General features: G+C 45.1%; 13 protein-coding genes and 4 long non-coding RNA genes across 30 annotated transcripts in view; 6 read left to right on the top strand and 11 right to left on the bottom strand.

Annotated features, from left to right (window-relative positions):
- LOC306819016 (von Willebrand factor D and EGF domain-containing protein) overlaps window positions 1-1023 on the top strand; it is an 18900-nt gene extending 17877 nt beyond the window's left edge. For both annotated transcript variants that reach the window (XM_079336770.1, XM_079336771.1), the window contains one exon: window positions 1-1023. This exon is cut by the window's left edge and continues 77 nt beyond it. In XM_079336770.1, the coding sequence (XP_079192896.1) occupies window positions 1-75 (75 nt within the window). In that variant the 3' untranslated portion in view covers window positions 76-1023.
- Window positions 1024-1105: 82 nt separating this feature from the next.
- On the bottom strand, window positions 1106-11969 carry LOC306819028 (eIF5-mimic protein 2-A-like). Of its 5 annotated transcripts, XM_079336796.1 has the most exons (14): window positions 11838-11969; window positions 10645-10718; window positions 10363-10539; window positions 10153-10247; window positions 9973-10038; window positions 9509-9644; window positions 9172-9281; window positions 8912-9082; window positions 8635-8781; window positions 7994-8132; window positions 7630-7752; window positions 6145-6254; window positions 1927-1993; window positions 1106-1155 (listed from the first exon to the last, which is right to left on the bottom strand). In XM_079336796.1, the coding sequence occupies exons 2-13, from the start codon at window positions 10706-10708 to the stop codon at window positions 1940-1942; spliced, it is 1392 nt and encodes a 463-aa protein (XP_079192922.1). In that variant the 5' UTR covers window positions 10709-10718; window positions 11838-11969; the 3' UTR covers window positions 1106-1155; window positions 1927-1939. The 5 variants fall into 5 exon arrangements, with proteins under 5 accessions (XP_079192922.1, XP_079192923.1, XP_079192921.1 ...); XM_079336797.1 differs by lacking the exon at window positions 11838-11969 and having other exon boundaries at window positions 1108-1155; window positions 6148-6254; window positions 10645-10770; XM_079336795.1 differs by lacking the exon at window positions 11838-11969 and having other exon boundaries at window positions 1108-1155; window positions 10645-10770.
- Window positions 2618-5201, top strand: LOC306819030 (basic helix-loop-helix transcription factor scleraxis). 2 transcript variants are annotated; one of them, XR_013778468.1, is made up of 2 exons: window positions 2618-3552; window positions 3588-4347. XR_013778468.1 is itself a non-coding variant. In XM_079336801.1 (2 exons), the coding sequence occupies exons 1-2, from the start codon at window positions 2682-2684 to the stop codon at window positions 4406-4408; spliced, it is 720 nt and encodes a 239-aa protein (XP_079192927.1). In that variant the 5' UTR covers window positions 2620-2681; the 3' UTR covers window positions 4409-5201. The 2 variants fall into 2 exon arrangements, 1 of the variants encoding a protein (XP_079192927.1); XM_079336801.1 differs by lacking the exon at window positions 3588-4347 and adding an exon at window positions 4373-5201 and having other exon boundaries at window positions 2620-3365.
- A 608-nt stretch (window positions 11970-12577) lies between the features above and the next one.
- On the bottom strand, window positions 12578-22740 carry aox6 (aldehyde oxidase 6). Its single transcript, XM_079336774.1, has 35 exons — window positions 22560-22740; window positions 21815-21872; window positions 21602-21698; window positions 20766-20874; window positions 20325-20451; window positions 20109-20170; window positions 19900-19971; window positions 19709-19789; window positions 19479-19623; window positions 19231-19323; window positions 19004-19155; window positions 18726-18819; window positions 18538-18647; window positions 18241-18425; window positions 17998-18160; window positions 17849-17926; window positions 17586-17755; window positions 17373-17499; window positions 17088-17210; window positions 16861-16957; window positions 16636-16760; window positions 16134-16267; window positions 15957-16044; window positions 15792-15878; window positions 15518-15709; window positions 15104-15331; window positions 14895-14990; window positions 14560-14688; window positions 14392-14466; window positions 14265-14317; window positions 14079-14193; window positions 13940-14005; window positions 13582-13770; window positions 13323-13490; window positions 12578-13093 (listed from the first exon to the last, which is right to left on the bottom strand). Exons 1-35 carry the CDS (start codon window positions 22611-22613, stop codon window positions 13043-13045), a joined length of 3993 nt encoding a protein of 1330 aa, XP_079192900.1. The 5' UTR covers window positions 22614-22740; the 3' UTR covers window positions 12578-13042.
- A 6371-nt stretch (window positions 22741-29111) lies between these two features.
- Window positions 29112-30755, bottom strand: LOC306819032 (ADP-ribosylation factor-like protein 4C). The gene has a single exon (XM_079336803.1). It carries the CDS (start codon window positions 30138-30140, stop codon window positions 29556-29558), a length of 585 nt encoding a protein of 194 aa, XP_079192929.1. The 5' UTR covers window positions 30141-30755; the 3' UTR covers window positions 29112-29555.
- Window positions 30756-34633: 3878 nt separating this feature from the next.
- LOC306819037 lies at window positions 34634-35353 on the top strand. Its single transcript, XR_013778470.1, has 3 exons — window positions 34634-34764; window positions 34807-35191; window positions 35225-35353. It is a non-coding gene; the product is annotated as an uncharacterized lncRNA (long non-coding RNA).
- A 249-nt stretch (window positions 35354-35602) lies between these two features.
- LOC306819021 (SH3 domain-binding protein 4-A-like) lies at window positions 35603-68465 on the bottom strand. 5 transcript variants are annotated; one of them, XM_079336777.1, is made up of 8 exons: window positions 68380-68464; window positions 67479-67641; window positions 65478-65598; window positions 59711-59806; window positions 44180-44346; window positions 41276-43611; window positions 35997-36185; window positions 35603-35842 (listed from the first exon to the last, which is right to left on the bottom strand). In XM_079336777.1, the coding sequence occupies exons 5-8, from the start codon at window positions 44301-44303 to the stop codon at window positions 35618-35620; spliced, it is 2874 nt and encodes a 957-aa protein (XP_079192903.1). In that variant the 5' UTR covers window positions 44304-44346; window positions 59711-59806; window positions 65478-65598; window positions 67479-67641; window positions 68380-68464; the 3' UTR covers window positions 35603-35617. The 5 variants fall into 5 exon arrangements, with proteins under 5 accessions (XP_079192903.1, XP_079192904.1, XP_079192907.1 ...); XM_079336778.1 differs by lacking the exons at window positions 65478-65598; window positions 67479-67641 and having other exon boundaries at window positions 68380-68465; XM_079336781.1 differs by lacking the exons at window positions 59711-59806; window positions 65478-65598; window positions 67479-67641; window positions 68380-68464 and adding an exon at window positions 50230-50599 and having other exon boundaries at window positions 44180-44338.
- On the top strand, window positions 61777-65211 carry s100b (S100 calcium binding protein, beta (neural)). The gene is made up of 4 exons (XM_079336806.1): window positions 61777-61885; window positions 62358-62520; window positions 63397-63843; window positions 64056-65211. Exons 2-3 carry the CDS (start codon window positions 62380-62382, stop codon window positions 63541-63543), a joined length of 288 nt encoding a protein of 95 aa, XP_079192932.1. The 5' UTR covers window positions 61777-61885; window positions 62358-62379; the 3' UTR covers window positions 63544-63843; window positions 64056-65211.
- Window positions 66053-69221, top strand: gypc (glycophorin C (Gerbich blood group)). Its single transcript, XM_079336804.1, has 4 exons — window positions 66053-66295; window positions 66843-66945; window positions 68179-68223; window positions 68392-69221. The coding sequence occupies exons 1-4, from the start codon at window positions 66293-66295 to the stop codon at window positions 68592-68594; spliced, it is 354 nt and encodes a 117-aa protein (XP_079192930.1). The 5' UTR covers window positions 66053-66292; the 3' UTR covers window positions 68595-69221.
- Window positions 69222-71982: 2761 nt separating this feature from the next.
- On the bottom strand, window positions 71983-84574 carry LOC306819026 (glutaminase kidney isoform, mitochondrial-like). Its single transcript, XM_079336793.1, has 18 exons — window positions 84162-84574; window positions 79143-79239; window positions 78887-79005; window positions 77722-77851; window positions 77556-77635; window positions 77273-77436; window positions 76737-76795; window positions 74558-74590; window positions 74413-74471; window positions 74242-74308; window positions 74107-74157; window positions 73848-74024; window positions 73632-73763; window positions 73298-73390; window positions 73080-73141; window positions 72891-72967; window positions 72742-72805; window positions 71983-72536 (listed from the first exon to the last, which is right to left on the bottom strand). Exons 1-18 carry the CDS (start codon window positions 84416-84418, stop codon window positions 72389-72391), a joined length of 1869 nt encoding a protein of 622 aa, XP_079192919.1. The 5' UTR covers window positions 84419-84574; the 3' UTR covers window positions 71983-72388.
- A 2879-nt stretch (window positions 84575-87453) lies between these two features.
- LOC306819027 (NGFI-A-binding protein 1-like) lies at window positions 87454-100092 on the bottom strand. The gene is made up of 8 exons (XM_079336794.1): window positions 100038-100092; window positions 93798-94603; window positions 93581-93714; window positions 93254-93305; window positions 92508-92627; window positions 91638-91806; window positions 89917-90093; window positions 87454-89763 (listed from the first exon to the last, which is right to left on the bottom strand). Exons 1-8 carry the CDS (start codon window positions 100069-100071, stop codon window positions 89687-89689), a joined length of 1569 nt encoding a protein of 522 aa, XP_079192920.1. The 5' UTR covers window positions 100072-100092; the 3' UTR covers window positions 87454-89686.
- Window positions 100093-100125: 33 nt separating this feature from the next.
- Window positions 100126-107947, bottom strand: LOC306819040. The gene is made up of 4 exons (XR_013778473.1): window positions 107418-107947; window positions 107173-107235; window positions 101766-101821; window positions 100126-100211 (listed from the first exon to the last, which is right to left on the bottom strand). It is a non-coding gene; the product is annotated as an uncharacterized lncRNA (long non-coding RNA).
- Window positions 107948-114329: 6382 nt separating this feature from the next.
- Window positions 114330-121775, bottom strand: LOC306818812 (major facilitator superfamily domain-containing protein 6-A-like; the record flags this gene model as incomplete). Its single annotated transcript, XM_079336531.1, has 8 exons — window positions 121673-121775; window positions 121445-121500; window positions 119167-120703; window positions 117349-117446; window positions 116518-116679; window positions 116274-116372; window positions 115888-116180; window positions 114330-114557 (listed from the first exon to the last, which is right to left on the bottom strand). The coding sequence occupies exons 3-8, from the start codon at window positions 120699-120701 to the stop codon at window positions 114330-114332; spliced, it is 2415 nt and encodes an 804-aa protein (XP_079192657.1). The 5' UTR covers window positions 120702-120703; window positions 121445-121500; window positions 121673-121775.
- An 89-nt stretch (window positions 121776-121864) lies between these two features.
- On the bottom strand, window positions 121865-123078 carry LOC306819045. Its single transcript, XR_013778478.1, has 3 exons — window positions 122571-123078; window positions 122085-122134; window positions 121865-122031 (listed from the first exon to the last, which is right to left on the bottom strand). It is a non-coding gene; the product is annotated as an uncharacterized lncRNA (long non-coding RNA).
- Window positions 123079-123700: 622 nt separating this feature from the next.
- Window positions 123701-130330, bottom strand: LOC306819029 (uncharacterized protein). The gene is made up of 5 exons (XM_079336800.1): window positions 130260-130330; window positions 127772-127863; window positions 126804-126866; window positions 125485-125617; window positions 123701-124908 (listed from the first exon to the last, which is right to left on the bottom strand). The coding sequence occupies exon 5, from the start codon at window positions 124884-124886 to the stop codon at window positions 123819-123821; it is 1068 nt and encodes a 355-aa protein (XP_079192926.1). The 5' UTR covers window positions 124887-124908; window positions 125485-125617; window positions 126804-126866; window positions 127772-127863; window positions 130260-130330; the 3' UTR covers window positions 123701-123818.
- On the top strand, window positions 128588-129658 carry LOC306819039. Its single transcript, XR_013778472.1, has 2 exons — window positions 128588-128775; window positions 128806-129658. It is a non-coding gene; the product is annotated as an uncharacterized lncRNA (long non-coding RNA).
- Window positions 130262-138115, bottom strand: part of ahr1b (aryl hydrocarbon receptor 1b) — a 28316-nt gene continuing 20462 nt past the window's right edge. For 2 of the 4 annotated variants that reach the window (XM_079336784.1, XM_079336783.1), the window contains exon 13: window positions 134754-134864. The gene's annotated coding sequence lies outside the window, so the exon portion shown is untranslated. Of the gene's footprint in view, window positions 130332-134695; window positions 134865-138115 lie in introns of those variants that run through there. The other 2 variants (XR_013778467.1, XM_079336782.1) reach the window with 2 other exon arrangements.

Below are 138115 nucleotides of genomic sequence, written 5' to 3' on the forward strand. Positions count from 1 at the left end.
GGCTCCCTTTGTTCAAAAAGGGTAACGATCCTCAAACGTGCAGCCTTCCTTCATGTTAGACGTGTCTGTCAGTAACTTCAAGACAAAATGCTAACTTTTAGTCAGTTTGACTCGAGAAGTTCAGATTAACACTGATACAAGTTGTGGATCTTAACTTAAAGAAGGTTCTGTTATTTTTACTGCTTCATTTCCCCCAGCTGCTCTGGGTTGGGGTCGCATGTGTGAGTCAGAAAACTTGCATACAAGGAAAACTGGAAACACGTGAAAATGCACCCACTCTCATGAACTGACCGGTTACAGATGAGGACGTATGGAGGCGCGCTGAGCAAAGCTGTGCAAAACACATTTGGACTGAGAGTCTGCAAAGCTTCAAAGAAAACTGATCTGTGCAAACATCTGAAAGTCAGGCGTGTTGTGTTTGTATCTGGAAGAGGAAAAATGTACATCAGTGTTACCTTGATAGCGGTTATGGAAAGCTGCAGAGATCTATAAGTGAAGCCATTTGTTTTCATTTCAGCGTGCTTCTTTTTAAAACCTCCTACTCTTGTTTTTGCAGCTCCCTATTTCCCGAGGCTGATTTTCTGATCTGGATCTGGATTTCAAAAAACGTCGATGAAACCTCCTGATGACCCTCGACCAAAGCATCGTCCTCAGACACCTCTCTGAACTCTCTTTACTGTGAAACAAACCAGGCAACCTTCTCCTGACCTGAACTCAGACCGTCAACGTCCTCTCAACCGCTCAAAGTTTAACGACAGGGAAGCATCAAGTTCACTTCAAACCACTTTGGATCTCGACATCATGAATGAAATAAAAACACAAGCAGCTGTAATGTTTACTGTAACTTCCTGTTCAGGCTCCACACCACAAACCCAAACCTCTGTATGAGTATTTATTTATTTGTTTGTTTTATATTGTCGCATATTTCCTGTTGTATATTTCTTAATCACTGTATTATCTTTGTTATTTCTTATTCTATCTGGTTGTTTTGTAAGAAAACAAATAAATATCGTCTTTAAGCTGCTGGTTGTTTTTTTTATTCTTTTAAAGTGTTGATCATCTCTGAACAACTTACCTTTTGTTTTATCCACCAGTACCCATAATCCTTTGCTAACAGCTCCTCCAACATGATCCCCAGAGGACGTCTCTCATCTCCTGGAAGCAAAGATTCAATAAAAGATAATCAGGAGGTTGAACTGAGTTTGTATTTCTGTTTCGGTCATGCTTTTTGAGTTGTTGATGTTTGACTTCGCTTCAGGGGCCAGACAAGTTCATGGCCGGCAGGTCGGGGCCACGGGGGTCCTTAGTGCAAGGAAACAGGGATTAAAAGATTAATGAGGCCGCATTAGCTCTGCACCAATTAGAATTCCAGCCTCTCGCTGACTTCTGCATCTGCACGGGCCGAAGAAGACCGAGCTGTTTCACTTTACGGCCCTTTGTTGACACTTGTTCCAGTTTCTCTACAAATCTTTTTGCAGGGCAGGATAGCTCTACATTCAGTTAGAGGCATCACTTAAACCTCTCTTAACTGTTTGCAAGCAGGTAACGTCTGAATGAGCAGTCTTGCAGATTAGTTGCTAGAGGCTGAAAATGTCTCTAAAGCTCTAAAAATGATCACTTAGGGTTTACCGCCCTCTTGTGGCAACGATGGAAATGGCAATAGAGGACGTGTTGATGAAATTAAAAGCTCAACAAGTATACATCTCTTCATGATTAGCTAATTTTAATTCATTTAAAGTTCTGAATTTTATTTGAATTAAATCTGAAATCCGGCCTTTAAGTCTAAGTCCAAGTTTTCATGCAAGACAAACAAGCACAAGATATTTATATCCCTCCCCAAAGATGGCACTGGGCAAGGTGGAGGAGGAGTAGAGCGTGCGTGTGTGTGTTGATGGGCACACACAGAGACGGGACGGGCGGGTACACCTGGACTGTTCACTCAGTGGAAGATCCGAGCGGCCGGCCAAAGCAACAAGGTTATCCTCCATCTTTCCTGCACACGGGAAACAAACACACACAAGTTATAAGTAACCCACAACATCCACACACGTGTGTGTTGGGGGGGGGGGGGGGGGTTCATTTGTTCTGAAATCCAGATTTTAAGATCCTGCTTTCAGGATCTTAAAATCTGTTCCACTTCTGATCTTCTTTAACCCAATGATGATGTTTGTCTCTTTTTAATTTCTGTACCTGAATTGTTTGATCATCTTAGCTCTGCTGCAGCCACATTTATTGAATTTGAATTAATGTGCAGCGTCTTTTCAAATGAAAGAAAACCTTCCCTGACCCCTGCACATAAAACAATCGTTTGAGCTGAAATATTGAAAGTTTGTTGAAATAAAATTATTTATTTTCTTTGCATGTTTTGAATTAAGGAACATGATAATAATCAGTCCAGAAATAAAACACTTCTGAAGTGATTTTCATTTATTCTCAAACATTTGCATTTAATCATTAAAACAAATGGAAATTATTCATTCACAATTTTAAACAGTTCAAACATCTGCATGTTGGACCTGAAGTTGTCTGTGATGACCTTGAAGCCTCAGATCAGCGGAGGCCTAATTTAAACCTGCAGAACCACAACAGGTGCCCCCCGCCCCCCCGCAGGCTCCACCTGTCCTCTCTTCTCCGCGGCGTGCTGCCGACCCAGAAAGCAGCCGTCATTCATTAGAAATGGTATGCGGATCCGCCGGGGGCCGGCCGGCACAAACCCCCTCGGTCACCGGATCGGCGGCAGCTGCTCGGCCCCCCGCTGCTATTTTCACCCTCAGGATAAAGTGATGTGCAGCCGCCGCGCGCCCGCACGGTCCCTGCAACTCCAGTCCGAGCCGAACAGAGCCAGGATGAAGTCCGACAGAGCGGCGCAGCCCGACGGATTCACCTCAGACCTGGACGACATGGACAGCGACAGCTCCGACGGAAAGTCCACCGGAGGCTGCAGCCCGCGTGCAGAACCGGGGGAGGTGATCGGAGGAGATTCCCGTGCCGGAGTAACGAGACGGAGGAGAAGGCGGAGGCGCAGGAGCGGCGCTGGAGACGTGCATCTCCCCGGAGTGAGCCATCAGAGGCAGGCGGCAAACGCGCGGGAGCGGGACCGGACGCACAGCGTGAACTCGGCCTTCACGGCACTCCGCACGCTCATCCCCACCGAGCCCGCGGACAGGAAGCTGTCTAAGATAGAGACCCTCCGCCTGGCTTCCAGCTACATCTCCCACCTGGCCAACGTGCTGCTGCTGGGGGAGGACTGCCTGGACGGACAGCCCTGCCTCCGCTATCAGGGCATCCTGCACGGCACCGCCGCGCTCAGCGCAGCCTCCCTCAGACCCATCTGCACTTTCTGCCTCAGCAACCAGAGGAAACTGGTGAGACGGATCTTACACCTGATGCGGCATGCAAAGACAACTCAGCGCTCCTTACTATCCTACTATAAGTGCAGTAAAACTCCTTTTCACTCAAAGGGCTCCAATGGTCCAATGGTATTAAAAGTATAGAACCTATCATTCCAGCTGTGCAGGACGCTTCTCCTTTATTTTGGAATTACAAGTTCAAGTGCAGAGTTTGAAGACTTCACAGAGTTTGAGGAGATTTGTGTTTGACCAGAGCTGCACCTGTTGGTTCAGTGATTGACAACAGCAAAGAGAAACAGGCAGTGGAGGTTCAAAGGTTTAAAATAAGTCTGACAGACACACGCCTCTAAACAGATCTACACTCGTAAAAAGACAAAACAGTTTTAAGTCAAATCTGACAAACTGAAAGGCCAGAGGAACGAAAAACATTTATTAGAACAGAAAAACAAAGAGGGGGGAAAATTGAGACAATAATTAGTAAAGACAAATCCTGAGAGGATGCTTGTGACTAAACTTAAGGGGTTAAGGGTGGTTTAAATCCTACACACCTGTGTAGAAGCAGATCAGACGTGTTTACAGTTGTTGATGGTGTTTGGCCTCTGAGGTTATTCATAGAACAGAAACTGTCACAAGATCAGGAATATTATGTCACATTTCACAAAGCAGCGCTGTATTTACTATTTTACAGCAGCTTAACTTGTCTGCTGTCAAATAGAAGAAATCCTATTAATGTAAACTGAAGATGTAGATCAGGGATACTTCGACAGCATTCATGAGATGTGTTGTTTTTAAGTGACTGAACACTTGGACTTTATTTGTGTTATCAGTCAATCCTGAAACATTTAAAGACGAGGTTTAAAAAAGTCAAAGCATCAATCATTTCAGACAACAGATAAATAAAATAAAGATAGGAAAAAGGCTTCAATGAGCTCATCAAGTTGTTTGTTATTAGGATGTGTGTCGTGGTGCTTTCACTGAACCATGTTTTTGTGGTAAAACTGAACATTTCTCTGCGTCCACAGCTCAGAGATGGAGGGAAGCACTCGGCGGCGGTGTGAGGTGAGGCTGCTGCTGCGGAGAGACGAGGACTCCGCCTCCGTGTTGTTTACACCTGAAGGACTTTGTACATAAACATAAATTATTTATTTTTGGATTAGAGAGGCACATTGAAACACTGAGAAGCACTTTCTGTTCACGTCCGTGTGCCTCTGAACCTCTGTGTTTTGGTTGAGCTGTAACCTGAGCCCATGTGTAAAGTTGCACCTGACGGGGGGCTATTTCAGTCCCACGAATAGTATAAACTACCCCCCCCCCCCCCCCCCCCAACACACACACACACACACACGACCTCATGTCCAACGCCTAAAAAAAAGCTTTGCCGCCTTCAGTCCCATGAAGGAAACTGAAGAGCTGCTCCTGCAGCGGTCGCTGTCAGTTTTAGTGACACTAACGCTGCCTTCAAGTGCCGTCAGAGATATCACCATCATGCCGGGGCACATTAAAGGTTTGTCAACTTCTCTACCGCCCCCGGTGGTGAACCGAGGACACTGCAACACAGACGGAAACTGACGCTCGTATCATGAACTTCTTTGTCACAACGTGCACGACTACAAAGACAAAAAAAAAATCAGTTTCTGTAACGTTTGCAGTGATTCGTACGCAACAACCGTTTGACTCAAAGAATTATGCAGCCTAGTGAGCGATAATTACAACGCCGCTCTGTTCCCTTTTTGTCTGGTCGAGTTAACCAGACTAAAATACAAGTGCAGGTAAACTCCCTTCACTCCCTAACACAGAGAGAACATTTGTACTTTTGTTTCTGGCACAGTTGACATTTAAATCTCAAAGTATCAGAACTAATCGCAGGATTTAACCTTTGAGGATGTTTTTTTTTTTTGCTCTATTTGGTTTACTTAATCGAGTAATTTCAGTCGAACTCAGGGGAAAACGTTATGTAGCTTTACGTTCAGATGGTGCATCATCGAGTCTCTACTTTACTTTTCTTCACACAGACGTGCAGAGCTGTGAACACTTTTTAACACCCTGAAAACCAACCTGGAATGAGAGGAAGGATTTCATTCAGTTTGGTTCATGGTGCAGAGAAGATGCACGATGTCTGGGCCTGATTTTAGACAAATCGTCCCTGAAGCCGTTTGCATTCACACATGCAGCTCGTCCTGAAAACTTCAGGAGTTGTGCAGGTGTGAACAAGACTTTAATGTACTTGTGGAAAACAGGAACATAAAATTGACAAATTGGCTGATTAGACTGAAGCAGAAACTTCCACAGCGTGCTTCTTCAAATTGATTTGTTTTCATCCTAAAGCAGTTTCCTGATAATTAGATTCCTGCCTGATGAAATATGACGAGAAACATGAACAGTGTGGTGAAATGTTTACATTTGCAATGTTGCACAATCTCTGTCTCTATCACTTTAGAAAGATTTAAACTCTTGAGAGCACGAGAGAGAGAGAGAGAGAGATTCCCGGCATAAAAAGGAGAATATCTAACCGTTATTCACGCAGACCGTTTGACTGATTTATGGATGCAGCACGTCAAGATGAAAACTCACTGGAAGATGTTGCACACTACCTCAAACCTGCTCTGAATACGAAGGCCTACCTCTAAAATCTTAAGTGCAACACAACTGTTTAAACTTGAATATCTGACAACTGTGTCCTTTGCACATCACAAAAAACTGAGAAGAAAAATGTATTTTTGTACAATAAAAATTAAAACAAACGGTCTTCTCTGTTCATTCCCCCCTGAAGCTCAGCACTGATTTTCTCACTAACCTTCTTCTGACGCAGCTTTATCTCCTCGAGGTGTTTAAGAAGTCTGACGGTCCTCAAAGGTGACGAGGGGGAGGGGGGGCTAATTCTTGATCTTGACAGGAGATCAGGTCCTGAGAAGGATAAATGAAGGGATGTAACTTCTATTCAATCACCTGAAGTCAAACGGAATTACTTTGAGATCATTTATCTTTGTGTTGAAGCTGCTCCAAATTAAACCTCATTAAGTTCTTGTTTCAAACAAGTGTTCAGTTGTATTCCAGTTTTTACATCTGGCAGAAAATGGTGGGGTTGTGGTCTGGAGACCGGACCGATGTCAACTCTAAAAATGGGAGCAAATACATCTTCAGACTCTAAACAGCTTTATTCCCTTGGAGTGTTTGAAACAGACTTATTTTGGTTCAGCTGCAACACAACAAACATGGTTGAATAAAACGAGAACAAAGTTGTTAACATTTCAATAATCTTTATTTCTTAAAAAAGTCAATCGTTTTATATCAGATTAAAGAAAGTAGAAACCAATAATAATCCGTTAGCTGGCGAGGCATCTCACAGGGGAGTGGGGGCGTGTCTTCTGACAGAGTGAGCAGAGCCACCTCGACACGTACAAGTTTACCCGAAAAGTCAAGAGAGAAGGCGAAGTTTGAGACCCAATAGGAGCCGAAACATGAGCGAGGCGAAAATCATAAAAAAAGGGATAAAAAAATAAATTAAAAAAAAAAAAACGTTGGCAAAGACAACTTTTTTTCCATCGGCTTTTAAGTCGCAAGACAACGACGAGACTTTTAAACAAATCTGGGTTCAGATTCGTTGAAGCAGCTGTCGGGACCACATGGAATGTTTCGTCTCCAAATTACGACAAAAAAAAATAATAAGAGGGGGGGATTTCGACCCTAACAGGTGACGAATCAGGACCGAGCCCTTTGTCTGGAGTTCAAAATAACACTTAGATCTGTTTGAGAGGAGGAACAATGTGTGTTTAGGGGTGAAGAATAAGTAACAGGAGGTAGAATAGAAAGGAGGGGGAAAGATGTTTTACTGCTCCTGCTGCTACTTGTAAAAAAAAAAAAAATATTCAAAAAAAAAAGGAAAAAAGAAAAAAGCTCGTCTGGCATTGGAGGCGTTTAGTCCGTCTCCTCCTCTTCAGATTCAGACTCTGCAGGAGAGAAGAACAAAGCAATAGAAATTTAAGATCAGGTCATGATTAAAGGATTCAGCAGAGAACGAAAGCAGATAACGGGGGCGTCGGCGCCTACAAACGCCCCCAGCCCGCCGCCAAAGAAGCTGCTTGGATCACGGACGGCGTAATCAAACGCACAGGTGAAGCTACATTTCACCATCATGTTTACACTTCCTCGTCAGTACTCACAGCGAGGGAGCGATCGCAGACGTTCCTGCTTTGACATGTCAAAATATCTGCAATCATTCAGCGCCTCGGGGAGAACGGCGAACAGATACGCAGGTGTTGTGGGGTGAGTTTTATTTTACCTTCTTCCGCGTTTTTCAGCCACTCGACGAATTTCTTCATCTGCTCAAGGAAGAAGCTCTTCCCCTTGGCGAGGTGGGCCTCGTTGTACCACTTCAGTATGGCCTCTTCGCTTAATACATCCGCTGTTTGACCAGAGAGCAGGACAGTGTGAGAGCTCGGCAAACATTATTTTCAAGACTGTGAAAAACATTCACTGAAGCTTGGTGTAAAGTTCTGCTTCTGACTCTTTGTTCTCCTTGAAATAAACACTTCATCTCTAAAAGCTTCTGTGCAAAAATAAGAGTTCTTCCAACTATTCTTGTTTTCAATGAAACGAGAGTGAGATGATAACAGTTCAATGTTCGTTAGATAAGTTGCACCGACCTTTGTAGAGCAGCACCACGATCTTAGGAAAGGCCTTCATGAAGTGGATGTTGTCGTAGCAGTACTCCTGGATCTTCAGCATCAGGCTGAGCTCGGAGAGACCCTGGGAGGTGAAGGCTTTCAGCAGGAGGCTGTATTGCTGCAGAAACAAAAACAGGAAGCTAAGTTTGTGACCCGTTGAAAAGGGGTCTCTCACAACTTGCATCATCACAGTAAGAGTTTAGCAGCGTGAAGACCGCACATGTAACCACGCTGCAGAGTGGGGTTACACAGACTTGTAAGACTTTGGACGCTCCACATTAAAACATAAAACCAAGATTTTATGACGCATTATATTACGGTGTTCGTTCCACTTGTATGAAATGCAATTAAATAAAAGTCACCTTTTGTTGAGTATTTATTGATTTCAAAGATTCCCTTTTTTTCATCATCTCATGAAGCAATCTCTTAGTCTAAACTCTTACACAACATGAGGCCATCTTTGTTTTGCAATAAGTTGTATATCGTAAACAGCAATCCTGCTCCGATTATATCATGCTCTAACAATTTTGAAACCTGTCAGGACCTGCAGTCACCCATCACAGAACCCAGAGTCCTTTTTGTTTTTAAGATGTTGAAACTTGTAGCAGCTCAACGCTCACCTTCAAGTGTTTGATGGCTTGTTCTGTCACCAGCTCCTCCTTCTTGTTCCACTCCACGCAGCTCATCACACTGGTCCAGATGATGCTGATCATGGCCTGCTCCGTGAGGTTGGACTTTTTCATCTCCTCTTTGGTGAAGATGATAATCTAAAAAAACAAAAAGAAAAGCAGCTGAAAACCTACACCTGCAATCACAGAGGCAGGTCTAATAAAAAAGGCCTGTGTGGATTGAATTTGCTCATCTAAAGCGATCCTATACGTGTCGTTTCAGCCTCACCTCCTTCTGAGGGTCACCGCGGGCCATCTGTTCCTGGAGCTCCTTCTGCAGCTCCTTGCGAGCACCAATGGATTGCTGGTTGCGGGCAAAGTCGGACAGCTCCTTCAGCCCGGCGTCTGTAAAGTACTTAGAAAAATACTCGCAGCTCCGTTTGTTGGCAGGAAAGAGCTCCTATAGGGCAGAGACAGTCAGACATCACATATCTGATGAAGAGAAATGTAAAATGTGTGTTTATCCAGCTATTTCAGAAAGTCGTTTACCATCAGCCTGTTGTCCATGCCGACTTTGCGAAGACTGCCAGCGACTGAGTTGATGTCCTTCTCAGCGATCCAAGTTGAGAACAGCTTAACCGCAAAGGTTGCAGACACTCCTGAAAAAACAAAAACAGGTTGATGTTAAATAATGGAATAAAAATCACTGTGCCCTTTTCAGACTGCAGAGCCGTAACTGAGCTGACATCTCTGCACATTCACAGACGAATAATTGCAACCCAACCTCTGGGTTCATAATTACACGTCAATACTTCAAATATTTACCAATTACTTAGAAAGACTTTGATTGTACAGCTAGAATCCACCCTGTCGAGTTCCTGCTCACCTTCTTTGACGAGGTTCTCGTTGAAGAGGCTGCTCAGGATGGAGGCTGATATGTTGCCGTTGCCGAGCAGGATGCCGGTCAGCATGGCCAGCTTGTTGCGCTCAGACTCGGTGAATCCTTTTAAAAACAGCAGCAACTACAGAGAGACAAAAGGGCAGTGATGTTACACTGGTGAGCACATAACTGCAAACTTGTTTTCATCTGTCCACGAGAAAAAAAACAACCTCTCCTCAAACAAATTAAGGAATGGTCTACTTTCACCTCAGTGGAAGACATGACTTTCTGAACTCTTTAAATGTATGAATTCCCTCAAAAATCGATTTCAGTTTGTGTTTCACTTCGAGAAAAACAAAACGGCAGCTGCTGCTGAACTGGTCAAACCAGCACGACAAGTTTTCAGCTCAGCTAAAAGAAATAATGAGGCTGACGCCATCAAAACAAGTTCAGTAACTTAATTCACTCACCTTCTTGATCTCCTCTTCGAAACCCTTCTCCAGGTACTTGTAACGCCTGATCAGCTTGTTAAAAACCTACGACAGTGAGAAAACCAATAAGTTCTCTCAACAATCTCAAAATGAAATACTAGTTTATATTATGGCAAATTATTCAGTGGCTGTAAAGAAACAGCAGGCCATAATTTGTACCTGAGCATATGCTTGCATGGTCTCCAGGTCTTCTTGTGCCGTAAAGAGGCAGAACTCAGTGCGGGTCATGTCCTCAGATAAAGTCCCGCCTGGGGCTGCACCAGATTAAACAGCAAATAGTCAGAACAGGAGTTAACACCCTATCCTTTTCATATCAAGTATTGTTTTCCACCTCATGGTTTAACACTACATTTCTTGAGAAATACCCACCCAGCATCCCACCGGCCACCAGGATGTCAAAGAGTGTCTCTGCATATCGGCGGTAGTCAAGCTTGGAGCCAGAGGCATCAAGGAACTTCGCGACCGCTTCCAAATCAGAGCCAGTTTGATTCAAGCCTTGTACGATACTTTCTTGAAACTGAGAAGGTTCAAATCTCTCCTTTTCATCTGCAGGAGAAGAAAACAGGAATTAAAAGAGTGCAGTGTGTTTTAAAAAAATAAATATTAGTCAAAGTCAATAAATATAAATATTAGTCAAAGTCAAATACAAACCTCTTTTCCTCGTTTTGAAACGCTGGCCGGTAAGCGTTGGCTTTTGCTGCTTTTGATTATTCATAAAAGACACCCTGAAAAAAGGTTGAAAACACAGAGTTAATGTTCAGTGAAGCCAAACAGTCGGCACGTTGACCTCTGAGTTAGGAGTACACAGTGTGAACATTATGTTTTTAATGTGCCAGATTCAAAGTGTATATTCTCTACCTGTTCAACTTAAACTTCCGGCATTTATTTGGCTTCTCTTCTACGAATACACATCACATGCATCTACTGCAGAATACATTTATACGTCCATGTCTCTCCCTCGCTTTCTTTGGATGTACACTTTCAGAGTTATGACACAGAAACTGAAAAACTAGGCGCCTCTTACTTTGAGGATTGTTAGGAAATTAAGAAATTACATATTAAACCCTCAAACAATCCTTGTAAAATAACTTTCAGTGTGAGGATGTAACCGAAAACCCAAACCAAAGATAAAAAGTCAGTTCATGACATTAAACACGCGTCGTGTTTTAAATAATGAGTGACTAAATTTAAAGCTATAATTTGTTTTAGAAACCCCCCCCCCCCAAAAAACAGGCATTTTAATGTGAAACCGAAGGGATGAAAATCAAACAAAGGTAGAACAGTTGAGTTTAACTTGACCCAGAATATCAGAAGAAAAACAACAGTCAGTGCTTCATAGTGGATGTGTATTTAACGTGGATGTTATTAAGAATACATTTCAGCAATATAGTAAAAGTATGGGCTTAAAAACACGCCAGTTTTCCAAACCTCAGCTGGCTAATTGTGTGTTAGCACTTTGCTAACTTCAGGCCTCACCATGCGTCGAGCTAGTATCCGCTAGCCGGGCCTGCTAACTGCTAACCAATATCAGTACAATTACAAACTAAAACCACTGAGAACACGTTAAATACAAACATGAGGCGTTGACTTTTAATTCAACTGAACCTCCTGTCGAAGTGTCATTAAGAAAAGCAACATAATAAGGACACAGCTTTGAGGTATTTGAGCAATAGAGCGCTTAAAGCTAAGCTAAGCTAGTTTAAGCAGATACAGAAAAAAATCGTCCTCTAACGATTAATTGTTTAAAACATGAATTTAAACTGTTTAACACAACTTTTAAACGTATTTCCGATACGGCTGGGGTTGTAAGAGAGCACACAGATGAAGGAAACACGACTACTCACCGAAATTATTGCAGATAAAAAACGGTAGTGAACCAGGGGAATCAGAGCGAGTGACGATCCTCTCAGTGGCCCAAACAAAAAGAGCTGCGCGTGAGGGCTTCCGCAGGCTCCGCCCACTGCGCATGCGCGATTCAAAGGGGGGATTTCCGTTCCACAAAACAGAAAAACAATAAATCACAATATTGATCCTAGTTTGAGCAGCTTTCTGCTGCTGGAGCTTATTAGAAACATGCAGAGGCTTTTTAGCTCGGGTACAATCACTTCTATCTGAAGCAGTTCCACTGCCCGCTTCCATCGCTGCAACACCTGTTCACCTGATAACTGCTCTCATATCTGGCAAACCCAGGGGCGTCCAAAACAGCCATGTGGGGGTGCTTGAAAATGATCAAATCTATAAATCTTGAATTTCCCTCTGGATCAATAAAATATGTATGTATATATGTATGCATCTATCTATAAGACCTGTTCCATTTAACCAGCCCTTCCTGCTTCCATGCACCTCCTAACCTTCTTGGGTCTCTCTCCTCTGTAACTCCTCTTTGTCGCTCTTCAGGCCTCCTCTCTGAAAGACGGGAATGTGATCCATGCGGTGCATCCATGAGCGATAGTCCTCGGCCAACAAGAACACAAATCTGTGTTAGTTCAAAAAACCATGAATGACTATTTAACGTTTTCCAGATCTTGTTGTGATATTTTAGAGGTTAGGCGCTGCCACTGAATAAACACAGAGAAAGAAACAGTTTATCTTATGTTCATGTTTTGTCATTTATTCTGCGAATGAATCAGAAGGTGAAGCATTAAAGTGACTCAAACTGTGAATTAAGGTTATATTATACATTTTTCAATCACATTCATTCATTCACAAAAGAATAAACACAATCCAATATTTTTATTTGTTTGTTAACATTTTCCATTAAAGGAAGAATGTGCAACATTACACATCAATCACGCTAACACAACAGTGCAGGCAACAGGTGATTGAAGCTCGAGACAGAGGAAAGTTTAGTCGCTGCTTGCGTTCATAGTGCTTCATTAACTCTAATTGATAATGCGAGATCTACTGGATCAAGAAGTGGCACATTCTTCCATTAAAGACGTTTTATAAAGGTGTTAGTAAAATATCTGTTTTTATTTGTTCTTATTGTCAGTTAACACTCAGCTCAGCTTTATTTTGAAGAAACAGAAAATTAAAGCACAGGAAATGTTTAGATGTCTAGGGCCCACGGTTTGAAACATCCCGGTTTACTGGCTGGAACCTGCAACAACACAACATCATCAACAGAAAACAAACATTAAAAGGAACAGAGAGAACAGCTGATATATCATAAACTTACAACTGGATGTGATCTTTATTCCTCAGTAAGTAAACTCAGAACTTTATCTTTAAGGAAGCACAATGAGGCTTCTTCTTTCTTTGCTACCGGATTTTAAAAACAAAAACTTTATAGAGTTTTGTTGCTTTATTTTCCGTCTCAGTATGTTTACCTTCTGAGTGAGCGGGGATGCACAGGCCATGCAGGCCTTCTCTGGAGTCGCTGGGCTGTTCAGAGTAAACGGGCCGACTAAACCGGACTCCGAGCGTGCTGCAGCCACCGCGTCTTTGATGGCAAAGAAGACCGAACTGCCGAGGAAGAGGGAGGGTTCTCCAATACCCTGCAGAACGGTACAATCATCAGGATCGAGTCGTTTTAAATAGATTTAAGGGAGCAGAGTAAACGTCTAAAAATAAAGGTGTGGATCTGACCTTGGAAGAGTAGATGGCGTGCGGGTTGTGCGTGTCTGACAGAAGGTGAACGTTGAAGCAAAGCGGCACGTCGCACACGGCAGGGATCTTATACTGAGACGGACCTCGAGTGTACAGCACACCGGAGGGGGAAAACTTCAGCTCCTCCATCGTGTAGAGACCCAAACCCTGCGTGAACGCTCCTTCAATCTGAGAGAGGGACAGGTGGCGAAAAAGTGGAAGAGACAAAAATAACAAAGAAATGTTACAAAGTGTGCCTCGAAACAAGTTTTCACCCTTAAAAATTAAATAAAATTACGTTTACAGAAGCTTCATCACACCTGTTTCTGCATTTCTGTTCTTTAAAACACTTACTGACCTGTCCGATGTCCACCGAGGGGTTCACACTTCTCCCGATGTCCATCACAATGTCCGTGCTCACCGTCTGCAAGACACACACCTTGAATATTTGGATCATTTCTCAGATTAAACGATGTGAGCGATGAGAGGTTTCTGACCCTGAAGTCTCCTGTCAGACAGTCCAGCTCCACCTCGCTGCAGCACGCTCCGAACGTGAAGTATGCGTAGGGCTGACCCTCCATCTTCTCCCAGTCCATGTACAGGTCTGGACCTCTGAGGACGCACAGGATTAGACCATCGTAACCCCAATTATTTCATAACAAAATAAATAGTTAATTTCTTACCTGTAGAATCCGGTGGCTGATAAACTGATTTTTTCCAAAAATGCATCATTGGCCTGAGAAGAAAACACAAAAACATATTTTACACGATTACAGATTCGTTAGATTTCCTTTTCTCGTGAAGCCGTACCCAGCTCTCCCATGATCCTTTGGGGTTCTTCTCCCTGATTGGCGTAAGTCGCTGATACAGAGTCTGGCAGGCATTCTGAGGAAAACAAAGTGAAAATAACACTTTTAGTTTTAAGATTTCAAAAATGTTTTCATTGGTTGTAAAAGAGGGAGCGCAACGAGACTTCACCTGGACAGCCATGCCGTTGGCGTCGGTGCCGAAGGAGGCCGCAGACGGGCAGGTGTTGGGGACCGTGTTGGTGCTGGTTTCACTGATGTAGATCTTCGAAGGTGGGATGTGAAGCTCCCGACTTGCAACCTGGCAAAAAAACACAGAAGAGTGAACAGTGTGTCTCAGAGAAACACTTGGCACTTGACTTCTTTGAGGTTTCACCAGGATGCTCTGCAGGGATGTGTTTCAAAATATCTCCAGAGATAAACCTGTTGATGCCTGTTTTGCATGTTCATATTTAAGCAGCAGGTAACACGAATAGCTTTAATACACAGGTACAGATAAAACCTAACCTGCTGCATTTTAGTGTGGATCCCCTGGCCCATCTCCGTCCCTCCATGAGTGACCAGAACAGAGCCGTCTTTGTAGATGTGAACCAGAGCTGCAGCCTGTAACACACACACACACACACACACACACATGCACAACCAGCATGCACACATTAAATCAAAACCAAAATCTTTTTCAATTGTCCTAATTCATGTTAAAAAAAAGTTCTGACCTGATTTAAGAAGCTCTCTGCGAATGCGATCCCGTATTTAATGGGGATGATGGACAGCCCTCTCTTCTTCCAGCGGTTCTGCTGGTTAAACTGGTCGACGGCTGTGCGGCGGGCGTTGTACTTAGATTTGATCTTACACTCGTCCCAGCAGCGCAGCATGTTCTCCGGACTGAACTCAAACTTGTAGTGGGTGACTGACGGCCCCTTGTACATGTTGACCTCCCGAATCTGAGGAGGGATTTCAAAACGAGAGAGGAGGGTCGTCACGATACCAGAACTTCAAACATCTGATACGCCACGAGCAAAAAGAAAAATATATCCGCGCCTGTTTGGACACTACTGCAACAATAACACCCAGTCACACGGTGTCAGGTTCTTTCTTGTTTTTAATCAACAACGTCACCACATGCATACCTGGTCTGCAGGGCGTCCCAGCACCATGGCCACGTCGTTGATCATGTTCTCTACGAAGAAGAGGCTTTGCGGGACGCCGAAGCCCCTGAAGGCCGTGTTGGAGGGCAGGTTGGTCCTGCAGGCGACGGAGCTGCCCCGCAGGTTGGGGATGTTGTAGGCGTTGTCCATGTGGAGCACAATTTTTTCTGCAACCTGCAAAAAGAAGACAACGACATTTTCTGTCTGTCCTTTAAGTTTGATCGTTAGATGTGAAACACGGCAGATTGTGACCAACCAGAAGAGACTCGTCGACCGCGTTGCCGGCGTTGGTGTAGTACTGTAAATCAGCAGCCACGATCCTTCCATCCTTCATGAAACCCACCTGAAACAAACCGCACTAAGCCGTCAAACATCATTCAAACGAGTGAAACCTCGCTGAAATAAAAGTCTGTTTTTGTACTTTGTATTTTCCCAGGACCGGGTGGCGACCTCCTGTGATCAGCATGTCCTCTCCTCGCTCCAGGATGCAGCGCACTGCGCGATTGGTCCTGAGGAGAAACATTAACACAAGCACATGAGTGAAGGTCACATTTATGATTTTGAGTCATTAATATTATTTCTCGTTTCTACGACTCACTTCCAAGCAGCCACGGACGTGATACTAGCCAGGATGGAGGTTTTTACGACCTTCCCGCCAAAAGCTCCTCCCATCCTTTTGACGTGACAGGTGACTCTGTTGGACGGGATGCCGAGCGTCTCTGCGATTACATCCTGCAGGAAACATCAGTCCACATTAATGCTATGAACCAGAAGCTACAGCAAAGGTTTTTACAAACTGTCAGAAGCAAAGATTCCTGCTATTCTGCAAACTTTTAGTAGTCAAGTTTGGCTGGCATCAAAATGATTATTATTTAGGAATATTACAGAAAACTTCACTGATGCACCAAAGTTCAATGTGGATTTGTTGGTGCAAGCTGCAGCTGTTGCTTAGCGAGTCATACTGAATGGTGGTGGAAATTCAGACTAATAAAACCAAATTCAAAGGAGCAAACTGTCTGACGACCTCCCGGTGTTAACGGTGCAGGTTGAAGATCAGGTCATTTGTTTGTGTTTTGCGTTAACACAAAGTGTGTGTGTACCTGTGTTAACGTGGGCCACTGAGTGGAGACGTAAACGTTGAACTCTGACTCCTCCCCCACAGGAACGACCAGCATGCTCTGCGTCTCCATGTAGAAATGTTCCTGTCCGCCTATTCTGGCCTCACCTGAGGAAACGATCACAAACAGTGAGTGAAGAAATACGAGACAAACACGTGACGTCCAAACATTTGTAAGTTCTTTGCAGGATACAGAAGATGGTTGTACCTTCATAAATGTGATCAACAGTTTTAAACGCTTCAGTCACGTTTCCTCTCTCGAGTGTCCTCCGAGGCTCGTAGAAAGACGACTTCTCCACGGCCTCCTGTCACACACACACACACACACACACACACACACACACACACACACACACACACACACACACACAGGCCTTAAGACGTCAGAGGGATGATTGTGAGCTGATTGTGAGTCTTGTGTCAGCAGCCTCAGACCTCTGTGGTGAACACCGGGTCGGGTAAGTCTTCGTAGCTGATCTTCACGCCGTAAGCTCCTCGTTTGGCGTGTTCCCTCGTATCGGCGATCACCGCACAAACAATCTGACCGACACACGACACCTGCACGCAAACATCAAGAGAAGAAATGAAAGATACTGACTGACAGCTTGTTTTAATGCTCTCTCTCTTTCTGTCCTGTCTTTATTTTTTTGTATTTTGTAAACTCATTTCAGAGATGATTTTCATATTTGTACACACAAACATAAAGCAGGGCACACACACCTCGCTCTGAGCTAACAGCTCCTCCTGATAGCCAAACATCTCCCGCACTTTGACCCCGGGAATATCTTCGGCGGTGATGACGTCCACAACACCGGGCAGCCTCAGAGCCTCGCTCACGTCCAGCCCGCTGTGCCAGCAAAGACAGATGAAATGTTTGGATTTACATTTTCACAATGTGTCGGCGATATTTGTCACTTTGTGTTTTCTGCCTACGTGATTTTAGCGTGTGCTCGAGCGCTGGTGACCAGAGACAGGAAGAGCTCTCCGTCTGTACACGGCATGTCGTCACAGTAAACGGCCTCGCCCGTCGCCTGGCTGATGGCAGAGCGATGCATGATGGGACGTCCCACTGGGTCCTGCTCGCTCTGACCCTTTGACACGTGCTGAAGAAGAAGAGGAAGCAGTCACCTTTATTTATCCTTCAGGTAGCAAATCTTACATTTGTATATTTCACTTTTTTACAGCAGATTTCCGACCTGGAACTCCTGCAGCCCGGGCGTGATGTCTCGGGGTAAAGGCTGGATCTTCTCGGGGAGCTCTTCTTTGATCACGTTCTGGAAATACAAACTCTTCGTCAGCCTCTTTCCTCTTACATCATGCATTACATCTGAGAGTATAAACCCACCATCTCTCTGAGCTTCTGCAGGACCTCCAGGTTGAACTTGAAAAGGAAGTTGAGCGATAACGAGCGGCGGAATTCCACTTTTCCTCCAGGCGCTGACGGAGGGAGGTCCAGCTCCCCCAGGAGGACGTCGTAGGCCCGACTGAGGGTCTCGTCGTCCCACGGCCTGATGGAGGAACAGGATCCTTTTTAGAGGCTTAAAAACAAACACGGTGTGAAAAGAAATCAGGGCAGGAGGACTCTGACCTCGCGGCGATGGCCAAGCAGGTTTTGACGGCGCTCACGGTGGTCGCTCCCATCCCTCCGTAGTAAATGCTGACGTCATGAACCACTCTGGAGCCCTCCGAGAAAAACACTCGCATCCCTGACGTCACCGTGGCAAAGGACGTCTCCTTCCTCGGAGCCTGGCGGAAAACTCGAACTAACTCGCCCTGCAGGACATTTTTACGTCGTTAATCTCTGATTTGTTTCCTTTAAGGTTTTAAGGCGGACACAATCATAAACTTTACATTTGAGCCCTTCCAGACATCGTATTTGTTTTACCTTTCTGGTGAAGGGGATGAAGACGGAGACGATGATCTCCTCCGGCTTCAGGATGGTTTTGCAAAAGCTCACAAAGAAATCCTGATCCAGGGGAACCTCTCGTCTTCCTCCTGAGGGAATCACAAACGTACATGTTTGTTAGGAGGAATGAATCAAACGCATCTCTGAGAGGAAGACTCTGAACTCACTTTTTGAAATGACGCTCACTTTGCATCTCCCGGCAGCCAAAACCGGGTTCAGGTCCGAGTTTGGATACGCACTGATGACTTGACCCCCGAGAGACTAAAGAAGAAAAAGAGAGGCAGATCGAAGTATTCTCCAATATGTCAGTTCAATGTGAATCAAAAACTGAATCATGTGGAGGCTTATTTCTCTTCGAGTGTTTTTTTTATTTCTGAGGGAGTCAGGAAGTTAAAAACACATTTATTAGATATATATCAGAACAGCTGGAGTTGAAAATACTTACAGCTACGTTTCTTATCTGCACACTTCCCAGGTTCCCCAGCTGTCGTATCAGAGCGCGGAACAGTTCGGTTTTCTCCTCCGGAAACTGAGGAACGAGTTTCTCCAGGAGGGACCGCACCTCGGCCAGCGTACAGCCGGCTCCGACCCAAACACCTGCAGAGAAAGCACCGCCAACAGCCTGTCACATCTCCGCTGAGATTCACCAACGCTGGAGCGTAACAAACTCACCCGTCGGTGTGTGAGAGACCTGGAACAGCTCCACCACTCGGGTCGGAGAAATTATCAGAGGATGGAAGACGCCTTTGAACTTTATATCTGGACCTTTAACACAAAGTGGAGTTTAACGGTCAGTGGACTCGTCTTCTGAAGCGCTGAAGGTCACTCCTCCACATTCACACCCTGATGGTAGAGGCTGCTGAGTAAAGAGTCCCTCAGTATTCACAGGTCGGACTTGAACCCGGGCCGCCCACGCTCACCTATGTTGGTGTTTCCCATGACCAGCGGAGCTTTGGGGTTCAGCGTCTTCAGCTGCACCAGCTCCTCCAGAGAGACGGGGGACACCCAGCTGATCCTCTCCCCGTCAAAGGTGAGGGTCTGTGGGGTTTCTTTTTCTGCCATCAGCTGTGGAGAGAAACGCAGGTCAAAGAGCTTCTGTGATGAGCTTCAACAGATTTGTGTGTGAAACAAGTCATTCATGATGACTTACGATCAGTTCAGGAGGAAAGATCAGCTCCTGCGTCGGGTCCAGCGACACAAACTCGTCTTTGTCAAACAGCTGTGGCGGCTCCTGGGGAGCGTTACGAGGAATAAAAGGAGACATTTCACAAAGAATAATAATCAGGATTAACACTCAGTACTACGTGACTTTGAACAGAAGAAGAGAGAAAGTTGACTCACTCGCCCAGGTTCATCAGTCTGAGATCCTCCATTCAGGCAGCAGTTTGCGTTCACTTTGCAGCAGTTTGTCTCCTGTTTGGATTCAAAGCAAATGTGATCACAGCTGTTTGGTCCTGATGAAACACGTGTTTTGTGTCGGAAACAGTCAAAAGGATTCAGTTATGATGCTCTTTAAATTGTTGAACTCGTTGCACGGCTGATCTTTGTACCTGACAGAAAGTCCTGCAGCCGTCCACGATCGGTCGATATCCAGTACAGCGACACAGATTCCCTGAAAAGCAAACACAGACGATGAGGCCGAGGCTGGCTGCAGGACAGCTTACAGAACTTTACAAAAAAATACCAAAAAAAAGGAACGAAATAGCATCTAAAAGAGCTTGTTTATATTTATTTTTTGGTTTTAACATCATGACAGGTGAACAAACCAGCCAGAGCCTCTGTGATGTCATCCATGTTGGGTTGAGGTTTGTTCCTCAGCAGAGCGTACATCGCCATCACCATCCCCGGCGTGCAGAAGCCGCACTGAGAGCCGTGAGCCTTCGCTATCCGCTCCTGCAAACACAGAATCAAACGTTTCCTGTTTGGTGGATTTCTTTCTTTCTAAAGTTTTTATATCTGCACGGACAGATTACAAGAAGCTGCAGAGAGAAGATTCAAGTGTTACTGAACAATACATTTAAAAAGGTGATTTTATTGGCTGATTTGACCGACATGCATCATTTTATTTCCCCTTACTCAGCATTATTCTAAAGAAACCAAATAAAACAGGAAATGATCGACCTGAAAGTCTGAAAACACTTTCTGGATGATGTTTGAACATCAGTGGGATGTATTCAGTTAAAAATGACGTGATGTTAGCGCTCGACCTGCACGGGGTGGACTCGGGTCTTGGTGCTGCCGATGCCCTCAACCGTGGTGATGGCGGCCCCGTGAAGCTGGCAGAGCGGCAGCAGGCAGGCGTTGGCGGCGAAATGACTGTCAGTGTAGTGAAGGAAAGGTGTGACAGCGTCTGTGTCACCTCGAGTGATTCTGTGTCTCTCTGCAGAAACTTCGTTTTACTTGTCGTGTGTTGATTTGACTTTTTTTTTTGCATCACTGTCGACTTCAGTGTTTTTGATTCTTCTTCTATGGAATCCTTAAACATCTCGTTGACGTTTTGCATCTTTCTATCATCCATTCTGCTGCTTTCAAACACATGTCACTTCTCTGTTTCTGGTTTAGCATCCAGAACATAAACTTTTAACTGTTCTCAGTTCTTATGATTGAACACATATAATGTTGTGTTTGATACTGTTGAGATCTGCAGTAATTCTTGCAGCACACTTTAGAGACAGAATTTAGTTTGCAGTCTGAAACCTGCAGCTGTTTTTCATTTGGCTGAGTGTTTTCAGGCTCAACTGTCTCCTCCTCCTCCTCCGACAGATGTTGAGCTGGTTTGGAGCCAAGAGGAAAAATTCCCATCAGCTCCCACAGAAACTCTGCGTGTTGAATCTGAGTCCCTCTGTGTGTCAGTGTTTTGCATTTGCTCTTTAAAAACAAAAGGGATCCATGAACAAATTAGATTTTCTATAGTCTCTGTTACATCTGTTTGTTACACATATCCAGCTGGGTGAGAGATGGTGTATGTATGTTTAAGCGTGGCTGCAGGTGTGTTCAGAAACAGAAGCATCAGAAGTGTATTTGAGGTGTTAATGAAGGATACTTGATGGTTTTGGTTGCAGGTTGGTATCGGGACACCATAACCGTGCACGCCCCGCATCCTCCACCACCACAGCCCGACTTAGTCCCTGTTAACCTCACTGAAGTCACAGTCAAGGAGATAAACACAGTCAAAGACATAAATTAAAACCATGATCTCGTTTCCCGTTTGAGTCGAGGGGCCTGATCTTTTTGAAGAAGTCGATCTGAAGGATACACTTCTGCCTGAGGAAGGACAACAGCATGGTCTCAGGGTCCGCATGCTTCTCTGTTACCTGTTTTAAAAGAGACAGGAAATATATCTGACTAAAATATTTCACAGGAACTGTCCACACTAACTAACTAACTAACCCCTAACCCTCCCCTACCTGCCGACAGTCAAAACCCTGATCCAAACCCACAAACTCAGGACTGCCAATCTTGGTGTTAAGTGTCTTTTGAAAAATTAAAAAGGATATAAGTTTAAATACACTCATCTAAAACAAGACAGCTAATTAAAGTTAACAGCTGTAAAACCATAATCAGTTAATTCAAACTCTACATAAGATGAAATACAATAAGAGATGAAAATGTCAAACTTAAAACAAAAAAAGATTAATTATTTTTCTCCAACAAAGAATATATTTAGAACATATTTCTTTTAAAGTTTATATTTTAGTGTTTTCAGATTTCACCAAAGTAAGAGGTTTCTTAGTCCACTTCTTGTCACCAAATGTGACAGGTAACTAAATGTTGTCTTACACCTCTCACAAGCTTTCGATCAATGTTAAGGAACTTAAATTTCCAAACAAACCAAAAACATTTTTTTTTTCCAACCATGACAATAATTTTGACAAAATTTTCGGAGATTAAAACTTTTAATATTGACGGAAGTTAGCGTTAAAAAAATAAAAAGCTAAAGCTAAAGCTAGCTTCAAAACGATCAACGGTTAAAAAAAAAAGTAACGGTTTGTTACATTTACCTTTTTCCCGTTAATAAAGAAGCACAAAGTATCTCCGTCCCGTCTGGACGACATGTTTCAATCGACAGTGAAAGTTTTTGCACAAAAAAATATAAAGTCTGAATAATTATGTAGCACTTCCGTTTGAGACTTTCAAAACAAAATATTTTAATAGAAATTTGAATGACCACGACACAAAATATGAAATTATTCGCTTCATCAATCAATCAAACAATAATAAAAAAAATGGTTCTTTGATTAAGTAATGAATTAACATTCATTAAATTAAATCAATTAAAATGAATAAAAATAATTTGTGACTGTGAAATAATCTTATCATTTCGAACAAGATTTTATTTAACAACATTTCAGGATGGCAAGGCTACTTTTTAAGCTTTCTGGTGACTTTTTAAATTGTTGTCTTTTAATATTTAGAAAAAGAAATATGAGTTCATGTTTGGATACAACATCCTGTCCCACACTGCTGCCGCTGTTTGACTTGATGAAGAAATCGTCCACTTTTGACCTTATCTGACCTGTTTAATGCTTAAAACAAAAACAACCTTCATTTTTATTGAAAAGAAAAAAAATAATTTAACTGCAACATTTAAAATGATGAAAGACAATTCCATTTAACTCTCAATGCTTTAACTGAAGAAGAAAACTGACTACATGACCTCAAATTCAACCTTTTACATCTTCTGCTGTTATAAAAGTCAATGACTCCTCCTCGGTAAACACTATATTTCACATCACAAACAGAACTTCACCTTTATGCTCAGTGCAGCCATCAAGGTGCTTTTAATAATCATTAACTTGAACTCTGATCATTCCGTGTTTAGGTTTATTGAGCTTATTTCTCAGAAAACGAACACATCACAACATATATATATTTTTCAACCCGGGGGAGAACACTGCTTTTTAGTGATTTTATATGTATTGCAAAGTCAAGTTTCAAGCAGCTTTTAATCACCACATTAATCATAATCTATCATGTTGTTGTACAGTAAGACAGCCTGGGATGCAGTACATATATCTGGCCGCTAGAGGGAGCCAAAGGACGAGGACTGAGGATAAGAAGCGCCACCTAATAGAAGACTTATTTCCTGCTGTTTTAAGCATCTTTATTGGTTTATTGTAGTTCAGAGCTGGGCATGAGCTGCTTCCATAAATCATACGAGAGGCACAGACATGCTTGGTGAAAGCTTAGCCTTCTTCTGTAAAGATAAATAAACAAACCATCACAGTTTGTGGTCCTCTTTTTCTACAAGCATCTCATCAGGATTTATAGTATGGGACGCACAATAGCCTAGTGGAAATGATGCATACATCATGTGCAGAGGCTTTAGTCCTCATTGCAGCAGAGGTGGGCTCAAATCTGGCCTCTGACCTTTGCTGCATGTCATCATCCCCCACTCTCTCTCCCAACATTTCTTGTTTCTCTTCAGCCGTCCTGTCCATTAAAGGCGAAAAGGCCCACATAGGCCAAATTCAAATCTGATATATCTCACTTAAAAGCTTCAACAAATGTTCAAAATGAGATTTAGTGTAATTTCTGCCAATAAATCAAAGTTTAGATAGATCTGTTGCGCAGCAGCATTTAATAAAGAGTTTCAGTGTTGATATGAAAGCTGAAGAAGCTGCACAGTGTGAGAAACAGCAGCATGACGCTCACCTTTATTTACTTTATTTACACACATGGTTCTGCTTTTTCCCACCGTATCAGGTTCCTTTAACTCCTCACAGGTAAAAAACCTCCAAAGACAAAACAAACATGTTTGACTTTTAAACTTTTTTTTACTTTGTATTTGTTTTTGTGTGTGTGTGTGTGTGTGTGTGTGTTCAAATAGACGCACATTTCAGGGTCAGAGGAGGTCATTTTAGGTTTATTTTCTTCTCTGGGCAAGTTGTTATGTTAAAACGAATCACTGCGTTTTTGCTCGAGATTTAAAGCTTATGAAAGAGCAGACAGGTCAAAGCACCAACACACACACACACACACACACACACACAGACTTTGACTGGCTGCTGAGGGTCAAACCGTTTCTACCCTCAGACATAAACGTTTTGCTGGAGTCAAAGGAGAGACAAAATCAGAAGTAGCAGCTCGTATATGTCGTGTTTTTACTTTGACAGTTTTTTATCTTTATTATCAAGAAGCAGCAACACGGCAGCGTTTGTCCCGTGCTCTTTAAAACGTGAATGTGTTTGAATTGTGCCGCTGCTGGAGCTTAACCTAAACACAAACGCAGACCTGCTGGTCGAGTAGAACATGTGGGAGAGTGTTTTCCTCGGTCACATTAATCCTTCGACGTCGACTATCTGCTGACATCATCAGAAGACAGATAAATCTCCTCCTCCTCTTGTTGACTTCCTTCCCTCAGATTTGACCTCCTCCTCATCGGTTTGTTCATGTTTTGCAGACGACACGTTGCCTTTCTGACTTCTCTCTCCGTCTTTCAGGATTTAAAAGCTCCGTACTTAAACTCTGAATAAAATTTCCCGTTGTGCATTTCGGCCTCATAGAATCACACGAGACTGTTTTTGTTTAATTTGTAAAGTTTGTCAAACTGAAACCCTGCAGAGCGGACGGGCGGACACATTTGATGTTTGGTGGGAGATGATTCCTCGATAATCACAGGTTCATAAAACGCAGAGTGAGGAAAGTACCACTTACAGTCACTCTGTGGTTAGAGCCTGAAAACATGAGGGGAAATGTTCAGAGTGATCGGAAAGAGTCGGTTTGGTGACGGCTGCTGAAAACTGAGGGCAGATTTTAGTGTTTTAAAAAAGACAGAAATATATCTTTGTTTCTTTTCCCCATGTTGCATCTTCTGTGACTTCAACCGAAACCATCAGATGTATCACAACAAAGCTCACATCTAGACTTTAGTTTCCACATCCCAGAATATCAGTCAAACATTTCAGCTTGTAACCTTTGATTTGATTTGAAATGACGTCGAGCTGTTTCTCTGTCTCTGTGATTAAAATGATGACGAGCTGACGTCACAGCTGACTCTGGGTTCACCTCGACGCCGTGGGAAACAGCCAGATTAGCCTCCGTCTGAACCGGCTCGCAGTGCTGAGAGAGAGAGAGAGAGAGTGTGTGTGTGTGTGTGTGTGTGTGTGAAGGAGTCCACGGAGTATTGAGAGCCAACTGGAGCCGTGTGTGCCACACAGGGAATTTACATTTGAATGTGAAGAAGTCTCTGATCCATGGAGCTGAGCAGGAGACGTTCAGGGTCTGAAACCGATGCACTGATGTAGAAACGTGTCGCCTGATATGTGGATCTGTTTTCTGCAGAGCAGACAATGTTTGTGTCGGTGTATTTCTTCCACAAACTAAAACAACTTTGAACAGATTTTTAACGCCTGACCCCCTCTCACATGCACCTCCTCTCCCTGTCAGACACAAGGAGTAACAAGAACACTTGTCATTCTGTTGTACAATATTTTCGATGTGCAACTTTCCAGTCAACAAAAGTCCAAACTTCCTCAAAAAAACAAAACATGGAATAATCTCAGCTGTGCACATTCAGCTCCGTCCAAACAGCCAAATGGATTCAAAGCATGTCGACGTCGCTCTCATTCTTTGGTTTTCAGAGCTCCTGCACGATCAGCAGAAACGCTAAAGTGTGAAGGATTATCATCACGCAGATAAAAACACCAAATCCCGTTCACGCCTCCCACACAAGCACACAGAGACGACGGAGGTAAAGAGACAAAGAAACAGCAGAAACCTGCGAGTGCTCCGTCAGCAGTTTGAAAAGGAGGAAGGTAACCGGCGTCCTCCGAGACACACAGATGTTTTACTGAAGCTGTGAGATTAAACTGGCCGAGGTTTGGGAACAGAAACTTGGCTGTGTGGAGGAGAAACAAAACGATCACATCAGAGAATATCTGTTCTGCTGGAGATCAATAAAACCACAACTCAGAGATTTCTCCAGCAGCGGCTGAGGTCTGAAGTCTCTGATTCACAGACTCGCAGGTTTCATTTGAAGGGAAACTTTCTGACTTTACCTTCTGATCTGAAAATGAGCGAGAGTGAAGCGTTCAGTCTTAGATCAGAAACCTTCACGGCCTAGTGTGAAAGCTACATCTGTGCTACTTTTAGACAGGGGAGTGAAAGGACAATTATTTGTCCTCTTATCAGACGTCTGTCGAGCCCTCTGGGATCCAATCAAAGCTGAACATGTTTCTGTGTTTGCATTAAACTTGATTCTCATGCTGGCAGAACTCGACTCGGTGACCTTTTGTGTACGAGCTACGGAAGCAGAAGTTTTGATTTACATCAGCAAACAAGTCGTCCCAGAGGAGAGATTAAATCTTATTTCAGGAAGACAAAAAAGGCAAAAGGACGACAGCAGTTTCTTCATCAGAGATTACTCAACAGGCGCTCCGAGTTACACAAACTGGAGAGAACACAAAGAGTGCAGAGAGGTAAATATGGCTGCAGAGACAGACATGTAAACAACGAGGAGGAGAACATCTACTTTACATGTATTTGTGTCCTGGAAAGCCGTACTTTAACTTCATTTACAGAACAATAACAATAACAGAACTTTAACTGTTTACAGGTCTCTTTTAACCAGCACATGTTTTTCTCTCCTCACAGGTTATGTACATTATGCTATATAAGTTTTAAGTCTAATTGCTAATGCTAACTGCACAGGTTTAACATATAATTATGTTTATTCTTAGTCACATAGGGGCTGCTAAATCTTGTTTGGGGGATTTTGTATACAGAGGGGGGGGGGGGGGGGGGGGGGTGTATTGTAACTAATGTCTTGTGTCCTGCCTGTCTGTATACTGCTACTGGATGCCTTGAATTTCCCTCGGGATCAATAAAGTATCTATCTATCTATCTATCTATCTATCTATCTATCTATCTATCTATCTATCTATCTATCTATCTATCTATCTATCTATCTATCTATCAATAAAGCCACACCTCAACATGTCACTGCATGATTACACTTCATGTAGGTTTCTCGTCTTTTCATGTCATCAATCATAAAGTTTGAAAAATTGTTTGAGACACCATTCGGACGACAAATGATGAGTTTGTGCCGAGCATGCAACCTTCAGTCTGCATTTATAAGTGTACGATCCTGCTGTTCCTCCAGTGTCCACTTGAGGCTGGCTCCAGGATACAGGAAGTCACAGACACACCACTGACATCAAGAGCCATGGGGGCGTAGAAATAAAAGATGGCCGACTGTATGACATAAAGCCAGGGTTGGAAAGACATAAATAAAGGACGCTGCTGGCTGATTATTTTGCAGATTATCTGACATTTGTCTGAGTTACAGTTTCAGGAAGTTCCAGCATGAAGAGAAATAAATCACAGTAAACAGGAAGTGACAACACGATGCACTCTTGTTTTGAATCTCCCTCTCAGATTAGAGCTTCACAAACCAGACGACACTCGACTTCAGTTACAAAGAGTTTAATCCCAAAAATACTTTTATTCCATCCCAGCACGTGGTACATCGTTTGGTCTCGCTGTTTCTTGGCTGTAACTCCACTCAGGTTTAATCTACATCGTCTGATGTTAGAGGCTGACATGCAACGATAAACAGCTCCACTGATTTCTGCAGGAGGAGGATGCTAAATCATATTTAGACCACCAACTGAAACTCAGGAACGCCCCCTTGTGGTTATTACATGTATGGCACGTTGCATTCTCAGATGTTTAATGATCTTGAAATTAACCTTAAGGAAAAACAAATCAGTTATTTAAATCTGAGCTGAGGCGACAAAATTCAACCCTGGTTTTCTTTTTTTCTGTTTTTAAAAGAACGTCTCATTTAACAACAGTCCATAAAAACATTCAACAGTCCGGTCAGTCCAGACTAAACGCTGAATTCAAAGGACGTACGCATATCATTTCGCTCTTTTCTTTTCTGCCATCCGGTCCGACCAAAGCTGTCACAACAAATGTCCCCCTGGGGGACGATTAAGTTTTATATTGTATTGAGTTTGATTTCTTTTCTGGGATTTCTGTCGGCTCTGTCTCTACGCAGATGACTGTGTGTGATTATTTTGGAAGTCAGCGAGGAAAAACACCTTCTTCCAGGTCGTGTGCACATTCCTTTGTTCCTAAATTTGCTATAAGTCTTATAATGAGATAAAACTACTTCTTCCTCTTTTATGTGTGCATGAAGATATAACTGTTGCTACATTTAATCGTGCAGCGATTCTCTCTCTGAGGGTAAAACTATGGAAAGTCTTTCTGCAGCCACTCACCATCGTTTGTGCAGCTACAAACTCAACCTGACAAAGTGAGAACCGAGGATTCAAACAGAGAGCTACATGAACATTTAAGGCTGAAAAAGATAAAGTGTAACAGTCACAATCGGGCAGAAACTCAGTCCGCGGAGCTTGAAAATCCTCCAATGACGCGTCTGGAGGATGTTTGATAAAGGATGGTTTCTCTGAATCTCAAAGTGCAATCTGAACATGCGTCAAAGGCGTCAATTCATCGAAGACCACATAAAGTTTCCCTGTATAATCACTAAGAACAGCATCACGTCGGACATTATTCCAAATCCTGGAAAAACAGAAGGGGGTATTAGAGGAACACAAGAATAAAAGGATGGAGGATATGGAGGTGTCGACTCGGGGGAATCATCTTTGGTGTAACACAGCAGCATCTCATATCAACAGTGTGTGCACAGCACAACAACACGCAGCTTCAGGGAGCTCTGCCAGGAGACCCACTCTCTTTACAAACAGTCTGATTAATGATCAATACTTTACCCTGACGTTTACCCTTCATATGACTGGTTTTATGGCGTTCATATTTATATTTTAGGATTACTTGGATGTTCCACTGCAAGAAAAAAAATGTTTGTAAAAGGATATCAGGCAAGTTATCTGCCCCTTATTTAACATTCATATATAGAATCTAATGATAATATTTGTTATCTCATGTCGCAGCACTATAAATATATATATATGGAGACTTGCAGAGTGTCTGTAGAGATAAGTCCATTCTGGTTGTGTCCGTCTGAGTCACTGCCTCTTCTTCTTCTGTTTCAGGCTCTTCCTCCTCTTCACGATCATCTCATACAGTTTGTCCATGCCCTCGTGCAGCCCCTCTCCGATGATGGCGCAGGCTGGTTGGACGTGGTACGGGGTGGAGGGGCTCAGCTCGGCCAGGGCCAGCTGTCTCTCGATCTCCTCCACATCCAGCGCGCGCGGCAGGTCCTGTTTGTTGGCGATGACCAGCAGAGGGGTCCCCTGGTTCTCCGAGAAGCGCGTGATCTTGTGCAGCTCGGTCCGGGCCTCCTCGAGCCTCTCTGCGTCCACGGAGTCCACCACGTACACGATCCCGTCCGTGCAGCGACTGTAGGGCTTCCACAGGGGCCGCAGCTTCTCCTGACCCCCCACGTCCCAGAAGTGGCAGCTGATGCCCCGGGAGGCCCCCGCGCCGCCGAGCCGGATCCGCTCCGTGTTGAAGCCGATGGTTGGCACAGTGTTGACGAACTCGTTAAATTTGAGCCGGTAGAGCACGGTGGTTTTACCCGCAGAGTCCAAACCGAGCATAACAATGTGCAAAGACTGAAAGGCACCCAGATTGGTGAAACTGTTCCCCATCTTGCAGCTCGGGAAGGAAGGACTCCCACAGCCCTGATATCACCGCAAGAGACGCTTAAATGTCCCAGGAGGGATCCATAAACGCGCAGACACCTCTGATCCGCGCCTCAGCAGCTGTGCAGGGCGCAGCCCCTCGTTGCGCGGAGGCACTCCGGTAGCCAGACACGCCGCAGCATCCTCCTCCTCCTGGACTCAGTCCAGCAGCACCCGTGTGTCCACAAACAGTCAAATCATTGCACGTGCGTCGGTGCTTTTACCGCGCGCAGAGCTGTCCAAACGCGCAAATTACGCACGGCTGAATGTCACATCATGCCTCTGCATCAATGTGTCCCCTTCATGTAGTAACTCACAGCGTGATGGAGTGTGACGCGGGGATCAGCCTCCAAACGCCTCCATGAAAAATGGATGAAGTTCAAGTAGACCAAAATTAGACTTCCGGTCTAGCCTACAAAATAAGAGCCTCTTCTAGCAAACAAACCCGTAGTGAAGTAGAGGAGTCTTATTCTGAAGGAAGTTTATTCAGGTGGTGGTTTTTGAGTTTCCTCTGCGCACTTTGCTGTCAGAGCTGCAGTAAGTCTGACACCTAGTGGTGAAATATGAGAACTGACACTGTAAGTGGAGGCCACTTATTTCCTGAGAGTATAAGTGAAGCGACTATAGTAAATATATACTAAAGATTTAAATTCTTATAAATACAGAGGATGCTCAGATTTATTTTTATTTATTCTGATACTTGTTTTTTATTCTTCTTTGAATTTAACATGAACGTCTACTTCCTGTGCACTACCCAGATAATCCATGCATTCCTCCTGAGCTGCATGTTCCTTAAACATGGCACACATGCTGATGCTGAATTTATCATTTATTCCACTAGATGGCAGCAAAACATTTCACATCAGTCAGAGGAAAGTAGTGGTGAAGGTTTTGAGTTTCAAAGGTTTCAGTTTTTGAGGCGACTTTGGTGAATTAGGAATAAAAACAACGACATGATGAATTGACTTGGTACAAAGAGAAGCTACTGCCTCCTGAAAGATGTTTCTGTCCCTGTTTACTCCTTGTCCAAGTCTCCCAGAGGCCTGCACTTCGTTTCATAGCTCTGTATGTCTCCTGAGTCTCTTCATAAAGATGCTTATGTATATATGATCATGCTTTTTGTCGAAACTAACCCAAAATTTGATTTTTAAGGATTTCTAAATTTTGCATAACAGACGAGACGTGTGAGCGCCGAGCAAAAGGTTCGAGGTGCAACAGTTTGCAAACAGATAAAAAAGGTTTGCAACCTTGCAACACATGAACTTACCCTGATCAGGCCTGTTGGGGGCGTGGTCACACCAGGTTTGATTGACAGCTGCTTGTTAGATCAGACAACTGTTTTGGAACAGGAGGTGACAGAGTTGAATGATTTCTCTGCAGCAGAATTGAAGGAGAAAGATCATCTCACTGAACTTTCATTTGAGAAGATCACTGACCTTTTTCATCACCTCCCTCCATTTTCTGCCTGGCATTGCGTCGGAGGAGAGTCTGTACTTTAAATCGATTTGTAACACTCCTTCCAGGCACGACACAGAGCCAATTAACACGTCTGGTTTGTTTCACTCTGACGGACAAATAGCCTCTAACGCCTTAACTGGATCATCGATGGCTGCGTGGACGAAAACAAACAAGAAAACATGTCCAGAAACTTCTGACACTTTAAAATAAAAACATTGAAAGAAAGTCTGACTGCAGTTCAACATCCTGTTAATATGATTTTCTCCTGAACTTTCTTTTATGTGGCAGCCCTTTATGCAGTCAGAGCCGATCCATGTTTGGAGCAGTCAGTCTGCAACTTGCATCCCTCACATTTGCAGGAAAAATTGTTTTCTTGTAGTTTCCTCCAGAGCTGGCAGAACAAATCAACCAATCAGACGGCTCCTTTCTTCTTCATGTTGAACTGCAAAAAAAGCATGCACCAATCTGTAAGTGAACGTGGAACCATAGGAACAAAGAGAATTCTTATTTGTTTACCCTTTTCTACTTCCTGCACGTCTCACAGCCTCTGCAGCTCCAGTTTTATTAGCAGATTTACTTTGTAGACCTCACCAAACTGCACACAAATTAAACCCGCAACGGGCCCTAATCAGCAGAATAAATGAAGCATTAGAGGTAACAAGACGAGACAAAGGGAAGAGCGGCCTCTGAACACACACAAACAGGCGACGACACAACCTGAGTCATCAAAGCGCTCTTAATTGATCCCTTCGTCCTCCTCCCCCATCGATCTCCTCTCTAATGACTGTGTGAGATCAATAAAACAAAGGCTGTAAACATGCACACACACCTCTCTGGCTCAAACAAGGCTGAGTCACCGGAGTGTCTCCTCATCCATAAAACACGAGGCTCCTTCACTGCTTCTGCTCTAATTTATTCCTCAGTTCCTCTGGTAACAGACGACAGACGCTAACAGATGTGGACGAAGGTTAGAGGAAACAAAACGTGTTCTTTAATTGGCTGCAGAGGAGAGGGGAGGATTCAATGAAAACAACCTCTGATCCTAACGTCACATCATCAGAAAAACATTCAAAAACACCAAACCTGGAAATCACATCTCAAAAGGTAAACAAAGTGCCAGATAGGCGTTCAAAGTACAATATTTACCTGAGACATGTAATAAAATAGAAGAAGAAAAAGCAGTATGAGATTAAAGAAAAGCAGATATCAGAGTTTTATTTGTTGGTCTTTGAAGAGCTCTTTACATCCTGCAGATTCACCAGGTGAAGGCCGCCCCACCTGGTCTCTTTCTGCTCATCCTCGGTGGGATGAAACAGAGCCGACGGCTCGCCCAGAAGCTTTTCATCTCACCGCCTGCCTCGCATTTTCAAAAGCACGACGAGGACGGCTAATTTTTTATCTGAATTCACACAGGACAGAGGAGCGTGCAACATCGACGAGTTCCTCTCGTTTGTCTGATGTCGTGGACGATGAGCACAAGAATACCTGGGATGCTCCGATCGTAGGCCAGAGTAGCCTCAAACTGACTCGTTGAACCTGTTAAGACCGTGCACTCCGATTTTGAGACGTGGTGCATTCTGCTAAAAAATAAAACCGAGGTGATGAGAACACTGCCTGCAGAGACTCCAGGTTAGACAGCTTCGTCACTATTCCTCTCAGCGTGAGGCGATTTATACACTCCACTTTGAAAAGCTTGTTCATAAAATCTGACTAAAGAGGGAGTTTTATCGCCTCGCTCACTGTGAAACATTCACTTTTAAATCCGGGTCTCATGTCGTTTCCCGGAGACGGGCAGGAATGTGGAGGGTTACTCATCGAGAAGCAAAGGACGACTCTGTCAAGGTGGCCTGTCCTCTGAGGCTGAATAATTATCTGCTTTAATTAAAGCACATTGAACTGTCTGTGTGTGTGTGTGTGTGTGTGTGTGTGTGTGTGTGTGTGTGTGTGTAAAGGACAGTGTCTTGCTGGGAAAGAGAGCAAAGGGAGAGGGATTTTTTCTGTGCAGTCATGCGTGATGTTTGTGCATGCATTAGCACATACGATAGTTTGTGCATTCATGTGTGACATTCGGATATTTTCTGTGTGTGTGTGTGTGTGTGTGTGTGTGTGTTTACACAAAGGAATCTGCGGTGGAAAACATTTCATGAACGCTCTTGTGCAGAAAGAAGCCCAGTCCAGACGTGATCTGCAAACTCACGGAGGTGGAAATCATCGGTCGGCCGCGTGCTAACGTGCGTCGGGACTCAGAGGAGGAGATGAATGTCACCCTGGAGGACGCAGACGGCGAGGGTTCAAGATGCTTTTTGAGTCTTTGCACAAAGACGAGAAGCAGAGGCACCAAGGTGCAAAGAACGGTTGGATTGCTGCTTTGTTTGTGAGAGTATATTTAAATCTTCAGCTCAGTCTTCATCGGGTCACAGGTGCTTACAATCACACGTGTCGTCTTACCAAAGGAAGAGTTTGAAGTGGTCGTAGCTGCAGGTTCATCGAAGGTCTCGGCTGCAGACGCGAGAAAATAAGCTGAATGATGAGATCAGAATAATTTCAGTCAAAGGTTATCAGCAGAAAAAAACAAACTCAAACAAAATGATCTTTACGACGTTTCAGGTTTATTGAAATTCTCTGAAACAGATTTCAGACGTGCGACCCGTCACAGGTGATCCAACGCCGCTGCGTCACCAGCGTTCAGTACAAATAGAAACCAAACACGGACACAAGAACGCCGCAGCAGACGAAACAGCGGAAACCAAACACGAAGAAACACAACCGAGCTGGAGGATTAAACCTGCAGAGTTCACAAACACACGTGAAACCAAAGAAAAGAAAAGCTGAAAACTTTGTGATACGCCTTCCCTGAAGGCGTGACGGGGCGGAATCGAACACCGCGTGCGTCTTTATATAAACTCAAACACTTATCGATCGACATGTTTCAAGTTCGGCTTCGACTCGGTGACGTCAGAGAGGTCAGACACGAGCTGGAAACTCTGAACATCAGCCTGGTGGGGCCTCGTGGTCAGAGCGCTCGCCCCATATACAGAGACTGTCGTCATGGATACGGACGACCCGGGTTCAAATCTGACCTGTGGCTCCTTTTCCAATATGTCATTCCCCACCCTCACTGTCCCAGATTTCTGTCTCAATCCGCCGTCCCGTCAAGAACAGAAAACAATCTGAGGACGTCAGCCCGTCACGTCGTCCGACACACAAACCAAACGTTAACGATAACACTGATTTTTAATCAATATCTGTATTGTATTGAAAGTATAAAAAATAGAACTATATCGTCTACAAACACTGTTCTGTTTCTGCATGGACCTCTCTGAGTCACATGACAAGTTAGCTTTCAGCTAATCATTTTTGGCAAGCTAATTACTGACGCAGCGCTCTGAATGTCTGAGACTGATGTTTTGTGTCTCTGCTGCAGAAAAAAAACTCCGGGGACAAAATGCACGTCAGAAATGTAGAGAGAGAAGATGCTGCCGGGTTGGTTTGAGTCTCGCAGCATGCGTGAGGTTATGTGCAGCAGCGGTTGAGGTTTCTGGTGTTGTCCTGAGGGAGAGGTGCTAGCTGAGAAGATCAACAGCGAAACAGAGTCAGACGATAAAACTGAGAGATGAGAGAAAGAGACGGACGCAGGGCGAGGTAGAAAAGAGAGAAGAAGAGTAAAGATGGAAACGAGGACAAACAAAAACAAAGAGGATAATGATGTCATCAAGTCCGGCGCCCACGTTTAAAATCCAACACTCAGCGTGACCTGAAGGTCCACAGCAGGGGATCAGATCGTCTGGATATTCGAGCCGCTCAAACGTGTGATTGACAGAAAATGTCGTTTCATGTCAAACTCCGTCCGGGGCCGAGACGACGAATGTTCCAGCGTCATCTAAACTCCACACGAGAAGAATCTTCGGACCGAGACCGAATAAATCCAACCACGTCACCACGAGCCGTCGAATCTTTCAAAACTCCTCCTGTCGGGTTCAAAACACTCAAACGGCAAAATCTCCGTATCCGGTGGGACAAAAGGCGGAGCTTCTGAGTATATCGAGGCAGTTGACGAGGATAATCGTACCGGTCAGGTGTTTCCACCTCTTGGTGATGGGGTTCCTCATCTTGTCCAGGCCCAGGTGGAGCTCCTGGATCACGTCTCGGTAGCTGTCGCCCACGTGGGCCGCCCACGTCAGGAGGAAGTCGTAGGCCGGCTTCCACATGGACTGAAGGAGGGCGGCAGAGAGGGAAAAGAGAGAGACAGATATTAACTACTTTTATGAAATTCGAGACGTTCTCCACCGCTGATCGAGCCGATCAGAGACGAGGGACTTCAATAATCTTTTAAACCTCTCGGCAGCGTCGGTCACGTTCTCTCACCTCGTTATCCAGCAGCCCGTTCTTGTCGCGGTGCGGAGCCTCGTAAGCCTCCATCTGCTGTCGGGACACTCGAGCCAGTTTCTCCGCCAGCTCCCTCCACCGAGACGCCACCTCCACCGCCGTCGTCAACAAGACGAAATCCAGGACGAGTCTGGCAACCAAACCCTGGCAATCCATCTTCAGCAACGCCTGGACGCAGAGAGAAGGTCGACTTTAAAACCGTGTGTGTTAAATTACAATCATCATTCAGGGTTCTTTTGAAGACCAGCAAGGGCCTGCTGCTACTGTGGGACCGGTTCTCCTGGACCAGAGCCAGATCCTTGGCACTGTTTTTTTAGTGGGGGGAGTAAATGTTGTGTTTCTCGTTTCCTCCAGCCTCGTTAATCTGCACATATTTGTGAAAGGTCAAAAGGTCAGAATGAGTCTAAATGGAGTTAATTATAAACACTTTTGTACAGGAATGAAAGAAAATGACGATCTTCGTGTCTCGGAGCGGCGAACACTTCCAAAGAGGATAGATCGTTCCCTTCCGGTCCTTTCGAGAGGCTTTACGGGGTAAAAATATTCACTCAATCACAAAACCAACATGAGGATTTTAAAAGTCGACACTCGTGGAGGAGGAAACATGGTTTCAGTTTACGTTAATCCTCACATGATCCCTCAAACATCCCCGCCTGGAAACGGCTTTTCTCCTCAGTCCCATTCAGACGGGCTGTTTGTGACATGAAAGCTGCAAAAACAAAATCTGCTCCTAAAGCAAAAACAACCGTCTTTATGTGAGGGTATAATCCCAGTCACGTCCCTCAGGCTGCTGCTGCCACCGCCGCCGCTGTGAATGCACGCTCGTTCAGCTGACCCGGTTAAATGAGGGTTAAAAACAAGCGAGCATTAAAAGCAGCTGACAGGAAAAACACACTGCAGGCAAAACGTTCCTGAAAAGAAGCACAACAAGCCACCCAGCACTTCTTCCTCTCTACTCTGAGTGTGTGTGTGTGTGTGTGTGTGTCCATCCAGAGATAAGGTTTTGGCTCACACACACACACACACACACACACACACAGGGGTCTTAAACACTGCAGCATCTCTTCAGTGCTGCTCTGTCCTGTGGTGATACCTTTCACATTCTCAGCAGGGAGGTTTGTCCGAGCCATCAGTCAAAGACAGCTGCAGGAAAGCACGCACGCACACACACACACACACACACACACACACACACACCTTCTGAAGCAGACCAATCAAAGCGTCTTCCTTCCTTCTTTACTGTCCGAGAGCTTCTGATGAGCGTGAGTCTAAACGTGACGTCACTTTGCTCTGTCTTGTGTGCAACGCTCCTCGCCGGCCGCGGCGCCATCAGTGTGGCGTTGAAGAGCAGACAGACGTTCACATTTATCACAATCATCCATTTAAATCAAATATTTGACTTCTTTTTCTTCTTTTATCGTCAATGAACCGCCGTAATAAAGTCAATTAACCTGGATGACCTCCACACACACACACACACGCACGCACGCACACACACACACACACACACACGCACACACACACAGAACTCTCTCTCTGTCTCTTGACCACCTGGTGAACGAGCACTTTGGCCTTCTGCTGATTCATTCTTTGCACAGGCTCTAAATATAGACACACACACACACACACACACACACACACACACACACACACACACACACACACACACACACACACACACACACACACACACACACACACACACACACACACACACACTACCGCAGGTCAGGGTTCAACACTCGAGATGTGCATGATGCGTTCAAATGCAAATCAGCAGCTCAAAGTGTTGTTTAAGCTGGAGAGGATTAAAGCAGGAGGCACGAAGAGGAAACAGGAAGTGAGTCAGGAGGAGGATAACCTTCGGCTTGAAACTTTGGAGTCCTGGAAAAAAAAAAAGTAAACAATATTTGAGGAAAACGACGGAGGTCAGAGTCGACATTCTGTCCCTCCTTTGATCCACTTGGTATAATCCGACTTTAATAAAGGGAAGTTTTCATGCTCTCTTTCAAATCCACCGCTGCACAAAAAACAAAGATTTCCACATCCACGTCTCTACTTCCTGTTTGTGTTCAACGTTTGAACGTTATTTAAGAGCAGGATGATTCTGTTCTAAAAATAGACAACAGTCTGCTCCGAGAGAGACCGACAAAAAAAAAACAGGAAGATGGTGACGACCTGCAGGGAGCCTCGGAGCAGACGGACAGACGGCGCTGACAGCTGAGCGAGCGGCTGTCAGCAGGAGGGGGGGGAGGGGGGGGGACTGACAGGTAGGAAAAAGAGAAGAGAGGGGGGAGATATAACACAGCAAAACGATCATGTTTATAAAAAAAGCAGCTTTAATATTTCCCCCTGCAGGACGACAGGAGTTCATTCGTCCTCGAAAGCTTCGCTGCAGTTTCCTTTTCAGCTCCGTCTGACCACAGGAAGTTTTCTAAACACGCCTGAACTTGACCCCACCTTGGAGGAAAATCTGGCAGCTCTGTAGAGTAAATAAATAAACACCTTCAGAGCTGGGATATCACGTAAAGGACACGTCTATAAAATGAATTTCAATCAGTCACATTTGTTATTAAAGAAGAAAAACAAGTTTTTATGGTGGTAAACACTTCTACGATACGATCCTTGCCTAATCTCTTTGAATCTTTATTTTGACCTTTGAACCTTGACGCTCGGTGTGATTTGACAAAGTCTTCAATGTTCTTCAGAGTTTGAAAACCAGAAGCTCTTTTTGTTTGGGAGTTTGGACTCTCCGCTGCTTTAATAAAAACCTGCAGCAGCTGTCATGTCAGTGGGCTGAAATGTTCTTTTTCCAAGCTGTGCTGTTGAAGTGTTGAGTTTCGTGAGTCTACAAGCTGCAGATTGATCGGGTGATTGGCCCCGCCCCCCTCTCTCTGCATGGATCTATTATTAAACGACACTCTCGTTCTCCTCCTCTAACGAGCACAAGGGACCGGCTCTCGTTTGTCCTCTGCCTTCGTAACCCGAGCCCCAGCGTTAACAGATCTGCCGGGGCGGTGTCCGATGCTCCCCTCAGAGCCCGCAGCGTCTCCTGATCGATGCCGGCTCACATTTCACACCAGAACACCTGTCGGCTGATGTGGAGACCTGAGGAAAGCACGGCTGTTTGTTCTGCTGCAACACGTTCATTGGATCAGACGGGACAGAGGGACAATTAAAGCCAGCGGGGTTCAGGCTGGAATATTTCTCTCTCACTGAAACACCTCTTCACAAACAGGGGACATCCTGTCTCAGGTGAAGTAACAAAGACCGTGCGCCTCAGGTGAGTCTCAACTTGTTTTTTCTCCTCTTGTATCAGTTCTCACATCCCTCCTTACAAACCCCCCCCCCCCTCCTCTCTCTCGTTACAGAAGCCACAGGAGGGACAAAGGGGCGACTTCATCCATGCACACCCCCACCTCCAGACTCTCTCCCTGGGTTCATCGATTCCCATTCAACCCTTCAAACACATTTATAGCATCACTATTTAAAAAGGAAAACTTACCTACGACTAACACGGTGATTTCTAATAATAACACTCTTAACTGTGAGTTGTTTTTATGGATCAGAAACATGAAGGCCTGACCGGATAGAAAGCTTTTCTAATGGAGAGAACAGTGAATGGTCAGGGGTCAGAGGTCAGGAATGTTTTATTGATTGTATAAGCCGAGCTCTTGATTCCTTTGAGGAGTAGATTTAGTAATTCAAGCCTGTGTGACTCACTGTGATTGTTCCTGCGGCCTGATGGCAGTTTTTTTTTCAGCTCTCTGGGGGAAAATGTTGCGAAGCAGCACATTCGCACGCGGTTCGGAGAGTTTTACAAACCGTGCAGCGACTTCTTTAAGTCTTAAGCGCACCTTGTGACATCCTTGGAGCGAGCGTGGACCTGCAGGGCGCTGAGTTAGTGTCACTATAAATGCTGCCTTTTGTCTTTTTCTAAACTTCATGACATTTTAAGACGACACTGTAAACCACAACGTGAACACACGTGGAGGAGTCTTTCCACAATGATCCACCGGCACATTTCTTCAGATGCAGCCGGGTTAAGAAAACCAAGGGGATCTTTGTGCACAGCCTCAGTAAGATTTGAAAGTATTTGATGGAATAACAGCCCTCCATAAAGCGTTAAAACGTTCCTCTTTTCCCATGATTTTTTTCACAGAACTTGCAGCATTGAGCGAGAGGCGGCTGCTCGTGCAAGGAGGGAAGCTAGGCAGTACTCTTCTTAGCTCTATGTCCTTTTAAGGAAGGGGGCATTTTACCCCCGGCTGCTGGCTGAAAATGCCCCGATCATGCGACAACAGTGCATGCACACTTCATCAGCCCTCGCTGGTTAAACTGCGTCTGGAGAAAGTACTTTGCTAAAGTACTTTTTGAATAATGGCGTCTGGCAAGCAAAGTGTCTCGGGACACTTTTTGCTGCCCCCCAGGGTGCCGGCGCTGTCAGAGAAGAAAAACACACGGAGGGCGGCGTGCGTTTGGCTTGACAGAGTTGTTTTTGCTAAAGCTGCAGATGTTAACTTTTACTTCTGTGCATTTCTCCTCCAACCATCGCCTCCTCCATTTTTCATGTGATGACTGCTAACCACCCCAGGCTGTGAGGCAAGTTGTTTACCATTCATGTGACTAAGCATAAGGACTCAAATCCTCTGTGTTAACACACATCACAGTGTGCGGCTGCATTCTGAAAGAAGTCACGATGACGTCTCGCAGCAGAGGCACAAATCAAATGTTTATGTGTTGTCTTAAAAACAATCTGGGGACGCTGATCAGTGTTTTCATGGCTGACACTTTTATGACTCTATGATTTGGGAAGATATCGGGGTGTTGTGTCATTTCAACCGTCGGGTGTTTCCTAATGACCAGCGGGTGAATTTTCACTCCCTTTGTACTTTTTTTTAGCCTTTAATGTTTCCACAGTAAATATTCAGTCTTGTGCTGACATTCTGAATCAAAGCAACCCGATTCAGCTCTCTGTGGCGCTCATAGCGAGAAAAAGAAAAAAAGCTTTGTTCACAAGGAAGAAAGGTAGGATTTAGTCGTTTCTCCCTTTGGGGAAAAAAAGGTTGAGCTTTATGTTCAGTGACTGAATAAGGACGAGGCTGGAGGAAGCAGAGAGAGTCCTCAAACTCCCGTCCATGTTTCCCTTCGTTTAAAAAACCCCACTGTTGGTTCATCAGGGTAAGAGCGGTGACAGGTACGTATCCATCATAGCATCATCACTGTGCAGAACAAGATGTATTGAATGTTTTTCTTACCATCATGAGTTCCCTCTGGAAGGATTTCCGCTCCTTATTCTCCATGTTCGTACACTCCTCTTTGAGTTTCTCCAGAACCGACGCCACCTTCTCCGGCTCATTGTCCAGCTCTGCCCGGCAAAAATAATTCAGCGGTAAATTCCCGTAGCCCAGGGCGTCTGCAAACGCCCTCCAGCTGCCCACGTTCTCCATTAAAACCGTCCTCACGGTGGCGTAAATGTAAGTGAGAAATTTGCAAGGCTTCAGGATCTGCTCCAGCAGGATGGTGGTGGTCAGGTCCGGCCCGCACCAATAGATGGGCTTGACTTTACCCAGAACTAAAACATTCTTGGCGTGCACGAGACCCACCTTCCCCTGATAGTATCCGATGTACCACTCTTTGGTCCGCAGCTGCCCTCGCAGTTTGATTTTCTCCTCGCTGAGCAAAGCGATGACGTCCCCCTTTTTGTATTCCAGCAGGTAGGTGCTCTTGTGCTGCCTGATCACCGTTTTTATCAACTTGCCAAATTTCAGGTTGGTGATGCATCGGTCCTGAAATTTGGGGTATTTGGAAGTGACGGCCAACGGGGAGAGAACGATCTTATCCACCTCCTTCTTCTTCAGAAACCTCCGCTGACCTGTAATCCTCGCTCCAGTTTTTGGTGGTGGCGGTGGAGTTTGAACACAGAACTGGGTGAGGATGCAGTCCAGGGCGTCCTTGACTTGGACCCTGAGAGTGAAGTCCGAGATGCTGTTGGGGTTGTGCGACGTGATCATGTACAGGAGCCGGCTCACTTTGCCCAGTTTGAGCTGAAATCCCTGAATCACTCCTGCGCTCTCGCTCGTCTTCACCTGGTAGTTGGACATGTTGGAGTACAATCCCACCTGCAGGTCCTGAGGGTACCCCAGCACAAACTGGTGTTTCCCCCACAGCTGGAGCGCCACGGGCGGAGCAGAGCTTGCCTGCCTGCCGACCTCACCTACCAACAAGGTCTTGGGAGCGCAGTCGTGCCCAAAGAGGGCCACGACCGTCTTGAAGGACGGGTGGATGTGCTTCGGTCCGTAGACGCCCAGAGTTACTTTCCTCTGCACGTGGTCCCAAACTGTTGTATTGTGACTGATGTACTGAGACTGAACGACAACAGCCACATACATACAAGGCTCCAGACTGTCCAGCTGCACCTGGACCGTGTCCTTGTATATGTATGCATTGGGAATAGGTGTGTAAGGTCCTTCTTTGCAGTCACTCCGAACACAAAGCAACTCTGCAGTGTGACAACTTTCCTTTTTGACATTCACCGATAGCTTAATCTCCAACGTGATGAAGGATTTGATCTCCATGTTGCTGAGTTTAATCTCCACCACTGGACTCACAGTTGAGCAGTGGTCAGTGTTGAGCTCCAGAGGAGGGTCCAGTAAGGCCTTCATTGAGACCTGCTGGTGCTCTCCGTGGCTGACGTGACCTTCGGGGACGTGGGCGCTGATGTGGGTGTCTGGAAGTTGAACAACTCCTCCGTTACTGTCCAGCATGCACACAATGTTAGTCTCCACCGGTTGAGTCTGACCCCAACCGAGACTCTGACCCAGGGAGTCCAGGTCATGGCAGGACCTTGCGAGCTTTCTGTGGTTCAACCAAGCAGTCCTGAAGTCCTCCCTGCTCTGAAACTGCTCCGGTAAGGGAGCCTTAAGGCCTGTGAAGAATCCTGAAGAAGGTAAGGATGGATTTGACTGCGCTTGGAGGACGGACAGCTCCGAGAGACTGTGGGAGCGTTTACTCCTGAAAAACGTGTTGTCCCTGGGGAGGTTTGTCTGAATCTCTTGGTCCGGGCTCGTCGGGGTCGTGTTGCTGAACCCGTTGGTCATGATTGTATTGGTGTTAAAGTTCGAGCAAGACGATGGTGACGCCAGCGCATCAAAGAGCAGAAGATCCGAGTTCACCACACTGGAGTCTTTGCAGTTCTGATCCAGCGGATGGATAAACGGGTTCACAGAGACGGGACTGTTCGTGTAATTCGGGGAGGGTTTCGCCGTCATCCCCGTCCACTCCCCCAAACCTCCAAACTCCCTCGACCCGTCCTCGTACATTTCCCCGAGACTGTCAATCATCCCACTGTCGCTGAGACAAGAGTTCCTGAAGTTGACCGGCTGGACGTAGGCGGCCGGGATGTAGCCCATCTCCGTGTTGTTGTGGGCGTACCACCACTCGCCACCTGACGTGTCCAGCACATAGAGGCGATCGCCTTTGGAGAACTTCAGTGTTGTAAAGCTGCTGGGGCAATAATCCTTTATGGCGACCACTTCCTGTGCAGCGCCATAGGAGGAAGACGTGTCCATCCTTAAGGCACTGGGAGAAGGCACTGAAAAGGACAAAGATATTAAGAAGCAATCCTGATAAAAACCTTTAATGATGCTCTTCTTCTTGTCTTGATTGTTTCTGGGGCTGCCATCAGAGAAGTGCACTTAATCACTCACTCGCTGATTACTCAAATACGGCCATCACCAGAGCTGATCTCATCTTCAGCCTCAGACATAACGGATCATTTGTCCGACTCAAAGCTTTACTTTAAAATAGAAAAAACAAAGTGTGGCTAAAACATTCCCACGACAATGGAGACATTTTATTTTCTATCCTTCTTCATCGTGCATTTTTTTTCACATCATTAGGTAAATATCAGAGCAGTTGGACTGCATAAGTCAATGCATAATTTACTATTTTTAGTTCACCTCATTAGCGTATATGGAGCATGTAAGCAAAGCTGTAACGAAATGCAACCAGTGAAGTGGAAAAGCCACAGAAAGAATAAAACATGAGCATGCATCATATCTTCAAAATCATTGTATATATTATCTCTTAAAAAAAAACAAAAACTGAATTAAATACTTGAGACCTTTTAGAACGTGTAGTTTAAATCTAATGGAACTGACCTTTAACGTCACTGAGACTGGCTCCGGTGATGCCTTCACTGAGGTCTACGAGCGTCCCCTCAGATTTACAGCGAGGGAGGATGAGGTTGTGGTTCGTCACTCTGATGATTCGATGGGCAGCCATGGCCGGGTCTTACTGAAGCATCCTCTCATTGGCAGCTTTCCATCTGGATGGAGAACAAATAAAGGATTTCAGGGGGGGGGGGGAGATCAGCCAATTTTTAAACACATCTGCACTCGGGCGTTGGACTGATAATGAAATCTGGAGAGACTTCACGCGGCGACGCAGGAGTAGGAAGCTTAATTTTCTAGATCAGTAGCACGGCGAGCAGATACAAAAGGTCGAAATTTGTTAGAGTGGAAAATGAGGTTGAGGAAATGTCACTGCATTTTTGAAGACAGTCGATATATGAAGGCTGCAGTTTGAGAAGAATGACGGCCGGCTGAGGGAGACTTTTTCCAAATCAATGAAAGCACCACGAGCGCCGAGCCGAGGAAGAAAGAGAAACATGATGTAGGGAGGCGAAGAATCGAAAAGAAGGAAGAAATGAAAGCAAAGCAGATTTCAGGTCTGAGTGACAAAGAGAGAGACGCACTAAACACATCAGAGCAAAAAACGTCTACCGTATTTGACTTTGGTTGAAGTGGACCTTGCTTTGAGAGGTGGTTGAACAAGTTTTGCACAAACTGCAGGCGTTAATCGGCTCCACTCTTCTGGTTTTAGGATTTTAACAAGATTTAGAGAGCAGGCCGCAGCAGGGCTCTGCACCCATTCAGGAAAAGACGGATTAGTGAGGTCGACGACGACTGTTTAGCAATAGGCTGAGATTTCAGACGGCGGAAAATCTGGTATTAACCGATCAATTTAAAGATTTCTTTTACAATGGATTGCAGCAATCTGAGGAAGTTTTACAGGCATAGGAGTAAACCAACACCTGATTGTTTCTATCACCTCGACATCCTCTTGACTCAGGAGGCTGTGTTACCGAGCTGCCAGAAATGGTTTCTGTGGGGTCGCCGGTGGCGCAGCGGCAGTGCGCGCGACTCCATGTATTGAGGCTCAGTCCTCGCGAGCGGGCGGCCCGGGTTCGCGGCCCGGGTTCGCCTCTATCCACTGTCCTCCCTCTCAAATAAAGGCAAAAAGGCCAAAAATAAAACTTTAAAAAAAAGAAAAAGTTTCTGTTTGTGTTTGCACATATCAGGAAAGGAGTCCATGTGGAGAGGTAAAGAGGGGGGAGTGACAGAAAAGTCATCTTGGAAACTTTCATCTGACAAAAACTGAGTTTGTTTGCCTTCAGAGAACCAATCATTGTTTACCGCTCTGGCTGCGCCTGCGTCTCTGCTCTGCTTGTTTTGACTGTTTACAACTCTGCTCGTGTCAACCAAGTTTCCAATTTCCTCCTGAGATCTGAGCCGTGATTCAATTTGTGTATGAAAAGACAAAGTCAGCGGAGAGCTGTGATCTGATTAGAGCGGCAGCAAGAGGCTGTTCTGCAGCACGACGCACTGTTCCCTTCAGTCACATCAGACTCCCTTATTCCTGCAGGACACGCAGAGCTGCAACATTTGCACACTAATGATGACATTTTAATCTGATTAAAGCAACATATGCTGCAGAGGCCGTAATGGTAATTCCTTTCAATGAGTGTCTTAAATAGAGCTTTAATGCATGGAGCTATTCTCATGACACAGACGCAGCTGTTTGTCTCACTTAAATACGACGACGAGTTTCTCGTTTGAGAGACGTCAGTGACGCTTAGATTCATAGTTTAAATATTTTGTTTCCTCTGAAGCTTTTCTTGCAAAAACTCTGATTTGAAAGTTTTCTCAAAATCAGAAATGTGGGTGAAGTCACTGAAGGACAAATGGAGGTGAGGAAATCAGATGCTGCTTTGCACGTTTATCAGACCTCACAGAAATCAGATTACTGCAGAAAGTGCATGTTCCTTCTAGTTTTCTCTGCTAAATCACAAAGTTGCCTCGTAGCTAGCATGTGTGTCCAACGTGCCGAGGCCATAGCTGGAGGCCCAGGCTTGAATCCAACCTGTGGCTACATCTACCTCCCCGCACTCTGACTATTCACTTTCCTATTTCTAAATAAAGAAATTAAAAGTAAACTTAAAAAAGAAAAGACATTGCATGTGTGTGCACCTTCTCCCTGAGGTGCACTCTGGGATGCAGCGAGGACAAAGTCTTGACTAACTGCTGCATCTGTTCACCTGGGAGCTCGTGCTGAAAGCAAGTCAAAGTTCTCCTCTCACTAAAAGAGGAGCGCAACAAGCCGGCACACAAAGGCAGCGTCGTCGGCTTTGACGTAAAAAGGAGGAGAGCGTCCCTGAACGCAGCAGCAGGTGAGGACGGATCGGACAGAAACAGGCAGTGAATAAAGAAAACACAGGATTGGACGAAAAGCCTTCAGGAGATTCGGATCAGAGAAAGCTGCAGAGCTGCAGTTCTCCTGAGCAGCCTGTGACACCCTGCGTGTAACCTTTGATTCTTTAAAGACACGAAAGAAAGATGTTTGTGCAGCATCGAGGGGAATGAACTTTATTTTACTTTAGTCTTACTTCATGTTCACAGAGGGAGAGAAACACTTAAAGAAGAAGCTTTCAGGGGAAATAAAACAGAAAAGCGCTGCAGGGTTCGTGCATTAGCCGAACATTTACTCCCCCACTTGAGCATCAATATCAGAGCTGCTGAAATATCTTACGTTATGAACTCTTTTCAAGTGAGGACGAGGACGCCGGGGAGTCGAATGTTTAATTAGCCGAGAGTCGGCCGGTCCTAATCCCTGGATGAATGCTGCTTTAATGATCGTTTCCAGCAGCTGTATGCTGGCACTGAGTTTATCGCCTCTGCATCGTTTAAAAAGAAGAATGTGACCCGCATGTGAAAAAAGTTTATTCCATTTATAATCACTGTATAGACGAGCGTCCTCTGTGAGCATTTAAAGGGGCAGAAATCCCAGATCGAAGAAGAAATTCGAAGCGCTTAAAGAGTCTCAACACAAGTAATCAAATAATTCACCTGAAATACGATCGTTAAGTTTGGTCATACAACACGCCACAGAGAACGCCACGCCTGCACTCTCACTTTTCTTTACTTTACTACTGCTCAACAGTTCTGCAGGCCGACTTCAGTCTCCACAAACACGATGAGTTTCTTGAGCTTCTCTCAGTCGAGCAGAAGTAAAACATGAAAAATTCATCAACATGTTTCCTTCAAACTCAGCTCAGCTCTGCAGGTGTCACTCAGTCCACTTCAGGGACACAAATCAAGTCAGGTACAGAACTGAGCGCTCTGCTGAGGCCTGGAGTGACGCAGCTTTTCTCCCAGCATGCATTTGGGCTGGACTGTTTTTAAGTGTGCAATGCTGCAGCGAGAGTGGAAGAAGAAAGGAACATGGCTTCAGGGAAGGAACGTCCTTGGTAGTTTGTGAACGCTCGTCAAACTGCTGAAGATTTCTTTCACCTCATGTAATCATGCACAAGTTTGACGAATGTCCTCCGAGGGCCACCGTAGAATTTTTAAGACCCTGTTAGTAAACGCTGCAGGACAACGCAGGTTGCTTCCATAAAATGCAGCGAAGAACAAAAACCTGCTGGTTCCAAAGACAAGTCGAGCTTTATTACGTCTTCTTAAATCTGCTTTCTTTCCACTTTCCAGGATTTCTTTAATGAAGACAAATGTCGTGGTCGGACCCTCCTGCATGCTGGGAAAGTAATCTTATTTCTCGCCCTAAAGTGTAGGAGAAATATGAGCGACTTGAAGTGTTCCTGTTTGGCATGTGATCAGGTGCATTAGTCTGCAGCGGCGCCGTGTCCTGACCGCCGCCGTTCATCACCTGAGAAATTCAGCCGTAAAAATCCCTCCCCTCAGGATGAATCTTCAGGTAAATGAGCCCGCTAAGTGCTCCGCTTTTTATGCCACGTCCACCTGCGCACTGAAGGAGATTCTTCAGCTGGGAGAGAAGAAGAAGAAGAAGTGGCATTTGAACGCCTCGCAGGTCAACTGTCGGGCGTCAGGGAGCTTCGTTTTTAAAAAGTGCTTTAAATGAAATACTTCCTGTGAGGAGAAACCGCCAAGTCACTGTTAAAAGAACATTTATAGATGATGTCAGAGAACAGGCTTTAAATCTGCCGACGTGAGGAGTTCAAGGGAAATACGAAAGGGGGAAATTGTCCCATTAAGCGTTATTTATGCATCCATGAAAGTCTCAGCCCTCGAACTGATTCTGTAATCATCAGGACACAAGTTAGTGATGTGCAAAAGTGACGCAGGTTCACAAACAGTGAATGGACTCAAGCTTGGTCAGATCTTTTCTTGTCTTCTGACGAACACATTCACACAATGATGGTAGAGGCAAACTTTGTCCTGGAGTCCTTGAACGCACCACAGAGGAAGTCATCAGAAGATGTGTAACTTTTTCCTCCTTTTTTACTTCTCTTGTTGCTGTGTGTGTTGCGGAGCGTCCTTTAATTACAAAATGAAAAACACCTTCACACAGAAATCGATGACACACTGGTTCTCAGGCTAAGCCTCGAGGGGGGGAGGGGGGTATTAGTGTGTGTTGATAAGAGCTGTGTGTGTGTGTGAGAGAGAGAGAGAGAGAGAGAGAGAGAGAGAGAGAGAGGAAAACTGGGAAGAAGAATCAGAAGAAAGGATTGTAAGGAGAAGTGGAAGGAAAAGAAGGAGAGAAAAGTTTAGTAAGTGGAGAAAAAAAAATCTATTGAGAATATATGTGAATAAGAAGATAGAAGAGGGGGAGGGATGAAAGAGGAGGACAAGAGGATGAGATAAAAGAGGCAGCAGAGAGAAAAGATGATGACGAGGAGGAGAGGAAAACAAGAAGGAGAAGATGGATAGAAGAGGAGGGGGGAGGTGACAGGCAGGCAGGAGGGAGGAAGAAGAAAACAAGAGAGCAGGAAAAAAAGATGAAAATTGAGAAGATGGAGAGAAGTAGAGGCAGAAATCCCTCTCATTAAATAGAGTCTGCAGGCTGTGAGACAATGTGTGTGTGTGTTTTAAACCTTCAGGCTGCTGATAGAGAGGGAGGATTTTCAGCTTATCAGATGACCTTATTGGCCAAGCTGAGGAGGAGTGTGCGGCGCGTGCATGCGAACACTTGACAAAACGCTCTCATTTGTAAATTTATCATTTCCTGTCTCCTTTTTTTTTTTTTTTTAAATCCCAATCTGCTGCAGAGCATTTTTTTCTGCAACCAATCAGATTTATTTTAAAGCCTATGTGTGAATATGCATAATTATTAAAAAGGAATGCAGAAGACAATGGGGTTCGATTGAAATCTACCTTTAACTTGAGCTGTTAACAATAATCACTAATGTACGCAGCAGCATAAACCCCCCAAAAAAGAACAAAATCAGACTTTAAAACATGACAGCATTTCACAATAACAACCATCCCAATAACACTTTTAAAAAGTCAAAACGTATACTTAAAACCCCCCAATAGAACTCACTGTTAAGCAGCTAACTCACATTACACCATAATAAATGACAGTGGGGCCCCCCAATCTAAATTAATATTGGTCATGTGACTTATTTTTAAATTTTTGATAAAGCCGATTTTTTATCCATCCATTGTTTTGTCTTCTTAGACAAAATGTGTACATTTTGGATTTAAAAAAAATGATTTAAAGTGATTTTGTGTAAATTTCACCGTCATGTGAACGGGGTCCGGCTGCATCAACAATCATGCAGGAGGAAGTGAGAACTAAACGGGAACAGTTTGACATTACATGTTTCTTTCCCGGTCTGCGATCTTCTAAATGAGTTCAAAATAATAATTGATCTGTCAGTTTGCATCATGATGAAGAGTCGCAGTGGTGACATTCTGCATAATTAAAGAGCTAAACTTGGTAGAAATATATAGAAGTCTTTAAGTGATATTACAGAGATACTACTAAGGATGTTTATTCTAACAAAGCCGAATTCTACACCGAACATTTTTTCTGCAAATACGGCCAATAAATCCCGTAAATAAGGACTTTAAAGGATGATTAGTGATACTTCAGAGTATATTAGACCGACCTCCGCCCGGCTGAACGTCTGAACCCTCAGGTGTGAAGTGACGGGAAGGTGAGCTGATGGAGAGCCTCTTGCTGCTGCTTCTTCTTCTTCTTCGTCTCCTTTTGTCGCTCGTCATTTGGTGGTAAAAGTAGAAACAAAAAGTAACTTCCGCTTTGAGTAAAATGTTGTTCTCAAGTCCGAGAAAGTTTGGAAAGGGTGAGAAATGTGCAGCAGGTCCGGCTCCACCGTCCGCCTCCTCTCCGGTATGTCGGAGGACTGAAGGCGAGCTGGTTCCGCTGAAAGCAGAGCGTGTGACGTCACAGAAAGGGGCGGGGCCACATGTACAGATTTGAGTACTTCTTCCTGCTGTACTAATAAATTACGCTTAATTAATTAAATATTTACGTCATTAAATGTTGGACTGTGTCTGGTAATAGTGAAGGATCCTAAAACTATTTAATTTCCCAAATCAGAAACAAATCAAACACTGAGTCTGTTTTTTTTTTTTATAATAGTATAAAAACAAATCAACCTCCACTACTACGGCTGTGTCTTATGTTTCTCAGTGCGGGACACTAAAGAGGTCACTATTTTTCACAAAATGAGCAAAAAAACAAGTAAATTCATTAAAAAATCTGAGTCAACACAACAGGCTGCTTGTTTTGCTTTGAGCAACACGTCGTTTTTATCGCTCTCGTGGTTAAAAAAGGAGACACCTAACATCACAGAATTCATTACAGTTTGATGAAAGAGCTTCTAATGTAGGTTTTTACGCTTTAAAGGGTCATTGATTATAAACACTTAAAAAGGCTGCATGAGTGTCAGAGGGGGGAAAGGTGTCCCCTGCACTCAACGCAGAGACAAACAGCTTTCATCAGGTTAATAGAGCGTCCTCTTTCATCTCATCGACAAACCCCCCCAGACATCCCGTCCTCCCCGCTGTGTGACGCTGCTGTCAGTGCAGAGCGGGGAGAAATGTTCTCAGCTGCCAGCGACTCCAAAAGACGACAAAATAAAGACGAGAGAAAAACAGAGGACAGACAGGGGTTGTTTCACGTTTTATTTCCAGAAGTTGAAAGAAAAAAGAAACAATTCACATTTATGGTTTCGAATCTTTGAGTTGAAGTCGTCCTCCTTAATGAGCGTGTCGACGAGTGTCGGGGAATATTCAACTACTTTTCCATTCCAGCGTTGTTGGCAAGTTTTAAATCATCCATCCATCGTCTTCCGCTCATCCGAAGTCGGCTCAAGTTGGCAGCAAGCGCAGTAAGTCAACTCGGACTTCCTCTCCCCTGGAACGTTTTCCAGCTCCTCCTGAGGGACTTCTGAGGCGTTCCCAGGCTACATAGGATATATAATCCCTGCAGTGAACTCTGGGTCTACCCTGGAGTCTCCTCCCAGTTCCTCCAAAGGGAAGTGTCCGGGATGCATCCTGATCGGATACCTGAACCACCTCAGTGAAGGAGCAGCGGCTCCTCCCCCTCTCTCTGAGGCCTCAGGAGGGAGCTCATTATGGCCGCTTGTATCCGTGATGTCATTCTTTCAGTCACGACCACAGGTGAAGGGAACGAAGATGGAGCGGTGAATCGACGTCTTTGGCTTCCTGCTTTACTGCAGACGCTGAGCCGATCCGTGCGTCTATCTCCTGGTCGATCCGACCCTCACTTGTGAACGAGACCCCAAGATACTTTAACCCCTTCACTTGTATTTAAACACCAGTGACAGCAGCAGCAGAGGTCACGATGAAGGCAGCTGTCACTCTGACCTCTGACCCCTCTTTCTTTGATTCACGTGTTTGAAGGAGACGATCAAGTGTTCGACCTGCACGTTCAGCCGCATTGTGCATTGGCATAAAAACAGACAAACTTCAAACAACAACAAAATCTACGCTGGCACATTTCAAGATATCTGTGCGAAGAGGAAGTTGTAAAATCGGACTCTCCGCAGCAGAGTGTGCGGAGAGGCAGCGTGTGTGTTGTCTCTCTCTCTCTCTCTCTCCCTCACAGTCATGCCTGCGGGAGCTTTGAAAGGCAGCATGCAGTTAACGACGCAGCTAATCAGAGCAACAGCTGGAGAAAGACAACAGAGCCGATATTAAAATGCATCGCCCTACTTAATCATGTGAAAAGAAGACGCCAGTGCAGCTACGCCTCCGTGATAAGTGATTTTTTTCGATTGTATTCAAAGCTCGGTATTTGCGACTTTATGTGCGGCTAAAGATAATTTAATTAAAGCAGTTGTAGTTTTAAAAGTTGAGCAGGGTTCAAGACCGTCAGCTTTTTAAAGAAAAGTAATCCCTTAAACCTCATACAGAGTCATAACCCAGACGCCTGCGGAGGAATTTGGCACAGAAAAACGGGAGGCTGTCTAAAGAGGTGAAATGTTTTCATCCGAACACGACTCACTGGAGAGCGTTGTCCGTTGCTGCCCCAAAAGTTCAGCTCTTATTCGAGGCTCAGACTGGATTTGACGCGTCTATTCATGAGGGCTGAATGGGGAACCGAGAGGTTTGAAAAAAAAAAAAAAAAAAAAAAAAAAAAAAGCCCCTCTATTCTTTATCAAGGAGCCTCGCTATCAGGCCGGCCCGCTTTGCATCAGAATAACCGAGCTTGTCACCCAGGTTGGTTATGGGAAGAAAAGAAAGCAGGAATGTGCTTTATTTTAGACTCTGCTCCAGTATGGGTTTGACACTGTTCCCAGATGATGATCATTACGCGCTGTGGGAATCATCCAAACGTGGAATGTGCAGTGTTGACATAAAGTCCAAAACGTTTAGAAGTAAGAACACAGTCATCTGGATTTTCTAACAAACTCAGGAAGTCTTCTTGTACGGGATAAAATAACGTAACATTGCAGATAATCCTGAGTTTCCTACGAGGGTGCACTTCTTCTTTCTCTCGCCTCCATCTGTCCATTCACTCCTTCTGCACACTCGAGGCTGCACAACCTGTTCACGGGAAATTACTTATTCATCATTTCCTCCACTGTGGCAGCGGGAAAAGGCCGCAGATTAGCTGCCTGTATCTTCAGGCAACCACACACACACACACACACACACGCAGTGTACACCTGGAATCTGCAGCTTCTTCTGTCCTCTGGTAGCAGTTCAGAGGATTAAATGTTAAATCCTGGCGATGCATTTAATACGTTTGCAATTATGCACACAATGCATCTCCGCAGTAATCCTTCAGAGGTTTGGGCAGCGGTCAGTTTGACACACAAGCTGCTTTGTTGTGTTTTTAGGATGTTTTTCTGCAGCTCCTGATCCTGTCTCACATCTGCTTCTTAAGAAACAGAGAAAGCCGCTCAGACACGATGAAACTAAATGATGCTACTTCCTGAAGGGCGGCCTTTAAATCCTTAAACCCTCGGTTACTAAATGATTACCGGTTCACCGCCGGGATCCTTCGCCCCGAACACGTTTCTGCAGCATTCATCTTCTGCCGACTCTTATCCCCACAAACTCACAAAGAGAGCGAGGCGGGAGGGATTTAAAGTCCCCCCCGCCTCAAGGACACTCAGACGAGATGAAGGACGATCAACAGACGTCGACGACGTCTTTCCACATAAAACGGATGTGAAAAGTTTTGGCAGCAGCTTCAGATGACAAAAATTCATCTTGAGAGAAGCAAATAAAGGAGGTGTGTTATTAAAGCGTCGAATCTTTTATAGCTCAATCAAGTCAAACTGTGAGTCGTCCCCCTTTTAAATAGTCAGAATAACCTTGTAAATCGGTGTTTCAGACGGAGCAGTTGTTGGTGATGCGTGTGACGGATGGACGCGTGCCGCTCTGCATTTAGAAAAGCTGCTCTGAAACAACAGACACCTGAGCAGCTGCACGCAAAACATCAAGAATGAAAGACAGAAAATATGAAAGGCAAGGAGGAGAAATAAACTGCAAACGTTAAGTTGATTGATCAGAGATTTTCTGTTGATATCATGATATCGACCTGCAGGATTTTTACTGCAGGTCGAAACTATTTTCTGCTTGATGAGTTTTGTGCTCCGTGGGCTCGTGAGGTTTTAGCGAGTCTGTAAACACCTGGAAAGAAAGAGAGAGTAAGAGAGAGAGAGAGACAGAGACAGAGAGAGAGAGAGAGACAGAGAGAGAGAGAGAGAGAAAGAGAGAGAGAGAGAGACAGAGAGAGAGACAGAGAGAGAGAGAGACGAGAGAGACGAGAGAGAGAGAGAGAGAGAGAGAGAGAGAGAGAGAGAGAGAGAGAGAGAGAGAGAGTAAAACGGTCTCTGCGAGCTTTGATGCAAACATTCAAGGTTCAAAAACGTCTGACGACAAAAAGTTGCTGCAGCTTTCAAACGTTCCTCAGAGTCATTTATAAAAACTCTCTGGTTGGAGATGATGACTTCGGTGCAAAGACAGCTTTACAGCCGTCAGAGTAAAGTCTCATCTGGAGCTTCACAAAGCACACGGGGCGATCGATCAAAAGAGAGAGAGAGAGAGAGAGAGAGCACAGGTAATGTAAGTCTGCATCTCTCTGCACGCTCTCCTTCTGTACGCTCATTATCCCTGAACCATTGTCGCCACTCACTTCAGTCCAGCACCAATTACCCACAAGCCCCTCTGTCTGCAGGTTTCCCATGGCAACCTGAGCTGTCCGGCTGAGTCGTGTGAAAAAGCTGAAAAAGGTCGAGGAGATTTAAACGACTTTCTGCAGCTGTGAGCGTTATTGAACTTCATGATTTATGACCAATATTAAAACGTCTCGTTGGAAATGTTTGATTACAGGGAGACGGACGGGTGAGGAGACTTTCAATCGTTCAAAATGAACAATTAAAAAGACAATAAAACAGGATATTATAGACACTAAAGTTTATAGTTGACTTCACACTGATCTGAAACTGGTCGACTAAACTCGCTTCAACTTTCCCATCAATCTGAGGATGAATTGAGAAAAGATGTTCCCTCCTCCTCTCACACCTCTCCTCACTGCCCTCCATTAAATAGTTTTTCGGCCTTCACTTGACCGAGCTCCTCCTCCATCGATCATAATTATCCGCCGTGATTGATGAAGCCGCCGCAGAAACAAAACACAAGAACGGGGAGTCGTCAAACTCGAGTAGGGACGAGTCTGAGAAGCTTTTGAACCTGAACCTCCTCCTGAAGATGAATCTCACTCGGTCGGCTGACTTCACGAAGCTTCATCGGACCGAAGATGAGAAATAAAGCTCCATAAAACGGTTAAATGTCCGTTTCACCTCTGGAGTAAACGTCGTTTTCACAAAAAAAACAAATGAGCCATGGCGACTCGTTTGACATTTTTCAAAGAGAAACCTCCAGAAGCTTCCGGAGTTGGAGATGTCCCAGAACGAGAGGTGACTCCAAACTTTGTTTTTATGTAATGGCCAGCAGGGGGCGACAACACTGGCTGCAAACAGAAGAAACTTTAAAGAAAATGAGCCTTCTCTTCATCACTTGGTTTGTCCCCATTTAAAGTCTCGAGTCGAATCCAGCCGAGTGTAAAGATGTGTTTTTAATCCTGAGACGATCTTTTCCTGCTCTGAGAGATATCCGTTATCACGGCTCTTCTTCAGAGAGAAAGAGAAGAAAACCTTTAAACCTTCAGCGGACGCTTTGATTCTCATATCCATCAGAGGATTTCAAAGAGCTGCCTGTCTGACACACGAGTTCATCAAGCAGCGTTTTAATCAGTTTCCTGTTATCATAAAGAGCCGTCTGCGTCGTCTGATTTGCGTGAGAGGAGGACGGAGGGCACTTCCTGTTGGCGAGCCGTCAAGAACGACTTCAACACATCGACGAGCGGGATATTCGCTCGCGGAGAGGAAGCTTCAGCCAAACGTGACGCTTCAGAATGTCAACTTTTCGACATCCTTCCCACGCTTGTTTTTAAAATGAGTCACAGTCAGTTTGTGTCCGTGTTGTTTTTATTTTCACGCCTCTGTTGCAGCCGGATGGAGTCGGATTAGAAACCAGGCCGTCCGCTTGGAGGGCGTGCACACAAACCCCTCGTGCACCCTGGGAATATTTTAATCATTTCAGAGAACGGAGGTGTGTTTGAATCTACACACACACACGCACACACACTGCATGTCGAGTGTGTGTAACACGCAGGCCACGCAGCAGTCTGAGGCGGGTTGAAGAGCTGAAACAGTTCAGTGACCTCTCACTGTCTCTCCTGTTTCCTACAAGATCACGCCACACCTGTGCGTACTCCACAGACGTTTGTAACCGGAATATTAGTCGCCCTTTTAGTCGAGTTTTGGGGAGAAAAGAAAACGTGAACTCTGGAATTTATCAAGACGTGCTGAACCAAAGCGTGCAACCAAGAGATTTCACTCCTGACTTTGAGGATGAAAATAAAAAGGGTTTAAAATGTTGTGTCATATTTCAGCTCGGCTCGATGACGAGCAGCTCGTCGTCTCTTCGACATCAGTAATCCTCTCTGTTGCTTCAGAGGAGTCCGGACAGCGCCGAGCCGGCCTCACTGGAAGTGTTACGACCTGACGGGAGCTTAGTGTTCACCATATGGTGTTTGTCAGGAGAGTGTGTGTGTGTGTGTGTGTGTGTGTGTGTGAGATTAGCTGTGTGGTCGCTGTCACGCTGTGAGTCTTTAGTGCTTTTGTTTCCTGGAGTCAGAGCCGAATGTTCATCAGGATGACATCAGAGAAGAAAACTTCAGATTCTCTGCACTCACTAATGTTCACTAGCACGACTTATGTGACTTATAGTTCAGTCAACTCAACAATTTTCAAGACTATTTTGTCTATATAAATGTAGAAACCCCAGAAAAAGAAAAGAAAATGGCAACATTTTGGAAATGGGAAGATTTCTGTGGGTTTGAATGAAAAATGAAGGTCACAGGTTAAAAGGAACATCCTGGTCCTTTTGATTCAAGCATGACGTGACAGGTGTGTTGACAGTCCCTCTGCTCACCTGGAGGAGGAGGAGCTTCTGCTCACCTGTGACTGAACGACTCGCTCTCCTCTGTGTGATGTCACGTCCTCGTGCATGGCGTGCAGCGCCCAGTGGCTTTCTTCTCCTCCTGCAGGGAGATTAAAACATGTTTAAAAAAAAGTTACTGCACACATGACGTGACAGAGAGTTGTGTTGCCTCGGGAAGTTTCTGGATTGAATGTGAAAGTCGTGAGGTCAGAGAGCGTCAGCGTCGTCCATGACGGACTTCCTCTGACGTCTGATTAGCTTCATTAAACGACCAACAGGCTAATTAAAGCTCTGCTGACCCAGACGCCGTCTGTTTGTCGTCATCGAGGTAAAAACAGAACCAGGATGTTGGTCAGATTATCTTTCGTGTCTGCTGATCGACTCAGAGAAGTTTTATCTGTCTGATTATCAAACCGGCTGAGTCGTCACCCATGACCTTTCATTTTCATTTCTTTGGCTTCATTTCAGAACACACAAAAGAGGAATGTGATAAAACATTTTTTTAGTCTATTTGACCTCGAAAAAAAATATGTAAATGAGCTGAGTCTGACTTTTCCTATTTTAGAAGTCCTGCTCGTTTGATGGAAACATTTCTCTCCTCCGCACCGTCCTCACACATAAATCTGCAGAGATTATTGATTTTGTGATTACTGAAATCAAGTATCATCCTCAATATTGGGCGCCGAATGTTTCTCCGTTTTAGTTGTCGTGGTTTTGAAACAGGAATCGCTTTCTTGGTTTTATTTTTTTTGTAATTTTTTTTTTACGAGAACCAAAGTTTTCATTTCTGGTGCCATGGCAACCGTGAGTGTAAGTGTCCTAACGGCGTTCCCGTGTCCTTCACTGACGTGTCGATGGAAAACCTGCCGCGGTCCGTTCAGGCCTCTAAACCTGTTTATTGTCGTGTTTTCCCGTCAGTTGATTAGCCCGCACTGGAAAGAGGAAGTGGATATGTAGGCCATCAGGTAAGTGTCTGTGTGTGTGTGTGTGTGTGTGTGTGTGTGTGTGTGTGTCTGTGTGTGTGTGTGTGTGTGTGTGTGTGTGTGTGTGCACTCTAGCCTCTAATCCAATGGAGGGGGGAGAGAGTGGAGACAGCAAAGGATTATGGGATTAGAGATGGGGGAGATGACATGAGATGGCCACTCTGCAGCAGCACAGCTCAGATGTGAGGTCGATGTGCTGTCATTTTTCTCTGGTAGATGTGGCGTGTGTGTGTGTGTGTGTGTGTGTGTGTGTGTGTGTGTGTGTGTGTGTGTGTGTCTAATGAAGGTGTCTCATTTTTAGTCCAAACGTTACAGTGGTAAGACTTTACATCGACGTACATAAAGTAAGTACGCTGCCTGAAAGTCACAGAAACAAGAGAGAGAGAGAGAGAGAGAGAGAGAGAGAGAGAGAGAGAGAGAGAGAGAGAGAGAGAGTGGAGGGAGAAGGGGCGAGTGAAGATTCTCAGTGTTTCCAGGAAACAGGAAGTCATCTTCCTCGGAGCCCAAGGCAGCAATGTCCGACCTTTACAAACCACCTGAGTGTCTTGATTGCAGCCATAACTCAAAGTAACACCCTCCACAATAACGCTCAGCGCCGCCCTGACCCTTGAGAAAACGCTCTCCTCCTCGGTCATATCCAGGTTTTATGGCGGATTGTGGCCCGCCCCCGCCATCGCCGCCGCCACCACCGCAGTGTGAACAATCAAAAGAGCCAGATGGGATTCATGGTCTGACTGGAAGATTACGGGTGTGTCGAGATTACGCTGTGATCGGCAGCCAGGCACGCCGACCCGGTGCCAGGAAGTAATCCAGCCGAGGGAGACGCCAACCAGGCCGGGCGCCGCGACGCCACCTGGCCTGATTTCAACCCAGCTTTGGCCGAAAGCAGGAAGAAATATCGTCAACAACGGAAGCTCAGACAAAGAAACGCCTTCTTTTAGTTTTTACTCGTGTTTAATTTGAAACAGAGAGACACGCTGAAATTCGTCCTCTTGTCCGACTTTCACGGCTGAAGTAAAAACGGCTTTTTAGCACTTTAACTCGAATGAACCGTCTTGATTTATCTCAGCTCTTTTTATGATGGAGACACATAAACCGTTGAATTGTAATTGCTTGAAGTGAACGAACACATTTCTTTTTTTCTCATCTCATATCTTGTTTTTTTTTTATTCCCCGCTATAAAAACTTAAAGGCTTTGTCCTTTTAAGAAAAGATGATGAGTCCAGACTCATTTGAAGGCTTTGATCCTTAATGATGCTGTGAGGTTTAAGTGACACTTCTTATTTATGACCAAAGTTCATTTTGAAGGGTTTAAACTTTTGTTCTGGACGTCGGGGAGTTCATGGTTGATGAATTGCTGCCCTCTAGTGGTGGTTTACAGGAAGTACAAGGAGACGTGCCTCTCAGTCCTCACAAAGAGAGTTTCGTCGAGGTCGACAACGTTAAACACAATGTGTGAAAAAACTAAATATTTTGGTTTCAAAAGCAGAAAAACAAAAAAAACAAACAAGAAGACAAAATCTCAGGTTAACGCCGGCTGCCAGGAGATGACTCGCCGCCCTGACAAAACCCTTTTCAAGCCCGACAGGGGCGCACTGACCTGTTGCCAAGGCGACGGCTCAGCTCAGGGTCCCAGCGGCCGGACTCCGAGGACGCCACGGTCGTTTGAGGACGCCGTCTCCCTGGAGACGAAACGCTAAAAGGAGACACAACAGAGGAGAAGAAAGACGGGGCGGACTGTGAGCAGGGTGAAAATCTCTCACGGCTGTCACTTCAAATAGAGAAGAGTAAAACTGAATTCAAACACTTCTGAAGACGAGAAGGCGTTTCTTCACTTTTATATGACCGACCACGACGACTCAAACCAAAGACAGCAGACAAGACAAGAAAACAAACACTGCGAACCAGGACAGAAATAAAAACCTGAAAACATTTAAACCAAACTGAAACAACTTTTCATGTAAAAAATAATAATCATGTGCCAGACTCTTCTTTTAAAGCACGTTTTGAATATGAGGGTCAAACTTTTTTTTTAAATGCACATTTTTACAGGAGAAAAAAAACAACAACACTAATGTTTTACTTCATGAAAAACAAATTGAATAAACTTGGTCACATCGGCACTTATTGGAAATAAAGAATTCGATTTTAGCGTGATGTGATCTAGAATAAACAAAAACACGACCTGTGTGACTGTAACGACGATATTGAAGGTCAGATATTCATCTCTTTACGTCGCTCTCTGCTTCAGATTGAACTTCAGGCGTGAACATTAAACGATTAGTCGGTTTATATGTGTCATAGTTGTGCTGATTTGATCTCCTCTATTGGCGCTTCGTTGTGCGTCTTTCAGCACATGCACGTCTCCAGAGGACTGATGGATGTTTCCAGCATGTCTGCTCGTCTCTCATCACAAAGTTTCAGTGTTTCAAGCCGACAATGACTCGTCTGTGGTTTTCCTCGTGAGGAGTGAATTTATCCGCAGACAAAGAGACGTTTGATCGTGTTCATAAACGGCTCTGTTTCGCCGCTCGGACTGAAGACACAGGGAGAGGAGGGATGTCAGAGGTCTCCGAGGGCGCCGGAGGATGTCGAGTCATTCAGGGAATTCAGCACATTTTACTGACATAATATTCATCTGACACCCTGCAGCGTCGTTTCTTGATTCAGCTCCTGCTGTGCCTCTAATGTTCGTCAGTAAAAACTCAGATTAAATTCAAGGTTTATTTTCCCTCAGAGAAAGTTTGTTTACGGCGTTTTTGGATTAAAAAAAAAAAACGCCTCTGGCTCGTCTGAACTGCTGCCTCTGTGGCCGCAGCAGAGTTACTGTTTGTGAGCTCTGCTCGGGCTGCAGGAGGTCACACGTCTGGCCAACTTCAACAGAGAAAAGAACGTCTTCATTAACATGCACGGCCAGCCACTTCCTCTCAAACGAGCCTTTGTCGCCCAGCAGATGCTCGAATCACAGCGAGGATCGAACGGTGAACACAGACCGACGGTGACGGACGTATGAAGTTCACTCACGCAGTTTGTGTTCACTCAGCTTCACATCAGGGTTTCCTCTCCTCTCATCTGAAACGTTTTAATTTGCACATTGTGAAAGAGGAGCTCGCATCTCTTTGCATCACAACGGTTTCTCTCCATTCAGCGTTTACTCAGAGAGAAAGGGGAGTTGACGCTTTTGCTTTAATTTTACAAAAATATCAAGGTCTACTTTGGTTGGATAGGACAGCTGAAGAGAGACAGGAGACTTTGTGGGGGGGGGGGACCAATGTCTCCACACATGAGGCACGCGACACAACCGGCAGGCCACCCGGCTCCCCCGATAAATATAAACTGAAAGCAGCCATAAAATCAAAGTGCAAAAAAGAAACAATCTTTGAGGTGAAGACGGTTCAAACGCTCCACTCGTCCTAAAAAACTAAAGAGGCTGATATTTAATATATAATAATTTTAAGGGGGTTCATCTGATTTTGCAGAACCTTAAAACTGTTGTCATCCAACAAAGTTTAGTTCACTGTTCTTAGCGCGTGCGTTCCCTCCTCCTGACTCTCTTTGAAACAGTTAATCCCTGCTGACATTCAGAGTCAGACAATCCCATCGGCTCTGTGTTTCAGTGGAGTGAGGGGAGGAGGACGCAGCCGATTGGTCAGCAGTTTGAAGGAAAGGCTGGGTGACCTCCGCCCTGCACCCCCGCTGCAGTATAAATCCTGCTGCCGAGCATCCTCTGCCTCCACTCTCTGCACTCACAGCGCCCGACTGAGCTCACGCCGAGGTAAGGTCGTCCAAGTTCGTCATTTGAGAGGAGGATGTGTTACGGATCAAAGACAATAAATATTCATTTTTAACGGATTAAAAAATGTCATTATTTACACTGCCGTGGAAAAAGTGCTGATTTTTCTTTTTTTTATTTGATGCTTTAAAAACCTTTTTTTTGCTCCGTCATGCTGGTAAGATGAATCAGCTTGTTTTTAAGGCAGCACGTTCAAGATTGCTGAGTCGTAATTGAACATGTACTCAGTGCTTAAAGCCGGAGAATAATCTGAAGTGAATGTTTTGTGCAGCTTCTGTTTACCGTCTACAAATATCAAAACTAAAAGATTTAGTTATTTTAAAGAAAGCAAGAGTTTAAATTCTAACAGAAGAACAAAAGAAAGTCCTTTGACTCTTTCTGCATCTGAACAGAAACGTCCAGATGATGGAGAGAAAACACAGACTCATTTTGATCCTTTTTTTTTTTTTTAAAGAAAAGCTGAAAAGTTTGAGACGATGATGACCGACCTGGAGACCTCGATGGCGACCATCATTTCGGTGTTTCAGAAGTATTCAGAGCGGGAAGGAGACAAGCACAAACTGAAGAAGAGTGAGATGAAGGATCTGCTCCACGACGAGCTGCCCGAGCTGATGGCGGTGAGAAACACAGAAACACAGAAACGCAAAACACGTCAGAAATGATGGAAAGAGCCAAGACGGTTACTCCCTTAGTCTTTGAGGAAGCTGAAGGACACATCTTTCAGACGATTTAATACTTTAATATCTATTTTTAACTGGACTAAAGATAAACACAAATCTGTGTCAATCAGGAGAAGATTCAGGATATTAAGCGTTTCTATTCTCAGGTCGAGAAATCAGCTAGAATTGAATTTGTAGAGGAGAGGAGGAGAGACGAGAGGAGAGGAGGAGAGGAGGAGAGGAGGAGAGGAGAGGAGGAGAGGAGAGGAGAGGAGGAGAGGAGGAGAGGAGAGGAGAGGAGAGGAGGAGAGGAGAGGAGGAGAGACGAGAGGAGAGGAGGAGAGGAGGAGAGACGAGAGGAGGAGAGGAGGAGAGGAGGACAGGAGAGGAGGAGAGGAGGAGAGGAGAGACGAGAGGAGGAGAGGAGGGGAGGAGAGGAGGAGAGGAGAGGAGGAGAGGAGGAGAGGAGAGGAGGAGAGACGAGAGGAGAGGAGGAGAGAAGAGGAGGAGAGGAGGAGAGGAGAGGAGGAGAGGAGGAGAGGAGAGGAGGAGAGGAGGAGAGGAGAGGAGGAGAGACGAGAGGAGAGGAGGAGAGAAGAGGAGGAGAGGAGGAGAGGAGAGGAGGAGAGGAGGAGAGGAGAGGTGAAGAGGAGAAAAAAGGAGCCAAAATCAAATATAAGGTGCAGGTATAAAAAACATGAAGTATTAATGACAGCAGTCCAGTCGCCGTTTTAGTCGTTGTTTCAACAGTTTGTCTATTAAAAATGTTTAAAGAATTAAGTTTATCGTCCCGTGATCGTCCTCATGTGAACTCCCCCCCCCCCCCCGTCGCAGCATGTGAAAGACCAGAGCACCCTCGACAGCCTGATGGAGAGCCTGGACACAGACGGAGACGCCGAGTGCGACTTCCAGGAGTTCATGACATTCATCTCCGTGGTTACCGTCTCTTGCCACGAGTTCTTCGAGCATGAGGACGAGTAAAGGGCGGGCGGAGGAGGGGGAGCTACAGTAAATTAAGAAGAAGAAGAAGAAGAAGAAGAAGCTTAGCAACGCACAAGCTGACGATGCCTTCAGAGGAGTGTAGCAGCGTGGGAAAATACAACTCCAGCCTGTAGCCGAAACGTTAGCAGAGGCTGGAAAAGAGTTCAGTGTTAGAAACTTCAGCTCAGAGTCAATCTCATCTTTCTGGTTTTATTTTATAGACAGTTTGTTAAATCCTCCAAACGGCTTCCAGATTCTGTAGTGGAAATATGGGCATGGGATACGATTTAGAGTTTTTGTGTTTTTATAGCATGTAACTGTGTAGATTCGGCTCATTAAAAACATTAAACTGGCTGATGAACGTTTCGGCTGATTCCGAAGCCGCTTCAGAAGCCGAGCGGCGACCGATAACAGCCTCTGTCCGAGTCATCGAACCTCTCATTAGCGCTCGTCTCTGAAAATCTCTTATGTTTAGATTCGGTTATAAAAGAGAGGCTGCTCCATGACTCCAGGTAGCTTTAGTTTGTTTTCTTTAACCCTTAAAGCTAATCTGCATGGCTACTTCGTTTGTCGTTAAAACGTTATATTCCTCTACACCACGCCGAGCGATGTTCAGGAAGTACTTAAAGTGTGTGTGGAGTTCAGACGTGGTCAAGTAGCTGCTGACAGCCGCGCAAACGCCAAACTACGGGGACGAGAGATTAGCTTCAAGCGCTGTACTGAATCTATGCTAACGAGTAAACTACTCATCACCACTGGGTTTGACGGCGACCAAAAAGTAAAAGTGACTTGTAAAATAATTTACTCCTCAGCGTTCGATTGGCTAGTAAATGTTGCGCTTTATCTGTTGAGTGTATTTGGAGACGTTTCTGTACTTTTGTCATTTCCTCGCTAGCCGAATCAACGATTGTCAGTAAATCTGTTTGGATCATTTGAAATCGACAATTTGGCTCATTGGTTTGTTTTTTGAAAAGTTACAATTTAAAGTGAAGTCGTCAAAACGGCGTTCTGTCGTCTCTACGTGTTATAAACATTTGGAGGTCTTTTTAAAACTTTGGCTCGTTCACTTCAAAATTTAAAGAGGCTAATGAATCAAGGGAGAGGCTGACATATTTATCGACCTTGGCGTCCTTTTTTTAATCACCTAGCGAATACTGAACGCCACCTGTGAGCTGGCTGCTTCTGATTGGCTGTTTAAAATCTTTTCAGACGTTTCTTTGACGAGTACAATTGAGAGTTTTTCTTTCTGCTGTTTTTTTCCAGAACAATCCTGATGTTGAGAAATATTATGGAATAAAAACAAAGAACAAAACCTGACTGATCGATGTTTCATGTGTTTGTTTCTGCGACATGTTGCATTAATTTTATTTTAAGAGATAAAGAGTTTAGATTTTGTAACATCTTGTTTCTGTCAATAACACGTTTTAAGAGTCCCGCTAGCTGCTGAAATAATCATGAAGTTTAACGACATCGTTACGTGTAGTCGAGTTTAGTCGGACCAACACTTCAACGTAACAAGAATTAAAAATCAACTTTTTCCTCTGTCATGAAAAATGTAAATGATTGATGTGTTTAAAAATGTTGGAGCAGAAAAGTGTGAAATGTTGATGATGGTTCGTTTGGATGTTGCTGATATGAAGTAAAATAAATGATGAATATGTTTAAGGACTCATGTGTGTGAAGTGTGTTGTTGTAAATCCACTCTGATCCTGTATTTGATCATGTCTATAAACCCCTCTATTTCAGCCCTGCTCAGAACAGGCTGTTTCTGTGTCTGTAGCTTTAAATATGTAAATGAGCTGTGTCTGACCACGCCCCCTCTCTGGAAGGGCTCGGGTGTACTCGCTGCTTTCTGGCTCCATGTCCTATTGTTTACGGTGAGAAGGCAGACTCAGAGGGCAGAACAAACACCTAGCTGTGGGAGTGTCACCCACCTGGGGGAGGGGCTACTGCCCTTTGTGATGTCATGAAGGGAACATCTCCAAACGGCCTGTTTGAGCAGGCAGAAGACGGAGAGGATGGACTTTTCTCATCATTGGAGGGTTTGTAGACAGACTAGAGGAGAGGATTTAAAGGAGAGGATTTAAATAATATGTGACCTTTAACATCATTTTTTTAGCATCCAACAAGACCGACTCATTTTGTAACTCGTTCCAAACTTTCACGCCCTTTCCCCCAGTTCAGCTCTGACTTTTGGTACAGACAGAGGATGTAGACCAAGGCAGACAGACTCAAAACAGGCAATCATTATACGACTGGCTTTACACTCACTTGTTTTGAGGCATTCTGGGTAATGTAGGAAACTGCAAACACAGACCCGCTCTTTCACAAAGCTGAACATGATAAAGCTGAACATGATTTTAGATACCAGATTAGAGTTATTGAAGACATCTTGTGTATACAGAGACACACACACCCTACACAAGGGATCAGAATGTGTGTGTGTGTGTGTGTGTGTGTGTGTGTGTGTGTGTGTGTGTGTGTGTGTGTGTGTGAGAACAGATGATGTAAGAGGCGTTGTCAGCTGCACTGTTTGAGACATCTGCAGGCTGTTTAACATCAGAGAGGTGGAGTCAGCCTCTTGATTGGCCAGAGGGGGAACAGATCCCGACCCTTGGGACTGACACCACACCCATCTGAGTGTGTGTGTGTGTGTGTGTGTGTGTGTGTGTTTGTGTGCAGCATATGCTCTGTTGGGCTTCTTCTTCTTGTTCTAAGTGAATGAAGAGCTGCTTACAGATTTGAAGAAATGGTGAGTTTCTTTCTTTATTCTTGTTGTATTTCAGTTCTTCTTCTTTTATATTGAAAAAGTTTTCACTGCGTCATGTTTAGAAGTCTGTCGAAAGTTAAAGCTCCTGTGGCGTGTTCAGTGTGTTACCTACATTTCAGTATTTCTGAAGTCTTCACTTTATGACCATGAGAGGAAAAGTCGAGATAATCTTGAAGCGGGGAAGTCTCTGAAACCTGTCGTTTAACATTTTGCACGTAGAAACAAAAAACTTTGATGCTTCACATCCAACGTGTAGAATAAATATAATCCTGCAGCTGCTGGCTGGATTTCTATGATGCTTTTGGTTTCTTATATTTACAAACTTTCATCACTTAAACCTTTTATTCTGCTGATTTTTGTGCGATCTTTGATTTCCAGAATTTAAAAAACTAAAACAGCCTGAATCAGAGGCCTGTTTGTTTTTTAAAGATGAAGTTAAAAACAAAGAATACAGACTTTACGTCGTCCTTCTTCTTATTGTAAATGTGATAAACTGCACGTTATACTTCTTGATTTCTTTGGGTCACAGGTCGACATCATCATGGCTGTTACCGTGACTCCCGGCCCTCCCGTCAGGACGTTAACTGAAATCGCAACTTCTTTACCCAAAGAGCCAATCGTGGTAACCAATGGTACGATTAACTGAAATACAGTCAGTAAACTGTGAGATGATTTGAGTTTCATCAACTCGTTAACCCAAAGGAAACTGAAAGATAATGAAAAGTCACTGATTTCTGTCTCAAAGGTTTAAGAGGAGGCGGAAAAATACGGACATCTTCCTAGTTCAGCATCGTGCTCAGTCTTTAGATTTGTCCCTTCTCTTTTTTAGACTAAACATTCACTTCATTTCTGGTTTTGACTTTAGACGCTCTTTCAAAATGTTTGATTTCATTCTCAAGTTTCCAACAAAACAGAAATGTAACCGTTCCACGAGTCGAATTCTACAAAAAAAATAAAGATGAGAGACTCAAACGTTCTCCATCGAATCGTCCTCCGACCCCTCAGGTTGATCAGGTGACCCTCTCTAAGACCCCTCGCCTCAGGTTGGGAACCACTCAGCTCCACTTGATAAAACGAGCGATGCAGGAAGCACGCCAATGAAAAAGCTCCGACAGCTTTTTTAATATACAAACAGATTTTAGTCGGCTGTTGTCTTTGGCCTCACCACGGAGACGAGGTCCAGCCGGTATCAGTGTGTCAGCTCTTATCTCCACAGCAGCAGACCCCGGAGGTGTCACACACACACACACACACACACACACACACACACACACACACATTCCTACCCATGGTCCTCTCCTGACATCAGGCTGATAAGACACTCCCTGCTGCGAGTGAAAAGTGAAAATACTCCTTCATATCAAACTGTATTTAAAGAAACTGTTTCAACATGATTTAATTGAAATTTCTGAACTACAAACCCGCCGCGTTGAGTAAGCCCCGCCTCTGTCTGTCATCTCGTCTTTAAAATAGACGGAGGGTCTTTGAACGCCACACACGTCTGAATTCAGCTGCTTTGTAAAGACTTCAAACACATTTTGCTTCTTCTCCATGTTGACGACCCGTCAGGTCATCTCCTCTGAGTTTTTCTTATCATTGCATGAGGACGCACTAAATATGTCAGACCATTTTAAAAAATGTCAGATCATAATGAAGAATCCAGATGAGGTAAAGGTTGACTTCGTCGCAGCTTGGTCGAAGTTTCATGAGCAGCTTTACAACAAACGCCGGCAAACCCTCGTTACTTTTTTAGACAACGAAAATAATCAAAAAGTCGTAAAGTGTGCAGCCGACTTTAAATAAAAGGCACTGTGACTTTTCCCTTTAAACACCCGTGATGCTCATCTGAATGTTTGTCTTCACAGGAGTAAACACGACTGACGATGGAGACTTTGCAGCTTTAATTGGAGGTCAGAACTTAAAGTTTGTTTTTATTATTATAGAGCAGAACAAACATCAAATAAATAAGTTCATTCTTTTATTAGAACAAAGAGTCACACACCTGAGTTTTAAAATTTGCTACACAGGAAGTGAAGAGTTGATGATTACCTGTGTCCGTGTCTGACCTCCTCTCTCAGGTGTCGTCTCTGCGGTGCTGCTGCTGCTGATCTGCATGAGCGCCGTGCTGCTGTGGTGTCTGTCCAGACACAAAGGCTCGTACGCCACCAACGAGATGGACCAGGACGACGATTTCGACAAGGACGATGATGAGGAGTCTGTCGGTTCTGATACAGCGCTCCAAATCAAAGAACCTCTGAAGACCAAAGATGATGACGAATAGAGACACGAGGAAACCGGTCAAACACGGACTCCAGTCATGCTGAGGACTGAAAAACAAACCAGTCTTTTTCAGCAATTTCCTCAAAGCAACTTTGCACATTGCTGCAACCAAACAGCAGCAAGACAAAACTTCTGATGTTCAGTTTTAAGCAACAGTTAGATGGAGCATAACTTCAACATTTTTAACCAGACTTATTTAAGTTTAAGTTTGTTATAGGAAAGGATGAAAGAAGAAAAACACTCATGATTGTTTGACATTTGGTCGTGTTTCATCTCTGTGAAAACTTTAGTTTTAATAAAAATCTCATCTGGTGTAAAGTGTTTTTACAACCTGTTGTTAAGAATGAAGTTTCACCTTTTTTTAATGAATAAAGTGAGTAAAAGTTTGACAAGACTCCATCTAGTGGTCAAGTCGCCTGTTTGAGGGTCTGACTGGAGGAAAAGGACCAGTTTCTAATTTACAAAAACACACTTCTGAAGACATGGCTGTGTGAGCAGGTGTGAACTAATATTTCTGCAGATTTTCCAACGTTTGTGATAATTTTCCTGCAAGTTTAGGTTCAAGCTCTGGTAGTTTTTATTTTCCTTTTTGTTCATGTATTCCTTTATTTTATAAAGAAACTTCCACGAGTCGTTGCCATTCTCTTTATTTCAATATCACATCTGTTTCTCCTGATATAACAAATTTTAATAACTGAGATTTTTGTCACTTTTTGTAACTACTTTCCCAACAATTTCTCTGTTTTTCTCAATACTTTAGATTGATTTTTTTTTAACTCATATAATGTAATAATTGTGAAACAGAAACATCTTGGGCATGAACTGTGTTGACAGTGAATCTTGCTGTAGTACCAAATTTGGCCTGCAGATGGTGCTGCTGTACCAAAACGGAGCTTCACAAGCATGCTGCCTCCATGCTAAGCAGCAGTTATTTCCATCATTACTAAAGATGTAAAATATGAATAAGACTGTTATTCTTGAGAAAATATCTTTCTGTGAGAAAATTAGTAACGACTTCAGCTGTTAGCACGGGAAGTTTACATTGAAAGCAGGCAGGAACGGAAGCCGGGAGGTCATCGTTTAGTCTTATGTATGTAAAGTTAGTAGCTCACTTTCTTTTAACAGTCTATTGACTTCATTATTTAAGTCCATGAACTCACTCACAGTATTACTGCAGGTTCGGTTGTCTGTCCTCCTCGACGTTTTCAACATTAACCTCCATTCACGGTAGAAAAAAATGCTCCGTCATGTTAGCATTAGCATTAGCTTCCCAGGCATATTGTCCTATATTTTACATAAACAACAGAAAAGTTGTGTATTATTAGTGAATTAACACGACGTTGTTGTATTTCACCGAAGATATTGGACACTTTAGAGACATTTTAGGAAAGTAAACCGTTAAAAGTTTGGTCTCACCTCTCAGGGCTAACAAACTCGCAGCCAATCAGGAAAGGCCGCGAAGTTCGACGTCATCAACACTTTAATTAATCAACCAATTAATCTGACAGGAACCGGAAAAAGTAGTCAGGTTAATTAAATTAAGAACCTCGTGTTTTTTTTATTAAATATGTTTTTAAATTAAAAAAAAGGGAGGGAGGGAGCGCTGTTATTAATTCAGAACAGCGCAAAATGGTGACTACATCAATTAGATCAGACCCAACACTCCTGAAGATGATTTACAATATCTCAGGGACCCCTTCAATGTATTTCATAACGCTGCAACACAGTTTCACATTTAATCTAAATAACTGAAGAGCAACAAACACACACCTCCGGTTTATTTTTATAACTTTTATTAAATCTGTGAATAAATCTGTGAGCTGCCTGCGACACTCAGCAGAAGAAACATACATGAAGAAACAGAACGACACCAAACACGTTACATTCAGAATACTTGAGCTGCACACAGAGATCACGTCATATCACAGACGACAGCAGAGAGAGCCGAGCTGCAGCTTTAGTCTAATATTGCTGATTTTAATGGTACAATCAAAACAATTCTATTGCTAATTGTGTCTTCGAATATTGCAGCTTCTAGGTTCCTTTTTGTGCTTCTCTTTGATTACTTTTAAATCATGTAATTTAAACTGAATTTATCGATCCCAACCAGACAGATTCACAGATTTCTCTATGCACTCATGTTAACTGTGAGTGCTTTTATAACAGATGTGATGATTACCTGGTTCAGTTTGCCTGTTAAAAACAACGACATCCACACTTAAAAGTCATGAAACCTCTGATGAACATTTACACAACTTTTCAAGTAAGACTGCACAAAACAATCTGTGTTTTAAAGCTCCTGCACTTTAGTCATTTAGTGTTTGGAAATCACCGTCCTGTCCGAGCGCTCTGCAGGAACACGTCTACACGTCTCTGTTCTACAAACCATGATCGTCAGAAAAACAAGAGCAAAACTTTGATGTGATTTCAAGTGTGAAAAAAGAACAAGCTGCACTCAACAGAAAAAAAGAATCTTAGAAATTTAACTGGAAAGGTTTTTTTTTGTCAACTACATGTCCCATGTGGCATTGCTGCAGAGAACAAGCAATCCAAGAGCTGGAGATTTAATCAGGTTTATAGTTCTAATGTTTTCTGAATGAATGGTTCTTCTCCTCATGTTTGAAGTTGTGGATGACAATATAAGAAAATATTCTGGTTGTCTTGCAGTTTTCTACATCTTGTCATTATGTTTGAAACGTTTGTATCAACCAATCTGATTTTGTTCTTTTGTCGAGTGCGGTTTCTTGTCTAAAACGTCAATCTGACAAACAAAATAAAGTATAAAACGTTCCTTGTATTCAAGCTGCTGTCAGTGCTGGCAGTGTCACATCTGATATCTACAGACTCTTTCAATCTGTCTGTAGACGACAAACACGCCCGACTTTGGCTGACTCTCTTTGAAAAACATAATTTCTTTAAGATACAAAAAGAATAAATATCAAATATTTCAGTGTAAAGTTGCAAAATAAAATCCAGTTTTAGGGTTAAAAACTAAAATAGCCGTTAGATCCTAAACAGAACAAAAGTTTTTTACTCATAATTCAATTTAAAGTCTGAAAACTATCAAATAGATCGAAGAAGCCAAAAAAAAAAAAAGGAAAAATAGAGTCTCAGAGTTTGAGTGAAATCGACCTTACAAACCTTGTGATCAAAATACACTATAGAGCTACAACTATACACCTGTACGTATTTACACCAACACATATCCTCAGGTACACACACACACACGCACACACACTACATGAATGTACAGTTCATCTTAAATAGATAAATAAATATCACACACATACAAACACTCGGTGTGTTTGGGGGAAGATACATTCCACCATGTTGTGGTGATGATGAAGCCAGGAAGGTTTTTTGTTGTTTTTTTTTATAAACGCCACCTGGACTCCAAATCACACCTGCTACTTCCTCTGTCACCTTTTCAAAATAAAAACAACAATTTAAAGTCAACAGGTGAGTCCTTTAACGCACCAGCCGCTGCCAAATTTACCCAGCATTCAGCTGGCAGCTGGTCACTTCCTACAGAACTACAAAGGTGATGACTGAACACAGGAGGAGAAATGAAAGAGGAAAAGGTTCTACATCTAACAACATGAGGAGGAGGAGGGGCATGTGTTTAACAGACTGTTATCTAAGTTGGTTTTTAAAGATTCCTCCTCTGAGCTGGTCCTACATGAGGAGTTTCCTTCTCCTCTCCGACCTCCTGATTTTAAGACGCTTCTCTCTGAGAACAAACCGTCCCGCTCGGTTTCAGTGACTTCTTCTTCTTCTTCTTCTTCTCTCCCTCACTCACAGCAACCCGTCCAGGTTCTGCTCGGCGCTCTGCTTGTCGCCGCTCGTCTCCGGCGGGTTGTACTTAGTGTGATGATCTCGCAGGATGGTCACCACGTCGTGATGACCGAAGTGAACCGCTTCATCCATCGGTGTGTTTCCCCACCTGCAGACAGGGGAGCAGTCACATGCAAACACCACGGATCATTTATAGAACTGTTAATTCCATCTTTATCAGACAGGATGGAAGAAAAGGGAGACAGGAAATGCAGAGAGGAGACAGAGGGGGCCGAGGCTGGACCCGAACCCAGCGCTGCTGGGACGAGGTCCACATACAGGTTCTTATATTATAAATGCTGCTGGACTGGTACCTGTCTTTGGGAACTGGGTTGACTTTACAGGCCTCCAGCAGGAAGCGGACCACCTCTGCGTGTCCTAAACACACACACACACACACACATTAACTACACAAACTCAAACTGCTGTGAAAAAGTGTCCTTCACTTGTCAGAAGTTTTCACCTTCAGCAGCTGCGACGTGCAGAGCCGTCCGGGAGTCGTAGTCTCTCTGCTCCATGTCCATGGAGGACAACGCGAACCTGGAACAGGAACATGACGCAGCACATTCAAAATCTTCATCGTCGTGTAACAAAGAGCTCACATGATTGGAGTTTTTTGGTTTAGTGTGCGTGCAGCAGAGAAGAAGGTTACCTCCTCAGGGCGGAGACGTCTCCAGTGTACGCTGCAAACAGCAGATTAATCACAGACTTCACCTGAAACACAACGAGCACACGTTTCCCGTCTGTTCAAGAAAGATGAAAAAGAACTCTGACAAGACATGTTGTACTGGCTGAACAGCAGTGTGTGTTTGACTGGTGATGTTTGGACACTTTGCTGAGGAGGAAGAGGAACATGTTTGAGAGGCTCACCCTCTGGTCGCCTCCCTCCCTGCGAGGATCCAGCTTCTTGGCGAAGTGTCTCAGATTGTCGTAGTTGTGAAAGTTACAGAGAGAGACGAGATCCTGCAGGAAGAACAAACAAACTTCTTTAAATCTTCAAATATTACAACAAACAAAAATGAACTAAAGAAAAACCCAATCCCATTTCTAACAGTCAATAAAAACATTTTGTTTTCATGTTCAGGTCCAAAAGTAAAACCTTTTCTTTTCCTCGATGAAAAACTGAACACATTTGGAGCTCGGACGGTTAAAACAGTAAAGATCCGACGCTGGTTCTGCGACGCCGTGCTAACGTTACGCTCACCGTACAGAACTGGATTCCTCTCACGCTGTTGCCCAGCTTGTCGAGCGGAGGAGACCAACACATGATGCCCATCACATTTGGAACGACCAGCAGGATGCCACCGGCGACGCCTGATTTAGCGGGCAGGCCGACCTGAAACAGGAAGAGGCAGAAGTGTTGACAGGAAGTCTGGGCTTCACGCGGAGGAGCAGCTCAAGGTTTGGAGGAGTTACTGACGTGGAAAGCAAACTGTCCCGAGAAGTCGTACATGCCGCAGGAATGCATCAGACTCAGAGTGTTACGCACGGCCTCGGGGGCCAGAACACGCTCGCCTGTGATTGGACAGAAGCCGCCGTTAGCCAGAGTGGCTGCCATGACGCTGGCGCTCTCGCAGGTCACCTCGATGGAGCAGAGCTGAGGGAGGAGAAGGCAGAACAAAGAGCTGAAGTGACAGCTGGTGAGCGAGAGCGCCGGCCTGTCTCTGAGCTCTCTTTACCTGGAAGTAGAAGTCGAGGATGGAGGTCATGTCCGTCCCCTCAGGGAAACACTGAAACAACAACAACAACATCGTTAGACCTGTGCTGCTGCTCCTCCATCAACAACTTGACCTTTAGATGACCTTTGACCTTACCTTCTTCTCCTTCAGGTAGTAGCCGATGGCGAAGTTTCTGTCTCCAGACTCTCGCTCCGACTGGAAACTGGAACACAAAGAGGTTTGTTGTTGTTGTTTTTTTTCTCTCACACTTCCTCACTCGTGTTTTTATGACCTCAGCGTCTCTGCACGACGCGTCGCCGTACTCACGTGGCGTTGCTGAAGCCAACATACTCGTTTCCTGCCAGTTTGTTCATGAAGTTCATGACCTGAAACAACACGGAGCAGTGTCTACATGAGCGCACGCCGTGTTTAAATACACAAGACTTTATTTGTTTCTACATTTGTTACTCACATAATCAAACTTCTCAGCGTTGCTGGCTCCTTGCTGAAACACAAGCAGGACAAACAGAGTGTGACATTTTGGACGTGGTGTTGTAAACATGACATGAAGCACTAAACGTCTCTATGATAGTCGACTAGAAGAGGAAAACAGTGTAAGTTTACATCTCTACTGTTTTTAAAGGCTGAGCTCATGTGACCAATCAAACCAGTCGATGAGTTAAGATTAGAGGTGGGAGGCTAGCTGGAGATGATTAGGGGAAACCAAAACAGGAAACACGCTCTGTTTTGTTTCAGAAAGGAAAATGATGTGAGCCTGTTTGAACTCGAGCCGCCGCTCGCCGTTACTCGTCTGGCGTGTTCGTTTATGAAGCTGCATTCACACTGCGAGCGGCGAGAAAAGAAACGCGCTTAAAGAGAGACGCTCGTTTAAAAGAGTCGCACGCTCGATACACATCGAGAAAACGACAAAACAATCAGACTCATTCAAGTCATGATGAGCGTTTAAAAACCTCTCAGCGTGACGGATTTGATGCTGCTGCTGTTTGATGTGTTGATCAACTGACTTCCTGGTATAAAGAGCAGCTGGCAGTGTGAACGCTCATATCCGCTGTGCGTGCGAGCGTCCGGCGCAGAACGAAGCCGAGTAACGAGGACGGATGCTTCTTTACTGACTGAGGCCCCGCGTTCACGTCCACTTTTTAGCGCTCTGGAGTGTGAGGATGAGGCGTTTGTGCGCTGACAAGAAAAGTGACGTGCGTCCTTCCCGTCTTCCATGACGACAACGGCCGCCGTGGAAACGTGAAGCTCCGTCACTTTCTCCTGCATGAGATGTTTTATCTCCTGATCAGACACGGAGCGAGGAGGATGAGACATGACCCGCAAAAAAACAGCTGCAAAACTACGGAGAATATCGCCGAGCACTCCGAAAAAAAGACGCTGGCGCTCAGAGAGAAAACGCCCGGTTGACACGGGGCCAAACTGAGTGACCTGGAAGAGTCTGAAATAAGGATGGAGTATGATTTAACCCGTTGGAGTCACAGCTGGACTGTTTATAATCGGGACATATAAACAGTTTGGGGGGAATGCAGGTGAAAAGTATAAAACATTCATAAACAGCCATGTGAAGGCTAAAAGCTTCGCACAAATCCAGACAGAAGAGGGGAAAAATAATTAAAAAGGAAAAATTACCAACGTCATTGACCTGTTGCAGTGGTCATAATTTCCCAAAGATCCTAATGCTGTAAAATATGCAACAACACATAAAAGCACACAAGGAGCCTTGAAAAGATACATTCAATGAGGATACTGAGCGGAGGCGCATGCACACAGTCCCTGAGTCACTGCTCCAATCAGACAATAGAGTCAAACATCATCTCAACACTGATTGGTTGGATTCAAAGGGACAGAGGGATTGGCTGACAGTCACATCATGAGGGGACGAGTCACTTGATTTTCTTCTTGGTAAATCTTTCCATCCTTGGTGTCATCATTCCCTCAGGATGTGATCGGAACAAACACGGGAGGATTCTCCTGCTCATCCAAACACTTTATGTGACAGCCTGTGCTTCTGATAGTCTGGACTTGTTAAGCACGCCCAGAACCTGAATCCACATCAGCCAACCTCTGAACACTGAGAGGAGAACTGAGCAGTATCTGACGTCCCTCCTGAATCAGGAGCGAGGAGAGTGAATCCAGAACCACTTCCTGTGTGTAATTAAAATGTTCATTAACCTACAGCCAGACCCTCCTGATCCCGATCCTGAAGGACGGCCCGAGACACACTCACTGAAGGCTGCTATTTTTAATTTGAGTCTAAAATCAGCAGGTGGTGCTCCTGTGTTTCTAACAGAGACGTCCCTGTGTGTGTGTGTGTGTGTGTGTGTGTGTGTGTGTGTGTGTGTGTGTGTGTAGCTGCTTTCAAACAAATCCCCTTTTAGCGTGATTATCTATAACCTTAATCTGGCCCCGGATACACAGAGATTATAATTCTATTCATACTCTTTGGATGAACTCAGCCTGACTTCGACTGAAATATTTCATGTGTCAGACTTTAGAGACGGCCGCTCTGCCGCCCTGACCTTAAAACGTGGAATCACGTGATTTCATCAGTTTAATGTGTCGTACTGGAGCTGCTCAGTCGGGAAATATAAACATAATAATTGATGGCGTCGTATTGACGTGCAGCTTACCTTAATGAGGGAGGTGCAGACGATAGCGCCAGCGTTTACCATGGGGTTGTGCGGTTTATCTGCAGGTGAAAGGATAGCTGTTTAAGAACAACATGACCTGCGAGATACTTTAACACACAATAACACAATGCTGAGTGGTGCACAAACTCCCCCTCTGGCTTTTAATCTGCTTATGCAACCATCCAGACCGGACCATGTTCAAAATCAAATAAGAGCACGCAGCTGGGATGAGTCTGCTGCACAAGAACAAAGAAGAGTTTTTAAACCGTTCATGCTGCTGTTCAGCCACACACAGCCCTGACAGACTGCATGATGGGTAAAAACAGGGAACGCGTGCCGGCAGCTTTGTTGTATTTCAAGGTTACGTCCACGCTCTGTTTTATTCTGCTGCAACCTTTCATTAACTATTCATCTCACTTCCATAGCAACCGCGCCTGGAGACGGATCCTCTAACAGAGAGAGTGTGAGCCAACCACAGCTGGCTGAGTCACCATGGAAACGCAGAGACACAGGTGTGTGTGTGTGGTTCCTCTCACCTTCCTCGTTCAGGAAGAGCTTGTTGAACCGCAGGCCGCTGGGCTCTTTGCCGATGAAGCGGTGCACGTAATCAGTGCCGTGGTCGTGAACGGCGATGGCGTATTTCAGCGGCTTCACGCAGGACTGCAGACAGAACGGGACCTTTGTGTCGCCGACGGTGTGCCTGAGGAACACACACAAAATAAACTCCTCTGGTTCCTGCATAACTGCCGGTGATCGATACTTCACACACGTCCACAAACATCCACAGCTGTCACGCATGAATCATTGTTTGTGTCTCACCTCTGTCCGTCCACCGTGCACAGGGCGACGGCCCACAGGTCGGGGCTGAAACGAGCCAGCTGGGGAATGTAGTCGGCCACCTAACGCAGAACGAAGCGGACAAGTATGACGTCAGCGTGAGGTCTTTAAACGGGTCCTGGTGCAGAGCTGCTTATTTTAGTCTCACCTGCCCTCCAGGCATGGTTTTAGCCGTCCCGTAGAGTTCATCGATGTGGGCGCAGAACGACTGAAAGTCTGGGATAACAAACTTCTTCCTGAAGGCCTGAGTCAGCAGGACGATGTTGCTCTGGACACACCTGAGACAGGAGACAAACGTTTAGGCCCAACATGAGTCTGCACACACAGCTTTTCATGGCAGGTTAGGAGACAAACGTCACATGATGCAGGAAGAAGACATTTCTAAAATCACCAGCTGACTTTTAAAAATGAGCTGCCTGCAGATTCAGCTTGAAATCTGCAGAACTGAGTAACCAAACTGTGCTCATCTTACAGGATATAACAGCTCAGTGTGTTGACCTCACACTCAAGTGTTTTTCTCCAAATGTTGTCAGGGCCTCCTTCAGTCCTGCTCCTTTTAAATCGGAGCGCTTTAGGAGTAAACAGTGGCCTAAATCTTGAGGTAGAAGCTGTGTCGTCGCAGAGATTTGTGGCTCAGCTATCTCGCTGTATCCAACTCTGTGTAATCCCTGTAGCATGGGATCCCTGCAGAGCACACACGGCACACTCCAGCTCGCGCTCACGTGCTTCCTTCTGAGGCCGAGCTCTATAAATAAGCCCGGGGAGGTAGTGTGATGGATCCCAGCCAAGAGCTGCAGCGCCGAGGTCTGTTCACCGAGGACTCAGCTCCCCGGTGAGCCGTCATATGCCCCGACTCCCCACGCCGCTGCTTCCCAAGCTGTCACCCAGGGTGTCTCAGTGCCCATTCCCCTGGGGGGTCAAACAGCAGTCATGATACTGAAAGGGGGGGGGGGTCTTGTTTCTTTATTAGATTCCATTAAAGCTTTAGTTTTAAAGACTGAGGTCATACGTCGTCCATTGTGGCTCACACGCCAATCACCTCTCAATAAATATCTGGAGCAAACGTTTGAATGATGCAGAAACTTGTCTTCAGCCTATTTTTCCTGCAGCAGTCGTGCGTCTCGTTTGAATGCAGCAGGAAGGAAACCTGAACACGATGTGGGTGACGTCTCATCTGAAGAGTGATGAATCATTGATGACATGCAGTGACCTGTTTCTGAGAGTGGAGGACTCTGAGCGGCAGAAATAATCCTGATGAAAGATTCATGCTGAAGCTGAAGGTGCAGGAGCGGGTGAACTTGATAAAAACCTACTTTTTGAAGAGGTGTCGGTCCAGAGTTCCATCAGAGGTCGTCTTCAAGGTCACCTTCAGCATCTCCATAGTTTCCTTCAGTCTGGGGTCTCCTGTGCGAAGCCCGGTGGCTTTAAGAGCCTGCACACATGGAGACATATTGATTAAGGCAGCATGAAAGCAAATCAATAAAGCTACAAGGCGTGAAACGAGGCTCCTGAAGAGGAGTCCTCCAGGAGCCAATCACTGCCTCCCTCTCTGTGATGTGAGGGACTCACTGTGGTGAACTTGTGTGCAGGGATTTTTTCCTGGCCCTCTGCGATGGTGTAGAAGAGCAGGTCCTCCAGGCTGGGAAGGATGCCTGCCTTCCTTCTCCTGCAGGAGAGGAAAAGAACGACACACACACACACACACACACACACACACACACACACACACACACACACACACACACACACACACACACACACACACACACACACACACACACACACACACACACACACACACACACACACACACACACACACACACACACACACACACACACACACACACACACACACACACACACACACACACACACACACACACAGAGAAGGAGAAGTGAGAAAAAACAGGTGAAGAGTGAGGCGCGCTGTGTTGGAAACAAGGAGGGGAAACTGCTGCAGAGGGAGGAGAGAGAAGCTGTGAGTGATACATCACCTCACACCGACCTTATGTCAGAAAACACTGGACATGTATCCACATGCTGACATAAAGTCACTGTGAAGTCAACTCTTTATTGGCTACTTTGCTAGAATACCAGCCATGTGTTTAAAAAGCTGATTAGCATGTAAGCTAACCAAAGAACTCACTGCGTAGTTTTTAGTTTAATCTCAAATCCTGTGACGTCGCATGAAGCTAAAGGAATTTCTGATTCTGAATATGATCTATATTGACCCCGGCTTGGTTTGGGACAGCAGCAGCACAGAGGGAGCAGAAACAACAAACATGTCACCCTGAGTTAAGCGCTCGGAGAAACAAGCAGCCTTCCGGACATCCTGGTCCTCGCTGTGCGAGGCGATGACGCGTCAGAGCAGTTCAGCCGGATAAATGCTCGACCTGTGAATCGTGCTGACCGGCTCTTAGCTGCTGCAGCTGTGACGGGAAGTCTCCGCCTCATTAGAGCCACGCTGTTCACTGGGAATCGACCACCAGCCTCCAAATGAACGAGCATACAGTCTGCAGGGCTAAATAGACTCAAATCAGGTCAAAGGTCAACGTCTTTATTGCTGCTGCTGGACTCTTTTGGACACACGTTGTTGTGTCCTCTGCTTGCATGCTAACAAGCCTCTTATTGTGCAGCACGGACACTTTGCATAAGATTTTCATGACATGTTCACATTTCCATCCCACAGTGCCGCTGGCTGCAGACTGTCTCATCGCTCACAGGGAACCATTCTTTTCAAATCCACAGATCCTGTTTGTTATCTTGGTTCCCTGTTATTTGCAGCTGTTTGAAAGTCGGGGGTCAATAAATCAAATGAACGCAGCGTTTGCAGTGAGCAGTGTTTCTTTTGACTCTGAGCCTGGCTGGTATTCTCAGCAGCGCCTCCACACACGGAGTCGTCTCTAGGAGGAAAGTTAGTAGCGTGTCAGGAGGCAGACGGGGCGACCAGCTCACAGCAGGCTCTCTGCTATGATTCACATCAACACCAAACTGAACCTCTGCAAAGCTCTCTGCGCCCGGGCTCGTGTGCAGGGAGAAGATGTCTCAAGGTAAAGCTTTGGTTGGCAGGCGGCGCCTCGCAGCAGCCAACCAGACAAAAAGCTGAGTTTGCACCTTTCCAGAGCTCAGCACTAACAGGGTTTCCTCTGGACATATTCAGCAGCAACGACAAGTCTCGCCTTCTCAGTTTTATTAAAATCCAGAAACTCGCAGTACATCTCTAATCGGATTGTTCTGCTGCAGAATAATTACCCAGAGGAAACTCTGGGACCAAGTCTTTGACCCGTAATTTAGACGCTGTGACCGACACTGTTCCACTCACAGACACCAGTCAGAAAATTGAGATTCAAGCCATCAAACAAAGAGAAAGTTAAATCGAAGTTTCCAGTTTGTTTGTTTGGACTTTGATTGATGTCAGATGAGCCTGAAATCTGACAACTTTCTGAGCCAGGTGGAACAACGACGTTCAAAAGGGAATGAAACGTTTTTCACTGCTGCCCTCATCAACAAAGGTTGGCGCCTGCTGGTGAGGAAGAATACACATCAGAGAGTGTGTGTGAGGGGGGGGGGGGGGGGGGGGATCAAGCGCAGCCTCTTGGACAAAGTGAGGTCATTTCAAGGTGAAAAGCGGTTTCTGCAGAAAACCTCTACGTCTACTGGAAAACAGGTTTCAAAGAAGGAGAGCTAGAACTAAAATAAAAAATAGAAACATACTTACAAATGCAAAGCAAGCAGATCAACAAGAGGGAGAGAGAGTGTGCAGAGGGGACAATACTGAATTAGTAACAGTGTGAGCTGAGCAGTGTAACAAACATACCGATACTACTGTGACATCAACATCAACACAAGTCAGGTTTCACTACACTGATACAGTGTCTGTCAGGACGACAAGAAACACACAGAGGTCACGATGTAGAGATCTAAAGGTCACATGACCTGTGGAGAAAAGAAGACTTATTAGTATTTCAATGAAAGCGTCACAACAAATCAGTGTTTCTGTCTCTAAACGTGAACCCGACGTCATCGTGTGACGTCGCAGAGGAGCTCGTTCTGTCAACAGGAAGCTGTCAGTGTCGGACCCTCTCGTTTCCTGTTACGAGACCTGAGAGAGAATCAGCAGGGTTAGGAGGTGTCGCTGCAACATCTGGAGCCGCCTCCGGATCCACTCATTAATCCACCTCAGCCGCTCTCATTAGCGCTCGAGCTTCCCTCCCTGAACGCGTCTAAAGGTCAGCTGTTATCCAACACGCTGCGTTTGTCCACAAGGCGTCTGTCTGTCTGTCTGTCTGTCTGTCTGTCTGTCTGTCTGTCTGTCTGTCTGTCTGTCTCTCTCTCTCGTTCCTCCTCAGCTCTGTAAACATGCACGCTCTCCTCCATGTGACTCCTGGTCCCCCCCCCACCCTGCTGCGTTTTAAAAACCCCGCTGTGAGGAGTGACGTTGACGTGTTTGGGGTCTGGTGTTCTCAGTGAATCAGCTGTTTCATTCTATAACAGATCAATAGATGTTATTTGACTGATGTCACTGGAGCGGAGCGCCGCTCCTCAGGACGCTCACAGCTGATCCGAGGTCAGAGACGGCGTGTGGACCGACCTAATGAACACAGTTTCAGTTTCATGTGTCGGTATCGAGTCTGATTGAGTCGTCCGTGTCATCTGACCCGATCGATGGAGCGCGTTTCACTGCCTCACAGATGACAAGCGGGCGGGCGGCGAGGGCGGAGGCAGACGTGAGAGTGGCAGCGGTGAGAGGTGGAGCTCGCACAAATCAATCTGAGGGAGTGACTCAACTGTTCCCGGAGGCTCCGACAGCGCCGGGCAGCACGCCAGCATCCCGGCTTTGGTGCAAAAAAACGGAGGAAAAAATGATGTGGGCGGGATTAGTCCCCCCCCCACCCCCCGCAGTGCAAACTGTTTTAACCCCTTATTAGCGAGAGCACCGCCTCAGGACCCTCGTGGACGAACTGGAGCCCAGGCTGCACGCTGTCGGGGCCCCGGGCCTCCAAACAGCCTGCTGTGGATTCGAAATGTAACACTTTGAACCCTGATGCTGAACACTTCCTGCTTGGTTGTGTGTGTAGATCACATGATCAGATGATTCTGAGCCTCTGAACACTGTCTCACTGTTGAGCGTTTTAATCCACGCCGAGCCTTCACTCACACCGGGTCAAACGACATGCAGTCAGCTTTGCCGGGGAACCAGAACCCAAAATCTCAGAGTGGCGTCTCAGATATTTAGCTACACATATCGAGTTTCTGACCACACATGTAGGATTTTAATCTGAGCACATGGCGAGGTGAATATGGAGCAGGAAGTTGTTGGTGTGCTGTTATAACTTCTGGCCTCACCTGCATCTGTAAAAGAACTTTCTGAGTCTGTCCCGAGGTTTTAGTCCACGCTTCCTCTTCCTGTGGATCACCGTTTTAAAAGGCGATGTGGCGTCCAGACATGTTCAATTATTCAAACAGGAAGTGGAGGCAGAAACACGAGCCGGCAATTTTCCAGTGAGACCATTTTATGTACGTCTCTTAAGGATCCAACAGATCCTCAAACAAAAGCAGCGTGCTGTTCAAACACCAGCAGAGCCAGAACGAAGAGGGTCGATGTCAGCAGGTTTGAAGTGGATCCGGCGAAGCCTCCCTGAAATGTGGCGGCAATGTCCTGGGGGATTTTGGTCATTAAATTCTTTTAACCTGCATCTAATCTACGAGCAGGAGGACCCTCATCCCCACTCCGATCAGACTTCATAAAATTAACAAGTCCTAGATTCACAGATTGACCTTCATTAGATATTGAGTTCTGCGTGCTCTGCCTGCAGGGTACCATCAGCTATAAGCTGGTTTTATTTGTTGCAGCTTCAGCAGAACCTGTGATGTTATTTTTAAAAGAAGGAGAAGCTGGCCTGGTAGCAGCTTCAAACCTCACACAGAAGGTTAAACTGAGGATGCTGCAGGATGCTGCTGGTCACGATACCTGTCTGCCTGCACATCACATGCTTCCATTACCGGACACCTCCTTATTTCAGGAGCTCTTTCCACGTTCAACCTCCTCACCTGTGAATAAGTCTGTTAATAAGATGTCAAGAAGTGAATCACATAAAAAAAAGGAATTTGAGAAAATATGCATCGCACTTGATGACATCTGGAACAGCTGTTTCAGCTCGACATCACGGCCGGAGATGGAGCTGTCCCCCCCACCCCCTCCGGGGATGAGCGTGGTGTCACCGGCTGCAGCCCTCATCATCCTTTACAGCCTTGAACACAACATCTAACCTGCTTGGAGACCTGTTAGCATACTTGCTAGCTCGCCATTCCAGTGGGAGCTGCGTGTGAGCTAGCTCCGCCGAACTACGTTTAAGAAAACTACAACTACTGAAAACCTTGATTGTAATAGTTACACGAAATCACAAATTCTTAAATGTACTTTTAATGTTATATTACTAGTATGTGTATAGTTCGGCGTATATTCTTTGGAGAACATTTCCATATTTGTACCCTTTATCACCCTCTCCATCACCGATAATCGCTGCAGTAAATCGTCTTTTTTTTGCATGGGGTTTGGCGTACAGTGCAGAACGGGGTTACTCACTTCTCTGCGGCGGAGTCTTTGCCGGCTTCATTTGCTCCCTCATCCTTGGAGGAACAGAAGCCCCTCAGGCCGTGCCGTCTGGAGTCGGCTCTCCACCCGGTGAATCCCCCCCTCCTGCCCGGTGACCTCCCATCCAAAGTCCCGGTGCTGAAGCGGGAGGAGGCGGCCGCAGGTGCCGCTTTAATACCGGCAAGCGGACGCTTCAGCTGCGTGTGAAATAACTCCCTGAGCGCGACCGTTGACCGAAAATGTAACATCTCAACCCGGTCGGTTTGACTTCAACGAGGCGGTAACGCGCGCTGCTCCCGGTGTGTGTGTGTGTGTGACGGTCGAGTAACGGTTTTTCCCGGTGACTCAATCGACAGAAAATTTTCCTCACTGGAATTCAACCTACCCTTTACACCGCGAGGGCTTTGATTGGAGCATGATGAAGCACATCGTTCTTTCATTGGCCAACGGGGCTGTCAATCATCAGAACTGCCACGCCCATTCCGTTTGACCCGTGTAGGTCGTGTTTATGATAATTTATCTCCATCACTTTAAATCTTACAGAAGTTTACGACACAAACATTCCATTTTATTGTTTTAAACTACTTTTACAAGCTTTGTTTCCCTTTGTGCAAAATAATTCAGATTTAAACTATTATTATTATTATTATTATTATTATTATTATCTATTATATGAACGTTTAAAGAGGAAGAAGTCAGTTCAGAAGTCTTACATAAAATCAGTCAGTAGTCATGTAGGCTAAAGTATAACTTAAGAATAAAGGATATATAACTTTGAGGGACTTTAAGTCTATTACCGAAATTATAAATAAAATTTGTTATATTTATACAGTTAAGAGGAGGGAGGATGCAACCTTTGACATTTTCGTTGCAGCTTTATCCTTAAAACTTTCCTGCTGCAACTTTGTCATCGACCTGTTCAATGATTTCATGTTGATGCGGCTGCCACAGATCTACAAGCTTCTGTTTTCATCAAACCAGAGTGTGGTGAAAGTTAGAACAGGTCCCACAATCCTGAATATTTACAGTCTTAAAGTCAGAGCACAGCAGACACATGTCGTGATGTGTTGTCTTTGTGTGACACCATTAGATTTATTCTGGTACTGCACATTGTCTGGATGAGGTTTCCTCTGTCCTGTACACTTACAGCGCCATCTTCTGGCTGGATTCTACTCTACATGAGTTATCCTGACAGGCCACTAACAGATAAGAAGGAGACTGTCAACACAAAACACAAAGGATGGATTTTCTTGGCATGCAACCTTTAAGTTGCTGTAGTACACAAACTCATTTTCATTAAGAGCAAGCTCTGTAGATATATGTCATGTAGTTCATGTTCTGCTGGCTGTGTGGTCGTGTGTCTTTGTTCAGTATTGAAGGCCTGACTCTGCTCTGACCTCTTTCTCGGCCTGGGTGGGTGCAGTTTGACTCTCAGCACAAAATACTGACCTACAAACGAGATTACTCACTGGAAAGTCTTCAGTGAATTAGTTCACTTTTCCGTGGCTCATAACTTTTATCTGACTTTATCAGAATCTGTGTAAACTCCACCCACCAGGAGCTCCAAGTTAAACAAACTAAATTCATGCTGACTAATAATGCTTCACTGGGAACATGAAACATTCATAAGTTTGGACTGAATAAGTGGAAGAAACCCAAAGTCTGTGGCTCACATTTCAAAGCAACTACAGTACTCTAAAATTAAAGGGGAATTCCAACTTTACCCATCAGATGTTATCATACGGGAATCTATTTTTATTCACACAACAATATCCTGAGAGGTACCCAAACTACATTATTCAGAAATGTGTGGCCAGAGCCTGCAGTCCATAAAGAAACTAAAAACATGAAAACACTTAAAGTTAGTCAGTGGTGTTTATTTAGTCTCTGAGCTTGCACTGTTTCATTTCAGTGTCCTCAGATATCCTCATCGTAATGTTAATCTTAAATAAGAAATATACAGAACTCTTCTAACAGGGGAGTTGTTGAGTCTTATTTTCAAACCAGCAGCAGCTTTACAAGTTTAATTCTGCATAAATCCACCCTGAGCAGCTGCATGCAGCAGTGCAGCAGAAAACAAAGGAAGGAAGGAAGGAGACAAACAAGGCGATCCCGAACGAAGCTGCAGGGAGGAGAGGCGATAATTCACTGACACCCACACCTTCTCAAAAGCAGTCAGCTTCCTGCTCCTTCAAAATGAGGGTGATGGGTGCGCTCGGCAGATCCTTCCCACGCTGCTTAGCGGCTGGCTTCCGCCCACCGCCCGTGGAGCCGCCCACCTCCAGCCGTTGCCACAGCAACACATCATCATCAGTGACTTGCACTGGAGGAGGAGGAGGGCAGGGAGGGGAGGGGCGGACGTCAGTGTGCCGAGCAAGCATCCAGCATGGGTGTTCATGAGCTGAGCTATTCTCCAGAGAAAATCTGTCTGTGTGTGTGTGTGCGTGTGTGAGCGTGTCAGAGGGAGAGAGAGAAGGAGGATGATGGGAGGTATGTGAAAAAGGACCTGCGTCAGAGTGAGTCATCAGCCAGTTTCACAATGTGTTGATGTGACGCTGATGCAAATGTCCTGCGCAGGGATTCATCTGAGAAGAAAGAAGAAGAAAACAAACAGAAGACAGAGACGCTCCACTGTCCTTTCATTGTTTTTCATTTTCACCACTTTTGTCTCTACAACACCTGCTTCCCTCCTTCAATGAGCACTCTTTATGCTGCTATAAACCTAAATGTGTGCCTTGCTCAAAAGCACCCTTACAGTTGTTACAGGAGGATCAGTTTATGAGCAAGACACTGAAACTCGTGCAGCTCCTCCCTGTCGTGGAAACAAATGTGTAATTAGCTAAAAGTAATGAGTATCACTACATTATAGTGTATATTACTCTAACCTGTCATCACAGCCCTACAGGAACCTTTCTGCCCCACTCAGCACTTTACTTTAGCGTGAGCTCAACTCCTGCAAACCAGTCTGTCTTCTTGTCATTTACAGAATTTCAGTTTTTGTAAGTGTAACAGCAGCTGTGATCTGGCATCCAACAAACAGATATAAACTGGCTGCAGTGCAGTTTATGGAGACTTGATGAATTCTTTGCAGCCTTTAACTTCAGTTAGCAGGAATTGTTAAAAGAAGCTGGTGGGGCGATGGCGAGCGTGCATGGAGGCTCCTCTCCTGCTCTACATTCTTAGTGAAATCAAAGGTCGCTCAGCCTTCACGCTGGCAGTGACTGGAATCTGTTTACTCGTTCTTTTGCACGACATTGATCACAGAACGCACCTCACAATAGAGTTCAAAAAAATAAAGTTTAATGTTCATGTGCTGTATAACAAATAAAATATATTAGTGTTTAAAAAACAGGTGCATAACTAGGTGAAGCCTAATCTATCACTTGACAATAAACAGAACAGTGATCAGTGAGACGGCAGGTCACACATGCGGTTTTCTCTGAAACATCGTACAACAGTCACGCTAACCGGGCCAGTGTTTCAGCCAATCAGGACGCAGACAGGAGATATGCTCTGCCCCTGAACCCTTCCGTGGCTTTATCCCCCAGAATGCACCAGCTAGTTTGGATTTAAACTCACCACGTGGACTTTTTTTTTTTTTTTTTTTTTTCTTGAAATGTGAGAACGCCGCCTTGCACACTCAAAGTGAGACAACACAGATACTTGTTTAGTTGGAGGTGAATTCCCCGGCTGACTCCATGACAGACACACAGATACTGAGCACAGAAAAGATGCATCCACATTGTTTGCAAATAGACTTATTACTTACAGAAATATTGCATCGGTCTGTCGTTACGCTGAGTGAGACTAAACTATCTGCAGGGACGAGTCGTTATTATCACTATCATCATGTCGGACCAAACAGACGTATTTACACAGAAAAACACAGTGAACACTTATTTATGTATTTAAACAGCAAGAACACGTCTTTGAAATATGCACTGATGGCCATCACAGGTGGATTAAACACTGTTAAGAGCTAAGGCTAATCATGTTTTTAAATACCAGACACTTTCACACGGTTGTTTTTTTTTTTGCTCTACGTACATAAACACTGTATTGACACCGAGAAATCTACAGCAGAGTTACACTTGACAAAGGAAAACCCTGGTTGAGAGATTAGGCTAGCACTATTTGTTATCACACAACTATTTACAGGCCCCGGGCTGCTGCTCCGCCAGGAACAGCCAGAAACAGGAACTGAGCTTTCAGTTGCTGTTGTTGTAAAACCACATGTCTGCCATCTTTAATATATTGAATCCTTTATGAGTTCAGAACATATTTAGTGGATTTACGAGCTGTGGGGTCTGCTGGATCGTCTCTTAAAAACACGCAGGCTTTATTCCTGAAATACTCCCCGTTTGCAGATGTGTGGTTTCACTTCAGCAGCAGTGTTTTGCTAAATTACAAAGTGAAATGAACCAATTAGCTGGGCCTCCGGCATGCCAGCCAAGCCGTCGTGCCAAAGCGAATGACAGAGGTCCCCCTGCTGTTCCTCCACAACAGCTCGAATCCATCCTCCTTTTTACCTCCCATAAATATACACAAGACAAGAGCGAGGAGGGACACATTCATCCCACCTCTTCTGGTTCAACATTTGATTTGAATGATACAAAAAATAAGTTAACGGGCTGAATCCTAACTCCTTCAGTACTCTTTGTTTTTTCTTACGGTACAAATGCAGACACACGAGCTCGACGTGGGAGAGTGAGCGAGGCTCAGGCGACAGGAAACGATCGGATACGGCTTCACGTAGAATCGTGAAAAGGTACGGTTACGTTACACCACATTGTATTCAACTTTGGATTTCCCTGCTTCAGTCACAGAAATGTGTCAACTTGTGCCGATGAAGGTTTCTTTTACTCCGAGCCCAGAGTGTGTGCTTGGTGGAGCTGAGGTCTCTGTAGACACTTTGTGGATTCGTTGCACTGTATAAAAAGTTCCCCTGCGAGTGTCACTTAAGAGTCTTCAGCACTCCTCTTTCTAACTTGTGCATTCAAGTTCCAATTTGTATCAGCAATCCTTTAAATATCTATCAGAGTATTTCTTTACAAACGTGCAGTCTTTCCATCACCGCAGCTCCACCAGTGGATTCTTTTTTTGTTACCCGTGCAGCAGCCAAGATAACTCTCCTCTGTTGGCGTTAGGATTCAGCCCGGCGTCACAGCCAGCGACCCGACCGTGCAAAGGAAACAACAGAAAAGCCACCAAGGCAGAGGTAAAGAGCAACAGATCACTGTTAAATGACATGAATATCCAACACACAGACAAAGACCTGCAGAGCGCTGAGGGGCTTCTCATCCAGCTCTCCAGGTGCTTTGGCAAACAAGTTTGAAACAAAAGAAAAATAAATGCTATTCATGAGGCAACGTTGGTTGTTAAGGCTCTACTGTGGCTGTGCTTGCTTAGTATCTGTCGATGGATAACTGCATACTGTCAGGTGTGAGTAAAATGAAGTGAGGGGCGGGTACTAGAGGAGGGCGGTGGTGGGGCGAGGAGATGAGCGGCGGAAGGCACTATGTGGAGTCTTCCGGCTCTGATTTGATGGTTTTCTTCTCCGTGCTGTTGGACGCTCGCTGCGATGTCCCGTTTTCTGGAGGTCAAGAAAGAAAAAAAAGCACATCATCAGCATAGAGGGTCATAACGCTGCACGAAGCCTCGTACGAACACACAAAACATGGACGGTGGAACCAATCACAGGCAGGAAACACTCTAGCCTGGAGTGAGAAGCTCGAAGATCACAAACCTGTTGCTGGTGTTTTGGTCTCGTCTGTGTGGTTGCTGCTGCTGCTGCTGTTGTTGTTGTTGTTGTTGTTGTTGTGGTTGTGATGGCGCTTCAGTTCATTGGCGAGCTGCTTGCCCAACGGGAGGTCGCCCTCCTGCATGTTCTGACTAACAACCCGCAGGTTGATGGGTCTTTCATCTGGAGGACAGACGCAGAAGAAAGAAAGCAGAAGGATTGTCACTGTGCTCCGAACTCGGCGTCCAGCGGCGTGATGATTTATAAATAAACATCAGAAGACTTTCATCATCGATCACAGCGTTGCTGCACACGGGGATGTGCAAACATCTGGCCAGATGTTGTTCTAACGCCGGCTTTGTTTGACACGTTCTGTATTCCCAGTGGAGACAAAGTGAGTTAAGCTTCTGATCCCTCATGTGTGCCTTTTATTCCCTTTGAGAGAACAGCCAGCGAAGAGAGAGAGAGAGCGAGCGAGCGAGCGAGCGAGAGGAGGGAGGGGTTGAATGTATTTTGTCGTTCTAGGTTCAATATGAGCATACAGATGTTTTTATCAGATTGGAGTCCTCATCTCAGCTGCACATTTTTACCCATGATGCTCCGCGGGGTTGACGTGGAAGCGTGATCAATATCGTCTTCTGCTGATGGAAATAAATTCACACAGCTCAGGACGCGACTTTAAAACTCACTAATATTCACTCTACTGCCACATATCACAATGAAGCATGAAATCCTCCCGTCCTTTGAGGCGCAGATTCATTGTGTAACGCTGCACTAAAGCATGCTGGGATACCTTTAGGAGGAGACGAGCCTGACGAGCTGCGAGTCAAGATTTAAACAGCCAATCAGGCTGCAGCACGAGCAGGTTTCTGAGCGGCTTTATGGAGACTTATAAAGTGATTGTTGATCATCACAGGAGAAATGGGCTCCATGTGAAGCTTTTATAGACAGGGATCAAACACGTGCCGGGAAGTTAGGGTCATACTTCATAAGTTGCTGTTCAGTCAAGAAGGAAGAGAATCAGAAATGAGTACACGCAGAGCAATGTGGGCAGAGAAGGATGTTTGTGTGTAGAAACATAAATGTGTGTGTGATCAGAGGCAGCGAGGACATTTAGAGGACGAGACGAAGAAGAAAAGACGTGACAAGTGACAGAGAGGAAACAAGAAAAGGGACAGAGAAGAGGTGGGGGAGGACAGAGAGAGAGAGAGAGAGAGAGAGAGAGAGACGCCCCCCTCCAGGCAACTGGCTGGAGGTAAACAGGCGTGGGCGTGATAATTACAGGTGCATTGTGGGATTTGTGGGAACAGCGATATAATGAGCTGTCGGGAGTGGGTGAGTGAGGAAAGGGATGAAAATGAGATGAGGCCCTGAGGAGAAGAAAGATCCTGAATAATGATGCGTCTCTCCGTCTCCTTCCTCCCTTCTGTGTTCGACAAGTCGGAGATAATAAAGTAAAAAAAACTGACAGCTGCCACGGCTCGAAAATCTGCACCTATAGGTGTTGTTTCCATCCTGTGGCATTTCTGACATGAAATGAATCCTCCGACGCACTCCAAGAAACATCAAGTCACATTAGGCTCCGATTCAGTCACTTTGTTTGTGCTCAAAAACAACAACGTCTGCTGAACGTGCCAACCACAGCTGGAGGCTTCGTCTCCATTGGACACAAAAAAAGGCCCAACTAAACACAGACGAGCCAAAGAAGGACAGGAAGGTCATCTCACCTTGGTGATCTCTGCTGGCGTCTGCGGCGGCTCCGTTGGTGTTCTGGGCGTCGTTGAGGTACTTGAGAGCGGCGGGAGGGATCCTCCAGTCCAGAGCCTGGAGCCGCTCCTGGACGGCGGCGTCCTGCAGGATCTCCATCTGCCGCGCCAGCAGACGCTCCAGCTGTATCTGACGGACACGAGAGATTGAGGATTATAAGAAGCACACGAGTAATTAAGACTCCAAACAAAGGTGAGATTTACTCTGTTCCCATCAAATCCAACATTTCATTTCATCGAACACGCCGTCTCCGCTTCAGCCTGGAAAATCGCTGCTGCAGTTCAAAGGCAGTCATTGAACGTTAACACAGAGGACCAACGACTGACAGCTGACAGAAATAAAAACATCAGTGTGCACTTCACTGTCAGCTCAGATTATTATGGGATGTGCTTCACATCGTCACACAGTGGAACGTCTGACAGAAGCCATGAAATGTCTTCTTCTCCTCAATGTGAGACCTGAGAAATCACATCACAATGACAAGTGCATCTGCACACGCACGCACACACACACACACACACACACACACGACGTGGAGGAGCGTGTGTTTTCCACACACACTTCCCATGAACATGTTTCCTTAGTAATGACTTATCATGAAGCTCTCCTCCTACACGCCGGCTCTAATGAGGAGCGAGCGGCAGACAGTGGAAACCAATAAAGACTATTACTGGGATCAAACTGGATCCTGTGTGCTAAACATCTGCTCTCCCCGTCCTCTCATCTGGAGCTTCATCATGTCCATGTGACTGGTCCTTGAAGACTTGTAATCTACAGGATCTGGGTGCATTGATTGTTTCAGCCTGCCTCCTGATTCGCTCTCTGCCTACCTGCAGATTTCGCCCCACGGTTTCTTCTCCTTTGGACTTGGCGCAGGCCAGCTGCTCCCTCAGCATCTCCTGCCTCATGTGGATGGCCTGCAGCGCCTCCTGGATGTCGAAGAAGTTCTCCTGAAGGAGTCAGAGAGACGGACAGAGAGAGAGAGAGAGAGAGAGACGCCTTTATTCCCAGCGGGATGGACGGGGATGGACGGGGTGTGGACATAGAGAGCAGAAGGAGGGTTCAGCGTGGACAGATCGATCTGCTTTGACTTCAAATCTAACCTTTCACCTACTTTGACACTCTGTTCACTTTGACAGATAATGAAAGGATAGCTCCATGTTCATCCTCTCTGAGCCTCCCTGACTACGATCAGAAAGTGAAGATAGACTCAGATCTTATTGGCGTTTCCTTTGAATGAGACCAGCTGATCAAACAAAGAGGAATAGTCGGGAGTTGTGCTGATCTGTAAACTTGGCAGGAGTTGGTCTCTGCTGTTTATCGAGGCGCTCAGAGTCGTCTTTACTGAGCAGGTGTCAGTTCGAGGTTTTAATCCCTGCAGAGTTTGCAGCCGGCACATGTTCTCCATCACAAACTGACTGTGAGCCAAGTGTCTGACGGATCGTCTTTGTCTCACTGCTCCATCTCTAACACTACGAACGTTATACACAGAAACATGAGCAGAGAAAAGCAGCATCCTCCCTCCTGCACGCTTCGACACACTCAGGCTCCATGAACCTCATCAGAATAAACTTACCTCTGTTTTGATCCTTTTAGGTGACGGCTCGTCTCTGTCTCCACAGCGAGACCTGCACACACGCACACAAGACAACAGACTAGACGAGTTCTTCATGCACACAGAGAAATACAGTCTACTGTTTTCATGCCTGAGAATTTCAAAATAAAGGCTTTTGCAGTAAATAAAAATCATTGAGATAATCATGTCTGAGTTTATTCTGCTGACTCGGCTGATTCTTGTGTTTACAGAGAGGAACTTTTTCCTCACTATACAAATGTTTTTTTTCTGAAGACAGAAAAGTGTTCAAAGTGAATAAAACCCAGAGAGTTGAGTTGAGACTCTTACTTGCTGGTGCGGTAGGTGTACTTGTAGGTGACCTCTCTGGAAATCTGGCGTGCGAGTCCGAACAGCTCGTCTCGGCGTGTCAGCAGAGCCATGTCCCTCATACAGAGCTGAGCCGCCGCCTCGTTCACCGTCAGCTGCACATCACAGACAACGGTGTTAATGAAGAAAGAGCAGCGTACCTCAGAGATCTCCAAGAAGGAAGAGTGTGGGTCAGAACCTCGTGCAGCGTCAGGTGTTTTCCGTCCCTCCTCTTGGAGTCAAAGCGTCCGTAGATGGCGCTGTATTTACGAATCTCCTCCTCCCTGCGTGGGTCGTCGTCGCTCATTTCAAAGATGTGTCCGATCATCTTTGCCAGTTTCTTGTTGTTCTTTAGCTGCTCTTTGACCTCGGCCACGTCTGTTTTAGGAAGTCCTGGCGCCATCCTGTCCACACACTCCAGGACTGACTGGACGGCGGCAGCGTCCAGAGCCTCTAAGGCGTCTCTGGGTGATGACGGGGAGCCGAGGTCTGAGGGCGACAGGCTGTGCTCGCTGTCGTTGCTGTGGCCCGACCAGAAGCGAGCCTCGCTGCTGCCCTGCAGAGGCGACCCGGCTGACACTTTGTCTCTCGCCACGTCCAGCTTCCCCGGGTCCGAGCAGGCGGCGGCGGCGATGGCTTTGGGCATCTTGACGCTGGCAGTGTTGGCTCTGTCCTGTCCGCTGAGCAGTGTTGGCGAGCCTTCGGGCAGTTTGTAGACGGGGATGCTGCAGACGGGCAGCGATGTGAGCGGCTGGTTGAATATGGACGGGTTGGTCACCCAGTCCCGCAGCGCCTTCTGGAGGCGCCGCACGTGCAGCGGCTTGCTGGCCATGCCGACGAGGGCCATGATCTCCAGGAACTCCTCCTCCCCGGCCTCGCACAGCTGCTGCACATCGTCGCCGCCCTGCTGGATGAAGGCCTCGTAGTAGTAGAGAAGGTTCGCTCGCTGCAGGATCCTGTAGAGCTGCAGCTCACCCAGGGTTCTCGGCAACACCGCCGCCATACCTGAAGACGGAGCAGACGGGTGAAGAGCTGAGCCAATCACTGAGCGGCTCGTCGTCATGCTAAGCTGACAAACGCCTCATGTTTCCTGTTCACCCTGCAGACACCATCAATGATTCTGATGTGCTCTTAACTTTGGGCCAGACAGAGAATAAGTGTGTTTTCAAACTGCTCCTTTCATACTTCAGAACTTTAAGTCGAGTCCTTCAAACATTTCAGACGCAGAAATGTCAGAGAAGACATGGGCTGACTGCAGAGCCTGAGAAACTCCCGCTGAGCACCAACTGGAGAGGAAACCTCATCGCACTTATTAAAGTAAAGAGACAGAAATCCACAGATGACACTGAGACGATCACAGCTGTCACACACTGCTGAATAAAGTAGAAGGATCTGAACGGAGCTTTCTTTCTGCCTGGATGCCAAACTACCAACAGTTTATGATTCTGCCTCAAAAAAAAACTATCTTGACACCATTTTTCCACTTTGCTTTCTGAGAGAGGCCAGAAAATGTGGGGGTTAAAAACATTCACACTCCACGACTCGACAGCAGAATGAAGGATATGCGCCACACGCTCAGAGTTTATCAGGCCTCAGCAGGTGTGTGAAAGGTTACATTTGGCAGCTGAATGGACGACTTCTCATTGAAGTACGCCACATTTTTAGAGTGAATGGCCCAGCTGGGATTCCCTTTAACCCCGTTTAGTAATCAGCATGTTTTCAGCTGTGTGAGCTTGAAAACGTTCATGTTTCACGTGTTAGATAAGGACAAAAGACCACAAAGATGCCTTCTTCTTCACAGCTAATTTTGTGTTTCTCATGCATGTGGAACATTGAACGACTCTTTGCATTAGTTAGGCCATTTTCTGCTTGAATGCACATGAGAGCAAAACCCTGAAAACATGTTGTTTTTACTATTTTAGCCCCACATGCATCAGAGCAGATTCCACATGTTTGTTGCCCAGTCACTTTAGTATTTCTGCCACTGATACCTCACAAAGCAAGGACACGCTTTGGGCCAAAAGAGTGTCACAGTATGAAAGTGGAGGAAAGGTGGAGGTCTGAGAGAGGCTTGTTGTCCTCTCTTCCTATGTGCATGAGAGGCCCTGCGGAGGCCGAGCTAACAGAGGAGTGGCAGTCAGCAGGCCCGGCTAGCTGGGAGGACCACATGCCTCTCTCCACCCCTGCAGGATGTGTAGGTGGTGGGCTCGCCTCACCAAGAATAGGCAAAGAGAGCCTGAGCGCAGCAAGTCAGGCGAGCCTCGACTCACCCTGACAGATCCGCCTGACGGAAACGATCACATTTATGTAGAGGGATATTTCTCCTACAAGCACACTTACACTACTTCTACTACCATTGTTAAGTCACTGACCTACAAATCAACCAATCAGAGCACAGCATGAGAAAACGCAGATGTAATAATTATAATACCAAGTTTGAATCTATTCTGAACACATTCATTGGTCGTTGGAAAAAGCACAAGTTTCAAATATGACTTTAACAAAAGCACATCTGAATTCTTACCAACGTGGACCTGGAGTATGAAAGGTCAAAGTTCAGTGCTGCTGAAAAATGAGCCATGCATGTGAGTGTTTTCACATCATATTAAACTTTGAGATCACAGATGCTTTCATGGCTTCAGCAGATTGTTTGGGACGGCTCATTTTAAAACCAAAGGAAAATAAAAGGGCAATAATTATTTCTTCATGTCGTAAAAGTGAAGAGTAACGGAGCGTAGAATGGAAAAACTCCACTAAACTAAATGAATCCCATCCCGTCATACGAGCTGCTGTGTCCGGAGACGTTCAGAGAGCTGCTTTAAGAAAGAGTCGTCTGATTGGACTAAAGGTCCAAACACTGTGTGCATGTTCACAGCAGACTGTCCATCAGTCGTTACAAACCAGCGTAAAGGAAGCTGCTTCTATTAAAGCTGTCCACACACACACACACACACACACACACACACACACACACACACACACACACACACACACACACACACACACACACACACACACACACACACACACACACACACACACACACACACACACACACACACACACACACACACACACAAGATTCAATAATGCTTATTGTAAGTTCAACAGCCGGCTGCACTCACACTCCGATATCTAACAGACTGCCATCTTTCTCCACTTTACCACAGCAGACGTCTGTGTGTGTGTGTGTGTGTGTGTGTGTGTGTGTGTGTGTGTGTGTGTGTGTGTGTGTGTGTGTGTGTGTGTGTGTGTGTGTGTGTGTGTGTGTCAGGCTTCTGTGAATGGCAGCCTCTAATTGGAGTCCTGCTTCACAAAAGCGAGTTTAGCGAGTTCGCCTTTTCACCTGGAGAAGCGAGGCGTGCGCTGGCACAATGGTGCACACACACACACAGTCACACTTTATTACACACACACACACACACACACAGTCACACTTTATTACACACACACACACACACACACACAGTCACACTTTATTACACACACACAGGATGCAGATGTGTAGTTTGCCAGGTGAAGTGCCACGCAGCAGACCAAGCCCTCAGATAAGTGAGGAATACTTTGATTCCACTTTGAATCAGGAGAAATTTACCAACCAGGAAAAATAATGTTGAATTGGAACAATGTGTTCAAATGTGTGTGTGTGTGTGTGTGTGTGTGAGAGAGAGAGAAAGATGTGTTCTTTATCCTTTAATACATCTAACTTAAAACAATGTAAATATTGTTTCTTTAAAAACAGCCTAAATAATGAAATGATAAAAATGTTAAATACTGCAGAGACATGAACATTCTCATAATAACTCAATCAAACTTCACTATTGTTCTAACTGTTGACAATGTCACCTTTCATGTCACTGTCCATCTCACTATGTGCTCATCCTTTACATCTATTGTCCACAGGAGAAGCTCCAGGTTTGATGTAAAGTCTTGTTCTTCTTGGAGCACATTAATTCATGTATAATTAAACCTTTAATGACCGAAATGCTCCTTTAAAGTCTCCTTACAGTGCACAACATGAGAGTTTGTATCAGGCATATTCAGAGTTTAAAGCCATCGTGATATTACAAATCATTTCCAATCATTGATCCTGCAGCACCTGGTGGTGTCGTGGTGCTCCCGGCTTCCTATCTCTGCAGAATAAAAGCTGCTAACATGCAGGATCAGATCCAAGTCCACTTAATGCTGCCTACCTGGTGAGTTTTTGGCCCCCTTTGGTCCTTCCTGGTCCAGGTTTTCTTCCTTTTCTCGCTTCTTCTTTATCAACAAAAAGTCTGAGTGACGGTCTGTGCAGTAAAAAAAAAAGAAAAAGCCCGCAGAGAAGGGATCCCCGACGAGACGCTGCGTGCGTAAAAACCTCAAATCTTAATCAATTAAGTGCGGATATTGAATAATCATTTCCAAATAGCCTTTGTGTATCTGTGCGTGCTCAACCCGAGCGACACTCCGCTGCTCTTCCTCTTTTTCTGGAAACTTTTTCTGTCTCCAGTCGTTGAGAGAGAAAGAATCGGAGTAAAACGCCGCTGACCTTCGTGCGTCTTTCGGTGCGTCCTTTTCCTCCGTGTGTGTGTGTTGCGTGTGTTCGCGAGTATGACGAGTGTGTGAGTGTGTGTGTGAGTGTTTGAGTCCTCTCCCAGCGTCTATCCACTCCCCTGCACTGTTCACAACCATCAAACCCCACCACAGACACACACACGCACGTACTTCCGGCCGGGGTACAAAATAAAAGTACCGATGACGAGCTGGATTAAATAATCAAGTAATTTCATCTTCAAACTAAAAAAATATGTTCAATAAAATATATTGTCTGACAAATCTCTCTGTTTTAAAATCTCCACAAACTATCAGAAAATATTCACTTTTAAAAATATGGCATCAAGTGTTTGACGACTGATTAATGGAGCATAAAATATTCTGCAATATAATTTACAGTTGATGACTGATGAGTTTGTATTTGCAGCGTCTGCAGTGAAACAATGCTGAATTAAAAATAGAAAGCAAGCACTCTATGTTAAACCACGAAATGTATTTGTAGATTAGATTAGATAGATACTTTATTGATCCCGAGGGAAATTCAGGTACTATTCTTTAAATATTGTATTATTTAAAGAAACTGCGACAAAAGAATTTCTGCTCATGGTTCATTCCTCGTGAAGGTATCTAGTGTGTACTGATTTTATTTTACCTGGGGAGAATTGTATGCATGAGGTTCTCCTTCAAAGAAAAATGAATATTTAAGATGTAAAAACCTTCTTTTCAGTTACCGCGTTTCAAACCAGCCTTTGAGATGCTTTTATTTTGTCAACACTTCCTGTCTTGTCAGTGTCTAGGTCTAACGACGTGCAGCTTCACGCGCGCAGCAGAATAAAGTGGGATATTCCGCGCGGTTGCCACAGAGCGTCTCTCTCTCTCTCTTTCTCGCCCACGCTGCTCCCTGCGTGACGCAAATCCGCGCGTGGGCGGACACACGGGGCGTGGGAGGCTTTCTGCACGGAATACCAAACACAGGCAGGTTCAACACCCACAGAGACACAGAGAGACGCAGCAGTTTGAACGCTTCATGTTCCAAACTCGATTATTACGGTGGAGATTATTTCATGATTTGATCCTCAACTGTAAATATTGTCAAAAGCAAAAACTCAATCAAAGCCTGAATCCCTGTTTGTGCAGTGTGAGAGCTTTTTGAACTCATTTCAAGGTCCTTTAAACTTTGCATTTTCTACTCTTTAATTATCTTCACGTGACTCATTCATATTTATTTATATTTGTAATAAGGATGTGCTGTGTTCCCTCTGTAGCCATGTGAAGCCTTTAAACGAGTTTATTTTATGGTGTGTTTGCAGTTAACCTGCACGTGATCCATCATGACTGTGTTCATGACCTCACACCTGCTGAATGTGTAAAAACACACGTCCTTTCTCTTAACTTTGTACACATGTTTTTCATGTCATTTCAAACGTTTGTTTCTTCTCAAAAGGACAAAAAAAAACACACCAAACAGAAACTCAGTGACCACTGAGGTCTGTGAAACACGTACGATCTAAAACCAAGTGAAGAAGAGTGAAGAAGGCTGATAGTTAAGATGTTTTTATTATGCTGCATGTTTATTCTGTCTTAATGAGCATCCACGAAGAGACTCAAGTGGACGTATCAGAGTTGATCCATGAAAACGACCTCGTGATGCACGATAGTCGTGAGTGAAAGGCCATGATCTGATTAATAACACACACGTGAAATAACATGTCTGACTGTGTTCATAAGGTCAGTGAAAACCCGCCTGTGTGCTAATAATCAATTCACATTTCACTGTTTAACAAATCAGGGGTGATGTGACGGGCATGCAAATGATTTCCTGCTCAGATGAGTGTGTGTGTGTGTGTGTGTGTGTGTGTGTGTGTGTGTGTGCTGATCAGCTGTGTAAAGTTTTTCCTGTTATGACCTTTAACAGACAGTTTTGATTGTTTCTGTAACATGGTCGTTTTTATTGGACGGCAGATAGAGTCAGAGATCAGGGGCTGAGTGGGGAACGATATGAAGGAAGGAGGATTTGAACCCGGGCTGCCCGCTCTAACCACTGATCCACCGGCGCCCCCAGCTCCACTCACTTTAACACCTAAAAACAATCTGTGTGTAAGTACTGATACACACACATACATGGGCTCCACATAGTTAGCATCATATCAAGAGAGCGGCTGCAGCTTTACTTTGAAATAAACTTCAGTGTGAGAACAAATCTAACTTTGATGCCCACTTGGTAACCACGGTAACAAAAACACAAATCCCAGGCAAACAATATTGCGTTGTTTTTTTTGATGCAGAAAAAAACTGCGGGCAAACTTCTGCACACATTAGTTTGAAATGACGCCGCTCTCTGTCTTTGTCTGACGGCAGAGCTTTTTCAGAGCTGCATCGTTTCAGCGCACAGCTTATCGGAAAGTTTGACTTCTCCGATACTTCAATACTTCTTCTGCAACTGAGAACAAGCGCAAGTAGAATGGAGTCACGACTCCAGCGTGCAAACATCTGCACAGTAACATCCTAGTGAGGCGTAAACGATGGAGCCCGGCACACAGCAGAGAGACGTCTCAACGTGATTCCACGCCGTCTGATTCCCCATCAATGAGCTATTTTAGGGAATTAGGCCAGCCGCCACCGGTATCACTCCCCGAGGACCGAGCTAGAAAGGCTTTTATCGAACCCACGCCACCTCACAAACGTCTCCCCCCTCACGCCCTCCCACTTTCACCACCATCGAAGCCGCTGAGATGTGAATCAAGTAAAACTTCGACTCAACGCTGCAGCTCCTGCCGTGTCTCCAAAAACCCAAATAAAGAGAAAACTAGTATTTGCAGAGAGTGTGTGTGTGTGTGTTTAGGAGTGTGTGTGTGTGTGTGTCAGTGTGGGGGCGGATGGGGTGGGACGCTTGCTTTTCAGATCCTCTAATTAATTTCAGAAGGAAAGTAAAACAAAAGTGCAGCTTATGCTGGAATAGTAAATCGTGCAGGAAGGTCACGATGAATCTAAAATGTAAAGTTAGAACAAACAAAAAGGCCAACGAGGGTTCACTGTCAGTCACATTTCTCCACGTCTGGCCATCATGTCGAAGGGATTATGTGCAAAATATTCAAATAAAAATTGCCATTTAGCAATCAGCCTCAGGGTGAATCAGGTGGCGGGGATGTGATGTCGTTTTTTTGTGTCTTTATTGGAGCGGACAGCTGAAGAGAGACAAGTCATGCTGAGAGGACAGAGTGTCACCACTCTGCACATGAGAGCTCGGCTATCTGTGCACCCTGCAGATTGAACTAGAAGCTAACCCAGATCACAAATCTCTTCAGACTCGTTTGGTCTGTCCGCAGACTCTCAAAAGATCTACTAAATATGCTGTTTTGTCATTTTACTTTCCCTCATAATGAAACATGGAAGACTTCTTGTGAGCGGACAAATGGAGCGAGCACTTCTCCGTTGTTTCCTTTCTTTGAGTAACAGCAAAATAAGTTTAAGAGCCTGCTTTCATCAGGAAGAAACTTTGAAATACTAACGATGTGTTTTCCAAACTCACACATGGAGCAGGTAGGATTCCTGACCGCCCACCTTCAGCCTCTAAATCCAGGTCTGGCTGCTGTGTGTGTGTGTGTGTGTGTGTGTGTAGATATGCAGATATGACCTTCTTATGGCGCTCCCATGGATCAGCCTCCGAGCAGACGGGGATCAAATCAAATTCTGAAAAAAAAAAGAGAGAGAAAGAGAAGAAGGAATATCAGTTCAGTATTTCTCTTTTGACCTCCATCCTCACCCACTGATGTCTCCCCCTCCCCCTCCCCCTCCCCCTCACACACACACACTCAATATCTAACAAGAACCAAACTAGAACAAATTAAAACGAGCGCGCCGGCAGGAAATAGGATGTCCACCCACACTGTGAGGTAGGTCGACACCCTGGCTGCATGTTCCCACAAGTCCCAGTTCCCCAGTTTAGACAACTGAATGCCACAGTCTTTATTTTTTTTTTAAAGCTCCAGTTGCCTCCTTTCTGCACGGCGAGTTTATTTCCATGATCGTCTTTACAGAAGACTTAAAGTCACCTCAAGTTCACGAGTCCAAAGATTTACATGGAAGCTTCCTCTGCTCCCGTGAAGGAGGAGAAACGTGAGTCGGTTTTAGAGGACGACGCCACGCTCAGAGCTGTGCAGACGAGGGCTTCGATTCTTCGGCTGTTTCACCGTTAGACGTTAAAGTCTACGGATCTCCTCCTGTCGTCCGTTAGACTGGATGAATTGTTCCCCTCAGGAGGAATCTGTTTAACTTTCTCATCTGGCACCATCACACGGTCAGACCCAGCTGCTCATTATCACAGGTTAGTTAACACCGAGTCCAAAGCAGCGTGTTGGTTGCACTTCTAACAGGTGGGGATGTAATGCACGTGCACTCCTTTCTATACATTCAGATGGAACGTTGAAAGACGTCACGTTACACACGGGTAGAGAAATGTCGACTCTGCCGAACTAAACAGACAAAACTTCAGCACAGGAAGTTGGAAAAAACCATCCGCTTTGTCGACGCACGACTTTGCATTACACCTTCCATATAATCTGTGAATACATTCACATGTTTTTCTGCAGAAGCTGAATCCAGTTTTGTATTCAAGTGATCAGATATTACCCCCAAACCCCCCCATCCTTCAATTTAGACCTCCAAACATGAAAAAAACAGCCAAGAGCAAGAGTTACAAGGTTTTCACACGACAGCAGCAATCTGCTTTCATGTCGTCCTGTCAATCATTCCCGAAGAGTAGGCGTCACTTTTCATTTTGTGTGTGTGTGTGTGTGTGTGTGTGTGTGTGTGTGTGTGTGTGTTCTCCCCTTCCCGCTGAAACCTCCGAACAGTGGATGTATCTCATTTGGCAAGGAGCCTCTTCATATTTCACTTTTCAGGAGACGCCTGTTCGTTTAATTTCTGCAGCGGCGTGCCTCTCTCTCTCTCTCTCTCTCTCTCTCTCTCTCTCTCTCTCTTTTTCTTCTTCTTCTCCTTTTCTTTTTCCCTGCAACTTCTTCTTCTTCTTCTTCCCCCCTGGAGTAGAAACACATTTCAATGACACGCCCACGCCTGGGCCTGTCAGCCCCTCGCCCTGTCAGAACGCCCACGCTGCTCTGCTCCCCTTCTCCCTCCCCTCCCCTCCCCTCTCCTCCCCTTCCCACCAACCCACATCCTCAACACTTTGCGCTCTAAAAAAGCAGCTCTTTTCATCCAAGTTCCTCTTTTGCAAGGAGAGAAAAAAAAAGAAAAAAAGAGGAACAACAGAGCGGCATGATTCAGTCTCCAGGCGGTGGTAGTGCTTGTCATGGAGTGTCCCTTTTCATTTGGAGGGAATATGGGTTACAGGATGACTGTGATGCCAAAAAGCAGCAGATAAAAAATGTGTTTGGTGCCTCCTATTGTCGTCTCCACCCAGCGCTGTGATGCCATTTTTGGGTGGCAGACACATTTTAGACAGGCGTGGATGTGACTTCACAGGGAGGGAAAAAAATATTGTGAAATCTAAAAAAAAAAAGATCTGTCCAGAAAGAAGTCAAAGCTGCCGAGCAGGTTTTCCTTTCTATTAAAGCACATTTTGGTTTGCGATGCCGTATGAGACCACGGCGTGTGTGAATTAGGAGAATGTGTGTGTGTGTGTGTGTGTGTGTGTGTGTGTGTGTGTGCAGGCTGAAGCCGGTGTGTTTGCACAGGCTCCCTGGTTAGTCTTACTTTGTGTCTGTTGAGAAAGTGTGGGATGGTATGAGCGGCTTATGTCTGACTGAACACGTGTGTGCCTGCGTGGGCGGGGAGTGTGTATAGGGGCGATGTGTGTGTGTGTGTGTGTGTGTGTGTGTGTCTTTGCACACAGATTACACTCGTGTGGGTGTTTTGGGCAAGGATGTGTGTGGGCGTAGTGAGCGTAGGCGGAGGTTATGTGACATACAGATAGAGACTGCAGTGTTCCTGCAGTGTGTTTATGTGTGTGAAACTTTACTGCAGAGTGTGGACGCCACAAACAGCTATAGGGGCCCTGCTGCCTCCAAATGTGCCAGCGTGGAAATCTGCTGCCTTCACACTCGTCTACTACTACCTAAGTCCAAATCCCCTGCATGAAGATACGGTCTGGAAATGTGTCACGTTCAAGAGCTGAGCAGGACACATCACACACACACGAGTTCCAGGAAGTTACTGTACTGTTCCTGAAGACAGCCATCAGTGAGACGGAGACGAGTTAGGACACCAAAAGATTCAACACGATACGATCCGACTTCATTTCATGATTTGAAGTATCCAAATACTGATGTGTACGTATATTTTTATCAAAAAAGCAGTGCATGGTCTCACCTGCACAAACGCACGGGAACTTAGATGTGTGCAGGAGTTTTATCAAAACAATCATCATCTGATCGCACCGATGTTTTTAAAGTCACAAGAATCCTGCACTCAAACTGTGTCAGGTTTAATCAAAGCTGTGCAAGGTTCAACACTTCCTCCCAAAGTGGGGCGGAGTTGTTTTTTATATATATATATATATATATATATATATATATATATAGTTTTGGAATCAAAATAATGATGACTGATGAATTATTTATACAAACTACGGCTCCCATGAGTCCTCGCTCTTTTTTCCATTCTGCTCGCTGGGATAACAGGAGCGGTGTTTGTGAAGGTGATGTCACCTCAGACTCATAATACTCATCACATTTGACCTATGACCTCACTGCCTGCATGTAAATCTGAACGCTCACTCAGGGTCATATGTAAACGTATCACGTGTTGACTCATCCTCCTCTGAAGGGAGCTCAGCCTGTGACAGAGCCGCCTTGTGGTTTCAGAGGACGCACACACACAGTTCAGTGTTGATGTGTCGAGTTCAGTCTGAGTAAAAGGCCTTTAGCTCTCCTGTTAAACTGCTGAGCAGCATTTACACCTCGCTGCTGATCATTTCACCTTTATGGGAAACTAAAAGCTCGCGACAGCAACACGCACTCTGTGCGAGCTGTGAAAGCTAACGTGGAAAATCAAACACGTTGTTTTCTGTCTTAAAGTCATTTAATGCTGCAGCTCATGTTACAACACGATGCAGCTCCTACACAGACCAGCACTTCATGTGCTGCTTACTTTATACAATCAGACACGAGAGGATGTGATACATGCAAAAAAGGCTCAAAGACTTCTTAAACTAAACATCTTAAAACATTAAACTGTGTGTTGGTGAGAGAAATAACTGGATGAGGTGAAGAGTGAAGCAGAAATGTCAAGGTCAGGTGTGAGATCAAAACAAGGAATCTTTCAATCTGCAACTTTACAAACTGCACGTCACACGACGTCGTGCCAAAAGAAAAGGCAGGTTTGGAGTCTTCACTCCTTCGCAGATAAAAAGGTCACTTTAAGCACAGCTAGTTCAGCAGCATGAAGGCAGCAGTGGGTTCAGACATAAAAAGAGCAGAGTGGAGTTTTTCCTGCTCTTTAAATTCTGCATGCTGCACCTTTAAAGCATCAGTGGGAAGCTGACATGTCGTGGGCTGACGTGGAGGGGATTTGCCCATTTTGGCCACGTTTGGGCCTCAGCGACCCTCGCCGCCCACGGCATCCTCACACTGAGAGCGCTGCTGACGTCTGACATGTCTGCTATCTGCAGGCGGAGGCTGATGCTCACTCTGCCACGACCACACACTGCAGTCAGAGAGAAACTGAAGGCCTTCATCGTGCCATGAGAGACAGAAACACCTCGACTTTGAGCTGATGTGAAGGTGTGATGAGTCTGTTCGCTGTATTAATTGTGTGCTGCCTCCTAAAGGTCAGGGCTGCCTATCGGATCGCCTTCAGACCTCGCAGTGACAAACCGATATGTGACAAAAGATGAATACTAACGGGGGAAAAATCCCTCACAAGAGGAGAAGCAAAACTGGTAGAAAAATGATGAAACAATGCGAGCTCAGGGTGTGAGCAAAGTTGAGGCAGGCTTTGAAGTGAAGCCACACATTTTGCATGATTATTGCTGTTAAGTTTTTGATCTTGAGCCAGCAGGCACGAAAAACAACAGCAGCTTGGGATTAGTCTCCCCCCCACTCACACGCCTACCTTTGCCAGCATAAGTCCCTGACTCAATTAGAAAAAAAACCTCTGCAACTTAGGGCTCCTCACGCACAAGTACCCACATGGCCCTGCCCACGTCCCTGCAGCACATCACTACCAGCATCACTTTAATCACACGGCGCAGTGAATGCACGGGGATTTGTCTTGGTGACATTAATGCAAAGACTTACTACCAACAATGTACACACTGATATGACAGCACAGAGACAGCAGGGCCAAACACACAGAGGAAATAAAGATTTATCTGTCATTAATTAAATATCATCCACGGAGGAGTCCTCCTGCAGCGAGCTTCACAAAAGTGACTCCAGGATTGTTTTTGCATGAATGATTTGATCGTTACACTTTTCTGTTTTCGTTTCTCTGAATGTTGTTTCAAACACAGAACACACAGACTGCAAAGATAACCACAGTCTGCTTTACTGCACACGCAGGACAGGAGGGTTGCTGGAGACAGGATCTGTAAGTTCTGTACATGAAAACAGGAGCCATGTTTGAATTGAGCAACTAAAAACATCTGTTCTGATGGGATTTGGACTTTTGTCCTTTTCCTGCCGACCCAAACCTTAGAACTGAAGGTAAACTCTCTGCTCGCTGCTTCCTGCTCATGTCAGCGGTGGAGGTGTCGCCTCTGAAGTCCGTCCAGGTAAAACAGATACAGCTAAGTGAAACTTTGTTTTAAATGTAAATGTCCAGAGACTGTGGGCGATCAGTGAGTTTAATCTGATCCCTGCCCTGAAAAACAACAGCTGTGCATGGAAAAGTGAAATGTTGTGTGTGATTGGGGTATTAAAGCTCACTGTAAGGTTGTTTTTATAAAGCACAGGGTCAAATTCAAGCTGCTTCTTCTTCTTCTTCTTCAGTTGCATGTGATGTCGTGCTGTTTTTTTTATTCCACCACAGAAACCGAGATGTTGTAGTGCAACTCCATCATCAGTTAGTGTACTCGCTCTTACCTGTGTGCTGTTTCCATAGCAACAGGTTCAGACAGGTTAATGACGCCCGAACACATCTTGACCCTGCAGATAATGAGAATGGACAATCAGACTTTAACGGATCAGAAACAGAACAAACACAATCTACAGTGATTCTCTCTTTGACTGGGTGCCGATTTGTTTGATGACCGCCTGAGGAGCTCCAGAAAATATGAGAGGACAGCTGAAGAGAGAGAGGGGGGGGGGGGGGGGGTAACTAAACTAACCACGAGACCCCTCTTCTGCATATGTAGGATGGAGGACGATCTCCATGAATGCCTGTCACTAGGATCCTGTTTGTGCATGAGCGTGTGTTTCAGCCTTTGTGTGTGTTCATGTCCATTGTGGGATCAATAAAGTATTAATTAATAATATTATTATCTCGCCCTCTCAACAATCCAATCAGCTTCCTTTCTGTCACTGCCCTCCCATTGGCTGTGAAGGACCAGGAAGAAGTTCACAATAAGGACGCTTTGCTCTCTCCTCTGGTGACTTTAGAGATGTCAGCTGAAAGCGTTCATATGTAAAGTTCAGCCCTCCGGTCCTTCCTGCCTTGCTTGCTGCGGGGGCCGGAGGAGGCCCTGAGCCGGGGCGGGGCTGGACTGGGGCCGGCCTGCAGGGCTGCTGGGCTCCCAGCCGCCCACAGAGAGGCCTGGCTGGGTGGGCGTCATCTATGGAGCGATTGATCCCGGCAGAGACAAAAAGTCTCCCTGTTGTCCTGCCTGACTGGAAACAGCAAAAAGAAAAAATCTCAGAGTCACTGTGATGAATACTTGTAAGCTAAACGGCTGCTACATCACACCACGATGCATCTCCCAACACAAACAGCTTCCATTAATAAGCAGCGCTGCGTGACACAACAGTGGAATAACAAGGCAGCGCTGAAGTTAAAGTTTGTGTAGAGCACTGGAGTACGACTCTGGTATCACGCCAGTCTGCCTCCTTTGAAGTCAAAGCAGGCGGCTGCTGCTGTGGGCCCGGTGTGGAGGTGTTAGCCTGGAGAGGGGGGGAAAGGTCAGCACACATCTCTTACACTTCATGATACACATCACGTCAGGGCTGCTTATCAGCTGCTGAGGGGGGACGAGACAACCTGGAGTTTTTTATGGCGTAGGTTTTTATGTTTTGAGGGAGTTTTGGTAACTTCTGGGCCTGGAAACTAAAAAATAGAAAACATGATATTTTCATCAATCTTCACTTGTTTCTCTCTCATGTTTGTGTTCATGATGTGGAGTTTTTTCATCCAGCTGAAAGATCTCATCTGCAGACTGAAGACAACAAAACGACACAAAGTGATCATGATGAAGTTTTTTTGACTTGTAAAGGATATTTGAGGATTTCTTTGCATTCTTCAAACTAAAACTCCAACACTGGACGTATCCTAAACGTTATATACAAGCAGCTCATTATAAATATCAGCAGTGGAGGATTACATAAAGATTTGTTGTTCATACTTTGAACAGTTTCCACAGATGCACTCTGCATTGACAGCAGCATCTGTCGGCGGCTCCTGATGAAAAAAGGATTTTTGCAGTAATTAGTCCGGTCAGTGACACTTCACTGTATCCTCTGCTGTCTCATCTCATGGTAATTATCATCATAATCCATCATTAAGCACATCATAGACCTACACCGCAGCTTAGAGTCAGTCTGCTCTCATTGATTTTTAATCATAAATAATGCATGTCCATTATAAGCTCTCTCATCTCCATCATGATGCTACAATACACGACAGAAGCTGCGCACTGATGAGTGACTCAAACAGGAATGTCTTCTTTATTGATATTTATGTTTATCTCTAATCCTTCCTCCAGATCAGTTGACGGCAATCAATAAAAGTAAAACTACACGGTGTGAAATCTCTAATCTGTGCAGCAGCCTGAAGCTCCACACGGCTGTAAGACGAGTCACCTCCCATTCTGCTCTCAATCTTTCTGCTGTTTTCAAATCACATTTGGCTGCTGAGACACTGAGACGCTCTGGCAAATATTTTGAAGGCACAAAGCATTGTGACCGGTGGATGAAAATGTTAATTTCCTCCTTTGATAATGATGCATGTCGTTATCCAAATGTGATTATACAAACAGAATGGTGTGTAACACGCCTGTAATGTGCTTAAGATGTTTTAAAACACATTTTTTATGGTTTCACGCTGGGAAACGTATAAGACCCCAAGGTAAGGGTTAAGGTTTTTTTTATTTAAAAAACAAAACACAGGGGGACCCGGGATGGTTCCCTGAGGAGTCCCAGGATTAAGGATTTAGAGTGACACATGCAGGTTAATTACCTGAACACCTCCCCTCCATTGATCCCAGTGGAACCACACTGGTCATAGAGACGATGAACGCTTGACTCCTGAAGTATGGCCGTCTTCCTCCCTGCTCTGTATCAGATATCAAAATGATTAATTAAGTCATTCAATGTGGGTCAATGTTCAATGATACGTAAGCAGGAGTGTGTTGTTAGCTGGCAGGTAGCATTAGAGCTTCCTCACGTTCCTGTGGAGAAAGACTCACAGGCTGCATGAATGCAGCCAGTGGGGTGATGGCAGACCGGCCATGACAGCTGTCTGCTCCTATATGTCTGAGCTGGCTGCACCCACTTCACACTGCAGGGCTTTACTCTGCACACTGACACTGTTAACGCTACTGTAAGACCAAAACAAAAAAAAGACAAATCATTTAAAGCAGCAGTCTTATCATGGACGGAAATGATGGAGAGGTTAAAAAAGGATGGTTCCCTGAGTCCCAGGATTAAGGATTTAAAGTGACATGGAGGAAATATCAGGTGCTTGTGATACATAAAAGCTTTTCTCCCGCTGAGGAAGGAAATGATTATCTGCCATTGTAATTACAATCTGTGTTTAGTAATCTTTATTTAAGCTCTTTATGTAAACCCAGTTTTCTGTCGAGTCGTTCACAGAACCCGCTGCATCTTGTCCATAAAGGACTTTAGCACGTTTGGTTGTGACCTGCAGCCTCAGCAGAGTGTTTTAAATCAGCCTTTTTCTGCTCAAATTATTCCTCAATCCATAAAAGAGAGCAAGAGGCAAGGAGCCATTCAGTGTGAAACATCCTGCCAATAACATGACTCGCCGTGGTCTTCAGTCTGACTCAGACTTGACTCAGGGGGTCCTGATTGATGCAGTGCAGGAGGTCTCAGCCAGGTTGTCTGGGGGGGGGGGGGGGGGGGGGGGGGGGGGGGGGTTTGAAAGCGAGTCAGGCTCATCTTTAACCCGTCACCCGCTCTGCTGCTGCTGCTGTGTTACACCTCACAGTTTAGTCAGTTAGCTCGGTGCTCTCCTGCAGTTCTGCTCGCAGGTTTCTGTTTCAACTGAAGCCTCGACAGTCAGAACTAAACAACATGGTCGTGTGGGGGTCTGACACAGGCTGTAAAGGGTTAACGACACGATGAAGAAGATTTAACATACACATTAGTTTACATTGAACATCATTAACTGAGTGGTCGTAGCTCAGTCTGAAGGGACTTAGATGGAAGCTAAACGGTTGCCGGTTCAAGTCCAGGTACAACCAAGCCTAGAAATTGGTCCGGTAACTGGAGAGGTGCCAGTTCACTGCCTGAGCATTGCTGAGGTGCTCTTGAGCAATGCACTGATGTGTCAAGCACAAAACTGGATTGTTTTGGGGTTTGTTTGTTTTTTTAAAACTCGCTCTACTCCGCTCCTCAGGGTGTCTCAGGTTAATGTGAACACCTCGTATTGGCTCATAAAGGTCCTGATCCGGATCCTTCCAGAGATTCAGGGGGGACATGAGGAGCCGTCATCACCTTGACTCATCAGATCCTGCCAAGTCGCCTCCTCAGGGCGTCTGGCTCGGCTCTCCATCACGGCACAGTGAGGAGAAAAGAAACTAAAAATAGCTGCAGGTTGTATCTGGGCAGCAGTTTGCTGGGAGCGACTGATTGGTTTTACATTTCAGCTTCTCTATGTTGATGTTTACGGCTAGTGTTGATGAAATGGACTCTATTGTTATTGATTACGTGATTTAGTAAATCATAAAAGAGCTTTTCATGTTGAGGCTCAGGTGTGAGATAAGTTTTGAATATTGATAATGTAATATTATATGACAAAAAAGATTCTGCACATACTGTAGTCTGCATGATACACATTTATGTGCCATCGTTTTTTTGCAAGTTAGACAGAGCTCTGTTTCTTTCTTTCAAAATACAGCGGACGATCACAAAAATAAACTAAAAGCAGAGACGTAGTGACATTTTTAAAACTTGCATGAAGAAGACATCACTTCTGGTGGATGTGGGAAAAATAACTTCAAGATAAATGAGATAATTAGAAAAGATGCTCCAGCAAATGAACCTAAAGGCCTTCGTTTGCATCAAACCCTCACAATCTTCTGATTCTGCTCAAAATAGAAGAGAAAAACATTCTCTGTATTTTATCATCAAGAACGCACGGTCACAGCTAAAGTTTAAAGCAACTGACCTCCCATGTGTCCTACCCGAGTGCCCACAAGCAACTCACAGAAATGAGGAAATGAGGTTTACTTTAGTCATTGGTCAGATGCTGCAGTGATCGTCAGCTCCGTCTCACCTCGACCCTCAGAGTCATTTAAATGTAAAGGTGCAGCTCATGAAAACATGATTATAGCGCTCATTATTAACGAACCACGCAGGACAAAACAACAACAAGGGGCTGCTGAGATTTCTCCACGCAGATCAGACAGGCTGACTGTGCCAAGACACTTTGGATTTTATTTTTTTTATGACAGCACATAGTCTAGTTTTTGAGGAAGCCTATTACTGTCCTCCCACACACACCCATCAGTAGCAGGCGCACCACGACCTCAATAACCCTCCTCACACATTCACACACACCGCTTCAGTCCATTTAAGACTCCAGAAAACTGACTACACACTCAGAGCGCTACTGCCATCAAGTGGCTGATTTTACACACAACAGCCGTCTGTCAAACTTTCTGCATGCAGACTGTAAACCCTGCGCTTTAATGAACTTGAAGTTAATCAGGTACATTCAACTATAGACTTTAACTCTCCTATTTTTATTTACTGCTGAAGTGACATCACAAATCAGCATTTCAGATAACATTCAAAAAACACCGTTAATATGAAAGATTTCAGAGCTGCCCTGAAGTGAAAGAAGCAAAATCATCTAAATAAGTCAAGTTAGTGTCGTAGACCACCACAGGGTTCACCTCAGGGGGCATTTAAATAGAAGACCAAGACCAGGACAGGGTGGCAGCCAGACAAGAACAAGACCAAGACCAAGACCAAGACCAGGACAGGGTGGGAGCGAGACAAGAACAAGACCAAGACAAAGACCAAGACCAGGGTAGGGTGGGAGCGAGACAAGACCAAGACCAAGACCAGGGTAGGGTGGGAGCGAGACAAGAACAAGACCAAGACCAGGGTAGGGTGGGAGCGAGACAAGACCAAGACCAAGACCAGGGTAGGCTGGGAGCGAGACAAGACCAAGACCAAGACCAGGGTAGGGTGGGAGCGAGACAAGAACAAGACCAAGACCAGGGTAGGGTGAGACTAAGACAAGACCAGGACAGGGCTTAAGAATCAAACTTAAGGTTATTTGTTGGGAGTTTTCTGATCCCGGTAAAGATGGAAAAAAGCTGTGTGGTCCGTTGTGATTTGGAGAACTCCAACACTCGGAGACGTCCAGGTTTAAGAAGAATAACAAATAGAATCTGAATCAGTCATTTTAATAACATATCTACAAGGACTCAGATATTGAAGTGTAAAATACTGTGTTAAAGGGATGATGTTGATTTTACAGAGGAAAGAAGAACAGGCTGAAAACCAGAAGCATTTCATTTTTGTTTACACTTTCTCCAATTTAATTTCCTGTAAACAGAATTTCTTCATCTATTTCTATTTCCGAGGGATTTTTCCACCCAGAGGACACAAATAAAAACACTGAATACTGGGAATTGTTTGGCATGAAGAGATGAGTAAATATAGCGAGAGGATTATTGGCAGCTTCAATACAAAAATATTGGAATCAGGCTTTAAAAAGGAGCCTCAGTCTGCGTTAATGTAGGAGGAGAGAAAAGGATGTAGCATGAAATCAAGTCGGAGAAAACGTTTCAAAGAGGCACTTTGGTCACACGCACAGATCACCAGTTTTACAGTACGAGTGACGACAAGGTGGGCGAACCTCCATGTTTTAAATACTTCATATTTAAAGTAACATTTACAAGAATATCTCAACACAACCTTTCTTAACCAGCAGGTGTCCAGTCCCTTCTTTCTCCAGGCTTTGGGATCCAAACAGGAATCAATATTGTTTGATTTTTACAGATTAAAGATTAAAGATCTGCCATTGTGGCAAAGCGTAAAGTGTAAATGTCTATGAGCAAAGAAAAGCCAACGAGACCGACACACCAAGAAGGAGAGGCGCCTGATACGTGTGACATCACTGATACATTAATCCTTCTAACGGGAGCTCCTCGACGTGGATCTTGTTTGCTTTTCTCTACGTGTTTGTGTCTTTGGATCCAGCCCCCTCCGAGGGACCTGCCTGTCAACTTGTTTAAGAAAATAATATTAAGCTGACACATCTGTTAAGTGAGTCCACAGCAGTGGATTGAAGTGCCATCGTTCAGCTCAGCTGAGTCGATTCAAGTCGCTCATTGTGTCCGAGCAGATCAAAGCTACCAGACATTTCAAACTTCACACTTCTCGCCCTTTTTAGCTGTGCTGCAAAAAGCTCTGGGTCCTTCAAACATCCCTCAAACGTTCCTAATTCTTCTAAAGTGTTTTCATGTGTCACAGCAGCCGTCCCTTTAAAAAAAAGCCCTACATGTCATGGAGTCAAAGCGCTAAATAAAATCCCCGTTTTTGTCAGTTTGCAAAACTGTTTTAAAGTTAATGAAGTGAATAAGTTAACAAGAGGCACATGGTTTCAGACGTCCTTCACACTTCACCGGTAAAGGGAAGGAAATACAGTGCTCGCCACCTCACACTCCTCCAGGTTCATCCGAATGTTCAGACCAAACATCCATTCAGCAGTTCTTAGTCTTTACAAACCAGTTAGCGTGCTCTCAGAGATCAGACACTGGTCAGGTTTTAAGACTTGCTCTGATGGATGTCTCTGCAGTGAGTGTGATTTCAGCAGTTCATAGGTCAAACAGTCACTCTGAGTGTTTTTCTGCTGTGAACGCCGGGTTTTCTCGAGGCCCTCCTCCGTCTGACGACGGCTTTGTTTGGTCTTTGTGTCCGTCAGAGTCTGAGGGCGGTGCTGGTGCCGTGTTGTTTGGTGGTGTGGGAGATTCTGAGGTGGGTGGAGGATCTGTGCAGTCATCGCTGGGGTTTCTGGGTGATGTCGGCAGGGCGTTGGAATCCGCCCGCTCCTCAGGTACCTGGCAACCAAATCAAACAAACAATAATAAGGGCTGTGAGATCTACAAACCTGCATTAAACACCAAGAGCTACCTCCTGCTTTGTGGCTAAGAGCTTAAACTGAATCTACATCAAGGATCTTTAAGCTAACGTGTTAGCATGTTCTAGCTAGCCCGGTGGCAAACTCTTCATACAAAAACAAAACTGACTTAGATTTTAAAAAAAACTTCCCTGATGTCTGCACTACTCTGCCTACACCTCGACCATCTTCATCTGAAATCCTCAGCACTTCGTCAACATGGCCGCCAGAGGGAGGGGAGGGGGTGGCGGGGTGACCTCAGCATGGCGGTATTTCATACAGGCACGCCGTGCAGTCCAAATGACGTCAGGAAAAAAAAGGCGTGGGAAGGTCGCAAAGCACACAGACACATATGCATGCATGAACACGCCCACATACCCCACACACACACACACACACACACACAGGTATAGATGAGTCACCACATGCATGAACACACACACACAAACAAAGGAAACCCCCACACACACACAGGGTAGTTTTCCATCAGCACACACAAACATCTCACCTTTCTTTAGCGTGTGTGCGTGTGGGCGGCAGGTTAGAGGAGGAAGTGACGGAAAGTTCAGGTTAGTGAGAGTCAAACACATCATCATCATTATTATTATTATTATTATTAGACATCAGAGTTAGTTAGGCGTCGAGTTCAGCCCTCAGGATGAACCAATACGATTAAAGCTTTCATTTGATACTTCTATACTTTGTTTGGTCTTTTTTTAGTGATTGTTCATTTTTAGACGACTCAAAGCGCTTTAACGCCGCAGGTCACACCTCCACATTCAGAAGTAAGTCATCCATTCACACACCGCCACAGAAGCAGCGGGAGCAAGTCTGTGTGTTGCCCAGGGTCTCATCGGACATGTAGCTGCACGAGCCGGGGATCGAACCCTCGACCTTCTGGTTGAGACGACCAACTGCCGTACATTTTTGAATCACATTTTTGAGGTAAATGACGTCGTGAGTAAAGTTAATTTTGACTTTCACACTCACACTGGAGATGCAGGTGAGACAGACCCAGTTAGAAGAGAATTATGATGGATTACTGAAAACATGAAAATATCATAAGAGAGGAGAGAAGAGAAATAAATCCAACATTGAAAGCAATGAGCTGCAAACTGTCGTTGTTTGGACAGTTAGCATTTCTTTCTAATCAGCCAAGATCGAGTGTCTAAGACCTTTTTTGTTACTATGGCAACAACAGTCGTGAAACCCCCTCTCATGGTCAAACCTTCGTCTCATCTCTGCCTCTTCCTCGTTAAGTTCTGGTGTACCTGCAGCGGGTGAGCTTCTGGTGGCGGTCCGCTGCCCTTCTTCAAGTTCATCATCTCTCTGATTTGGAAGATGGCGAAGGCGATGGTGACCCAGGGGGCGCCGGAGAGCACCCAGGCCGGCCTGCTCACGTCCTCCTGCTCCTCCTGGTGTTTGGTCTTTAAGACGGGTTGCACGGCGGCCTGACGAGTCGGGGCGGGGCTACCTGTGTCGTTCTGGTTCTGCACCAGGTCGATGGTGGCGATGGGAACCGGGCTGGATGGAACAGGGATGTTCTCCGCCAACATTTTGTCCTCTGAGGAAAGAGAAGAAACAAGAGGTATAAAACACGCCTGATAAGTGGACAAAAGAGAAAGTGTGAGTTTGGATGATACGCTGTGTTTCCCACCTTCGCCCTCCGGCTCTCCAGTCAGACATTGGATGAAGGAGAAGATGAGGAGGATGACGAGGGACGCCATGCCGATTCCTCTGAAGGTGGCGGCAGCGCCTGGAAAAAACACAGAAGTCATCAGCAGGAAAACTCAAAGTCGCCACATCTTTTAAAGGCGAGAGAGAGAGAGAGAGAAGCTGGGTCGCCAGCTTGGAGGACTATAGCCTCCGTACTAGAAAAAAGCAGCCTCCTCCCGTCTTACCTAAGTAGTTGACGAAGACTCCTCCCACCATGGCTCCGCAGCCTCGGCCCAGGCCGAGGTGAAGGCCCTGCAGGATCCCCTGTGCCGACGTCCTCAGAGCAGGAGGAACCGCAGCACTCAGGTAGGAGATACAGGCTGCCCAAACTGAGGCGTGCGTCACACCTGGGGGACAGACAAAAGGTCAGCTGGAGGAACTACTCCCTGATCAAATCATCATTGGCTATCAAGGAGGGTTTTTGCACAAGGAATACAAACAGAAATCCGTCCTGCATCTCATCACTTGTCCCACCTGTGGCACACTCTCAGTTTGGGACCTTTTGTCGAAACAGTTGTGGAAACATTGAAGTGGTTTTCACTCTGTGAGGCATCGGCGTTTCCTCAGGGTGAACTTCTCAAACAAAACAAACCAGATTCTCAGAGCTCTCCTTCCTTTCTTTACTTGTTATTATAAACCGCTTTCACTTTCTCTGTCATAAGTCTGATTCATCCTCTAATCAGTGGAAGAAGAAGTGCAGTTCAGTCCTGCATATACTTTGTAAGAAAGGAAGATCAATCACGTTTTATCAGCTCATTGAATGGACGATGCCAACGTGCTGTGTGTGTGTGTGTGTGTGTGTGTGCTCATACTGCAGCTCGGTTGCTCTGATTAACACGCGTCCTGCAGAGGCACAAAGTTCATCTGAGTACTTCTAAAGCTTCATCAGTCCTGCAGCCTATCAGGAGGAAAAGGCCTCCGCCTGATAAGCGTCCTGTTAGACAAACACGGCGTGCTTCCTGCGCTGTCCCCCGGGTCCTAAACCCTCCAGACACAGAGAGGTGGAGAAACGCTACCTTGAAGGACCTCCATGGGCAGGACGATCCAGGCGTTCTCCAGGTAGGAGATGTACAGGTAGCGAGCTGTGTTGCAGGCCAGGCCGATGTAAAGAACCCTGAGAGAAAACAAGGAGCACGAAAGCGTCAGAATTTATAAAAAAAATAATAATAAAAAAAAGGAACCAAATGTTCAGTCTTAACAGCAGAGTATAAATTATTATGATTTAGTATTATTATTATAGCCTGTTTTATCAGAAGAAAGTGTAACATGTATATGCCCTGACAGATCAATACATCATCGAAGAAGGATAAAAATGAAACAGAAATATAAATATATGAAATATAAAGTCAGACACAGAGAGCGTTTCCATATCAGCAGGACGATCTCATGCTGTGTGAGAGGATGTGAAGCGTTGCTGAAGTCACACTTCCTGTTTTACTGGAAAGTCTGACCCATCTCGCGTCTCTTTATAACGTCGATGAGAGGAACGCTGATAAGTCACCTCCGCCTGCACGCGTCCTCTGTTCACCCTGAAAGCTTCGGAAACGTCACCTGCTGCCGCTTTAAAGCTTTTAGAAGCTTCACACTTCATCCGCCGCAGAAAATAGTCCCCAACAGGTGCATGGTTTCCTTCTGTTTGTTTAGAACAGAGCAGATGTTTTTGTAAGGGCACAGACAGCAGGAGGTCTTTAAGGACGTGAAACGCTGCATGAAGCTCACAATCTCAACTGATGCTGTTTCAGTGTGAACGAACTTGAACATCAGTTCTTTAAAAAGGCAATAAAGTGTGCAACCCCATAACTAAAGAAGCACATTAGCTATTAATAGATTTAAAATATCGACACTTGGCAACCATGAGACCAAACACAACACTGTATCAACACACACATGCCTTTAATAAACTGCATTAATATTCTGACAACAATTCAAACATTTGTGCAATTTAGACAGCGTGCTAAAGTTTGCAGTTTCCAGCCTCCTGCTAATAGCATCATCTTGATGCTAACAGCTGGTAGCTAACAGTTTTTTCTTTTGTTTGTGTAAGCAAACTTGTTAGTGCAGTTAAAAGGAGCTGAGTCATCAATAATTGATCATGTTAAATGCTCACATTATTACACTAAGCTGCTGTGGATTTAAAATGATTCCTGTTTGTCCAGAGAGCGAGCCTCGGCTGTCACGCGCCCTGAGAGTGTGTGCTCAGTAAACGTTCTCTCCATGAACAAACACTGAGTGTGATCCTGCTGATGTCTGCTGATCAACTCATGAACACTTTCAGGGTGTGTCAGATCCGTTTGTTTGTCCTGGAGAGAGCAAAGAGGTGACAGAACAGGAACATCTAAAAAAATAAACGTCAGCAACCTTTGAATCTTTCGGAAGAAGGAAACGTCGAGGACACAGGTTGAATTAAATATCACTGCTTCATGTGAAGACAAAAAGAGGAGGAGCATGTTGCCAGATGCTCATAATTAAACAACACTGCGGCTGAAAGCCACAGACACTCGCTCACAGGATGTTTCCTCTGTCTACAGGTGTTTCAGTGTTTGCTGAGCAGGTACAGAGCTGCAGCCTGGAGGCCTCGCTCTGAAATCTAACACTGTGATCTCAAATGTCCTCGCTGCCTGTGAGGTCCGATAGTCTCGACTCTGACTGAAGCCCTGATCATCAATGACACCATTGTCTCAGACAGTCACTCCTCCTGCGGCTGCAGAGAGCAGGACGGATTCAACAGCTCGGTTTAAGGCTTGAAGAAGTTCATGAGTTAAACACTTGTTCAAACATTTCTATAAGAACTCTTTCATGTGATTTAAACCAGGATTAAAGTTTCCATATCTTACCTGACATGTCCGACCAGCTCGATGAACTTGTGACTGGTGAAGTAGGCAGCGAGTTCTGAGACGTGGCTCAGGACCGAGCAGACCCCGAACAGGGTGGTGGTCCCTTTCAAGTCCTCCAAGTGCCAGTACAGGAAGGTGAAGACAAAGCCGTAGCCGAAGCCCATGAACCAGGCGACGAAGAGGACGGAGCTGTAGCGCACGCTGCACAGGAGCTTCAGGAGATCGCTGTAGTGGAACTCCTGAGGCGCCTGGGGGCTGGGAGTCTGGTCCGTGGAGCTGGACTCAGGTAAAGCTCTTGGCGGGATGTCCGCCTCTGCCACCACTCCCTCAGGAAGCTCATGTATGTAGTCTGCACCCTTTTCAAAGTAAAACTGTGTGGCGACGATGAATGCCACGCCCATCAACACGCCAAACACGATGAAGGCAATTTGGTAGTTGTGGAGACGGAAGTCTGGGACAACGCAGCCCACGCCGTCGATCAATACTGTGATGTGCGTGTGGTCGATCCAGATCCCCACGGACAGCATGGCCAGACCCCAACCAAGCGAGCCCCACATCCTCTGCAGGCCGTAACGGTCCCGGGCTTTGCCGAGGTAGTGCAGGGTGACCGTGTCCACGATGGTGACGGCAGGCGCGCTGAAGAACTCCCCCACGATGATGACGAGCAGGATGAGCAGGAAGATCGTCTCCACCTGATCTTTGTTGTAGACGATCTGGTATTCCTTGGCTTTGGTCGGAGCAGGTGGCTTGGTGGTTGTTGTCGTGGTGGTGTCCATGGTGGTGTTGTTTGGTGTTGTCTTAGTTGGGTTAACATGTGTGACGGGAGTAGGCGGGGCGGTGGCGGTGGTGGTGGCGTTGTCATCCACACTTCGGACGTGCCTGAGTGGAGCACTGAAATAGTCCAGGAGTCCAGGGAGGTCAAAAAAGCTCCGGCGACTTCTCGTGCGGTTGGTGGAGTTGCTCGACTGAGTGATGTTAGGAAGAAGAGGGGTCGTCATCATCACGGGTTCCAATGTGGTCGCCAAAGCACCTTTCTCCTCGCACTTCATCTCGGCTGGTTTGACGAAGCCGATGCCACAGTTGAAGACCAACCAGCAGAAGACCGAAAACAGCAGCACCGCCTTCCCTTTCTTGAAGCGGTCTGCCACCACCCCCCAGAAAGGCGCGCTGCAGAACTCAATGAAGTAACGAATGCCGACAAGCAGTCCGCTGCGGCTGGGCGACATGCCGAGCTGCTTGTAATACACAGCCAGCAGAGGGTGCAGCGAGCCGTAGGCGGCGTAGAAGAAGAAGTAGAAGACTTTGGAGATGAGGAGGTGGCTGTTGATGCGGAGGCACATTCTCTCACAGCAGTCTATGGAGTCTGGATTTGAGGAGGGCGGCTCTTCAGGCGCGTCGGAGGTGCGCGCCGGTGCCGCAGAGTCGCCTCCCTGCGGATGTATCGACAGAGTGTTGAACGGCTCGGCCAACACGTACTTCCTCTTCTGGTCCTCCTCATCTTCCGTCAGGATGGCAACCTTGTCGTCAGCTGCCATATCTGGAAGATAAGGAAATGAGGGCGTTTAACAAGCAAATGATGCAGCTTGGTCTGCTCTGTAGCTCAGCAGGAAACATACAGGAGCAGATCATCTGTTTGAGCTACTGGAGTCTAAGACTGATTGAATTATAAAGTATTTAAAGACAACTTTCAGAGCTGCAAAAAGTAGAAAAGTGGAGAAATGTAAAGCTTTTTGGCTGCGGAGACACAAAGCAAAAGCTGTTTGATAAAGATAAAATAGTGTAATGGTTGGAATAAAGCTCAGACTTTTTTAACTGTCTTTTCAGCAGTTTGTGGAGGGTGTCTTTGAATCAATTCTAGGTTTAATATCCCCGCAGCACTATGTCATCATTTAAACCTCTCACAACACCAACACTGGCTTTTTATTGACACGACGTCAAGTCAAAGTGTCAGACGGCCGCTGGGAGCCCCCACGCCTCAGCTTGGAAACCGTCAGTCCGTCACTGAAGCTCCGATGCGGAAGTCACTGGCATCTTGAATAAAGCTTCTGTTTATTTAACACGTTCAAACTCTCCAAATATAAAACATTTAAAGGAAACAACTGTACAAAATCAGCCTGAAAGGCGTAGCTTATTCTGAGAACTATTCACCTTTAAAACAGGTTAGGAATAGCTCAACGTTGTGACCTCAAATTAAGTCTTTAAAACACATTTTTTTTAAAATTCACAGTTACCAAACTGGACTTTTAAAAGGTAATTATATTGTAATGACAGTGCTCACCTGCTCAGGTCACCGCTCCCATTAAATTATGACTGCGCAGTTTCTTCTGTATTTCTCTTCTCCGTCGGACATTGTTCACATTAAAAAGAGAATCTCTTAATTTACAGAAAATGTTTGGATTCAGAGAAACGTTTCCATGTTTTCATTAAAAGTCAGAAGAGACAGTTTCACCGGCTCGTTTTTCTTTGTACTGAGAACAACAGCAGCCCGTCTAACCGGAGCTCCCACCTGTCTCCACGCACATCCGTCAAGTCCGCCACGATGGACGGTGCGACTTCCGGGAGACGCCTACAAAATAAAATCTATTGTTTTAAAGAGGACATATTCTCCCCCCTGTTCCACTTTTTCAAACAGCCCCCCTGTGGTCTAAATGAAACATCTGTGCTGTGCTTTGGTCCACATATAACATGAATCAGGTTTGTGTAAAAAACCAGCTCTCTCAAAAATGTGTCTCTGGAATCCTTTTGTTAATAAGGCTTCAATAGCTTAAATAAATCAGAATCAAATGTATAAACATGGACGTGGTCTCAGTGACATCACAGATCGGTTTCTGAAGCAGACCTCTGATTCTGGCCATCAGTGGACGTCTTCATATTGGAAGTTGAGGCGTGTAACCTTCTGACAAACAGATACAACGCGCCCCCCTGAAGGTCAGGACAGCCACGCCTCCTTCTCTAAATAACTCTCATCCTATATAAAATAAAAAATTAAGAATTATAAAGAAATTGTACAGTGTGTGCCAATAAAGAAATGGACCAGGCACATCTCTTTGTTTGATAATAGAAATGATGAATTCAGTCTGTCATTCAGTTATTCCATCAGAGGCTTGTTTACCTTTCTGGTCCGCAGGTTCTTTGATATTTCAACAGTTTTCATCATATTTGAATGTTCTTAACGTTTCTTTAACTATTAAACCAGACGTCTTAATATTCCTGTTTTCTTTGTATTGGTTAGATTTGTGTCTGAATCAACTCAGTGCCTATTAATAAACATAATCATGAAATGATATTTAAAATGTATGATGGAAATAGATTAGCAGTAATGATTCTGGAGCATTCTGTCTGTTTCTCAGCCTCTAGGTAGTTGAGGTCTTTTGTTTGTGTTTGTTTTTGTGTGCATCTGTTACCGTTCCTTCCTGCAGCGCTGCAGCTTGACTCGCCTGAAGGTCTCCAGCCTCTGAATTAAAGGAGAAACACTCCATCAATCACACATGAATTAATCGCACATGAAGACATTCCTGTAATTCATCACTGTGCAGACTCTGCTTCGCATTGCCATGGGAACATCTGAGAATAAACACAAACATGAACATGAATAAATCAGTATGAACATCAAACTCACCGCCGAGCAGCACAGATGCATGATGGGAACACGTTATCAATATCACATCAGTGTTTATAATAAGGACATCAATCACACAGATTAATATGAAAGTGACTCATGAGGAGGTTACCTCACCGGATCTGGTTAGAGCAATATTTACACATGATGATGAGAACATGATGAGGTGAGGGAGTTTTTAAACCTGCTTTACAAGGCACATTTTATGTAACAGACATGTAAAGTGTTTTTTTAAACTTGTCTCCAGAGTGTCATTAAAAAGAAAATAGATTTTATTGTCTTTGTTTAAACATCTTCTCTCTCCACATTCAGCCTAACAGAAACCTGCAGCAGAGTGTAACTAACACTCATGGCAGTGCACAGGAAACAACAAACCCCACCCAGCTACAGTTTCAACAACATCAAATTAAATTTCATAAATGCTTCCCGTTGCAGTAAGCGTGCTTTACCAGCAGAGGGCACTGCAAGCCTCTGTTTCACACCAACACACTTGATGTTTTCTGTTGTTTTTTCCTCCTGGGGGAGCAGGACCTGCTTCACAGAGCCTTGCTCATGGGCTCCTCTGTGGCAGTGTGGCACCTCTCCAGCTGCCAGACTTCTATATCGTAGTCCGTACCTGGTCTGGAGCCGCCGACTGAACTACGACCACCCCAAATTTAGTTTAAATGAAGTTTTAGACATTTAATGGTTTCAAACATGAAGTCACATCAGGAGTGTCGACAACACAACTGCTGCTGCAACCGCACAACACCCACTATCATACAAAACAACGTTTCAGTAGAGGATTTTAACTAGTCAACTGCATTTCAAAGACGGCGGGTTTGTTGTCATGGAGCAGATGTTGGAGAATTATCCTTCACATACAGAGTTTATTTTGTTTGTTTTTTCAGCTGCTGTAAAATCCGTCAAAATGGGCAGCTGAATACAAAATAAGGAGTGCAGATGTTCATGGAGGATTCGAGTCTCGTGAAGCGTAAAGATATGAAGAAGGTGAAACGTAACATATCTTAAAAGAGAGAAGAGAAAAAAAGTTTCAATAGTCCGACTCATCTGACATGTCTCCCTGCTGTGTCCAGTGCTTCCTCTTCTTCTTCTTCTTCCTCTTCCTCTCGCCCATCAGCATGGCAGCCAGCACTGTTATCAGCACGGTGCCGGTGATGATGAGCACGGTGACCGTCTCTGCAAGGCACAGCTCCGTGTCCACGTCCATCAGCTGGTAGTCTTTGAGGACGGCCGGCTCCTGGCAGGTCAGGTTGTAGTAGTCGTCCAGGAAAAGCCTCTGGATGCTGCGCAGCTTCCGGAAAACTCTCTGTAGGTCGCAGTCGCAGTTCCAGGGGTTCCCCTCCAGCAGGATGTGGGTGCTGTACGTGTGGATGCTCAGGAAGGTTTTGAAGTAAACCGTGGACATGTGGTTGTCGGCCAGGTTGAGTAACGTCATGCTGGTGAGTGGCTTGAAGACGCCCAGCTCCGTCTCGTGGATCTGGTTCCCGGCCAGGTTGAGGACTTCGAGGGAACGTAGCATGGAGAAGATCCCGCTCTTCAGAGAAGTCAGCCGGTTGTCCTGCAGGTGGAGCTGCCGCAGGCTGCTCATGGAGGAGAAGGACCTCACCTGGATGGTGTGGATGATGTTACAGGAAAGGTTTAACCTCTGCAGGCCGTCCAGGTGAAAGAAGCTCTGACTGTTCAGGCTGCTCAGACGGTTGTGGGACAGCTGCAGCTCCCTCAGGAGGGCCAGGCCGATGGAGAAACCCTCCGTCAGGCTGGAGATCCGGTTCCAGCTCAGGTCCAGTTTGTGCAGAAACTCCAGCTGAGAGAAGCTGCCGTCCTCCACCACGCTGATGTTGTTGTTTTGCAGCAGGAGAACTCGCAGCTTGCGGTTTTTGTTGAAGGAGCGTCGGTGGATGGTGGATATGCTGTTGTCAGACAGATCCAGGAGCTCAGTGTTGGGCGGGACTCTGCTGGGCAGGTGGGTGAAGCGAGCTCTGGAGCAGATGGTGAACTTCAGATCTCCTCGACAGTCGCAGCCCGGCCTGCACCAGCTGCTGTTAAACCTGGAAGAGGCCTCGGTCACCAGCAGCAGGAGGAACAGAAGCTCCTTCATTGTTCCACAGCTCTCTGAAACTCTGAAAAAAAGAAGCAGCTGCTGTGACATCATTTAAGAATCGTTCTTGTGTGTGTTTAGAGAACTGACAGACGTGTGCCAAGTGCTGCATGCACGGCTAAAGACTCACACAGGTCCAGACTTCCTTCTGGAGTTCACACATTTAAAAACATTTATTTTAAACTCATCAGACTTGTAGGACAAGTAAACTCCCACACACTGTCCAACTTTCAAAATATACATTTATTGGCAGCGCATCAACAGTGAAACGTTGCCAACAGTTAGAGAGAGACAGTGTGGGAGTTTACTTCACAATAAACGTCAATATATGAAAACTATTTTGCCTTTTCTCCTCCTTTTTGATGAGTCCTCAGAATATCAGAACAACTTACACAAATATGTTCTGAACTGATGACCCACTGAAGTACACACACACACACACACACACACACACAGTACGAACATTTAAACTACGTGTACCTCCTTTGATTCTCTTTGTCTTTGCCCTAACATAATGTTTACTTTTAGCAGTTCACAGATGAAGATGATAACACACACAGCCTTCTCTGTTCGTTTCGTGTTGGAGGTTTTGTCTTACCTGCAGCTGTTCCTGTGTTTCCGTCTGTTTCACCTCGTGACGGCCGTCAACAAGCAGCCAGCCGCAGGTGCAAACAGGACATGATGGAGGCGAGGGAGGAGGCGCGGGTTGTCACAGCTCGGAGAAGAAGAGGCTGACGAGCGACACCACAAAGACAGAGGGATGGAAAGAGACACAGAGGAGGGGGGGATGAGAGGGGACGCTCGTCAATTATTCACCAGGCAGCGCGGCAGTGGGAGATGGGGGGGGGGGGGGTTAACAGGGTGACGAGGGGAGCTGTAAGAGATTGAAGCCGATGTGGGCCACCGAGCGGCGAGCATTAGAAGGACTGGACGGATTTGATAGATCACAGGGTGCGTTTATCTCCAGGTTTATTCATAGATTATTTCTAATCACACAACAGGTCAGTGGAGCGTTTGCAGGGCCTGATCTGTTGTCGCTGTGAAGTCTTTAGGAAAATGTTTGATGGCATATGTTGATATTTTTGAGTTGCTTCATTAGTTGATGAGAGCTGCACACGGCGCTCTGCTGGTTTGGGTGGCAGACAATCAGACAGGAGGGAAACACACAGAGGCAGGAACAGAGAGACAAAGGAGGACACATGAAGAACATGAAGGGACGAAAGAAAACTGGAAACACTGAAGACTGAACTAAGAAACATTCACACAGGGAAACAAAACTAAACAAACTAAATCATGACAATTTGTCTTATGATTGATCTCTGGTGACCATGTTGGATAAAAAAAGCATCATTGAACTAAAAGTTAATATGAACTAACATACAATAAAAAACCCTGAAGCACAAACTTCAGAACTTCAGTCTGCTTTGCTTCACACGTTTTACTCTTGATGCTGCAGATGCAACTCTCCGCAGACGACACAAGTCCAGATGTGATGTTATTAATTCTGATCTGCAGGATGAAGCGGAGAAGTATGGGAGAGATGATGAAGGGACCTGGAGGTCTCTGAGAGAAAGATTACACTAATGCGTCTAAATCCCCGGCCCAGATAAAGCACTCTGCCGTCACGTCCACCTCCGCCAGCCCAGGAGCCCCCAACGCAGTTTTTTAACCTCGATTCAGTTTCTACTTTTAGATCAGAGCCGAGTCAAACGTGTCAGGACTTCTTCAGTCTTGGAGGGAGGACACACAGGATGTCCCATTGTTCCTCAAACACGTGGTGCGTTCAGGATCATTTTATTGTACTCACACTTCTGTGAAGCCATGCTGGCTTCTTTGAAGATGTTTGTTTATGACGCTCGGTTATCTCTCACATGAAACATCAAATAAAAGTATGTGAGGATTATGAACAAGCTGTACTTGAAGGTGTGTGGAGAGTCTTCACTGTCACATCACTGCTCACACTTCCTTCTTCTTCTGTTACTGGACAAAGAAGAACACATTTCAGTGCAGAATAGTTAGTGGTCAGCTGAGTGTTTTCAGACTCCGGAGGGTCTTCACACAGTGCCAGTGACGGTGCAGTCATGTTTCCTCTCACAGATATCTGGTGTCTGCTCAGATCAGCTTTCAGCTCGGCCTTTGACTCGACCTGAATAATCGAGCGGCACAATGACAGCAGCTGGAAACGACTTCAGTTACCTCTGTCCTGAACACTTTGTGTGATCATCTCTAAACTCTCCATCAGACTCTCCACAAACAGCTTGAGGCTGGAAACAGAAGACTTAGTTTGAGATCAGTACTTTAAGGTATCATAAATGTATGAGTGTTGTGTGACAAAGACACAGAATAAACTGCAGCGTGTTTCCTGCACAGGATTACAGGGAGACAGAAGCTCACTGTGAGTGAAGCTCATGAAAGCTGCTTCAGTCTCAGTGAAGATGCTAATCGTTAATCCCCGTGGACGAGGATTATTCTCCTAGCTTTGCTGCAGCTGGAACATTAAAGTCACACTCTGTCTTCATACAGAGCATCTTCTTTGCCAGAGGCGGATCTTAAATTACACAAGACAAGCATATATTTGTATTTTAATTTGTATTTTGGGGATAGAGTCGGAAACAGGAGAGAGGAGAGGAGCGACAGGTCGGACCTGAACCCAGGCTGACCTCAGACTGGCACATGTGGCACAGCCTGACGCACAAGATATGAACTACAACACACTGATTATTTCAACACATGTTGATATATAAACAGTTTTAGAAAGGAAACAAGGGTTTCATCGTCATTGTTTCATGAACTGCATCTTATAAATTCTGTCTGTGTCGTTTTTAATTGTTCAGCTTCAGTTCTTTTAATCATCGACAGGAGCCACAGGAATCAGTTTGCCTCACCTCAACAGGCCGAGAGCAGGTGAGGCTGTAGTGACGTCATCCGTCCGGACAGGGTGCAACATTCAAAGCCGCCAGCAGAGGGCGCCACCGATCTGATAAAATGAAGATATTACAGGAATTAAAGGGAGCTGAGAAAAAAAGACTGATCCAATCAATGAGAAGCATTAAAATAAATTAATAGAGATTAATAGATTAAAAGAGATGACATCACTTCATATGAAAAGATCTGACTCAATAAAAGTAGCAGAAAGTGTTTCTGAGCCTGAAACCTGACATCACACTCAGATCTGTTGAATTTGATTTCAGGTTCAGTCGAGCTGTGTCCCTCACACCTCTGATCTAAAACACTGATTTAAACTTATTTACTAAACAACATTTGACAGAATCAGTGTGCACATGGAGCTTCTTCACAGAGAGGTGCAGTGACTCTGAAGGAGTGTGCGCAGTATCTGTCAATGTGTGTGTGTGTGTGAGTGTGTGTGTGATGGGTAGAGGCGGTGCAGCATGGCCGCTTGTTCACGCCACTCTTCGGATGCAACCTGGCAGCTGTGACTCGTCATCCGTTCAAATACAGTCGGAGCAGACTGTTTGGGGTCCTCAATCAGGTCCTCAGACCTGACACCAAAAATATCATTATTGCAGTATAATCAAAAAAATATTTTAACTTTTAAAATGTTTGTTAAATGGAGGTCTGATCCATCTCTGCTGATGTGTTCAAGGATGTCAGGAATTTAAACAGTTTGGCTTTCCTGTTAGGAGCCGGGTTGTCTTTACGCTCGATTGTTCTCGTCCAGCACGTGCAGATTCTATAAGTTTAACTCCGACAGCACCGCTCTGCCAGAGCAGCTCAGCCGTCCTGCGACTGTAACAACCACATTAAGTGACAGAACTACGACTGTTACTGGGACCTTTCACACTTGGAAACCTGCCACCTGTGAGGGACGAGTACTCTTCTTTCACCCTGACCTTTATGTGTGTGTGTGTGTGTGTGTGTGTGTGTGTGTGTGTGTGTGTGTGTGTGTGTGTGTTTCCAGACAAACCACAGTCGATAAAGAAAACACCTCCAGGGAAACTGTGTGTGAGTGTGTGTGTGTGTGTGTGTGAGGCAGACACACTCGGTCTCCAGTGGTCTCTGGTTGTCAGTGTGGATCCATCAGACCAACAGGAGGGAGACCCTGACCTCCAAACCAACCAACACTCCTCTGTTCTTCCTCGTCCTTCCTCCGTTTCATCATCTTCTTCACACCTTTCATTCACACTTTGACTTCCACTTATCTGTTTCATTTCTTCATCATGCTTGTTCGTTACTTTCTCCTTTTTTGGTTGTCTCATCATCATCTTCTCTTTTCATTCTTCTTTTCTCACAATATTTTTCAGACTTTTTTTACATTTTATTTTTCCTTCATTCTGCTCCTCCCACAGATTTCTGTTTTTATCTTTGCTTCTTCGTTATCTCTGCTGTAGACAATACTCTCTCTCTCTTCACTCTTCTTCTCCTGACATGTCTTTACTTTTCTCCTTGTTTCCCCGTCTTGTTCACACCTTCCTTGACTTCTGTTTCAACCGTTCTCTCCCTTCATTTACAGACAAACTTCTCTTTTTTTTCCTTCTTGTCCTCCTCTTTCACCTCCTGACAATCTCCTTTTCTCGTCCTCTTCGTCTCCTTGAAGCCTCCTCTGTTGTTTTTTCAGTATCTAGGTCGAGGCTGTGTTTCTGCTCTCTAGTAGTACACACACACACACACACACACACACACATACACAAACGTAGTATTTTTGGCAGCTCAGTGTGTGATCGCCCCTTGAGATGTCAGAGCTTTTAGGTCAGGCAGATCTGTGAGCTTCAGCAGCTTCCTGGAAGAGCTGAAAAAAAAAAAAAAAAGAAGAAGCAGCAGGACGCCGAAAAAACTCTGAATAATTTAACATCATCATATCAAAGTCGACACAACAAAGTACGAGGGCTGAAGAATCCTGTCCAACGAACACAAACTGCATTAAAGGATTATGTTCCATGTGCCGGTTCACCTGTTGGTCGTACGCTCCTGAGTCCATGGCAACAGAAATACTGGATCCTGATTGGCTTCAAGATGCTGTTTTTCTGATGATCCCAATGTCTCCATAAATCAGAGTGCCACGGAGTCAGGACGACAGCTTTTCAACGCTCCATCATTTGAAAGAATAAAGAAATTAACCTTTGAACTTTGAAGTAAAAATGTGTTTTAATGACGTTTCTGTTCGCTCGTGTCTGTCGCGCTCCTGTAAACTCAGCAGGTAGACGAGAGAACTCCCATGATTCCCCGCTAACCCTGATGTCATCTTTTGTCAGCGTAGAATCGATTGAGAGGCCCGGGGCAGCAGACTCTATCCTCTGTGTATCTTTAAGGCCGCCTCAGCTCCAGCACTTTGTCCAGACTTTGGTTATAAGTCCGTTATCTGAACAGGAACACGAGTCACAGAATAACCAGTAACAAATGGAAAGTTCAACTCACAGATGAAGTTTTCTTCAGTTTTGTGTTTCAGCTTCTGGCATCGAGATTTGACGACCTCTCCACCCGCCTCATCTGCTGGGGTGGACAAAACAAACGCCCCGATCAGACCTGTTTTGGCATACTGACACGAAGGAGAAGCTAACACACACACACACACACACACACACACAGCTGGATGGTATGTGTGTGTGTGTGAAGCAGGGGTTAAAGGTCAAACCATGCTGCTGAAGGTGCTCAGTGAAGCGTCACAGACAGAGAAACGTTTTCCTGTCAAACTAAATCACAACACAAAGTTAGCAGAGTTCCTTCAGTCCGTTTGTTGACATGCATGTGACATATTTACCCTCAACATTCAGCTTCTCCTTTTCGACCCTCATCACACATGAGCTTCACTGCTGAGTGGATTTCACTTTCTTCTATTTCTACTCTTCCACTTTGAGCATCCTTAAATCTTCTGTTCTTTAGGACACTTTGTCTTTGCACTTCATTCCTCCCACAGCGTCAGTCATTTTACAGATTCAGAACATTTATATCTAATCTAGATCAAGTAATAAATCCTTACATTAAAACTTCAGAATGAGAATGAGCACAAACTTTACCAGTTGAAACATTGACGTATTTCTCTGCAATGAGTTACGATGCGTTGGTCTTCCTGACGGCTGTTTTTACTTTGGTAACGTTTTTTGGCATTTTTTAAAACGACTGCGAGATTTCACATTTCTGCTGAACTAGACCAAACTCTTCATGTCTCCCTGTGCCACACCCTCACAGTCTCAGGCAGACTGAGACGATAGAACAACTTAGTGAGGCCGGACTTGTGTTTGGACTCCTTCAGTGACTTCAGTGACTCTCTGTTTGGGCTGCAGTGAGCTGTCAGTCAAACTTCACATCCACAGAAACTCTGGAGGTTTGACCCGAGGTCGAAGCCTGCAGGCTCCACAATGACACTTGGAAAAGGTCAGGACATTCAACCTCTCTCTCACACACACACACACACACACACACACACACACACACACACACACACACACACACACACACACACACACACACACTGGAAGTTTGGTGACCTTTTAGTTCTAGTTTGATTTGGACCGCCTGCGTTTACTGCAGGTATTTATGAAACTAAAAAGGCGATGCAGTTTGATTACCTGCTGAGGGAGTGTAAAGCATTGAAGACTTCCTGCTTAAACATTGAGTCTTAAATCAAAGAAAGGAGTTCTTCTATAAGAAGGCACCAACAGAACTACATTACAGTGATTCAGGTGTTTGATAAATTGCCTGTCGTATTAACGCCGAGCCTTTAGTCAAAGCTGAGCGGCCTGCAGGGAGTCAGAGCTCAGATCTGGGTGATGGGAGGTGGAGGTGTTCCTCCCTAAAAGCCTCCCCGCATGTTCGGCCATTAGCTCACTGTTTAAACCTTTATGACAGCTTCCACTGCGCTCTGCTCGGCCGTCTGGACCTTTCTGTATCACTCAGAGAGCCAATGGGGAGAGAGCAAATCTTAATTCTCAATCATTAATCCATGTCCCCCTCACTCGTTAATCTTCATTTATTTATGTTTTGTTTTTTGTCAGAAAATCTGTTGTTGTAAAGCGCGACCAAAAATAAATGTCAGGTTTATTATTTATGGCGTTTCAGATCGATGTGAAGGAGTGCTGTACCTTCATGCAGGAGGCAGAGGAGGAAGTGCAGGAGTCTGGAGCTAATGCACATTGACATACCGATGGTGGAGACGAGAGGGAGAGAGCGAGAGAGAGATAGAGAGAGAGAGAGAGAGAGAGACAGAGAGAGAGGGAGAGAGACAGAGAGAGACAGAGAGATAGAGAGAGAGAGAGAGAGACAGAGAGGGAGAGGGAGTGAGAGAGAGAGAGAGAGAGAGAGAGAGAGAGAGAGAGAGAGGGAGTGAAAGAGAGAGAGACAGAGAGATAGAGAGATAGAGAGAGAGAGAGAGAGATAGAGAGAGGGGGAGTGAGAGAGAAAGATCTTCAGAGAGAGAGAGACAAATGAAAACGGTGGAGAAAGTTACATGAAGCGTAAATGATAATGACCGTTTCATTACCATGGCAACAAAAGTCAAAGATCTCTGCACCCGATATCAGTCAGTTCTTGTTTTGAATGATCTAAACGTGCTGCACATTGTCTCTCTCTCTCTCTTTGTCTCACTGCAGCCTTCGGTAACCATCATCATTGTATCGTTTTAGGACACGAGGCATCAACAAGTACTGAAGTATCTTCAGACTGAGGATCAGAAGATATAACCTTCTGTCTCTTCAGTTAAAAACCTGCTTGAGTAAATCTGATGATCTTTGAGTCACATTTTTCTGATGCATAAAAACACATTTTAAAGTCTGATACGTGGCAGGTTTGGAGCGTGGTCCTGAGCGGTCTGAAAACAGGTCAGCTGCTCTTCCCTTCGCTCACGGCGTCCGTGCAGGCCTGAGTGGTTAGAGAGGGTTATTAAATATTTCAGATCATCTGTGCACAGCTGGAGCGACACTGAGAGCGCAGAGACTCCAGGTGTTGATTTAAACTTCAGGGAGAATTTGAGCGTCACAATTTGATCCCACGGTTTGAGTTCAACATTTTCACACAGCTCATTTTATCAATTGTTCGGCTGATCAACAGCGCTGATAAAAAGACAAACAGGGTGTGTGTTTTGTGGTTTCTAGCTGCAGGTTGAAATGAATTGCATTTCTCTGCCGCGTGTCTCCGTAAGTTTTGAGCACTCCCGGTGGGTCTGGCCGGCGGCCTGCGGTGGAGGACTGCTCGACGCAGCTGCCCGAGGAAGCTAAAGTGGGACATACAACATCTTGCTTGGATGATTGATCACGTCACAAGCGGGCAACGTTAACCGGCTGAAGACTGCGGGAGAAGAAAAACTCTCATAAATGATTCGGGCCGCGTCATTAAAGATGCAACGTCAGCAGCAGACAGCGTTCTGCACTCGGCCGAGGAAGCTTTTCCCTTCAGCTTCCTGGATGCTGAAATTCATCGTTCATGACACCATGATTTCATTTCTTAAATATTATTTGTACAAATTAAGATTGCACAGATGTAGAAATCGGATCCAGAGATCAGAAAGTGAAGACCCTGAAGGGAGAAGATGTCAACAAACAAAATGTTTGGAAACAGACATGATCATATTTGACCTCCTTTCTCTCAGCCCACGAGGAACCAGGGAGGGTAGATTTCCTCCACAGCCAGTTCCCCAGGACGGGACACGTTTGTTTTTTGAAGAGTGAATCTCATCCCTTCAAATGGAAGTGAAACCTCAGAGATCAAAATGGGGTCTCAGTTCTGTTTTTCTCTTCATCCCAGCGTCGCTCTGTAACAGTCGCTTTAGTCTCTGGTATCAGTGTGTGTTTGTTTGCTTTCAGTCGGCCGTGACTTCACACATCTGCTGGTGCAAAAAGCGTAAGAACGGAGGTGTGGAGTGTGTGTGTGTGTGTGTGTGTGTGTTGATGGAGGGTTCAGTGACAGCAGCTAAAAGCTTCCTCAGGTTGTTGGTGGCGTGCGTCACTTCAGTTTTTTTTTTAAACCTCTGAGGTCCCGTGATGCAGCTCAGGATGGATTCAAGCCCATCGTTTATTCTTCTGACAACTCAAACATGGGAGGGTCGTTTATTTCAGCCGACACTGACGCCGTCGTCTGTGAGGTTCTCTGCCTTTTAGAGGCTCTTGGATGGAGTTTACTTGATCTATTTGTGGGTGTAAAAAAAGGAGCAGTGCTTATTGGTGCTTAAAGTGCCATTGATCCATTTTTAGAAACGACTACGATGGCAGCAGCTGATGTGAAACATGCTGTTGTTGATCTTGACGATAGTTGATACACTTGTCTGTGTGTAATGCTAAACTGTAGGTCATACGGAGCTAGCTTCTAAGGCTACAGCGATGCTCAGAGAGATTCCTGTCCAGGGAACTCCTCTTTGAAATCCATTTAAAATATCCTGATTTGGGTTTTCAAGCATAGATGTTTTCTTCAGGGTGTAATGACACACTGATGCTGGAAGCACAGCGAGGTAAAGAGATGATCTGATTTGTACGAGAATCAAAGTTTAAAAGTCTGGACAACCTGAAGCTGCTGTGTTTTTTTTTTTTTTTTTGACTTGCAATTTTTATTTTCTGATATTAGAATCAACATACACAATATGTTAACAAATGTACAAACCATCAACACCCTAAATCCCACCCCCCACCCACCCCTACTCCTGACGGGTCAATCACTCTCAGAGGTGGCTTGCATCTCAACCCACATCTTTGCGCGTCTGCCTGATCTTTACTGTGACATCTGGATATAATCGAGGTACATATCCCACTTTAGACAATATTTTTCAGTTCTGTCCAGCATCCTATATGACATTCTTTCATAAGCAGCAGTTCTGCCCACTTCAGTCATCCAGTCCTGAAAAGAAGGTTCTCCAGGTTTCTGCTGCTGTGTTTTTTGATAAATACCGTACGTGTCATGTGTCTGATTTGCTTGTGAATTTCTTACCTAACCCTCGAGTAATGAAGCTCTACTCTACGCTGCCTGAAGTCTGGACTGGGGGAAAAGGGGCGGGGCTGGGGGGGCAGGTCAGGTGGACAGCAGCAGAGGGGCGTCAGGCTGTTAAAAGACAGGCGATGTTAGCAACGCAGCGCTGACGGAAAGAAGAAGAAGAGGCGATCAGTGTGATTGCACAGTTCCTTTATTTTCAGGATCCAAGAGCACATTTCAACACGATGCTCAGAGACAAACTGCATTTAAAAAAACCTTTGTATACATACGGCTACCACCTTCAGTGATACAAGTAGCAAAATAAAATCTGTGTGCTTAAAAATAAAAAGAATCACGACAAAATTAGCTTATGGAAAGTTTGGTTCAGACTTTGACAACATGGCATTGAAAGTATAAAACAGTCACTTTGAGATGAGTTACAGAACCTGAAATATGAGACGTTCATGGAAAAGTGTTTCTGCACATACTGAACAATGGCCCGTCTTCTTGGCACTGTTTTTGTCTTTGAACATGACATAAGGATTAAACACACAACTCTGGGGAAGAGTATTCACACAACATAGAGTCATGAAATGCTTTTTTTTCTTCTACAAGTCTACTTTCAGTGCTGGAGAGTTTTTAAGAGCGGTGATTTTAAAGTTGTGCTTGCAACAAAACAATAATAAAACACACTTCTATACACACACAACCATTTTTTGTTTTTTAAAGCGCCTTGTCAAATGATTGTCAGTTTATATTTTTGCATTTGATCTCATGACCACTTATTGTCTGTTTTATAAGAAAAGTCATTTTACAAAAAGAAAGAAAAACAAACAAAGAGGCAAATCTGTAAATGCACGTTTCATCTCCGGGGTTGAGAAATCACCTTGAAGCACCTTTTTTGTTGGTAAATAAAAGCTACAGTTTTACACAGAACATTCAACAACGGGGCAACTGCAGACACGTGTGTTCACGTGTTTCACGTTTGGTTCTGGAGTCGGTGCTAAATGCTGTCCAGTCTGTCGTCTACCTTCGAGCTTCTCTTCACTCTTTCACCTCTTAATACATGTGTCAGACTGCGTTCATGTCAGGTCAGAACTGAGCTGTTCAGATCCGTGTTGATATCCAACAGAGAGCTGTTCAAGGCTCAACTAACCGATACCAAGACAAACCCGAGACCAGAGCGCTCCGAGACCGAGACGTCAAGGATCAAGATCGAGTCGAGACCGAGTCCAAGACTATACAGCATATCAATGAAAAATCCTCCTGTTGTGTTTAGCTGACATGTCTCATACTTTGACCAACACAGGGAAGGTTGCAGACTGATAAAAATTCAAATACAAATGAACGAAAGCTTTTGTTCTTTTCCTTCTTCGGTGGTGACGTGGAAAAAGAGCCCACCAGTGGCGGTCTTGATTTAACATCCTGAGTCTGAGTCATCAACGTCGTTCAAAAAGTGAGATGCTTCTGGTTACTGAAACAGTGGTTTCCCCTAAAAGCTAAACATGGCGGCTCTAATAGAAACACCTCCTTTCTTCACAGTCTTGTGGGGAAAGTGTGAAGTGAACACTGCAGAGGTGAACAGCAGAGTCATGGTTTGGGTTCAGTCTCCACACATGAGCGTGATATGACGGGATAACAACGTGAGCTTCTTATCCACACTCTTGATGTTCTCTCAGTCAGTGATCACAGGAAACAAAACTTGAGAAATACCTACATGCACTTCCTCTTCTGCCCCCAGACTCAATCTATTATTTACAATTAGGTCCTTAATGGCTGACTGTGTGCATGTCAGTGCACTCAGTGTTTCCCAAACGACACGACTGCAGGAGAAAGTGAGCGAGGGTCTCGAGCGGCTGACGAGACAAGGCATTCACGGGACGTTTTCACACTGTCTCCGGTCAGGAAACTAAAATGCTTTGTTATGTTTGATTTAAGTGCCACAGACACACCAATCAGACCCTCTCTGATTCTGTCTGTATAAAACATGTAAGTGCACAACATCATGTAAACCTCAAACAGGCTAAAAATGCAGCATTAGGATCAACAAGGTGAGGCCACTTCTGTGGCAGCGGCGATAAATAAACACTTCTGCTCTTCTTTTCTGTTTTTAAAATCTCATCAGAACAATATTAAGAATGAAATGCTGTTTGTTGACATGTAAAGCACCAGGAAGAACATCAACTAACCCTACAGGTCTCTACGTCTACGTGACAAACCAACACTGAGGGTTAAATCATTTGATGCTTTGTTGAGAATCTGGTGAATGTTTTAACTTCCCCTCTGTGCTTCACACTCTGGGCATGAATAAATGCAAACATGGAGCCACGTCACGTGCTGAGAGCACCAATAAAAGCAGCCTGCTCTGGGTAGGAAGTTAAAGTTGACACAGGACAAAAGTTTATGTTTCAAGATAAAAATCCTGTAAATTGAGACGCACTTTAAAATCTCCACTTATTGTTGAACTTCTTCCAACCACTTAACTACAAATATTTTATTTCATTCTAACAGCAGACCATTTTTCACAACATACCATCACATTTGAAGGAAGGACATTCTGACTTCTTAAGAAGCTATTGGTTTAGAAATAATAATAAAAACACATGTGAGGCTGTGTAGTGAGACTAAACAACACATTCAACGAGTTTGTGTTGTTTTCTTTAACATCACAACTGCAACTAAGCTCTTTATGATGAACTGTGAACAAATGAAGTTTCCGTACTGCATCACATTACACCAAAGGACACTGAAACTGGCACCAAGCATCACGGTGTCCTCTAATTCTGAAGAGATGCAAACACCTGGAGAGATCATCAGTGTTTCTGTGGCCTGCAGCCTCAGTGAAACACAAGTGTTGATTTATTTAGCTTGGTGAAATGTGCACTGTTGTCATGGAGTAATGCAGGTAATGTGTGGAATCATCTGGACTTAAACCAACAGCCTCTTAAAGAGCAGGATGAGATTTAGAGGGTATGCTTAGAAAGCCGATCATCAGCAGTCGTGGTTGGATGAACTGAATCTGAAAAGTCCAGTGCTGAAACGTTATCAGCTCTGAAGCCTGCTCAACACAAACATGACGTTTGATTAATCTCGACATAAAGTTATAGTTACTTCAGTATCAGATCAAGAGAGAGCTTTGGTGTGAAGGAGCCAGCTTTGCTGAGTGTCACAGTGTCTTTTCTTCTTCTCTTGTCTTAAACAGTGTATATACAGAGTGATGCCATTTGGCTCGGGAGCTGAAACTGAATCAGTCAACAAACTGTAAATGCCTGACTGTCAACTTTCAGTGTGCGCACAACGAGCAGTTTCCTCATACTCAGGCTGACATGAATAACACCATTTCTTTCTTCCGTTCTTCTTTTCTTGTCATGCCTTGTCGA

Source organism: Symphodus melops (genome assembly GCF_947650265.1).
Source record: "Symphodus melops genome assembly, chromosome: 23".
NCBI classification, from domain to species: Eukaryota; Metazoa; Chordata; class Actinopteri; order Labriformes; family Labridae; genus Symphodus; species Symphodus melops.

Coding starts and splice junctions, on each gene's coding strand:
- LOC306819030 (XM_079336801.1), top strand. CDS start 2,682: ATGCGGATCCGCCGGGGGCCGGCCGGCACAAACCCCCTCGGTCACCGG. Junction 3,366..4,372: donor TCAGCAACCAGAGGAAACTG/GTGAGACGGATC, acceptor CTGCGTCCACAG/CTCAGAGATGGAGGGAAGCA.
- LOC306819028 (XM_079336796.1), bottom strand. CDS start 10,708: ATGAATAATCAAAAGCAGCAAAAGCCAACGCTTACCGGCCAGCGTTTC. Junction 9,083..9,171: donor GCATGGACAACAGGCTGATG/GTAAACGACTTT, acceptor TCTGCCCTATAG/GAGCTCTTTCCTGCCAACAA. Junction 8,782..8,911: donor GCGGTGACCCTCAGAAGGAG/GTGAGGCTGAAA, acceptor TTGTTTTTTTAG/ATTATCATCTTCACCAAAGA.
- aox6 (XM_079336774.1), bottom strand. CDS start 22,613: ATGTCGTCCAGACGGGACGGAGATACTTTGTGCTTCTTTATTAACGGG. Junction 19,790..19,899: donor AGACTGATGAACCTGGGCGA/GTGAGTCAACTT, acceptor AACGCTCCCCAG/GAGCCGCCACAGCTGTTTGA. Junction 19,156..19,230: donor GGTCTCTCACACACCGACGG/GTGAGTTTGTTA, acceptor CTTTCTCTGCAG/GTGTTTGGGTCGGAGCCGGC.
- LOC306819032 (XM_079336803.1), bottom strand. CDS start 30,140: ATGGGGAACAGTTTCACCAATCTGGGTGCCTTTCAGTCTTTGCACATT.
- LOC306819021 (XM_079336778.1), bottom strand. CDS start 44,303: ATGGCTGCCCATCGAATCATCAGAGTGACGAACCACAACCTCATCCTC. Junction 36,186..41,275: donor TCCAGAGGGAACTCATGATG/GTAAGAAAAACA, acceptor CTCTGCGTCCAG/GCGTTGCTGAAGATGGATTG. Junction 35,843..35,996: donor ACGGGCTGCTGGATAACGAG/GTGAGAGAACGT, acceptor GCCCTCCTTCAG/TCCATGTGGAAGCCGGCCTA.
- s100b (XM_079336806.1), top strand. CDS start 62,380: ATGATGACCGACCTGGAGACCTCGATGGCGACCATCATTTCGGTGTTT. Junction 62,521..63,396: donor AGCTGCCCGAGCTGATGGCG/GTGAGAAACACA, acceptor CCCCCGTCGCAG/CATGTGAAAGACCAGAGCAC.
- gypc (XM_079336804.1), top strand. Junction 66,946..68,178: donor GCCAATCGTGGTAACCAATG/GTACGATTAACT, acceptor TTGTCTTCACAG/GAGTAAACACGACTGACGAT. Junction 68,224..68,391: donor CTTTGCAGCTTTAATTGGAG/GTCAGAACTTAA, acceptor CTCCTCTCTCAG/GTGTCGTCTCTGCGGTGCTG.
- LOC306819026 (XM_079336793.1), bottom strand. CDS start 84,418: ATGTTACATTTTCGGTCAACGGTCGCGCTCAGGGAGTTATTTCACACG. Junction 76,796..77,272: donor GCTCTTCCTGAACGAGGAAG/GTGAGAGGAACC, acceptor TTTCACCTGCAG/ATAAACCGCACAACCCCATG. Junction 74,472..74,557: donor ACGCTGAGAAGTTTGATTAT/GTGAGTAACAAA, acceptor GTGTTGTTTCAG/GTCATGAACTTCATGAACAA.
- LOC306819027 (XM_079336794.1), bottom strand. CDS start 100,071: ATGTTACAGAAACAATCAAAACTGTCTGTTAAAG. Junction 93,306..93,580: donor TACACCTACCGCACCAGCAA/GTAAGAGTCTCA, acceptor GCGTGTGTGCAG/GTCTCGCTGTGGAGACAGAG. Junction 92,628..93,253: donor CTAAAAGGATCAAAACAGAG/GTAAGTTTATTC, acceptor TGACTCCTTCAG/GAGAACTTCTTCGACATCCA.
- LOC306819029 (XM_079336800.1), bottom strand. CDS start 124,886: ATGAAGGAGCTTCTGTTCCTCCTGCTGCTGGTGACCGAGGCCTCTTCC.